The 121,896-nt window shown below is 38.0% G+C and overlaps 1 protein-coding gene across 2 annotated transcripts; it reads right to left on the bottom strand.

Moving 5' to 3' along the window:
* Positions 1-3,786: 3,786 nt before the first annotated feature.
* Positions 3,787-82,362, bottom strand: ARHGAP29 (Rho GTPase activating protein 29). Of its 2 annotated transcripts, none has more exons than XM_081225949.1 (23): positions 82,240-82,362; positions 65,005-65,241; positions 51,212-51,346; positions 41,476-41,572; positions 41,037-41,109; positions 38,619-38,667; positions 38,060-38,197; positions 37,097-37,161; positions 36,563-36,673; positions 36,374-36,454; positions 35,980-36,168; positions 35,089-35,226; positions 22,319-22,476; positions 21,636-21,775; positions 21,251-21,355; positions 18,691-18,789; positions 16,903-17,042; positions 16,425-16,613; positions 16,025-16,162; positions 11,460-11,692; positions 9,918-10,248; positions 9,676-9,784; positions 3,787-7,536 (listed from the first exon to the last, which is right to left on the bottom strand). In XM_081225949.1, the coding sequence occupies exons 2-23, from the start codon at positions 65,207-65,209 to the stop codon at positions 6,653-6,655; spliced, it is 3,807 nt and encodes a 1,268-aa protein (XP_081082075.1). In that variant the 5' UTR covers positions 65,210-65,241; positions 82,240-82,362; the 3' UTR covers positions 3,787-6,652. The 2 variants fall into 2 exon arrangements, with proteins under 2 accessions (XP_081082075.1, XP_081082074.1); XM_081225948.1 differs by lacking the exon at positions 82,240-82,362 and adding an exon at positions 70,512-70,657.
* Between the last annotated feature and the right edge of the window lie 39,534 nt (positions 82,363-121,896).

Raw genomic sequence — 121,896 nt, 5'->3', positions numbered from 1 at the left:
TGGCGTGTTAGTGTGGTCAGGACCAGTGCAGCAATGGCTGAGGCCTTATCTGACATACCTAGGGCTAGTGGGCTAATGCAGCAGCTGGTACTGTCAGGAGGTTGGAACATGAAAAGTAAGCAAATAATGTATTTAGGATTATAGGAGTCAGGTTTCTCACTATGAGAGAAAGGAGTTACATGTATAGAAAGGGAAAGACTAGATTAAACCATAAAGTATTGAATTAGAAATGAAGGTATCAATGTGAACTCAAGGGTTTCCATTTATATGATAGACAGAAATACATACAGATGAATGTGTGTGTGTATACACACATGTATTTCTTTAATCTGTCCATTAATAGTGCTTAAAACCAATGACTTGCCAGTAGCAATGAGTACTTCTCAACTCTTTGTTTCCACATACTACTATCCATTGAAAGGAACCAGGGTTCCTTGGAAATATGACTAGGGCAGGGAAAAGTACAAGATAAGCTTGGGACACCTTGATGTGCCAAAAATAAGAGCTCAAGAAGTCAAGGGCTTCCCTGGTGGTGCAGTGGTTGAGAGTCCGCCTGCCGAGGCAGGGGACACGGGTTTGTGCCCTGGTCCAGGAAGATCCCACATGCCGTGGAGCGGCTGGGCCCGTGAGCCATGGCCACTGGGCCTGCGCGTCCGGAGCCTGTGCTCCGCAACAGGAGAGGCCACAACAGTGAGAGGCCCGCGTACCACAAAAAAAAAAAAAAAAAAAAAAGTCAAAAGGACATAGCAGTGAGCTTGAGACTCCCATAGACCAAGTCTGGGAAAAGTTCAGTTATCAAAATAAATGACAGTAATATATTATAACTTACCGAATAAAGCAGGAATCCATGAGTCCATACTAACAGATGAATAAACAAATGAACAAGTGGAGAAGGGGCTGCTCTTCCTTACAGCAAGCAGAATATTAATCAAAGCATCAGAAAGGATGGACTCACCATTTGACAACCAGAATAGTAATAAGTGATTCAGGCAAGAACTGTTAGTGTACTCAAACTAATTGGTGGCAATTTGATGAGAAAAAGGACATTCATATAATCTCAAAGAATATCCTCACAAAGTGCTTTTAACTTTACAATGGAGAAACCTAGTAGATACTATCCTAACCAAGTGATCAAAGTAAATATCATCAGGAATGGGACAATTTGACATGGTGCACTTCCTGATATGATACAGTGAAAGAATACAACATCATTTTTGTAGTTGTAAAAAAATGTATATCCTGAGTCTAATCATGAGGAAACATTAGGTAAACCCAAACTGAGAGACATTCTACAAAGTACCTGGCTTATGCTCTTCAAAAGTATCAAGGTCATGAAAGAAAAGACTGAAAAACTGTTCCAGATTGAAGAAGAAAAGAGACAGGACAACGAAATGCACCAGGTGATCCTGGACTGGGATGCTGGAGCAGAGAGGAACATTATTGGGGCGATCGGCAAAACCTGAATGTGGTCTGTGGATTAGATGGCATATGTCAATGTTAATCTGATTGACGGTCAGACTATGGTTATGTAGGAGTATTCTTGTTTTAAGAAAATATCACTAAAGTAGCGTTAATGGGGCATCATATTTGAAACTTTCAAATGGTTCAAAAATTATATTGGATGGAATCACATTGAACCTATAAATAATTATAAGGTATATGAACGTATTTACAATATTGTGACTTCCAATCCATATAACACAGAGCACTCCATTTATTTAAGATCTCCTTAAATGCCTCTTGAGATAGCCTAAAATTTTTTCCATGAGGATCTTGTGTGTATATTGTTAGATTTATTCTTAGGTACTTCAAATTTTTTATGATATTGTTTAAGAGATCTTTCTAAAAACATTCATTTTCTGTTAGTTGCCGTTATACACAAATACAACTGACTTTTGCATATTGATTGTGAAGGCAGAATCTTTGCTAAACTCTAGATGTTACTGAATTGTCTACATATATAATCATATCAACACAGGAACAATTTCCTGCCTCTGGGAAAGAAAATCCCAGAGAATTATGGTGACTATAACTTGTCATAAAAATATACAATGGCTGTCACTTAAAGAGATTTTTATAGTTGTACAAATACGTTGACATAATGTTAGCTGGGAATAGTGTAGCCATGGACCATCTTTAAATTAAATCACATCAAGAGGTAAGGTATGATTCTATTTGCTTCTGAGACCTCTAGGCAACAAGTCCCTTACAAGGATCATATCTTCTTTATGTCTGTATCAAAAGAAATACATTGCCTAAGATGCACTCAAAGTAATTTTAAATACTCATAAATTCTAATTAAGTTCTCAGCATGTAAAACAAGCCTATCTAGGGAAGTTATGATCAACCCTTCACAAATGACTTCTTGGAAACCTGAACCTGAACAATATGCTTTCCACAAGGTTTCTGGTGGTCTGGCAGCTCTGAAAGGACTCCTGACTTTTGCCCTTTCCCTTGGCTCACATTCTTTCCATGTGAAATAAAACAACTTCCTAAAGAATGACTGCTACCACATTACTGGGTAGCGGGGCACAGGGCACGTGTGGGTACTCTGGAAAGAGCAACATCTCAAGAGATACTTGCTTAATGTCCCAGGAAACCAGAAAGCATCTACAGACTAACAGTTTTAGCTGGACAAGATGCCAGAGAGCCCTAAAGGCAAAAAGGAGCCAGAAGTGGAACTCTCACTTGTGAGCTTTAAAAGTGAGGGGAAGGGCTTCCTTGGTGGCGCAGCGGTTGGGAGTCCGCCTGCCGATGCAGGGGACACGGGTTCGTGCCCTGGTCCAGGAAGATCCCACATGCTGCGGAGTGGCTGGGCCCGTGAGCCATGGCCGCTGAGCCTGTGCCTCTGGAGCCTGTGCTCCGCAACGGGAGAGGCCACAACAGTGATAGGCCCGCGTACTGCAAAAAAAAAAAAAAAAAAGTGAGGGGAAACAGAGTCCACTTGATTATGATATACTCTTTGGGTTGTCTCAGTAGATTAAAAGAAAATTAAAAGAGTTTAAAAGTACATTTTCTACTGGGCAAAAAGGTCACCAGCTGGTATTCCACACCCAGGTCAGTGACCTATCTGCTCCTTACACAAGCGTGGCAGAAGGAACAGCTCCCTCACGACATTACTTCTCCAGAGTCAGTGTGTTATGTCTCTGCTTTATGCTCCTTAGAAAGAAGATGAAGGACTTGAGAGCCTTGATGTGTTTTCTTAGTAGTTGCCATTGGGATTAGGCTGAGCGAGATCCTACCTGAGGACTTTATCCCGTGGTGTGCCCTACTCTTATTTTTGCTTTGTCCACACGAGAAAAATAAAGATGATAACTTAGTGTTGAGATGTGAATTTGGGGGTTTATATGCTATGGGGAAATTTTTAAAAACTAACATAAAACTCTATGTACATTATGAGGAAATTATGGAATAAAAAGTCTAAAAATTAAAAAAATACATTTTGTAAGCTTCAGTATGAAATGATGAGAAAGTTCTGGACATGGATGGTGGTCATGGTTGCAGAACAACGTGAATGTACTTAATGCCACTGAACTGTACACTTAAAACTTAGTAAAATGGTAAATTCTATGTTACGCATATTTTACCACAATAAAAAAATTTTAAAGGTGAATTTTCTATTGTTAAACACTACCTGATATTATTGAGTTGGCCAAAAAGTTTGTTCGGTTTTTTCCGTAAGACGGCTCTAGTAGCACTTAGTTGTCTTTAACTATATGCAAAACAATTTTGTTAGATTGTATTGTGGCAGCTGTCATATCAGTGTGCATTTAAAAAAAACATCAAAATTGGTGAATTTTTGTGTACCCATTTTAATATTGAAGATGGAAGAAAAAAGCAACATTTTCAGCATATTATGCTTTATTATTTCAAGAAAGGTAAAAACGCAACTGAAACGCAAAAAAAAGATTTGTGCAGTGTATGGAAAGGTGCTGTGACTGACTGAGTGTGTCAGAAGTGGTTTGTGAAGTTTTGTGTTGGAGATTTCTCGCTGGACGATGCTCCAGGGTCGGGTAGACCAGCTGAAGTCGACAGTGATCAAATCGAGACATTGAGAACAATCGTTATACCATGTGGGAGATAGCCGACATACTCAAAATATCCTAATCAAGCGCTGAAAATCATTTGCACCAGCTTGGCTACGTTAATCGCTTTGATCTTGGGTTCCACATAAGTGAAAAAAACCTTCTTGACCATACTTCTGCATGGGATTCTCTACTGCAACATAATGAAAACATTCAATTTTTAAAACAAATTGTGACGGGTGATGAAAAGTGGATACCGTACAACCGTGTGGAACAGAAGAGATCATGGGGCAAGTGAAATGAACCACCACCAACCGCACCAAAAGCCTGTCTTCATCCAAAGAAGGTGATGTTGTGTATATGGTGGGATTGGAAGGGAGTCCTCTATTATGAGCTCCTTCTGGAAAAGCAAATGATTAATTCCAACAGGTACTGCTCCCAGTTAGACCAACTGAAAGCAGCACTTGACGAAAAGCATCTGGAATTAGGCAACAGAAAACGCGTTATCTTTCATCAGGATAACACAAGACTGCATGTTTCTTTGATGACCAGGCAAAAACTGTTATAGCTTGGCTGGGAAGTTCTGATTCATCTGCTGTATTCACCAGACATTGCACCTTCGGATTTCCATTTATTTTGGTCTTTACAAAATTCTCTTAATGGAAAACATTTCAATTCCCTGGAAGACTGTAAAAGGCACCTGGAACAGTTCTTTGCTCAAAAAGATAAAACGTTTTGGGAAGATGTAATTATGAAGTTGCCTGAAAAATGGAAGAAGGTAGTGGTACAAAACAGTGAATACGTGTTCAATAAAGTCCTTGGTGAAAATGAAAAATGTGTCTTTTATTTTTACTTAAAACCCGAAGAAACATTATGGTCAACCATCAGAATCTGGCAGCCCTGTGTTTTAGACTTGATTCCAACTGCTACACCTGTGGAACCTAGAGCACATTATTTAACTAATTGTCAGTTTCCTTATCCGTAACACAGGAATAATAAAGTACTTACCTACCCATTATAGGCTGCTGTAAACTTGAAATAATTTATGTGGAACTTAGCAGAGTTCATGGCACGCAGAAAGGGCTCAATCAATGTTGGCTCTTATTTTCTTTTTAGGTTTTCATACCAATACAATTCTTTTATATTTTTTACAATGAGGACTAAAAACAAGGCTCTAGTACAAAAAGATGGGTTATTCTTTCTTCCTAGTCCTTAATGTCATATAGAACTATAGAACAACTTCCCATAAAATGAATTTCATGTTGTAGTCAAGGGACATATGAGCCCCAAGTGCTGACCACTAAGCCAATGGTTAATAAACCTTAAAGTCTCACACCCTAAGAGGCAACAATTTCAGAGAAACCACAAGAACTTGAAATAATTTAACAGATTAATATATATATTTTTTATCAAGTATAACATGGTCATACAAAAGCATTTGTTACAAATATAATTCACACATATAAAAAGAGGCTATTTTATTTTTTTGTCCCTTTTATATCCTATTTTACACAAAATGACAAAACCAAGAAAATAACAGAACTATACTAGTTCTAAAAACTGGGAATTTTATAAATGAAATATATCCAATCATCTATACTTCCTCTCAAATTTCAAACAATGAGGCTTACTGAATTATACTTAGAATCAACTTAAATAAATCTTTGTATGATTCAGATGAAACATACATTGTCAATGGTTATAAACTCAGGTAGAAAAAGTACATAAAATTATTCATAAGTGAAAACGCTTCATACAAAAGAAAGGGTTTTTTTTAAAAGAAAATCCCAGACAATATTAAAAGGAAAGGCACTGAATTTTAAAACACTGTTTTGGACTATTATATAAAATACCAAAAGGTTCAGAACTGTTGAACAACAAAAGTTTATGCAGAACAAAGCCGAGAAGTGAAATTATTAAATGTATAATAGCTAAAACCAAATAAGACATGACTGAACTATACAATTTAGAAACATGTTTAAGTGCATTTTCTTTGTACAATTCAACTGCCTATCACGTGTAAAATCTGGCAATTAATTAAAATGCAATTAAATACAGATTTGCAAGCCTTTTGGCCATTACGCAAATATGAAAAAGTTAAGACTCGCCAATTGAAAAATAAAAGGTTACACACATACCATAAAAGCACAAATGGTCAAAGATACACTATAAAATTGTGTGAAAAAACAATCATACCAAACAAAGATCTTTCAGGCACCTGCACTCGGAAACATTCCTTTTATAAATAAGCATGTAGTTTCATTTCAAAAAAATAAAGCTGATCTCCTCAATTGCACCTATTAGTTGAGAGCTATATCATATATTAGGGATGCACTTAAATGGATCATACTATGGGGAATCAACTGAACTTTAAAAAACATGAGTCTATCTATTTATTCACAACTTCAAAAATACACATAATTCCAGTGAGGCACAGATGGGGCCCTATCAAAACATTCTGTCATTCAATATAACCAACACAGGATAACACAACACAATGACAAAAACCAAAATCCATGATTTGGCAATCCTATACAAGAGAGGCCCTGTCAAAAATTTCTTCCAGAAAACAAATACAACACCACAAAACAACAAAACAAAAAAAGAAAAACTGAATTCTGACAACCCTACACAAACTGTGGGATTTCATCTTCAAGGTCTTCAAACTGCTGCATTCGTTTTAGCCTCGGTCTCTGACATGCTGGATGTATACCAGGTAAGTCACGCTCTTCAGCCTTCTCTTTAGGCTTGCTAACCGGCTGCACAGGACCAGCTGATGCATTTTCAGAACCTGGAACTGATTTCAGCGTGTGCTCCTGGGGAGCATGAGTTGTGCAAGGGGGCACAGCTGCGGAGGATGTCACAGATTTCTCCTCATCCCCTCTCCCAATAGCAGCAGGAGCAGGTGGTTTATAAAACGTGGTCCAGTGCTGGGGCTGCAGTGTTCTGGGTGCTCTGACAGGAGCAGGAGCGCAGGAGTCAGAAGACCGTCTCTCTGACACCTGTCTGGCTGACCTGATGGATTCTGTGTATGGCTTACTGGTGGTGCTGACTGGGTGGTCCCCACCACTCCTGGTGCTCACTGACACTTCTCTTTCCTGGAATGCACTGGGCACAATCACTGCAGTCTTTGCAGTCAGGTCAATTTGTTCATACTGTTTCTCCCGAGTTTTCTGTAGAGGTTGCTGATCAAAGCCATCAAATTTGGAAGAGACAATAGTTGGGGTGTCTTTTCTATTAACTCCTTCAAAGGTAGGATTCTTGCAAAACTTGTCTGAATTTACATTCCCCATATTTCTGCCATTTCTCTCATTAGGAGAGCTTGCAAGAAGTAGTAGTCTGTCTACAGGCAAACTTACAGGTCTAATCTTGGTCCTTGGAGTATGCCTCTCGACACCATTTATTTCCCTATCAGACTTCAGAGTAGGCAGCTTGGAGGTTTTGCAAACATCTTCTATCTTTTGTGATGCTGATTCAAGCTCTTGGTCTACAAGCAAACGCACTTTGTTGTCTGAAAAAGGAAAAGATTCATTTAAAAATCAAACTTTATGGCACATAGTTAACAAGAGAGTCTAAATGAGTTATAGATGAACACCCTCTCAAAACAAGGGTCTTCATATATTTTTTCCAAGTTATTCTCTAGGCAGAGGAGTAAAATACTCATAAAATATTAAAGGTACACTTTGAATTAAAATGTTAGAATTCCATATTTATTTAAATCAATACAATAAACAGCTACAAAATTCACTGCAGGTTAGTGAAAAAAAACACACTTGCTGATGTGGCTTCTCTTATGTGCTGCGTATGAACAAGTATTTGCTGGCTGAAAGGGTTGTCACGATTTCAACAGGCAGATATTGGTGTGTTACCCTCAGAAAAGTGACACCAATTTACATGCCAACCAAATGTTAAGTATGCCCTGAATCCTAAGGCTTTTGCCAACTCAATCTGCTTTTCAGTTACATTCAACCCCCAGTGAGAGCATATCTTATTAAATGCCTTAGATGCCCTCATCTGATCAACTAATAAATGGACTATAATATTCATCCTGCCTGATTAAGGTTGAATAGTTTTAAGTAAAAAATGCCATTCTCCCTATTTGCTGTTTACTCCCAGACGTACTTTCTTCTCTTTCCTATCAAAACTGGGACCCTGAACTCCTGCAGACCCTATCCTTTTTTGTAGCATCTCCCCTAAAATATTCCCATTTCTGATACGTTCCAGCCTTCTGCTCATGCTCCTCTTTTGGGCAGCGGTCTGCAAACAGTAGCCCATCAGAGTGACTTGACAGTCCTTACCTCATCTGACCTTCCTCCTTACCTGAGACTGTGGACCTCTCTTCTCTGGGCTTCCAGGGCAGTGCTCTCTTGTTTTGATTTCCCAGGTGCTTCCCCATGTGTATAAAACACCCTAAGGGACCTGACACACTGTGGTCGGGCTGTAGGCACCAAAGTGCATTCTTAAGTTCTAAGGGAAAAAACTTGAGTGTAATGGGGAAGAGTGCAGACTCTGAACCCCACCTGCCAGGTTTAACTCAGCTCTACCACTTCTGCACTAGGCAAGGCAATCTCACTGCCCCTCCGTGTCTTCATCTGTCAAAAGGAATCATAATTTTACCTACGATTATATGTGGCCTAAAAGATCTAACCATGAAAAGTGCTTATTTATCTGGTATACAGTTAGCCCTTGAAAAATGACATTTATTTTTATTACTATTCCTAATTGGGAGCCCTAGCTCACCGAATAGTGAAAAAATCACAGACACAGGTCCAAATACTGAACAATTTATTAGGGGCATGACCTCTGACATTATTTAACCTCTCTCAGACTATCAGGCTATGGGTTGAACGGGGCTATTACTACCTATTTACAGCACAGAATTGTTCCGAAGATAAAATCAGATAAATGGAATCAAACAATAAGCACAGTGCTTAGCACAGAGTAGGCAGGAACTTAATGAATGTTACCTCCCTTACTTTTTTTTGGACCTGTCAGGCTGTGATCACTAATACTTCATTACACGCAAATTTAAAATATATGGCTGCACTTAAAAAAACTGCAAGTTAGCTCTAGTGATGTACAGAATTATAGTAACAAGTGGAAGCCTTTCCACAAATGAATAGCTTGGTAGCTATCACTGAAACTAAAATTACCAGTGAATAAAATGATTATACAGTCAAGGAAATTAAAAAGATATACACATAAGTGTGCTTAATGTGTTACAGGCAGGCAACAGGAAAAGGCATTTGAAAAAAATTTTAGAGGTTTTTTGAGTCTAAATTTTTTTAATTTTAGGAGTCCAGTTGACACCTTATGAGTAATGAGATTAATACAATGATCTATAGTAACAGAAGATGCTAATGAATCATCATACTGCTTACCAGATTTCTGCCTTGACTTTGATTAATGGCAAAAATAAAAATAAAAAAAGTTCTCAGAACACAAAACACACCTTCGAACTCCAAGATGTCTTTTTATAAGAAGGGCTATTGTAAAGAATGAAGGCAACTTTCTTAGTGGCTGGCAAAGATGTACTTACTCACGAAGCTTCTTTCTCTGACTTCTCTTCACGCCACTCACCTTGGCTTTTAATCACGGTTTATTGGGACAGTTTTAAGCCAGCAAATATGCATTTTACATGGCCACTCACCAATGAGACATGCATCACATTTTTCGAATGCATTTTGCTTCCGTTCTGATTCCTCAAATGATGCAGTGGATTCAAAACTCTTGCTTTCACTATCTGTAGTGTGGATATCCTGTCGATGGAAGAAAATTTTTAAACTTGAAGAAGCAAAACACACCTCAAAATAAACAGTTCAAAGATTCTTAACTTATTAATAACGTAAACATTACAAAGTTCCAACACAATTCCAAAAGAGCAAAACTCACTTCCTTTGAAGAGAAAAACAGTGACTTAGTAGAATGTTCTGGATCTCTTTCTTCTGGTGATAACAGAGGCTTCGGAGGATAGCCTTGGTCAACCTGAGGTGCACCACCACCTGCACTACACACAGCTATATCTTGTGGCTGTAGGGACCCATCGAAGATCTTCTGTGAGTAGGTAATGAGGAACTCCACCAACCGCGCTTGATTTGAATAGTCAGCAAGAGAGGAGATGGTGATAGGAGCAGCTGTGGGCCTTGGCCTAATGAGACTTGGTCCAAATATCACCCCCAAGTTTCTGGAGTTCATTTTGTTTTCTTCTGCATGATCTACGACTCTGTGATGCAGAACACATAAAGCTGTATTAGATTTCCTTGACAGTAGTTTACTATGGGCTGGGAAGGGTGGAGGAAAAATGGGCTGTGCAAGTCTAGGGAAAGGATATATTTATTTGCTTAAATACTGACCACACACCAAGTTGGGTTTCACAGTATTAGGATTAAATATAAGTAAGCAGAAGGAACCAGTACAGTTTTACCAGCAGAAATTAAAAAACACCCCTAAAAGCTGCTCCCACCTTAGTAAATATATATTACACACTCCCAGGTCCATATACTGGAAACTTTCTATCTCACTGCTAGTCTTTAAGCCTAGTTGAGCCTAAAGATCTCTCTGCTTTATTGCCAATCCCACTGCTCTGACCTTACTTCAAGCTCTCATCACCTTTTATTTCTCTGGCTATTCAAAGAGATCCGAACTGAAGTAAATATCTCCCCTCCAACCTATTCTCCATATTGCTACCGTAAAGATCTAATAGGCAAACCTGAGCATGTTAAATTCCTGGCTTAAAATTCTTTAGTGAGTACAGAAAGAAGACAGTCAACTCATCTGCCAGGTATGTATGACTTTACCAGGACTCCTCCAGCTCACTTTGTGCTACTGCTTGCTATATCCTGGCCTAACCAAATTACTTAAACGTCCTCAAAAGCAAAATGATCTCTTGTGTCTCTGTGTCTATTACCCTCTGCCTGGAATGCTCTTTTGTACATTCTCTGTCACCAAACCATTACTCAGTTCTTCAAGTCTGGCTCAGGGTTACCTTCTCTGATTCATGACCCCCTCTCCCCCATCTTCCACTGTATGTTGAGCAAAGTTCCGTCAGAACAAGAATGATGCTGTGCTGCACTTGTGTGCAGGTCTGCCCCTCAAGCTGACAAGCACAACGGATGACAGAAACCTTATATTTGCGTCCTAATTTCCCCAGCCTGGCATACAAGTGGCATCTGAGGGAAAGATGTTGGCTGCATGAACATATATTCAATGTCTCTCTTTCCCTAACACATATTAGAAATGAAACATTCAATGTAAAAACAATACCACAAGAGTGTGAATGTACTTAATACTACTGAACTGTACACTTAAAAATGGCTAAAATGGTAAATTTATATGTGTATTTTACCACAATTTTAAAAAAACCCATAAAAGCAAAACCAAAAAACTGATCAATTACCCACCCACTAATCATGTCTGTCTTATTCAAATTCTTACCGCTTAAGATGAACTATGAGGTAATGAAGGCTGTTAAAATTTGATGCTGGCAATTGTCTTAGAAGATCCTTGCTTTTTAGAAGAATTCGGTTTATTTCTATACACGTATTTGGACATTTTTTGTCCTCAGGATTATCCTTTTTCATCTCTTGTTCTTCATTTACATGTTGGATCTCTACTGCAAGGTCTATAAATTCCTTGTACAATCGGAATAAAATAAATGGTTCTGGTAGCTAAAGAAATAAAATTACATTAGGAATATCATTCTGCCCATTTTTTCCCTGTTAATAACCTACTGAATAGCTACTGAGTGGTTTAGCATGTTCTTTTTAGAGTAACAAGACTTAAGGTCAATCACATTTAGAAATGTACATGTCTCATCACAAGGAAAAATATTTTTCTATTTCTTTAATTTTGTATTTGTATGAGATGATGGATGTTCACTAAACTTACTGTGATAATCATTTCATGATGTATGTAAGTCAAATCGTTGTGCTGCACACCTTAAACTTATACAGTGCTGTATGTCGATTATATCTCAATACAACTAGAAGAAAAAAATTACACCCAAGAACAAGAAAAAAAAGAAATGTACATATCTTTGCTAGATGTGATCTATAAAGTGAATCCGATATCACCATACATTATATCTATATTAAAAATGACTTAACTGGTAATCAGTAAAACTCTAAACCTAAAGCCACATGATATGATTTTAAAACTCTGATAGATATGCTATACCAATTACATTCATGACTGCCCCAAAGTTAGCACGATCTTCAACTATTTTATTAAAACAAACCCAGGATAATATACAATATAAGTCAAATTAATTAGAAAAAGCTCATTTTCTGTTGGTATGGGGGAGAGAGAGAACAAAAAGCTATAGGGTGTTTGTGTTTTACTCGGGCCAGATTGAAGATTAGCAAAAGACAATATGACTTACAAGAAAGAAACTGTCAACATTTTGTTATCCAATTTTTAAATACCACTTGAATTGCCATAAGGAGGTCAAAAAAGTTCCTCTCTCAAACTGTCAATGGGCATACCACCTTGATCTGTCTACTGGCATAACTGATTTCAATGATTCCACTGCCCAGAGATGGAAAATACAGCATCTCTCTGGCTAGCTGATGTCCTACAACAACTGTGGTGAGGTAGGTACCACTTCTCCAGTTTCCCCTTCTGTTCCCAGAGACGGGAAGCCTTGAGATTAATTTCTACCTCTACCATCTTGGTCACTCTTGGAGCTTCAGATTTACCACATGGTAATGAGTAAATAAAGGCTGCTCTCTTAACACTGTAAGAATTGAGCATGGCTTCCCACACTAAAGCTTTGGTCCCATAGTATTCCTAGGATAAAATGAGACCTGATAGTATTGGACCCCACTTATTTCCTCTCCTCCACTGACTAAAAGAAATAAAGGATGATTCATTATGAGATTAAAAGTCATTCAAAGACACTGTTTCCACTTCTCAGTTGAGAATCCTATAAAATGTGATTGAAGAGATATCAATAGTTTCCTGGGCTAACGTGGCACATCCAACCTTTGTACCTAATTTCTTTCCCTCCTACAACCCCACTGAAATACAGTTAAGCTTACAGGACTGGAAGAACAGGAATGGGGACAAAAGTAACATTTCACAAGCTGAAGAGGAGATGAACAAGTGCTGACTTAGCACTCCTGAGAAAGCTGAAATTCCAAACTTGAGAACCAACATGATTTAGCGGATCCTAAGGAGACTCAGGGATTGTCAGACTAGGTCCTCTGATCTCGGGGAAGGGTGAGCTATCTGAACAGAATTAGATTTTTAGATCCTTGTCTCCACTCCATGCTCCTGAGCAACCTCAGAAGTCTGGGGATTTCTTCTCTGGGCAGTGTGAAACAGAGGGTCTCTGGACGGGCAATGCCAAGCACAAGGAACAGGTGGGCAACTATCTTAAAATAAGGATTTAATGACTGTATGCCTGCTGAATGCAGAGATCCTGGAGCTTCTGAACTAACATGGCTCCCAGAGTTCTGGAACCATACCTGTAGGCAGGGAAAGACCTTTCTCTGGGGTATCAGACCAGCCCAAGAGCAGAGAACTAGAGATACAGACCTCAAGTACTTCCCAAATAGCTCTCCTAGATAACACTACAGTAAAGCTCAAAATCTTCAAAGCCTTCATGTATTCAAGAGCTTCTGGATAGATTTCAGTTCCCAAAGCTTTAATTTTAAGGAGACAACTATGGAAGACAGAGTCAAAATAAGTAGGAAAAAAACCAACTTGAAGGTCTACAACTGTGCTGTCAATATCGTGGCCACTATCCACATACAGCTACTGAGCAGTGCCAAGGTGGCTGCTCCAAACTAACATGTGCTCTAGATGAAAAGTATATACCAGGGGCTTCCCTGGTGGCGCAGTGGTTGAGAGTCCGCCTGCCGATGCAGGAGACGCGGGTTCGTGCCCCGGTCCAGGAAGATCCCACATGCTGCGGAGCAGCTGGGCCCGTGAGCCATGGCTGCTGAGCCTGCGCATCCGGAGCCTGTGCTCCGCAACAGGAGAGGCCACAACGGTGAGAGGCCCGCGTACCACAAAAAAAAAAAAAAAAAAGTATATACCATACTTCCAAGGGTCAGGGCCAAAAAGGTAAATGTTTCACTAATAATTTAAGCATATTGATTAGATGTTCAGATAATATTTTCAATATGTTGAATAAAATATTAAAATTAACTTCACCTGTTTCTTTTTATGTGGCTACTAGATAATTTAATATTATATATAGGGCTCACATTATATTTCTATTGGATGGGGCTAGAAGCTAAGCAGAGGAAAGAATCCTCTTTAAAAAAAGCTATGAATATTTCAGGTAGAGGAGATGCTGCATTCAAGTTTAAAAAGAATACTATAAAAGGGACAGAAAACCAGAATTCTTGGAAATTAAAAGATGATCTCAGAAATAAAATAGTTTACAGTAGGAATGGAAGAAAAAGCTGAGGAAGTTTCTTAGAAGGTGTTAAATGAAAACAAAAACAAATGAAAATAGGGAAAAGGGAAGGAAACTAGAGAACCAGTGCAGTTCTTAAGTATCCAAATATAAGTTCCAGAAAGAAAATAGAGAGGAGGAAATGAGCAAGAAAATTAAAGTTCCAAGAACTAAAGGACAAGCAGAATGACAGAGCTTGTGGAGTGCCTGAAACCATGGATGAAAATACACCCAAATCAAGGCATACACTGTGAAATTTTAGGATAATGGAGAGAAAAAGAAGATTCTACAGGCTTTCAGAGAGAAAACAATAGGCCACATAAAAAGAATCAGGAATGAGAAGGATTTCAGGCTTCAAAGAGAATAAAAAAACACCTTCAAATTTCTGAAGAAAAATAATTTTCAGCCTACAATACTATAAACTTTCACAGTATTCCCATTCAAGAAAGCAGAATAAATACATTTACAGATCAAACAGTTTCAAATATTTACTCTTATTCCACCTTGCTCAAAGATGGGCATGACCAAAACAGGACAATAAATAAAAAACAGAAAGACATGACACAGAAGACAGGTGTTCCCTCACAGAAGAGGGTAGAGAAGAGAGATCCCAGGATAACAGCTCTTCACCATATTAAAAAGGACCCAGATGAAGAACAAAGCTCCTGAGATGGACACAATGAGGACCATCATCACTATGCTCTCTGTAACTGTCTCTTCACTTTCACCCAAGGACAGAGAGCTTCACCCAAGGACAGAATGCAGCTGGGCTTGTCCCAGATCTTTTGTACTTGGCTTATCATGACAATGTGCTGGTTGTTCCTGTAACCCTTCCAGGAACTGCTGCCTGAGCCACGACGGCCACTTACTTCACCCACAGAAGCATTTTCTTCAGACCTACTCCTATAACATGCAGGTGCAAGAGTGAGCAAAGAAAGAGAAAATATAGAGCAAGTCCACTCCCAACCACATTCCTGCTGAATTTCCAGCACCTAGCTTATAGGATAGCCCTGTCCCCTAACTATGGTGAACTTCATGTTCCCTGAATGCATTCACACCTTACTAACCTCCCACAATAGTTATTTTAAAATATCTATGAAAGTGAAGCCAAACTATGACCCAGACACTGTTCTACTGGCTGAATTTTTCATATAACAGTGTGAATGGTGGACTTTTCTTAAACAGCTAGATTTATGCTTTCTACTCAGTTTTCTAGGACTTAATGATATATTGTTTAGGAATACACAACAGGTATTAAAACTATTAAGAAAAGAGAGGGAGGTATTAACATGGTTAGGAAAGACCACTGGGTAGAGCTGTGGGCTACAACTGGGGAGGGGCATTCAGGAGCCTTCTATAAGGTATAGCGATATTTTATTTCCTTAAGCTAGGTGATGGAAAATGAGCTTTTACTATTATGGGTCTTTAAATTGTACATATATTTTATACACTCTTTGATCTGTACATTAATAATTGGAAAGATATTAACATGGTCTACGTCAATGAAAAAAATATGTGTGGCAAACGTTATCAGCAAACCGCAAATTATATTTTTGCTCTATTTAATGGTAAATTTCAAGGCTAAAAACTTTACCTGTCGAAGGTATAATTTCAAGACATCACAGATGTCATGTGAACTAAATTCTGAAATGTCTACCAAGTGCATTCCATTTTCCAATGCTTGACACAGTTTTTCAGTTTTTATTTTGTTTCCACATACACGATAAATTCCCTTGAGAAGAAAAAATTTTGAAAAATTCTGCTTTAGTACAAATGATTAAATGCAGACCTCTAAATATACTTAATGTCTACTTCAATTCTAAATATTATAGGAAAAAACTAGGACCAAATGAGGTAATATTTTCCAAATAAATCTGAATAAATTCAGTTATTTAGTAAAGACTGAGAGCATTGTTCTCCTTTAATGTCTCCTTATCATTAGAACAAATCACATTTACATTTGAAAATTTTTAATTTTAAAAGTTATAATATACCTGTAGACACAAGGCTCTATTTTCAATCTCTGAGGCACATATTTTGAGTACAAAAGGGATGCCATCTGGTTCCTTTTTTGCAACTTGTGTGAATTCTGCTCCAAATAAGTGTATTTTCCCCAGAAGTTTCTGATGACCACAGATGATGACTAAATTTTCCAAACACTTTCGGTGACAAACAAGGAGACACTACAAGAAAATCAAAGTCTAAAATGGTTAACTCACCTTAGAACTATTCACAACTGGATGAACTACAGGTAGAGTGGTAACAGAACAAAAATGAGTTTAAAAGGTATTACTTGTGGTGTTTGAAATACATTTACTAGCAAAATGAAATATAAAATTATAGAAAATACACCGTGGTTCAATTTATTAAAAATACATTTGCAAAAGATCCTAATTGGTAAAATTAATAACAAAAAGCATTGCTCAAAGCAAAAAGCATAAAAGGGCTAATGTAATTCCAGAAAGATCTTACCTCTTCACATTCAACACCCTGGAATACCACAATGCCTTCACAGTCCCTGCACTTCGTGGGGGATCTCAGTTTGCGAAACTTGTGAGTCAGAGCTGCCTTTGACATCAAAGTTTTCTTAAATGTTCCGAGGGAATTGGGTCCTTGTAACAGAAGTAGAATAGTATGTAAGAATTGTAAGACTACAGAAAAAGTATACCGTATGATACTACATTTTAAAAAATCTTTAAATAAGATTACAAAAAGCTCTTACTATAATAACAAAATAAGCATCCAACTTATAGATCTCTTACAAGGCACACATATATCAAACATTTAAGCTACGAGTAAAAATCACCATCAGACCAATAAGATACTTCTAAAATAGCATGGCATAATGTTTCCAGAATCAGCGAATTTACAGTTACTAACATGTCCTTTAATTACACAGGTGGCATTACATTCTTAGAAAATGACCCTTTGAAAGCTTGGAATAAAACTAGCTATATGAGGTTAGTGTGTCAGCATTATTTGCGTTAAAGCTATTCTCAATTCATTACAAAATTATAAGTAATACTAGCTAGCTATCTATCAATATCCTACCAGAGGGCTTCCCTGGTGGCGCAGTGGTTGAGAGTCCGCCTGGCAATGCAGGGGACACAGGTTCGAGCCCTGGTCCGGGAGGATCCCACATGCCGCGGAGCAGCTGAGCCCGTGAGCCACAGCTGCTGAGCCTGCGCTCTAGAGTCTGCAAGCCGCAACTACTGAAGCCCACGCGCCTAGAGCCCGTGCTCTGCAGCAAGAGAGGCCACCGCAGTGAGAAGCCTGTGCACCGCAACGAGGAGTGGACCCCGCTTGCCGCAACTAGAGAAAGCCTGCGCGCAGCAACAAAGACCCAACGCAGCCAAAAAAAAAAAAAAAAAAAAAAATCCTACCAGAGGTCAGATGTTCTTATACTGTTTAAGAAAATGATACCAGAACAGGTATCTGGAGGTCTCAAATGAAGCCATTAACGTGACTTCCCTTTTATACCCTTCAGCATCCACAACTTTCCCCGCCCTCAAGAAGTACATGTATTTACTTTTCCCGCCTAGCTTCTTACACTATTTCTTTTTTTTTTTTTTTTTTTTTTTTTTTTAATTTATTTATTTATTTATTTATTTAGGGCTGTGTTGGGTCTTCGTTTCTGTGCGAGGGCTTTCTCCAGTTGTGGCAAGCGGGGGCCACTCTTCATCACGGTGCGCGGGCCTCTCACCATCGCGGCCTCTCTTGTTGCGGAGCACAGGCTCCAGACGCGCAGGCTCAGCAGTTGTGGCTCACGGGCCTACTTGCTCCGCGGCATGTGGGATCTTCCCAGACCAGGGCTCGAACCCGTATCCCCTGAATTGGCAGGCAGATTCTCAACCACTGCGCCACCAGGGAAGCCCCACACTATTTCTTTTGAAGAGGCTTTTCTCATATAGAAATTCTCATGACTAGAATGTCTCATGTATTGCAACACTCTGAACAATTAAGTCACTATTAGATTTATGAAAGACCAAAATATCTAGCCTATTTTATCAACATGCTAATACATTTTGGCTCCAGTGGTTTTGCTGTTTATTCTTATATTTTCACTTGTAACATGTGATTAATACATTATCAACCCATACTTGTACATAATTTGTTGGGATATATTTAAGTCACCATAACGCCTTTTTTTTAAATACACAGTAAAGGAATTCTTTAAATCATACTATTTTTTCCCTAATATCATGCAATGCTACTGATTCAACTGGTTTAGTGGAAACTTGATTCAGGTGAGTGTAATACCAGCTTCTGAAGGGGAAGGTGGCTCTCTTTCATCCAGATCATCTGCAGAAGACATGGTTCCACTAGATGGAGTTCGTGGAAGTTTTCGATGGAAGTCTCCTAAAAGAAAATTCATTGTAGAATTTCAGAAATGGGTAGTGACAACATTTTTTGAATAACGCAAGTCATACTATTATATTAGCTACAATGTAAACATTTGCTTCTATTCACAGACTTTGGATGCAGGGGATTCTGATACTCTTGGGAACAAAAGAGAATTGAGCCAAATCTGACTTTTCCAAATAAATTTAAAATTGAGGATCACACATCCCAATGAACCTTACTGTCAACTTCTGATAGTAAGTGCCAGAGATTATAAACTCAAGGACAGGGAGTTTTTTCTATTCAAGTCTTATATCTAATGTCTGACAGAATAGCTGGCGCAATGGTAAAGTTGTCATTAAATGCTTGTTGAATTAAATGATAAAGAAATACTTACAATGTAACCTAAAGCTTTCTAAAATAAACAAAAATCTGCAAATATAGCAATACAACAGTACCGTCACATTTATGTTGCCAGTAAGACAGAAGACCAGGAACCAGGACCAATGATCCTGGCAGGGAGCAGAGCATGGGATACAAGCTGTCAGCCAAGGACTCTGCCATGTGTCTCAAAGCATGTGTGGAAGCAGCCTGACCAGGTAATGAGGTTTATTTGCTCCCTGCTGATATTACACACAGGGCTGTGTCTAAGTGGAAGGTTACACTTACTCAAGCCCTTAACAGTCTTAGGTTCACAGTTAGAAAGGGCTTTACAAATTATTTAAACCACATCTCTCCCAAAAGATTCCCCCTGCCTTCAAACTATGCTTAAAAGGTGGTCATCTAGTTTTTGTTTTGAATGTGTCCTCCAATGACTAAGAAATCATGAGACCACATGCTTGCTCATTTTAGAACTATTCTAACTGTAAAATGACTTCCTTGTATTGCTGAGCAGAAACCTGCCACCTATAAATCCCAGCTCTTGGTCACATGTCTCCCTAAAGGAGCAAACAAGCACTCTGACTCTCATCCCTTTACACTTCCAGTGTCTGAGAACAGCTGTCACGTCCCCAGGTTTCCTCTTTCCCAGGCTATGCATCCCTCAGTCTTCACCCATTTATCATGCGACCAGTTTCCAAATTTTTGTCTTTACCACATGAAGTCTTACAGGATTCCAAATAATTTAGAGCTGGCTCTAGACTGTCTCTTAATTTCTGGGGATAGCTAGAACCACTCTGTTTTTACAAAGCTAATTACAAATATTCAGTTAAATATTTAGGATTGCATCTCCAGAGTGTCCCTGAACAGCAATAATTTTAAAGTAGGACTCAAAGTAGTTGCTGACAATCTGCCTATAAACCCCAGTACGGCATGGAAGTCATTTCTAACTTTAAATTCAAGGGCTTTATTTACATGAATAAAATTTCTGTAATATGTAGAACACCAGAAAAAAAAACAAAGCCTTGGACTCTGAGGTAGGTTAAATCCTAACTTATCTCCTGCAGTGCCAAAATCTTAGGAGAAAGAAACTTAGCCAGGAAGAACAAGACTGGGAGAAGTCTCTGGTAGAAAAGCGGAGGAGAAAGAACATCGAAAGTAATAATCTCAAGGGTTCAAGTGACACCTTCTTCTCTTGCTAGCTGTATTATCTCTGGCAAGTTATTCTCTTTGAAGCCACTAAGGGAGGGTTCAAAACATCTATTCTGCCTCTCTAAGGAGCATGAGACTATCAAAGTACCTTAAAGCACATTTATAAAAAATGAAATTATCACAGGCACAAGAACTGTTGTTAATTGTACAGTTCATTATAGTGATTAACTACAAAACAATCCAAAAGACAGATAATCACAGTTACGTTCATAAAACGGAATACTATACAGCATACAGTATAAAGTATAAAATAAAGACAGCTTCTCATATCAATATGAATCTCAAAAAAAATGCATGAAAGAAGTCACAAAAGGATAGTATGATTTCATCTGCATACTATTCCAAAGTGGGCAAAGCTCAACTAGATATAAGTACTAAAACATTTAAAATAGCCAGGGAAAAATGAACAAAATTCAGGATGATGGCTCATCTGGGGGTGACAGAGCAAGGTTATCAAGGAGGTATACATAGGGGCCTTCTAATATACTAATCATGGTTTATTTCTTAGGCTAGGTGTTGAATATATAAGGGTTTGTTCTATTATTTTTATTTAAACTGTACACATATATGTACAAACCCCTCTCTATGAGACAGTTCATTATAAAAATAAGATAGTTATAAACAACAAGGATTTACTATATAGCACAGGGAACTATATTCAGTATCTTGTACTAAACTATAATTGAAAGGAATCAAAAAAGTATATAGATATATACATAAATATATGTATAACCTAATCACTTTGCTGTACACTTAAAACTAACATAATATTGTAAATCAACCATACGTCAATTTTAAAAAAAGTAAAAAAGGTAGTTAAAAGTATCCCCCAAAAGGAAAATTTTAATCTGTCATTGAATTTTCACTCTAGACTTAAATACTTATGTACCTGGACTTATAGATTCAGAATCCAGAGATCTAGATTCACTGCTTCCTCCAGTGCTCTCAGAATCACTAAACATTCCAAATGTCCATGACCTTATAAAAGAAGGACCTTTAAGAAAAGAACATTTAAAGTCAAACTTGGCTACAGACAAATTTCATAAGTGTTTCAAAACACTGACATTATTTAAAATGAGACAAGTCAAACTTCTTTAACAGTGTTAAGCAACTGACTGTAAGACAAGCACAGTGCTCACAACTGTGAATAAAACCTCATAAGGTTACAATTCAAGGCCTGATTTTTAAATTCCAGAGCTGCAATTCATGTAACGATCACATTTAAACAATTTGATCTTTCATAAATTAGTGCTCTCTTTAATGTGAAACACTACCTGATATGTCTGCACTGTTAGAGCATCTGTCCTCTTCAATCTTATTAGAGTTGTCAGGAAGGCGCACAACATCTTCTAAAGAGTCGGAAGGTCCATATCCAGAAGTGTGAGGGGTATTTGTTAACTGTTTATTTACATTCCTAAGAAAAACCCAAATAAAACTCATCATTCAGAAGCATGACTACTTTATTCTATTTTCAGGAAAATCTGTTAACTTAATGAACAGAGTAATTAAATTAACTAAATATTAGGAACAAACCATATTATACTGTTGAACTTCTTAAAAGAGATGTGAATAAAACTTATTAATCATTTGTATTTATTATAGCTGAAACACAGAAAAGAATAGCAAAAATACAGTCCATTATTCATATCATGGTTAAACTCTTCTGGTATAACCTGTGTGGAAAATGTAGGTTGTTAAGTTTGTGGACATTCGAAATTGATATGACCATGATTTGCCATTCTCAAAGGATTTCTAAATCTCAAAGAACTGAGCTCTGTGTTAAAATGGAAAACTTTACTCTTAAGTGAGTCATATCTTAAATAATATTTTAAAAATTCAGAAGGTTTTAAAGTCAATTCTACCAGCGTTAGAAAAAAACATCACCTGACACCAGATAGGAAACTTAGCAGTAAAGGTTTTATGCCTTGAAATAATTTCACCTAACATTAATTCTCACCCATCAACTTTTTCTTCCTCAGCTGAATTCGTGGCCCTGACAAACTCACTGTACTCCTGGCCTGGGTCATAGAGTTTGGCACCATCACAGAGAGACTGTAAATTGTTCGCGAGGGAGGCAGCCCGCAGGTGTTGCATCTGGAAGAGGTTAACTGTTACCTGTGGGAACAGATAGAAACAAAAGGCAACGTAACTCACGTTATAGAGAATGCTACATAAATACATATTTATTTCAAGTGATAGCACCAAGAAAAAGGTCACACAGTGAAGAGCTCAACAGTGAATCTCCTCGAGAGCACACTATGTTGCCTGACTCAGTACCAGGTCTAAATCAGAAAAAAAAAAAGAAAGTAGTTTTAATCCAATATCTAAGAGCAATCATTTCTGGCAAAACTGGCTTTAATCTGAAATGTTTAAAAGCACAACCTCATGTCCCTAATGGTTCACAATTTTAGGAGACAGGTATGTTTTTGAGGATCCCCAGCTCTGTACTGATGGTCTGACCACAACTGTCTAAACTGAAAAACATGGGGAAAAATATTCCAATCAGAACACTGTTATTTTGACTTTCACTTCTTCAATCCTTTACAAATAGAAATGCTTTATACTTATAATGTGTCCTACAGTGCTCAGTTTTTATAATTAGGTACTATCCTGAGTCTCTTCAAAATACATTATTCCACTGAGTTTCTACAAATGCCTAAATATACTGTCACTACTGCCACTTATAGTAACAACAACAATAGCAGCTGGAGCGTGCTTACAATATGCCAGATTCATTCTGAGAGCTGTACATGAATTAACTACTCTCATGTTCACAGAAACCCAGGTTCTGGATATACTACGGCAAATAAACAGATGAGATCCCAGCCCTCATAAGAGTCTGCATTTTCCTGAGGGTGGTGTTGGAGAGAGAGGACAAACTAAGTAAATAAGATTATTTCTGGTACTGAAAACTGCTACGAATATGATATAATATTGTCAGGTTATGGAATATGACCAGGTATATGCTTGCAAAAGGGTACTTTTTTTTTTTTTTTTTTTTTTTTTTTTGCGGTACGCGGGCCTCTCATTGCTGTGGCCTCTCCCGTTGCGGAGCACAGGCTCCAGACGCGCAGGCTCAGCGGCCATGGCTCACGGGCCCAGCCACTCCGCGGCATGCGGGATCCTCCCGAACTGGGGCACGAACCTATGTCCCCTGCATTGGCAGGCAGACTCTCAGCCATTGCGCCACCAGGGAAGCCCCAAAAGGGTACTTTTGACATGACAGTTTGGTGAAGGACTCTCTGAAGAGGTAACATCTGAACTGAGACCTGATATAAGAAAGAGCCAGTGTGAAGTTTCAGGGAGAAGACCAATCCAGATAAACGGAAGAGGTAGTGCAAAGATCCTACTGCAAAAGTGAGTAAGAAAGAACTTGTCATGCTCAAGCAACAGTTGAAAGGTCAGTGTGGCAATTCAGTTTGAGATGAAGCCAGAAGGGGAAGATGTAATCTAAACCAAGGTAAGGGGTCTGGATTTAAGTACAACTGAAGGAAGCCAGTGGAAGGTTTTAAAAGGGTGTTAAGAGCTATAACATGATCTGATTTATTTTTCTAAATGCCACTCCGGCTCCTGTGTGGGAAATGTTAATGAATGCCAAATTTCAACTGGCTTAATGTTATTTCAAAGACTGCCATGTTTCCTCTTTCATCTCTCTTGATTATACCAGATGATATGTTGAACTTCTGATTAGCCTCTAAGTCCTTTCCAAGATAGGCAGGCATTCTCCAAGGATAACTAAGAGTCAGCATAAATAGTATTTGAAAAGTGCACATAAATGAATAGCTTGTTTGTGGCCTCTTTCAAGGAACATAGGAAATTCAAACTGTGGATGGTGAAGTTTAAGTCCAGGAATTAGCTACAATCAGGGAATTCTCCAGTTAATGGTAAACTGAACTTACTCTCTTGAGTAAAGGTAACTAACTGTATGTTCATTTTTAATACTTTTTAATAAGCTCTATGAATCTAGTTAGAAACACCAATAATTTAAAAAGCCAAATGAATATACTGGCATAATTGCTCATCTGCTGAATGTTTGTCTCTGGGTACTTATTAATAATAAAGACTTAAGCAATAATATATACTGGAAGCCCAATCTTAAAATCTCTTTTCCCTAAATGATTCAGCCTTCTCCCTCACCTAACAGAAATGCTAAAGACTGAGGTCCCCATGGGGTAGATCCTACAGGACTTGCTGGGCATCTTAATTGGGGTGGCTCATGGGTACCTCAAAAACCATCATGCTTCTAAGATCTTTTTGTCCCCCAATCCCTTCCTGAGTCAGGGACTTGGTCCTTTTCTTCTAGGTCCCCAATGTGTAGCACAGTGTCCTAAGTGCTCCATAAAGGGGAAATGACCAAATGAATAGTAGTAGAATGTGTTATCAGTCAAGGTCATACTGAAATTCTGCACATTTCCTGGTACTGCTAACTCAAGCACATAGGACTTCCAACTCTATGCCCAGCTTTTGTCACCTACATCTAATTTTTAGCTATTCCATGGGCACATAGATTAGCACACATTTTTCTGACAGTTGTTGAAACAGAATATGCCATAATATCAAATCAATGGGAACAGATTCTCCCATATAGATTAGCAATAATCTAAAAATTAATTTTTGTTCAATATAATTTTCTATCCTATATTTTTAAAAAGATAAATTTTTCTTGGATACTCTTTAAAACAAAAGGAAAGGGCTTCTCTGGTGGCGCAGTGGTTGAGAGTCCGCCTGCCGATGCAGGGGACGCGGGTTCGTGCCCCGGTCCGGGAAGATCCCACATGCCGCGGAGCGGCTGGGCCCGTGAGCCGTGGCCGCTGAGCCTGCACGTCTGGAGCCTGTGCTCCACAACGGGAGAGGCCACAGCAGTGAGGCCCGTGTACCGCAAAAAAAAAAAAAAAAAAAAAAGGAAAAACTCTTGTGCTAATGTTTCCCATTCTTCAAAGCCCATTGATTTGATTAGGTCTTTAGTGACTGACTTGGTAATTTCTCCTTCCTCTCACTTAGTAATGTAATTATGATCTACATCCCATACCCTTCAATACTTCATAATTCAAGACAATTTTCAATATTCAGGAGTAATTCTTGATGTTCATGACATAACTTACAATTTTGCTGGGACATGAAACTGATTTGTGTATCTTTCTTAAGACAGTGAGTGAATATAACTGTGCCTAGCATCTTTACATCTCAAATAATTTTGTTTTCTCTGCAATGATATACACAATAACATATCCTAGAGTGAAAATAAAATTCTTTTAAAAACAATTTGAGAGATGGTGTTGCAAAATAAGTCACCAAAATCCCCTAATTCTCCTGCTTTGATGGAGAAGAAAACATAAAGAAATCTGAGAAAATTATGGCTCTTACCGGGGAAAAAACACCAATATTCAAGAACTCAATGTTGGATTTGGTATCTGCTTGGATCTTCATGTGAATAATGCCATACGGAATAAGTAAAACTGATTAAACTGGTTCAAAAGAATTCCAGCTAGTAAGAAATTCTGCTCACAAATATATAGAGAGAAATTTTCTATAAACTGTCTCTATACATTACATGTTGTAGTGATTTTCAGCAGTTTGGGGATTTGTTCAAATTTGGGGAACTTTAACCTCAAAGTCTACTTCATACACTGATATGTACTGTTCTCCAATTTTTCAGATGTATTCATTCTCTCCCCCTAAATAAATGCTGAACTCCTTGAGGGCAGGCATCTGTCTTACATTTCTTTTAAATAAAGAGTAGGCAGTAATAAATACAGATGTTATATACAAAATTAGGTAACTTCTTGTTTATATTACATCAAATTAAAAGAAAGCATAATTGTTGGATCACCAAATAACATCACTTTTTAGGAGGGAGGCAGATAAACAAGATTAAGCTTGTGAGAGAACTCAAAACCACGTCACGTGAAGAAAAGTAATCAGATTTGGGGGTGTTTAGCATGGAAAAAAACATCCAGGGAAAGAAGGTAATAACTACCTTTAAATATTTAAAATACTATCTTGTGGAAGAGGGATTATAGCAGTACAGTACACCTTGAAAGGTCCACAAGAAAACAGATCTTTTTTTAGCTCAATATAAACATCATATTAATTTTGGAGCTGTTCAAATCCAGGCTAAGTAATCATTCAGCAAGACAGCATAGTACTTAGGAGCACAGGCTCTGAAGTTATTCAACCAGAGTCTATCTTAGCTTTACAACTTACATGCTGGGTGACCTTGATATCAAGTTATTTGTAACTTCTCTAAACCTGTGTTTCCAAAAAATTTAATGTACAAATACATTTTATAGGGGATCTTGTTCAAAATGCAGATTCTGATATCAAAAGTCTAGGCTGAAACCCAAGATTCTGCATTCCTCACAGGCTCCCAAAGGAATGAGAATGTGACTGGTCCAAGGAATACATTTTGAGAAGAAAGGTTTTCTAAGCTTCAGTTTCCTCATCAGTAAAATGGAGCTTAAAACAACTGTTTTTACCTAGTAGGACTCTGTGAAAATTAAATGTGTTAATGAAAGCAAAGAGCTTAAGGCACTGGCAAGCACATAATTTTAGCTATCATTAGCTACTGTTTGAGGTGAAAAGGACTTGTTAAAGGTAAAAGATTGGCTTAAATAATTTATGTGGGAATTTTGGATCCTGGGATTTTGTAATTCTTTTAAATAATTTTACTAAAATTGATTCTGTAAATTAACCACATATTAATTAATCAGAATTTGATAAATAAATGAAATACAATTTTAAACACCCAGAAACATTTTAAGGAAGACTTCTGATTCAGATGGAATAAGCTCACTTCCCACAGTCTCTCAATGAATTTTCCTAAAAACGCTTGACAGAATGCATGGATTAGCTAGCTGAGGGCTCTGAAAAGTAAATGGTAGCAGGTAGACTGTGGAAATAAACTACAAATCAAGGTATGACCAATTAGTGGTATGCTTCTTGTTATTTTTTTTCTGCTACTGTGTTTCCCAGTTAGTACACAGCTCCTACTCAAATAAATGTGACTGAAAGGGTGGGGGAAATCCTTTGGTTTCTCTTGTATGTTTGTTTTCTCTCCTGCCCCAGCCACCATGCAAGCCCCAAGCCCTAAGATGAAGTCCTGTGGCAGTGGCAGTGATGGCAGTAGCAGCAGAACAGACATCTAAAACTCTTCTCTATAAGCAGAGGGGAATTCTCTATAAGTAGATGAACTGTGGTCTGAAGAGTGAGGGATCTGAAATTCCTGTTTTTTCTTTCTCTTTATCCTTCCCCTACTTAGCTCTTAAAGCAACAGACTAGGTTGACTACAGTTTCCCAGCTAGAAGACCTAGAAGGGAGCCCTTAGGAGTTGAAGAGTGAACCTTGCTAGATAAAATGCCTGCAAAACTTTTTAAGAATCAACATTCAATATAGGTTATAAAGAAAACCCAGAGTCATATAAGGTAATATTGCAAATGTCTAGGATATCATCCAAAACTACTTGCCACATAAAGAACCAGGAAAATTTCAGTGACTCACAAGAGAAAAGATAATAAACAGATACCAACCCTGAGATGACTCAGCTATTTGAATTATCAGATAAAGACTTTAAAGCAGATATTATAATGGTTTCAAGAAATAAGGGCCAACAATATTAAAACGTGGAAAGACTGAAGTCTCAGCAGAGAATTGGAAGATATAAAAAAGAAATGAGGAAATTTTACTACTGAAAAATATAATATCCAAAACAAAAAATTTACTGGATTGACTGTATAAAAAATGGAGATAACAAAGGAAAGAGTCAGTGAACTTGAAGCTAGATCAGTAGAACAAGAGGAAAAAAAGATTGGGGGAAAAAAAGGTCCCACATTCCTGTGGGATAATAACAAAAGGTCTGACATTTGAGTCTTTAGAGTCTTAGAGGAAGAGGGGAGCATGTTACAAAAAAATATTTGAAAAAAAAATAGCCAAAAACTTCCCAAATATTGCGAAAGTCAAACGTGCAGATTCGAGAAGTTAAAGGAATCCCAAATAGGAGAAACTCAACAAGATCCACACCCAAATACATTGTAATCAAACTGCTGAAACCCAAAGATAAAGAAAAAATTTTGCAAGCAGCCAAAAAAACCAAACCAAACCAAACCAAAAAACAAAAAACAATGCATGCCACATAGGGGAACACTGATTCAAATGACTGTAGATTTCTCATTGGAAACTATGGATGCCAGAAGGCAGTGGAATAACATTTTTAAAGTGTTGAAAGAAAATAACCAAATTCTATAACCGGTGAAAATATCCTTCTGGAATGAAGAAGAAGTAAAGACATTCTCAGATGAAAGACAACCAAGAGCATTCATCGCCAGAAGACCAACTATAAAAGAAATGGGAAAGGAAGTTCTTTAGACAAAAGAGAAATAATACCACAGAGAAGATGGAACTTTGGAGTGAAAGAATAATAACAGAAATGGTAAATATCTGGGTAAATGTAAAGACTGTTTTTCTTCTCTTCTCTAAAATATGAGACTTTTGAAAACAAAATTTATAAGATTGTCTGGTGAGGTTTTCAATGTACATAGATGTAATATACATATATCAAGCACAACCCAAAATGAGTAAAGGAACTTATATGGTGGTATAGTTTTTACATTTCACTTGAACTGGGTAAAATATTAGTTCTAAGTAGACTGAAAAGTTCATATATATCTATATATATCTAGTGCAACCATTTAAACAAAAAACACTATACAAACAGATATAATCAAAGACCCAATAGATAAATTAAAATGTATACAAGAGATAAATTAAAATTTAGATAATCCTTTTAGATAAATTAAAATATAATTCTAATATATAAATAAAACAGATTAAATCTTTAATAGATAGATGAATTAAAATGTAATTCTAAAAAATTTTCAATTTATACAAAATAAGGCAGCAAAAGGGAAATAGATGAAGGGAAACAAGGTACAAATAGAAAACAAATAAAAAATAGTAGGCCTAAATCTGAACATATATTTACATTAAATATAAATGGTCTAAACATTTCACTTAAAAGATAGAGATCATCAAAATAGATTTTTAAAAAATCAACATTGAAAAATATGCTATATAAGAACTTCATTTAAAATATAGTGATTAAAAGTAAACAAATGGAAAAGATGTACCATACTAAAAATAATAAAAAGAAAACTTAAATACTTCTATCAATATTAAATAATGTAGACTAAAAGGCAAGGAAAATTACCAGGATAAAAAGAGACATTTCATAAAGATAAAAGGATCAATTCACCAAGAATATATAACAATCATTAATATGTAAGCAACTGAGAGATTCAAAATATATAAAGCAGGGCCTCCCTGGTGGCGCAGTGGTTGAGAGTCCGCCTGCGGATGCAGGGGATACGGGTTCGTGCCCCGGTCTGGGAGGATCCCATATGCCGCGGAGCGGCTGGGCCCGTGAGCCATGGCCACTGGGCCTGTGCGTCCGGAGCCTGTGCTCCGCAACGGGAGAGGCCACGACAGTGAGAGGCCCGCATACCGCAAAAAGAAAAAAAAAAAAAAAAAAAAAAAAAAAAAAAATATATAAAGCAAAAACTGATAGAATTAAAAATGTACAGTATATTGAAAACTTCGAAACTCCTTTCTCGATAATTGACATAAATAAAAAGTAAATCATCAAGGATATAGAAGAAATAAATAATACCATAAACCAAAAGGAACTAATTGACATTTACAGAATACTCCAGCCAACAACAGTAGAACACACATTCTTTCAAGTGCACACACATAGAACAGGCACCAAGATAGACCATATCCTGGGTCATAAAGCAAACCATAACAAATTTAAGAGAATTAAAATCATAGAAATTATTTCTTTCACCATAACAGAATTAAACTAGAAATCAATATCAGGAAGATATCCAGAAAATCCTCAAATAATTAGAAATTAAATAACAAGCTTCTACAATATCCACAGGTAAAATATGAAGTTTCAAGGGAAATTAGAAAATATTTTGAACTGTATAAAAATGGAAGTACAAATTCAAACTTTGTGGGATGTAGATAAGTAGTGCTTAGAGGGAAATTTAAATCATTCAATATTTGTATTAAAAAGGCAGAGGTCTTGATGAAACCTAAGCTTCTACCTTTAAGAAACTAAAAAGAATAGCAAAATAAACACAAAGCAAGCAGAAACAATAAAAAGCAGAAATAAAAATTTAAAAAGACAACTAGAGAAAAACCAATGAAATCTTAAGCTGTTTCTCAGAAAAGATCAATGAAATTTATAAACCTGTAGCCAGACTAATCAGAGAGAGAGGAAGTGAGGGAGAAGGGACAAATTACCAAAATCAGGAATGAAAGAAAGGATATCACTACAGCCCACTGAGACACTGAAAGGATAAGAGTTATGAACAACTCTATGCACATAAATACAACAACTTAGATGAAAGGGAGGGACCTAATTCCACAAAATACCAAAATTCACCTAAAAAGAAATAACTAACTCAAATAGGCTTATATCAAAAGAAATTGAATACATAGTGAAAGATCTTCCAAAAATGAAAACTCCAAGCCGAGATGCTTTCACCAGGGAATGCCACCAAACATTTAAAGAAATAACACCAATTCTACACAATCTCTTCCAGAAAACAGAATAGGAAGGAGCATTTCCCAACTTATTTTATGAGGCCAAAATTACCGACTCCAAAACCAGACAAAGGCAGTATAAGAAAAAAACTAAACAAAACATAATACAAGTATCTTTCATTAACAGAGAAGAAAAAAAATACTCAACAAAATGTTCACAAATTGAATCCAGCAATACAGAAAAGGAACAATGCATCATAACCAAGAACAGCTTATCCCAAGAATGCAAAGCTAGATGAACACTCAAATATCAAATGTAATCCATCATATTAAGAGACTGAAGAAGAAAAATTATATTATCACATCACTCAAATGATGCAAAAAAACCCTCATTTGATAAGATCCAAGATCTTCATGATAAAATTCTCAGCAAACTAGAAAAAGGGGAAATTCTTTAACATGATAAAAGGTATCTTTAAAAAAAACTTACAGCTATCATCATGTTTAATGGTGAGAGACTGTTTTCTTCCTAAGATCAAGAATAAGGCAAAGATGTCTTTTCTCACACTCCTATTCAACAATGAACTGTAAGTCCCAGCCAGGGCAATAAGAAAAAAGAAAAAAAGGAATAGTTTGAAAGAAAGAAAGAAAATTGTCCCTCTTTGCAGACAACGTGATTTTTTATGTAGAAAACCCCAATGATTCTGCAAAAAAACGTTCCTAGAACTAATAAGTGAGTTTATAGCAAGGTTGCAAGATACAAAATCAACATACAAAAATCACTTGTATTTCTCAACACTAACAATGAATAAGTGAATTTGAAATTAAATAAGTGTGTGTATGTATGTATGCATAGATACATATACACATGTACACATAAATCATGTATTTATTTATATCAATCATATTCACAACAGACCCCCAAATAAACACTTACATACATAAGCTTAAATCTAACATAACATGGGAAAGACTTACGTGTTAAAAACTACAACATGCTGATTAAAACTATCATTTACCTAAATAAATGGAGACACAAACTGTGTTCATGGATTGGAAACTCATAGTTAAGATGCTATGTATATAGTCAATTCTCCCTAATCTGATTAAGATTTAACACAATTCCAATCAAAATGTTAGCAAGATTTTTTTGTAGATACAGACAAGCTGATTCTAACATTTTTATGAAAGTCAAAGGATCTGAAACACTCAAAACAATTCTGAAAAGAATAAAGTTGGAAGACTCACAGTACCTGATTTTAAGACTTGCTAGACAACACCAGTAATCAACCTAGTAGTGTTTTGACAAAACGATAGACACACACACACATATATATATATATCCATGGAACAAAATAGAGAAACTAGAAATTGAACTACAAAAACATGGTCAATTGATTTTTGACAAAGATGCAAAGGCAGTTCAATGGTGATGGCACAGTGTCTTCAACAAACAGTATTGGAACAAGTGGACATCTGTATTAATCATGTTTTTTTTTTAATTTTCTGTATTTTATGATTTTTTTTTTTTTTTGCGATACGCGGGCCTCTCACTGTTGTGGCCTCTCCCACTGCGGAGTACAGGCTCCGGATGCGCAGGCTCAGCGGCCATGGCTCACGGGCTCAGTCGCTCCGCGGCATGTGGGATCTTCCCGGACTGGGGCACGAACCCGTGTCCCCTGCATTGGCAGGCGGACTCTCAACCACTGCGCCACCGGGGAAGCCCTTACGATGTTTTAATATCTTAAAAAGCTTGCTGCTGGGGAGAGACTGCTCCTCCCAATGCTAGCCAATTCTTAGCTGGGGAACATGCATATCTTTCATATGCAACTCCAACCATCTCTATCTAACTCTCACACACAAGCCAATATTTCCCCTTGCCCTAAATCATCCCAGGGCCAGGTACCAAGCAATTGCAGGCCATCCCTATTCTCCAAAGCCCACTGAAATTACACAAACTAGCCAATCCTTTATTGCTTATCCTGTCCTACCTTGCCTTTCCCCAGAAACCCCAATAAAGGCTTTATACTCAACTCTCCCCTCACTCCTGCTTCTGCTTCACCAAACCTGGTACCTTTATGGCCCTGTGTGGCATAGTGTGTTCCCTTCTCTCAGGAAATCTAAGTAATTCATTTTTCAATGACATTGACCTCTCCACGTCAACATTCAGTCACCTCTATAAATTAAAGTCCCGTGGGTATAATTTTAATACAACATCCATATGCAAAAAATGAATTTCAACCTGTACTTCACACCTTATAAAAAAATTAACTTAAAATGGATCATTTCTCAATGTCAAACTATAAAAGTTTTAGTAGAAAACATAGAAGTCTTTGTGATCTTGGGTTAGATGAAGCACTCTTAGATATAATACCAAAAGCATGACCCATAAAGGAAGAAATTAAGTTAGACTTAATTTCTTAAAACTTTCTGCTCCCTGAAGGACACTGCTGAAAGAATAAAGATATGCTTCAGACTGGAAGACAATATATGCCAGGTCAACAATAAGAAAACAAACAACTCAATCCAAAAGAATAGGCAAAACACAGATGGCAAACAAGCCGCTTAAAAGATGCTCAAAAAAACAAAAAACAAAAAAAACAAAAAACAAAAAACAAAAACAAACAAACAAACAAAAAAAGATGCTCAATATCATAAGTCATTCTAAAATACACAAATTAAAATCACTACCTAAGAACAGCAATAATATAAAAACAACAACTGACAAGTGTTGTCAAGGATGCAGAACACCTGGAACTCTCATACATTGCTGGTTAGAATGAAAAATGTTATGGCTACACTGGAAAACAGTCTGGCAATTTCTTATAAAGTTAAACAGACATTTACCATACCACCCATTAATCTCACTCCTAGGTATTCACCCCAGAAATGTGAAAACTTATAGTCACACAAAAAACTGTAAATAAGTATTTATAGTAGCTCTATTCCTAATCACCCCAAACTGGAAACAATGCAATTGTCCAACAGGTGAATGGATAAACACTGTGGTACATTCATATAGTGGACTATAACTCAGCAATAAAAAGAAATCAACTATTGATACATATATAACATTGATGAATCTCAAAAGCATTATGCTGAGTAAAGAAGCCAATCTCCAAAAGATACATACTATGATTGCATTTATATGACATTGTGGAAAAGACCAAACTACAGAGATGGAGAACAGATCAATACTTGCCAGGAATTGATAAGGGATGGGTGGAGAGTTTGACTACAAAGGGTCAGCATGAGGAAATTTTCTTGGAGTGATGGAATTGTTCTGAATCCTGACTGTGACAGTAGTGGTTACACAAATTTATATACGTGTTAAAACTCGTGCAATGTACACCGAAAAAAGGTACAGTCATTCCTCAGTATCTGAGGGGAATTGTTTCCAGGACCACCCATGAATACCAAAATCCACAGATGTGCAAGTCCCTTTTATAAAATAGCATAGCATTTGCATATATATTACGCACAACCTCCTGTATACTTTAAGTCATCTCTAGGTTATTTATAATACCTAATGCAATGTAAATGCTATGTAAATAGCTGTAAATACAATGTAAATGCTATGTAAATAGTTACCAGCGCAGGACAAATTCAAGTTTTGCTGTTTGGAAGTTTCTGGAAAATTGTTCCCCCTGAACATTCTCAATCCATGGTTGGTTGAATCCACTGATGTAGAACTCGTGGATACAGCGGGCTGACTGTATTTTGCACATACATTTTAAGAATAAAAACCATGGTAAAGAGGCAAATGAAAACACTTGAGAACAGCATGCTTTGTCTTCAAATAAACCATTGGGTTCAATTTCAATATTTAGTTTACTCAAATTTTGAAGAAAGATCTCATACTGCTTATAGAAGTTCCAGGTATTAAATCCATTTTGTCAACCAAGCCAAGAAAGACAGTGACATAGAGGCAATTTCAAACTCTCAAACTTCAGTTTTAACAGAACAAATCATCAATCCCTGGAGTGGAGAACCAGATAAAAAAAAATGAAACTCAAACCACATACCAGTATTAAAAACTGAGAGTCGACTTTTAAAATCTAAACTTTCCATTAATCTCAGAAACTAAATCCCATAAGAATCATGACTCATCAAGCATTCCTCTCCCTTCTTCAGATATATAGACTATTTTTTCCTCTTTAAAATACTGAAGAAATTACTTACAGCTTTAAGGGTAAGATCACACTGGAAAACAAGTTTCCGGAGTTGTGTTAAAATTTCTCTTTTGGTATTTTCTAGATCATTTCGTCTTTCTTCAACATTTGTCACACAAACTTTGTAGAGTTCATTTGCTTCTTCTACCTTCAGGAGTATCAGAGAAAAAAGTGACACTGATTCACTGAATCTATATTTTAAAACAAATGCTTACTCTAGTAAGGCTCGATTTAAATAATTGAAAAGGCTTATGCATGAAAGTTCTGAAATATTCTATATTTTAAGTAGAATATTTCTAAAGAGAAATATTCTGTTTTGGTAAGCAATTCAAGGACATTTGTCTTTTATGAATAGTCAAGTATGATTTACAATTAGTACACTGTTTGTCTATAAAATCAACATCCACTTCTACTTAATAGCTTTTTCTATTTATATTTACCATTTTCTATATAATCTTCTTACACAATTTATCAATTATATTTCATAAATAATACAAAGCTTCGGCCTAGTCTTGGTACCAGGTATTAGAATAAGTACACATATACACACAGTTGCCTAAATGGTGAACTTTCTGAACAATCAAGTAAAAAATATTAAACTACTGCTCTAAGATATATCTTTCACAAACAAACCCCAAAATTCAAAAGATAAGCAAAAATCTCTTAGCATAGTGGTTCTCAAAGTGTGGATCCCCGGAAGCAGCAGCACATGGGCACTTAGAAATGCAGGTTGTCTGGGGCCAACCCTAGACCTGCTGAATCAGAAACTCTGGGGATGGGGCCCAGCAGTCTGTTTTAACAAGCCTTCCAGGTGGTCCTAATGCAGGTTAAAGTTTGAGAACCAAAGCCTTAGCAGATTAGTGCTACTTCAATAATAACAAATAACAAAAAAGATGATTACTTTTTGAAGAGCCTCTTCTTCCAGTCTTCGCTTTTTTTCTAGCTGCCTGTTGAGATTTTTTACTAATCCACCACTTGAGCACAGATGCTCCTCTTCTGCACGAAACATGGAAGATTTTGCTTTTTCATATTCATCTTGACGTTGCATGCACAACAATTTTGCCTTTTTAAGAGCAGTCTCTGTTTCAAGCTACACAGAAAAAAAAAAGAGTATTAAATACAGAATAAGAAAAATCCTAATGTACAAGTTTCTTTAGCATATTCAGCAAGATGGTTAAGACTGCATTTTAGATAAACTACAGAGTAAGATATGCATCTTCCCAGGGTAGATGCTTATAGACTGCAGATGATTTTTAGATGTTCACAAATAGATGAAACTCTACTATAATACTAACCATTTTATTTTGTTCCTGTTTCCAAAGTTCTTTTATTTCTTTCCTTTGTTTTTCCATTTCATTTTTCCTCCCAAGTAGAGGCTGGCAAGGGTATTTTTAAAAAAAGAAAGAGAGAAAAAAGCTGTTTTCTAAAGGTATACTGCTGTTTTTTTTTTTTTTTTTAAGTATATCGTACTTATAAATTTTTACCTGCACAAATTTGTTGGCTTGGAGAGCTGCAATTGTTTGTTGTAAAAGGTGACTGCTCTCTATATCATTAAGAAGAGCATTGGTAAATAAAGACTGCAGTGGCATAAACTCCTAGAATTTAAAATTGAAAAGTAAATTTTCCAATAGAAATGTACTAGAGTTCTAGATCCTCCCCACCCCCACTAAACTTCTTCAAAAGGAGAATTTTTAAGCTTAGATTTTTTTCAGAAAAATGACTATTCATAAATATGACCATATGAGAAAAATACTGAAGAAAATTAATGAAGTTATTCTAAACCTCGTTAGCAAAATTAGTAGCTAACAAGATAATCAACATTCATATAAAACTGTGGATTTCCTAGTTTCTTCATAATGGGTATCCTTATAAGTTTAAAAAGATTTTATTTTGTCAGTAAAAAGGTTATGTAGCACGTAAGTTCTTTCCTGTTAAGTACAAAATTTAATCTGATTTTGCAAGGCGCTCATCTGAGTAATCTCTCGGCATAGGACCCTAGTAGTTCACTGATCACTTACCTGTAGTCCAATGTTAGTTCTAGTTGCCTCTGCCAACTTGACAATATTTCTAGTGGACTCCAATTCTGAAAAGGTCAAAGAAGGCATCAGAAGGTAAATTCAACTTATTTTTCCCCCTCCATACTCTAAAATTATTTGTAATCCCCCAATTAAAAAGTGATCACAAATACTAGTCTGCATCATGATATGAAGTTATGATTCTTAATTGGTAGTACTCATCAAAATCAACTGGGAAACTTTCAAAATGCACTTGATTAGATCTCACTTCTCTGGGGGAATGGGACCTAGGCCTGTGTATTATCTGTTTCTAAGGATATTCAGGTGAATCTGATGGGCATTCCCTATTAAAAGCAAATAATGTAGTAGAAAGAGCATAGGCTTTGGGTAAATTCTATACCCTTCCAGTTACTACTATATGATCTTAGGTAAATCTGCTGACCTTAGGCAAATCCCATCTCATTTGCCTCCACTGTAAAATGGGGATAATAACCTTGTCTTGCCTACTTCTCAGGGTTTTGATAAGGATTAAATGAGATAATGGATGTTGAAAGCATTTTGTCAACTGTAAAACACTGGGAAAATATTAGCTATTAAGATTTTCCTTATATGTTTCCATTGCCTTCTGATCCGACAGCTACTGTTGTTTTTGTCTCCTTTAACCATATTATCTGATTGCATTTCTTTTCACCCACTAGAGTATGACTTCTTTAAAGACAAAGACAGTATACTATCTGTCTTGGTGCCCCCAGATCTAGTGGTTGGTCCACATCAATGTTCAATAAGTATATTTATTGTAAGAAGAGTCTTTCCTATTTTAAGAGAAAATGGGCAATGATTTAATGCACTACAATGAAAAGAGCTACTAATTTGGAATCATATTATTTATAGTCTGTAGAACATTAATCACAAACAATTCAGTTCTTACGTTCCAAAGTTAATCAGATGCCCTAAAGGGCAACTCACCCAAGCTCAGCTTCTTTTCAACCCATGAAACTATGTTCTTGGTATATTTTAACCATGTTTTAGCATATGACAAAGCCAATTCTATAGAGTTAGTGTTCTTTAACAGCATGCTGTCTAATTCTATAGGAGAAAAACTTCCTGAAAATAAAAATATCAAGGTAAGTATACATTAAATATGAGTTCATAACTCTAAACAAAGAAGCATTCATATCCTAAGATGTTCTTCAATGAAAACTGGTTTAAATATATGTGACAAATTCATAATTAAAGGTCACAGTTTAAACTGAAAATTAAATTATATTTTTTAATAAATGTGTATTTCTATTATTCATCAAGTTACGAGCCCTATATAATTCTTGATCAGTCTATCATCACATTATCTATCTACTCTAGCAGGTTTTTTTCCTTAAGTTTTATATGTAAAACTTCACACATCATTCATTTTACGTCTGAAATGGATACGTTAGGTTACTAAGCAAGGAGAGATTAAGTAATCCAAAACATTTATCAAAAGTAACTGTAAAAATTTGACTGAAGTTTTAAGTACCTCAAGCATTACCTTTTTCACTGGATGAGTCCACTGATTCCACAGAAACATTTTCAAAAGACTTAAAACATGGAAGAAAACAAATTTAAGATTAGAGCAGAAGATAACAGAACTTGGCTTCAAAATTTTTTCACTCTAATTTGTTACTCTGACATAATTCCTACTAAAGAATTTCAAGCATTTAGAACTCAAAGGGCCTGAGAAGTCTGTTTAAATGCCAGAACAATTAATAAGAATTATATAGCTTTTTACAACAGCAGTTCTCAAGGTCCAAGAATGAATAACCTCATTGTTTACTAACAGCATTAGTTAACATTAATGAATCCATTCAAAACTTTAAATTCTGCAGATCTCAAAAATATTAGTCAGCAAGTTATAGAAGCAATCTAAATAGACTGCTATTTAAATAGAAGACAAAGACCTCTCTTTTTCAGCCATCTTTTATCGTTTCATTATATGATAAGCTGTCTCTGAAGGTCCACTGGACAGCTTAGTGCAGAACTTTCTATGATGATGGAAATGTTCTACATCTGCACTGTCCAGTAAGGTAGCTAATAGCTACAGGTAGCTATATGAGCATTTGAAAAGTGGCTAATTTAAATGAGAATTAAAATTTTAATTTAATGAATTACATGTGACAAGTGGCTACCTTATTGGACAGTGCAGGAAAAGGTTATCTACCGAAATTGTGAGAGTTTATATTTAGTTGGGCAATACGGAGTATGAAGGAATTCAATGCAACAGGAATCAAGTAAAACCTGGGTTTGAAGTCAAGCTCTATCACTTAGTAGCTGTATAACACTGAGCTATGTATTTATACTCATTTAACTTTGGTTTGCCCTTCTATAAAATGAGGATAAGAACATTACTTCATAAGACTATTTTAAGGATTAAGATGATGTAGGTTTAGCACAGTGCATGGTTATCTATTAAGCACTATTAAATAAATGGCAACTATTATTTTATTTTTATTTTTTTTATTTGCAATACGTGGGCCTCTCACTGTTGTGGTCTCTCCCGTTGCGGAGCACAGGCTCCGGACGCTCAGGCTCAGCGGCCATGGCTTACGGGCCCAGCTGCTCCGCGGCATGTGGGATCTTCCCGGACCGGGGCACGAACCCGTGTCCCCTGCATCGGCAGGCGGACTCTCAACCACTGCACCACCAGGGAAGCCCGGCAACTATTATTTTAAAAGATATTTTTCAAAACTCTTCATTGAGCGAAGTAATTTTATTAGTAGTATATCATCATGGATTTTTAGATTTCAATTTCTAGGGTAAATTAAAAACTGCAAAAAGGAAAAAGTATTATCCTATTAAGAATTAGTATGCATGTGCACAACAGAAGTACACGAATAGGAGATATGATTTACACCTAAAATTTAAATTGTTTAGACCCCTTTAACACTGATATAATGTTTTATTACACTTTCTAAATTAGCAGCAAGCTTGAAAATATGAAATTGAGGAAAAATCATAAATAACAGCAAAATATTTAAAGATCTCAAAATTCTTCATCATTCTGATATGGTTTCTACACTATCCTCCTTTAGTCCTTCAGTCACCAAATGGATGACTTCAGAAGTAGTCACAATTGTTTTCTAAGTACTGTAGTACATATAACAAATGCCTTAAATAGTCATTCATATTTTGTATTATTTATGAAAGATCTGTAGTTTCTATATTATTTTGATATAATAACAGGTACTTGGCACATTTCCAAATATTTGTTGCAATCCTTTTGGATTCCAATCCTTTTTGGAAATCCTTAACAGGAAATGATCAACATATGTCCCTAATGCAGTTTGTTTAAATACCTTGCATTTGGTGAAAAAATTTTAGTCAAATGAAAATATTACTACTACAATTAGTATAAATCTATAAAGCAATATTCTACATACATTCCTAATGCTCTTTTATTTCATAGCAATTTTTCTTCCAGTTAGGAATCAGAACCCCAATTCTCTAACATACTTATAAGGATGCTCTCAGGGAGAATTCAGACCTTCAGTTCTGTTAATAAGTGTTTCCTGGTAACAAACAAACTGTAGGATGTGTGAAAAGATTAACACCCTCTTTACTTCTTGCATCATTTTTCTACCAGTCTTAAAATCTGCGACAATGTCAGGAAGGAAAAACAGCTATGAATTACTTACTAAAATTTTGGACCATAGACATATAGGTTCATTACATAAGACACTATAAAATTACCAGCTATGTTTTTTAAAAATGATGGTTCCACTTCAAAGGTACAATTAAATTTTTGGTCCAGAAACTGACCATAATTTATCATATTTAAAATGAACTGAGCTGGGTTTTTTTGCTAAACTAAACACCTATCAAAGATTAATGCTGAGATTAAGATTAGGATATTATTAAAATATTAAGTTAAAAATATTAAAATCTTTGCTTTCATACAAACTTGGCCTACCTTACTTTCCCGGGAAACAGGCAGTCGCAATAATGAATCATTGCCTACATCTCCCATGAGGAAGTTTGTTAGGCTATCCAGGGGAATTAAAAAAAAAAAAAGAAATGGAAATGAACAAGTCATGACATTGCTCTGTCACAAGCTTTACATTCAACATGTCATCTAGGTTAAATTTTTTTAAAGTAAGAACCTTAGAAATAAACTGCTAGGAATCTATCCACATAAACCACAGTCACTTGTAAATGGATGTTGCTTCTAAACAGCTATAAACACCTCCAAATACAGCAGTAAAGCAACACAGAATGTAGCTTTTCTGAAGTTGTGATAATATTTCATGCTAGTTAATACTTTACTTTGCATGTATGTACTGAATTATTGTGACATACTCTCATTGAGACATCTAGGCCCTAATTTCTTTAAATGACAGTCCTATACTTACATATTTCCAAAGGTAAAGGCCAAAGTTTCAATGGAAGAAAACACTTCTCTGAAGAGATCATTTTTGTTTTCTTCATTTACTTCTGTGAAGTTCACAGCTTTAGGGAAAAGTTGGTTACAATAAATGAGGAGAAAATACTTTAAACTAGTTTTATACAAAGTCATTTAATCCCTTAAAAATCCATCATTACTACTAGAAGCATTAGAAGATTCAGAAGCTGAAAAGCCTAATACACAAAATAAATATGATGTTCAAGTTGTTCATTAAAGAAATCATACAAAAGAATCACCTCGCATAAAAGTAGCCAGCATTCCAACCTGACTGCTCCACACATTACATAATTTGACACATCTAAAAAGTGACTCAATGTGAAATCAATTGATCTTGAGTCACACAGTCCATGTTACACCAGCCTTCTCTCATTAAGAGTGCTCTGTGTTTTTTTCTCTTGCTTATTGCTTCATGGCATTTTTTAAAAACAGCTAAATGCACTGTGGCTCACTTAAGTCAATATGAAGTACATTTTCCACTACAAATTACCAATATTTGAAGTCACATATACATTTGACATAACGTAAAACCTATATACAAAGCATACCAACTAAAAACACACAAAGCTTAAAAATTTTTTAATTCCTATTTATTTATACCGTTATTTCTTATAGGGTCTTGGGCTCTGAGGTCCATTTTAATTGATACATAGCTGTCTTTTGTTTATCACAGGGACAGTCTAACATTTTGCATTTTGTTAAAATTATGAAACATAACTGAAAAAGGTTTCTTATCATAACTTCATCTGTATGCACCTTTGTTAAAAGCCCAGATACAATCTACAGAGACAAAATCTGAGGGTTGAATAGGTAATTTTTTTAAAGTAACTCATTCTACTCAGATTGAGTTTAAGGAGCAACTGGCTCCCTGTATCCCACCCTCCCTAGGATCCTTGCCAATAACTGGAAGGAGAGAAACCAAGTGGAGAGGAAGCTATCCTTTGTTTTAAAACATAGTTGTTCTTAAGCTTGCCTGCACATCAGAATTACTTATGCAGCTTTAGAAACAAAGTCTGAGTCCCACCACCAAAGATTCAGATTTCACAGGTCTGGTGAAGCACATATATTTGTTCAAAAGCTCTCCCAGGTGATTCTAATGTGCAACTAGGGTTGAAAATGTTTCCTGGAAAGCCAGGATTCCTAAGCAGGGATCAATTAAACCTTAAGCCTGGAAGCCTCATGAAATTACAACCAAGATTTTACACGCCTTTGTAGATATAAGGGGCTAAGGTCCACACCTTTCATGAGATCCTTCTAAATATCCCTGATACAAACAAGAAGAAAAACTTAAGAACCGCCATAAATAATTTTTAAAATATTTTTTGATTTCTGCTCTGGTCAAGATGGAAAAACAGGCTTATATATCTGAAGCAACTAAAAGAAATCTGTACAAAATATACAAAACAGCAGTTTTCATGACATTAGCTATCAGGCAACACAGAACAAAAATCCTAACAGACAAGAAACAAACATGGTGAGGCTCTACAACTGCCCCAAGCTTACTGCCTAATAACACACAAAGATTTCTAAGCAAAGGAAACTACCAGAGATAAAGAAGGTCATTTTATAATGATGGATTCAATTCATCAAGAGGACATAATTTTATACATTTATGCACCTAATAAACAACTTCAAAATGCATGAAGCAAAAACTCATAGAACTGAAATGACAGATTCACAACTACAGCCAGAGATTTCAAAAACCCTCTCTCAATAATTGACAGAACATGTAGACAGAAAATCACTAAAGGATGTGAAAGCCTTCAACAATACGATCAGCCACCTTGGCGAGACCGACATTTAAAGAACACTCTACACAATGACAGCAAAATACATGTTCTTTTCAAACACACACTGAATATTTACCAAGATGGACCATATTATGAGCCATAAAACAAGTCTCAATGGGTTTAAAAGGATTCAAGTCAGGCAAAATATGTTCTGTGACTAGATGGAATTAAATTATAAAAATATCTGGAAAAATCCTCAAATATTAGGAAACTAACACACTTCTAAATAAACCATGGATCAAAGAAGAAAAAGGGAAATTAGAAAGTATTTTGAATACAATGAAAACGAAAACACAATATATAAATATTGGTGAAGGTGGTGGCAGAGAGGCACAGAAGGGAGGGATGACAAAGGGACATGCATTACCTGGATTGTGATGGTTTCACAAGGGTATGCATATCAAAATTGATCAAATTGTACCCTTAATTTAAATATGTGCAGCTTATCTGAAGTCAATTATACCTCAATAATGCTGTTTTTAAAACTGCACTTGAAAGTAGACTTTAAATGTAATTTATAATGTAATACCAGCAAAAATGTAAAGCCTACTCACTATTTCCCAACTTTAACCCGTTAGACTTTAAAGAAAAAAATACTTTATAACACTTTGCAAAATTCTATAATTATTCTTCTTTTCCTATAAATATATTTTTCAAAGCACTAAACATGACTGGGATATAACTGTAAGTAGTGAAATAATTGTAAGTAGTAAAAAGACAATTATTTGAACCATCTTCAATCGTTATCTTCATCCCTACTCAAATGAGGTTACAGCCATCTAATGAAAATTCCTATTACGGGCCTTGCCTCTACTTCAAAACAGCTCTAACAGCTCTATACTTCTAATATCCTTTCATTGTTTTTTTGCTCCTGTCCAGTGTTCCAAAGAAAAGTCTTTGGCTCCTTTCCAATAATAAATCTCCCCATTCTCTCCCACATTCTCCAAAACCCTTACCACCATTACCCCTGCCTCATAACTTCACTATCTCCTACCAACTGACATTTTTTCTTATGCTACTAACAACATACCCAAATCTTTTCTACAGGAAAAAAATTAAATTTACCATATTTCTTCTTAAAGCTACCATCCTAACTAATTCAGCATTTCTTTACTGCTAAAACTTTATAAATAGATAATGACAATTCACCAGGATTTGGCTTTTCATCCAGTTTAATGGTTAGCAGGAGTTGGAAAACTTTTTCTGTAAAGAGCTAGATAGTGACCATTTTAGACTTTTCAGGCCATACAATCTGTTGCAACTATTCAACCCTGTATAAAGTAGCCAAACATAAACAAATAAGAGTAGTTGTTTCCGATAAAACTTTATTTACAGAAACAGGAAGCAGGCCAGATTTGGCCCACTGGTAGTAGTTTGTGCACCCCTGGTTAAAAGGATGGGTTCCAAAGCCAGTCTGCCTAGGTTAAATCCTAAATCTGCCTCTTAACGAGGTTAAGTAACTTAACTGTTCTGTTCTTCAGTTTTCTCATTTATAAAATGGGGATAATAATATGTATTTTGAGAAACACTGTGAAGATTTAATGAACTTAGAACAGCGCTTGTTACACAGAAAATGCTCAATAAATGTTAGTTATTTTCACTCAATACCACTGAACAACACTGTCAACAGTAACCTCCAACTGTTTTAGTCAAACTTGGAAGTCTTTTTCCTTCTAAGTTTTCATCCTACTTCACTGTTCTGCAACTCTGAATAACTCTACCACTTCATACATATGCAACCTTGGACAAATCACTCTATGTCCCAGATTTCTTATCTGCAAAATGGGAGTTGATATAATAATAATTTGCTGTGAAGATTAATGGGTAATCCATGTAAAGAGCTTAACAGCATCTGGCATACAGTAAGTACATCCTCAATATATTATGTCAGCTATTATTAATACAAATATTAACCATTTCCTTCTATCTTGAAGCACTTTGCTTAGAAGCAATACATTATAGCAACTAGAAAATGCAAGGCTTCAGAGTTTCAAACCTGAGTTCAAATCTGACCCTTACCACTTCCTGTATCACTCTGGATACATCACCTAACTTCAATTTCCCCATATGTAAAATGGCGTGTTACTGAAAGGAACAACTGAGAAAACAAATGTAAAACACCTAGGGTACAGTGCTTGGTATTTAGTGAATATGAGCACCCCCATATTCTACATCTGATCTGTGCTTCATACAGTTGTTTCCACTCAGCCGGCAGTTCTCATCTTGGCCTTCTTCTCTATACATTACCCCCAGAGAATCTCATCCACTTTCAATACCTTTAAGGGAATGAATCCTTAAACTACCTGTCTAGTTTTACCCTCTGAGCTCCAGACCCATATTTTCGATGGTCTGTTTGATACATTCCTCCCCCTATTTCCCAATCTTTACCCACCAGCACTGCAATCTCAACATGTACTAAACTGAACTCTCATCTCTTCCTATCTACTCTGCCCCTCAAGCCTACTCTCTTCCTTCCGTACATTCCTTAGCTCATTAGTTTTGCTTCCAAAATGCCTCTAACTTTTTTTTCTTTCTTTCCATTCCTGTTGACACTGACTTAGTTCAAAGGCCATATTTTACTTCTAGTTTGGACTATTTACCAACCTGCTAAGTGGCCTCTCTGTCTCCACTCTCTCCCCTCTACTAGCTGACCTTCGAAATCAACTCAAGATTTTGCTTAAAGTTTAAATAATTGTCTCCCTTGGGTTCCCTATTAAGTCACAACAATGAGCACTAAGACACATTTAGTATCTCTTTAAGAAAACACATGAATAGCTTTCATACATATAACCTATTAGAACAGCAACTTTCAAACAGTTTTACCACAACCTTCGGTAAGAAATACATATCACATCGTGACCAAGTATACCATATCCACGTAACAGTTATCAGTTACATAACACCTACAAAGTTTCTGAAATATCCTTAAGTCTTATACAATGAGTGTTACACTCTGATTTTCTTTTCTATTCTCTTACATATTTTAAAATGCTGGTTACAATTCACTAACTCGATGTCATCAATCAAAAGCCAAAGTTTGAAAACCACCAAATTAAAAGATATAATGGAAGAAAATTTTCACCATTTGCACAGGGAAAGTTCCTTAGGGAGAAAAACAAAACAAAAGCTACAAGATTTATAAACTGAAAACTTCACACTGCTTCTGAGAAACAAAAAAAGACAACCTGAAGAACTTAAATGCAACCATATTCTCAGATAGAAATGGTAAGTATATAAATTCTCCTTAATTTTATTTATAAATTTAATTATAAATTAACTATAATTTATACATTCATAAACTTAACTATAAATTAATTTATAAATTTACATATTTAACTCAAATCACCCTCAAAATACCAATAGGTATTTTCTGGAACTAGACAAGCCAATTCAAAAATCTTGATGGAAAAATAAAATCCTGAGCAAAAAGAGTAATGGAAAGAGAAGCTACCCCAACCAGACAGTAACACATACTATAAAACCACAATGAATGGGGCCTCCCTGGTGGCGCAGTGGTTGAGAGTCCGCCTGCCGATGCAGGGGATACGGGTTCGTGCCCCGGTCTGGGAGGATCCCATATGCCGCGGAGCAGCTGGGCCCGTGAGCCATGGCCGCTAAGCCTGTGCGTCCGGAGCCTGTGCTCCGCAACGGGAGAGGCCACAACAGTGAGAGGCCCGCATACCGCAAAAAAAAAAAAAAAAAAAAAAAACCACAATGAAGACAGTATGGTACTGGCACATAACTAAACAAATCAAGGGGATAGAATAAGGTCCAGAAATAAATATATGTGACAATTTAGTGTGTTTATGATAAAGATGGCATCTCAAACCAATGTGGAAAATATGAATTATTCAATAAATTAGCTAGAAACATAGATACTCTAGAATGTATCAAAGATTTAAATTTAATAAGTAACACCATGAAAACATTAGAAGAAAAAACAGTGGAGAACGCTACTATAATCTCCAAGCAGTGAAGTCCTTCCCTAATACTCAAAAAGCATATAAAAGGCACATAAAAGATTGAGATAGAAATGCAAAATAAAACAAAATACCATAAGCAAATCAAAAGATAAAAAAACAAACTGAAGAAAATCTGCAACTTATATCAAAGATTAAGGGCTAATTTCACTTATATGAAGTTTCTATAAATCAATACTAAAAAAGGACCAACTATCAAGAAAAAAAATGAATAAACAGTCAAGTCACATAAAAGGATGTGCAAATGACTCTGCAACATATTAAAAGATACTCAACTGTACTCAAAATGAGGCAAATGCAAATCAAATCTATACTGAGATACCAGTTTTTACTATCAGATTGGGTAACAAAGTTTGGTAACCAGCTTTGTTGGCAAAGGGGTAGGAAGTCAGCTTCTTCAGCATGGCTATCAGAAGGACAGAACCTCTACAGAGGGCGTGTAGCAATATACAAAATATAAATGCACATGCGCTCTGTTCCAGTAACTACCCGCCTAGGAATACACAGGGCTACTCATTGAAGCACTGTTTGTAACCAAAAAAACTGGAAACAATCCAAACATCTATTAGTAGTGAACTGGTTAAATTAATTATAGTACATCAGTATAATGGATTATCATGCAGCTTTGAAAAAACAAAACAAATAACAACAAAAGAAGAAGACTTTTTATATACAGATAACTCAGAACAATGAGCAAGGAACAGAATGCTACCCTTTGTGTAAAGAAGAGAACATGTTGTGTTTGCTTCTATATGTGTATAATGTCTCTGGAAAGATACACAAAAAACCAGTAATAGTTGTTGCTTATCTAGGGAAAGGAATGGTGGCTAAGGTCTGAGGTAGAAAGACACTTCACTGTTTGAATACTCTTTTATACCATTTGCACTATGAATCACGTGAATGAATTGCCTATTAAAAAAACTTAAGTTTCAAAACAGAAAGAAAACATGAGGCATCTACAATTTTGGATGCATAATTAAAGCTTATTTTTCTTTTTTGTTTCCAATTTTTAAATATAGGGCAAAATACAAATCATGAAAAACCTTAAAAATGGTCCTTTTAAATTATATTACAAATAAGATTTACCAGAATACTTCTAAATGACGAAAACACAAATACTAAGTACATAATAAATTACTGAGTGCTACGATGCCTTCATCTACTTCACAAATAAGCTGTATCTCTCTTACCATGTTGCAAATATTTTGTAAGACTGAACTTCCTGCTTGGAAACAAGAGGAGACACAGGAAATACAAATCACTATTAGAATGAATGGGGAGAAGCTAAGGATTCTTCTTTTAAAGTTATTAAAGGTAAATTCTACATTTAAAATAAAAAATAAGAGATGTTAAAAGATTCCAATTTTATTCCAATGCGCTTATTCTTATTATGCATAGGAAGTGGATAGATTTCATGCATTCAAACCTGCAGCAGCACAAATAAGATTATACCTCCCTGATCTAAAGTTATTACTCTGTATATGTTATTTTTTAATGGTTTGGTATATTTGCAAAATGCATCTGACAGTTGCAAGATCTCCAAAGCAAGTCAGGTTACCACTGTTTTTTAAATGTAAGTAGGAGGTTAAGACAAAATGATCACATTCCTGACAGCTTTCTGATCATAATATACAATAGTTTTTAAGTTTTCCTCTTTAATATAGAAGTAAAAATGTACCTTTGTAAGTTTTTTGAAAACATGAAAGTAGACAGCGTATGCAAAACATTTAGATTGCCACAAGATAGACATTCAAAAATGGTTTCTACCTCCCCCTTGCCTTTCCAGGGTTTGAAAACAAAATTACCATTCAATGAAAGAATTAAATAAGCTCCAATTTGACATCAATTTTCCAGGTTACTGAATATTTTTCATTTGGGGTATCAATGATATTTTTACATGGCCTCAACAATATGGGGGGGTATTTAAAAACTTAAACTTACACCAAAGAAAACACAATTTTTAAAGTTTTCTAGCATCATGGAGTCCTACTGAAACAGAGTAAGTTCCCCAACAACAAAGTAATTTTTTAAATTTCATCCAACAAAGAAGTAAAATCGTTAACAATAATTCCAAGGGTAAAGACAGTCTTAGAGGGAAATAATACTCAAAACATTGCTTTACCTCAAAGAAAAAAAGATCTATAAGGCAGCTGAGAGGCCACTTTCTTCAAGTCTGTTTCTGGAATGTGGACATCAACAGACACACTCCTTCCCCAGGACATCCTGACTGCACACAATAGCTACTGACAACAATTGAATGAACTGTGGTCGCTATTTTCGCTATTTCCAAGCATGGAAATTTTACTATCTACAGACACAAATTTCCCTAACTTAAGTTAAACTGCACTTACAAACAATCTATTTTAAAACAAATTTGGTTACTAAGCATTTTTAAGAGTCACAACAGAAGCTATCCATTTTGAAGCCATCCACATTTTTTTCAGTGCTTGAAATACAGGAAAAAGAGAACCATGCAAACATGATTAATCTACATAAAAAGTAGGGAAGGCAGTTCTTAAGTATATAGACTGTATTTTATTGACAAGGTTTTTATTTTCTCTTCCTGCCTCATCCCCTTGACACTTGCCCTTTGCCCTCTCTACATGTGAGTATGTTCATTAATCACATCCTGGTCTTCACATCCAGAGTTCTCATACAAGCACCCTTTATCACAGTGCCAATCCCCACTCTAACCCGGTTAATGCCCACCTGACCTTTAAGACTCAGGACAGGTAATCCCTCTCCTCAAAGAAGCCTTTTGAGTTTCCTTACTCAACCCATGGTGACTCACTTTTGTTAAACATTTTAATTCATATTACCTATCAGATTGACATTTAACACTGACAATCACTTCCTAGAATATGACACTTTTAAAATTCCATAACATCTTTCTCCAGATCATCTCCCTACTTCATTAGTGTTTCTCAGGTTCCTCTATCTTCTCTCTGTCCCTAGGATCTCACACTCAGTCCTCTACTTAGTTTGCACACTCTGAGTTGGTGTCATCCTCTTCCATCACCACCCATAGACCAACAACACTCAAGTCCAGGTGCTCAACTCCAACTTCAACTTAATCCCTAACATTCAACCTGTCCTATGTTTCTTCAACAAGCCATCCCCTCTTCAGTGACAAGCACATTCCATGACTACCACACCCCAGCTTCTGCCTTAAATCAGACTATTAACCCTCATCTAACCCATTATTTCTAACAATCTCCTAACTGAACTCCCTGGTTCCAGTCACATTCTTCTCTATCTTTATATAATCTTCACCCTCAATCTTTATACAGTGCAGCCTAGGATAACAGATTCTAACAATTTTTGGTGGCAAACCATTTCATCAAGGGATAATGTCCCAATTCTTACTTCTTTTAGCACATGTAATATATATATATATATAGACACACACACACATATATATATATACACATATACATACACATATATGATAAACTTATTTTCCAATTTTAGTTTCATTTTTCCACATTTGAAAATAAGGTCCCAATTAAGTCTTCTTTTTCTCCATTTGTTTTCCTCCTTTAAGTGGAATCACTACAAATGTCCATTTTCCAGCACCAACTGTCTTCAGATAACAAAGACTTTTTGTACCCTAATAACTTACTTCAAAAGAGCATATTCTTTCAAAAAACTCAAAAATTGTAAACCTCAGTTGTTCAGTTCATTTCAGTTAGCATTTTTAGAGTGTTTCCTGCCAAATAAAGTTTTAATTTTTAAAAGAAAGAGAGGTTTAGGTGTGACTTAGTGGGGATATTTAAATACCAAAGTGTATGTAACTCTTAATGATACACATCATACAGATGCCAAGAGAGATGGTTCTATAATCATTATAAACGAAAATGTATCATCTGGATCCTTTTTGCCCATGCCAACCCACTGTTAATATTATCTTTCTTACCTTTCACTTTTGCAGTAAGCATTTCTGCAGCATTTTGAAGATCAACAGAATTGAGGTTCTGATGTTTATTCATTACAGACTTTAAAACACGAAGAAGTTCGTCCAGACGTATATGAATGACTTCTTTAAAACAGTCTTAAGAAAAAAAAAATTTTTTTTTAATTTGTTAAATCAACCATTTTGAAGCACATTTCAGGTAGAAGCAGTGGCTCCACAACTTTTGCCTACTGTATGTTCACTTTTATTTTCACTACTGCAATTATATGTAATTTATTTAGCCTTCAAAAATCCATGATCATTTTAATTCATTAAAGATTTCAAAGTCACTCACAGTCATGGTCAACTTAGCACTACCTTTTTCAGTTTTCTCAGTCTAAATGTGCTCTCCAGATTTCCCTTGAGGCAACTTTACAAGTTTTTCCTGTCTTACAGTTTTTACTATAATATACTTTTTAATATATATGGTAACAGAGTTAAAGCCCTATAGTGCCTGATATATTAACTAATATTAAATAGCACTTACATGTTAAGTTTCTACGTAAGAATTGACTCTTTGCATTAAGTTATTATCAGATATTAGAAATGAGCAACTCACAGGCATATATATAAGGACCACCACCTGACCTGCACATCTTTAAAACTGTGGTATAATTTACATACAATAAAATGCATAGATCTTTATATGGTTCAATGAAATTTTGTACTTTTTAGAAAAATTGAACTAATTGTCGATGATGAAAAATTGGGGGATCATTACAAAAGCTCCAGATTTATGCCTACCCTTGAAAAATCAAAATCTGGTTATACCAGGCCCCCATCCTCCTTGGCCACAAGCAGCTGAAACAGAGCAGTACTGCTCTCTTAGGTGTGCTTCTTTCCCAGTCCCTACCTGCCTAGCCCTAGTCTGCTCTACCCATTTTACAGCAGCCCTGGTCAGAGGGACACAGACAACGTTTTATAACCCCTGGAAATAAGGTGACCATATAATTTATCTTCCAAACCAAAATACTCTAGCAAGAGAAAAGGTGGGTACTACTCATAATCATGCCAGCAAACAGGCATATCCCTGGATCACCATTCCAGGCAAACCAGAAAGTACAGTCACCCTAACCTGTAAAACCCCTGAAGTAGGGACTTCCCCAGTGGTCCAGTGGTAAAGAATCTGCCTCCCAACGCAGGGGACGTGAGTTCAACTCCTGGTCGGGGAACTAAGATACCCACATGCCACGGAGCAACTAAGCCCACACACCACAACTACTGAGCCCGCACGCCACAACTACTGAGCCCGCTTGCCACAACTAGAGAGAAGCCAACACGCTGCAATGAAGAGCCCGCACGCCACAATGAAGAGCCCACGTGCTGCAACAAAGACCCGACGCAGCCAAAAACAAAGAAATAAATAATTTTTTAAAAAACCCTGAAGTAAACCTCAAAAGTTTGAAAAGACAACCACCTGAAATACAATACTCTGATGTAATGTTCATTTCTATAACCTTACACATAGCACTAGTGTTTAATTAACAATGGCACATTTATTAAGTGCTTCCTATGTACTAGGCACTGTTAAAAGCACTTAAAACCTATTATCGCATTGAATTTTCGCATCAATTCTATTAAGTAGATGATTTTTTAAATCTCCATCGTACAGATGAGAAAACTGAGGCAAACCTAAGTTTACCAAGTCAGAATTTGAACCCAGAGAGTATAATTCTAGAAGCTAAGCTCTTAATACTGTCTCCCTATTGAAACAGCTTAAAAAACAATCAAAAACATTTTTTAAAAGAGTGTTTTAGGGCTTCCCTGGTGGCGCAGTGGTTGAGAGTCCGCCTGCTAATGCAGGGGACGCAGGTTCGAGCCCTGGTCTGAGGGGATCCTAGATGCTGCAGAGCAACTAGGCCTGTGGGCCACAACTGAGGAGCCTGCTCGTTTGGAGCCTGTGCTCCGCAACAAGAGAGGCTGCGATAGTGAGGGGCCCGCGCACCGCGATGAAGGGCGGCCCCTGCTTGCCGCAGCTAGAGAGGGCCCTTGCGCAGAAACGAAGACCCAACACAGTAAAATAAATAAATTAATAAATTAATAAAAACTCCTACCCCCAACATCTAAAAAAAAAAAGAGTAAGATGCTGATTAAAATTTTCAAAAAAAGAGTGTTTTATAATTATGCAATTTTTTTCCAGAAATGTTAAAAGATAATCACTAGAAAGAAAAACTGTCTATAGGATAAAAAACAAAAACAAGTAATTCTACTATCATCTATCAAATATTCCATTCATTAACAGTATTATCAAGAGAGAAATAAGTAGTATAAGAGCAGCAGGCAAGGTGAGTGCAAGGTGGGGAGCTGGGTACATTAGGGCAAAGAGTATCCCAGGAAGGGGTAAAGAAAGAATAGTTCAGGTAGTGATGGAAGGAGAGAGAACAGAGTGCCTTCAGGAAAAAATCCAACTCATTCATCCAAAAATTTTAATAATAGAAAAAGAAACACAGGCGATTAGGTGCTGGCTTAAGCAGCTTTGGAAGTGATTGGAGTCTGTAAGATTATAGGCAAAGGAAATGCACATAAGCACTGTACTCTAGTTGATAAAGTGTTTTCAATGAAGATTCAGGTTAAAAATGTTGATATTGCTATACATGTATCCTGGAAGTGAACAACTAGGTAACTGGACAGTGGATGGTGGGAGCCAGGAATCTCACTGTTGGAATGGAAATTTACAAATAAGCAGGGAGAGGAGGCTATAATGATCCATGTGGTGATAGATTAGAGTTGGATACTTCCATAAGAATTCGTATTTAGCTTAATATAGATATAGGTGGCTAGAAATATTTATAGATGTGTGTATATACACAGGTTAGGACACATACATATATTTCTTTTCTTCATCAGGTGAGAGGCCCTAAAAGAAATGATGCCCCAGTAGCAACAAACATACCTAGCACCGTGATCTTGGCCTCTAATACCATTCTCCAATAAAAGGAACCAGAGCTCCTTAGAGAAATGGCTGGTTCTAGGACTGTGTCAGGAAATAACACAAGATGAGTTAGGAGCATCTTGTAATGCCAGAAAGTAAGAGCTTAAAAAAAAACAAACCCTCACATTGAAGAGGGTATGCCAAAGGTGCACAGGAACCAACTGAAAGACCTCCCAATGGCCAAAGGTGGAAAAATTTGAGCAATAAATTTTAAAAGTAGCACTGTATGATAACTCAAAGTATAAAGGAAATATCCATGAGTCCATATTGATACAAATAAATGTCTGAATAAATTAATAAATGGAAGGAAAGAGACAACTCTCTTGTATAAAAGAATTCCAAATAAATTATATAGATATTTTGTCCTCAAGGAGGCGAATCATGTGCACAGTGACTTCCTTCCAAAGAGTACAATATGGAAAGGGGGACAAAAAGATTAAACTAAACAAACTTGACAACTACTTCTTATGACAGATGATCAAGGTCACCATTAACAGTGATAAATCATGTACTCTTGATAATGACATAAGAAATATGTCCCTTTACATCTGTTAGCTTCCTCTCAGTATCCCATAACCCCAGTCTAATCATGAGAAAAACATCAGACAAATTCTAATCAAGGCGCATCCACGACTTCCCTGGTGGCGCAGTGGTTAAGAATCCACCTGCCAATGCAGGGGACATGGGTTCAAGCCCTGGTCTGGGAAGATCTCACATGCCGCGGAGCAACTAAGCCCGGGCACCACAACTACAGAGCCTGCGCTCTAGAGCCCGCAAGCCACAACTACTGAGCCCACGCTCCACAACAAGAGAAGCCACCGCACCACAACGAAGAGTAGCCCCTGCTCGCCACAACTAGAGTAAAGGCCGCGCGGAACAAGGAAAACCCAAAGCAGCCGAAAAAAAAAAAAAGGCGCATCCTACAGAATACCTGACCAGTACTCCTTAAAACTGTCAAGGTCATCAAAAGTAAGGAAAGTTTGAGAAACTGTCATAACTAAGGAGAGCTTAGGGAGACACGACAATTAAATGTAATATGATACAATTCTGGAAGAGAAAAAGGACATTAGAAACAATTTATGGAAATCTGAATAAACTATGGGCTTTAATTAATAATATATCATTATTATCAAATATCGGTTCATTAACTCTAACAGATGTACCATACTAATGTAAGATGTTAACAAATAGAGGAAACTGGGTGTAGGAGTATATGGGAACTCTCTGTACTATTTTCTCAATGTTACTGCAAATCTAAAACTGTTCTAAAAATAGTCTATTTAATAAATGAAATAGAAATGGACAAAAGATTTTAGCAATTTTATGTACTGTTGGAATTTTTCCCATAAACATATATTACTTTTATAATTTAAAAATTCATTTATAATTTTTTAATTCCTAAGGAAAATGTAAGCGTGTAATTTCAAGAATTATCTTAATTAAATGATCACTATATATTTTGTCTGTTTTATCACTGTGGATATTAGTTTGGTCGGTTTACTTAGCTGAGGCAATACAGCTTAGTGGTTGGTTAAAAGCATAGTTTCTAGAAACAGACTGCCTGAATTTGAATTCCAACTCCATGGCTGATAAACCTTGGGCAAGTTACTTAACCTCTCTGTACCTCATCTATATAAAAAAAGAAGATATTGGTAGCTACTTCATAGGGTTGTTGGACTAAATGAGTTAAAACACATAAAGCACTTGGAACAGTGGCTGGAACATAGTAAGCCCTCCATAAATGTTGGCAGCTATTTCTTTTAGTTTATACAGAAGTAGAAATAGGTTAACAACATAGGCTAGGTCTGAAATAGAATCAAGTAGCTTCGAAATGAAAGAAACTTCTGGGACAATAATATAATTTGAATACCTATAAAAAATAATATAAATGTATTTTTTCCCAGTTTTGCATTGCAAAGCCTATCCTTTGTTATATATATAGTATATATATATATATATAGTATATATATATATATATATATATATATACTATATATATATAACTAAATAAAGCTATTTTATGGTAATACTTCTGCCTACTTGTCAAAACCAAGGCTGAATCTAATGTCATAACGAGTTGTGCTATACTCTTTCTGAAGCCTAATCTATGTTTGTCTTAAAAAAGAGAAAGGTGGGAATTCTCTGGTGGTCCAGTGGTTAGGACTCTGCGCTTTCACTGCTGAGAGCCCAAGTTCAATCCCTGGTCGGGGAACTAAGGTCCCGCACAGCGTGGCCAATAGAAAAAAAAGACAGAGAGAAAGGAAAGCCAGTCATTTCTATCCCCTACTGAGGTTTCACAATAAAATCTACAGATACTAACATACTTAGGAAATACTAAGTAAAAATACTTTGTCTTATTTTGAGGTCTCAGGACAAAAGAGCTTGATTTTTGTGTGTCAACAACATCAATATTCAAAATTAGGGTTGGATATTAAGCAAGAACTACAAAATACTAATGGTTTAAATGCCTAAATAAACCAAGTTAATAAATTCTGGTCTTCTCAGAGTCAAGGAAATTAACTATGTGGAATAAACATATTTCAAAATTATTATAGTGTCTTTGTATGTTTTAAAAACATACTATTATATGTTTTTCAATGTTCCTAGTTTTAATTTCTAACACAGTAAATAGTAACAGATACAGCCCACAAAAACAAAAACTTTTCTGGATTCTCAATAATTTTTAACAGCATAACGGGTCCTGAGGATTGCTGCTATAATTTTTCTTTAAAATCACTGCAGAACATTCCAATAATTGTCAACATAAATGTTTTACCAATTTGAAATTCTTTTTTTCCTACAAGGAAGCCCTTATAAACAGATACTGAAGTTGTTTCAAAGCAAAATACTAGAAAACAATAACTGAGTTATTTAGTAAGAAATTTCAAAGTATCTCAAATTACCCTATAAATAAGTCCAATTTTCTGTGATTGAACACATCTCTGAAGGCTATAAATCAACAGAAATGAACAAGACAGCTAAATTTAACAAGCGTTAATTACAAAGATTCATAAATTCTCCTATGTATTTGAGTAGATGAGTCAACTACTAGGACATCAGTATATTCTGATAATACTTCAGCTGGGACTTTTTTATAAAACAGCAAGCCCTTAATTACGTTTTATGAGTGGTAGAACGTTCTATTTTCTTACAGTAGAATAAAGCTACCTCAAATTATTTTTATGAAGCAAAAGCCTCACGAACTTTTTTTTTCAGAAAGTTTTAAATTTAGGCAGCTCCTTCACCAACACTAAATATCCCCACATCAACAGCAGCAGCAATGAGCAAAGCAAAAGAGAGAGTAATTTTTCTTCCCTAATACAGAAGAAAGGTTAAGTAGCTGGTTGGTGTGGTAGAGAACAACAGAGTTAAAGCAAGAAACCTGAATTCCAATGTTTGATCTGCCACTTGCTTGAAATGACCATAAACAAAACTCTCAGTTTCTCTGACCTCAGATTCATCATCAGTAAAACAGTTGTTGTGAATATCAAATAAATTAACAGAAATGAAACTGCTTTATAGTCTTAATATATGTAAACTATTATTACTATTAAATCTGTAAACCATTCAAACTAAATACCTTTGAAAACAGAATTGCCTCACACAGAATTACACTCAGTAACAAATTACAGTATGGTCCCACAATATTTTGGCTAAAGAAAAAGAGACATTAAAGTTAAATTTCAATTTAATTTTATATGTAAAATCTAAATTAGTAAATTACTTAGAAATAAAATCATAATTAAGAGTATATTTTACAAAAATATTTCTATATCTATCAAGTTATAGTATTTCATTTAGTCATATAATTACCAGATAATTTTTAAGTTTTATAGTGGTCACGTTGTAAATGTAATAATTCAATTTATACTACAAAGGTATTATATATGCAAATATTATAATGTTCAACCAGTCTTAACACCAGTTATATAGAAGAGTAAAACTCCTGTATCCCAATGTTTGTGCTTGTTTATCTACCATCCCTATATGGTATTCTGAATTTTAGTTTATTGTTTCATTCATTTGTGCCATTTATTTTCTGCTTCATTCAGCTTATCAAGTGAGAACAGATTAGCCAGTTCCACTTTTTGGTTCTCATGCATTAACACAATACTGTAGTGTTTATATTGCAAACACTTCATGGAAATGCTTATGTAAATAAATGAAAAAACAGTGTTTTCCTTGATTTAAAAAAAACTGACAATAATTTTTAACATCAGTCTTGTTAATTCAGCTTAACCCCTCTGGGAAAGCAATGAAAACAAGAAGGAAGGAAAATGTTTCAGAACTTATCACTAGGAAACTCACTTTTTTTTTTTCTGTAATGACTTCTGAATTTACAGGATAAAATGAAGCCTGAAGTGCAGCTTTCGTTATCCAGCCACTTGGGGATTGTAAAAATAATAATAGCTGACATTTTAAAACACTTATTCTATGAGCTTTATATAAGTGAATTATGAACTCATTTAATTTTCACAACTCAATAATGTAGGTACTATTATCTCCTTTTAGCAGACGTGAAACTGAGGCAGAGAATATAAGTAACTGGCCCAGGGCTATATACAAATGGTGGCAGAATGAGGATTCCACCTCAGGGTTCTGGCTCTAGAACTTTAACATGGTTAAAGAAGTTACAGCTTAATGACAGGTATACTCTGCAATCTGTGATTTAACAGGCTTTAACTTCCAGTCAAATATGCCAGTTAGCTACTGTAAATGGTAACATTATGTAAGCCATTCTAGGTAAGTGCAGAAGAGGAAAGCTATCTCCTAAGAGCTGGCACATGTGTAATAAATGAGCTACCTGTATTTCATACTTCATTCCTCAAGGCTTCATTTTGTACCTTCTAGGCACTAAGCCATAAACTACTAACATTCATATTAGCTTTTCCTAAACGGTAACCATTGGAAATCACTTCTAGAGAGGTTTACTTCTAAAAAAACATAGCAGGAGGACATATCTGAGGCTAGCAACTTAATGTTTCCAATATTTCACAAAATATCTTGCACACTATAGAGGGTGAACGTTAAGTAATAGTCAACAATGGTAAAATTAATACTCACTGGAATTTGTCTAAATAAATTTACACATCCTTCTGTATATTCATTTACTCTGGAAAAAAAACTGGGGTAATCCACAAGACAGGATTTCAATTAAGACTTTGAAAATGTATACAGAACTTCCCTCTCACAACATAATATTTAATGACATTAAAATGTTTACTTAATTCCTTCTTTCAATAAAATTTGCTTTAGAAAGTTAATATACCACTTCTGACTATAGTTCTGTCAAATTTAGGACCCAGAATTCATCAAAAGCTATCACTTAAGAGATCAGTTACATTTTTACAAATTAAAAGTGATACATTCAAATTAGAAATCATTTTTAATAATGAGAGAACTTAACTAGTTTATCTAAAACTGATGATAAAGTTTAATCTTCCTTTCTAGCCTATTTAAAAAACAAAACAGAAAAACAAGCCACCACTGTCACAACAGTAAACTTTTATTAAAATCCATTTAAAAAATAGTGTTACATAATCAAAAAGCGACAAGAAGTATTAGACTAACCGCCAATTTTTCTTCAAATATGTTATAATGGCAATGGACACTGCCAAGCATTGAGTACCAGACAAATTAAGCAATTTGCACTACTCTTTCTAGCTGAATTAAAAGCCTTGCACTTTTCAAATTCCCAGATTTTGAACTTCCACGCATGGTGTTCCACCTGGGAATGGGAAGGTATGTCACAAAGAGAGAGTTTAAGATTACTGTATAAACTAGAAGAACATTTATGAATGTGTTCTTCGGAATTCAGAACACATTATTCCTCAGGGGGGCAACCATAAACCTGAACTGGTACTTAGACTGCACATACATTAATCTGCAGTGTTATATTTAAATACAAAGGACATATGCATAATTGCGTGCCTTCAGCATTTTAACATAAGATGGAAATTTTGCCCTGTAATTATTCATAATGCACCTTAATGACACTAGATGGAGATCTAAAACTTCAAATTCCGCATCTGTTACTTATATAAGACTACAGGGTAACCTCCTCCTGGAAATTAGTAGTAGACAGAGAATCAACAAACTATCACTTACCCTATCAAAGTAAGCATGTTCATAGTCCTCTGATCTCCCACATTAAGCTCTCCACTTTTTGTAAATAAAAACAGTAGAGGACTTCCTTGGTGGCACAGTGGTTAAGAATCTGCCTGCCAATGCAGGGGGCACAGGTTTGAGCCCTGGTCCGGGAAGATCCCACATGCCACGGAGCAACTAAGCTCGTGTGCCACAACTACTGAGCCTGCGCTCTAGAGCCCACGAGCCACAACTACTGAAGCCCACACACCTAGAGCCTGTGCTCCGCAACAAGAGAAGCCACTGCAGTGAGAAGCCCGCGCACTGCAATGAAGAGCAGCCCCCCACTCGCTGCAACTTAGAGAAAGCCGGTGCGCAGCAACAAAGACCCAAAGGCAGCCAAAATAATTAATTAATTATTTTTTTTAAAAAAAACAGTAGAGACAGTGCATACATATCTTAACTCTGTTGGGGGCAAAGAGGTCTCTGGCAGACACTAATTTTTTTCTAATCAGTTCATCAACACCTACTGCAATACGAGCTTCACGTTCTCACTTGGGAAAATTTCATACACCCACACTTAAGAAAGTTATCATAAAACTCACATTAAAAAATGCTACAGACTGGTGGGAGGCGAATGTCCTCTAAAATGCATTATATAGTTCGAAAACAAATACTTAGCTGTTTTCTTCAGCCCTGAATTGTCCATATTGCGAACAGTGTCGAATTTCCAACTCTAATCAATTTTTGGATCACAGAATTATAAAATCAATAGCATTTGGTGTAAGTGCCTCATTCTTAACAAATTATTAAATGACTTAAGCCACATTCCAAAACTAGTTAACAGCAGAACTAGGCCTAGAACGTAGGTTGTGTGAATCTCTTTCCTGAGCTCTTTCTGTCATTCCTTACTACCAGTCGCACCAACTTGTGTAAAATGCTTGGAAAGCGATCTGCTAGTTCAGACCGAAGGATGGCATGAAAGCTAACATTCCAAAGGCAATTTGAGGGGGACTCCAAATAGATTCCAAGAGTTCCTCTTTCTAGGTAAAATTTTCCTTAATTTGCTCCACTAGTAACTTTTTCTAGGCTTGCTTTTCATGCTATACAAATCAAAAATACTTAGAGCTCAAAAATTCATCTCAATATTCTCAAGATTGATAAAAGCCAAATGTCTGTACCATCACTGTCTGATAGAAATCTCTGTAATTATGGTAATTTTTATAACTTCACCATCCAAAATGGTAGCCACTAACCAGAGGTGGTGAATAAGCACTGGAAACGTGGTACTGCAACTGAGCTGCATTTTAAATTTTAATTAAATTTCAATAGCCATATGTCTAGAGGCTACCATATTGCATAGTGCAGGTCGAGATAAACCCCACGGAAAACAGAATTGGTTAACAAAATAATGAAAACTGAGCAGTGTTTTTATAGTACCTGCCACGTGAAGCAGCTGAGATAGCAAGAAAAGAACACACCATTCTGCGTTCATGACCTCTGGGCTCCAAATGAAACCACTATCTATCAGCAATAAGAGGTTGATGACATCACATAATCTAAATTATACATACAACTCATCTGTGAAACAGGTCTAAAAGTACCTGCCTTTGTGGGGACTGCATGATTATATACCATTTGTATGTAAAAGTACTCTGTAAAATGTGAAGCACCATATACAATTATATATCATCTCTGTAACTAGTTTAGGAAAGGGAAATGTGGCTATAAACCTATCACAAAGCTATTAACCTAAGCCTAGTCTCAATAACATGATTTAACACTTGAAGCAGTAGTCAAGTGATTTTGCACGTCATTGCCTCATACAGGTAAAGTACATAGAGAAAATGGTATTCAGATAACATCGAAAGGTGATTAGTATACCCACAGTCTATATTCTTAAAAGCTAACTTTTTAGCTTTTTAACAGCCAACTGACATGAACTGAAAAGTAACAAACAATACCAAAAATTTGGCTTCCTTCTTTTAAGGAGGCAAAAGACAAAATACTGGCAAGGCCGCTGATACAATACTGACAAGGATCCCTCAGTCCAAAATAAAAACAGTGGCCACAGTTTACAACTATGCTGGTACTAAAGAACAGCAGAAGTCCAGGGATATTTCTCAACACCCAGAGACAAAAGCATGGCCTATGTCTATGTCCAGTAACATATAGAATAACACCACCTTAAATAGTTACAGAATTTAAACTTTTTACCTGTTTTCCTGAAGATCTCATGTGACTGTTGTAATAGTTCTATTAAATAAATAGTATGATACTCTAACAAGCTGAAAATCATGAGCAAAATTAAAGAAGCATATTATTATGTAGCATTTCTTGTCATCTATAATGAGGTTAATTTATATGTTTAACATACTCCCTTAAGGAAAACAACAAACAAAAAAGGTTCTATCAATTCAAACAAACTAAAGAATATATTTCCAGATTTTGATAACAATGATGCAAAGACAGAAAGCAAATTCTTGTTAAATCCAAGATTTATTCTGAGATGGCATACATAAATCCTTTTAACTCTGACCGAAGAACCAAGCATTAAAATCAATCCAAAGATAAATTAATGAAAATACTCTGGCCACTGCCTACTAATGAGAGTTGGTTACCCAAAAGATGGTTTCCACATTTTTAAATTAATTTACCAATCATAAACGGCAAGCTTTTTTATTATTAGCAATATAATCAAGTCTTAAATTATGAAGTACTGGTTTTCTTATTAAAAGAATAACACCCTTTCAGATTTTTAATATTACATTTCTGTAAAAAATATATTTCCTTGAGTCACATTGCTGTGCAGCTGGAACTATCACAAACTTTGTTAATTGGCTATACTCCAATATAAAATAAAAGGTCTAAAAACAAATAATAAATTAAATAAATTAAATAAAACAAGGAGACAAGTACAGACACACTCCTAAAAAATATATATATATATATATATTTCCACACACACCCTTTTACCTCAAAAGGTAATCTCCTTTTGCTATCTTATTACCAATTTTCTCTTTTCTTCTCACTTAGGATCAGCTTTCAGTCCTCTTTCTTCCTAACCTATGAACTGTTTACTCACAAATTAAAACTCATATAAAAAAACTGTGGAGATAAGGAGTGGGTCCAACTTGTTTTAAATTACCATCATTTTAAATCTGTGAAACAAGGGATAAATATGCGAGATGAGGATTTCAAATGATATAAATCTCCTATGGAAAACAAATAAAAACAAACAGATATCCTAACTAAAAATCTTATTTATATTAATGAAAACCTATTTTTATTGATACATTAAATAAAATCAGATTTTACCCTAAAGTGAAGTAAATGATTTGTTAATTAATACATCATTTTAAATTTCAAATTCAAAATTAACCCAGCTACAACAAAAAGAGTACATTTTATTGTGTGTAAATTAAAAAACAAATTTAAAACAAGTAACTCAGTCAAGAACAAGTCTTTATTACAAAGGTATGGTTCCTTAAATAAATGGCAGATGTGTCATTTTAGTAATGAATCTGTTACCAGTATAATGCTTAATGTATTTAGAATATCTTTCCACATTAACCAGATAACTTTATTACCATTTAATTATCCATAATTAGACTTCAAATTCAAGCTATTAAAATGAACAGAAGTGTAAGTAAATTCTTTTCTAAAAACATACATATAGTGTCAAAAGAATGACTTATGTGATTGTCATTTTAAGGAAAATTCAAATACTAAAATTTTGAGGCTACAATTCAAGTCCAGGTATTTTGGGCATTTCAACTTGAAAATTACAATTAGGTTAGAAATAAACTCCTAAAAGCAGCGTTTAGGACAAATAGAAGACATGGTTGCAGTTTCTGTTTTTCGGAACACATGTCAGAAAATGAATATCTAATTTATAAACACAGAAAATATTTATGGAAATCTTATAAATGTCTATGAAGCCTCAGAAGGTCTCATATAAGTAACACTAGGAATCTTCATTTTTCTACATCCAGACATACCTTTATGAATATGGATTGAACTGCTACTTATTACAAAAGAACAGGAACTGTATGATTATTAATTGCCATCAAAATTAGATATAAAAGAGGCACGGAAAGTTGAAAGACTTAAGTACTAAGATCAAATCAGGGAGTACAAATACATATAGCTCTTTACTTGAGGTGAATCAAGTCTCATGCTCCATTATCCATTCCTAACTAGACAGAGAATAAATTCTGTGATTATCTCTTAATTGAAGAAGAGAATAGCAAAACAGAATTAAGTTTGATTTTTGAGGAAAAAATTCACTCAAATCGGTGATTTTAGATTATTTTAGGAACAATATAGAAAACTGAATCCAGGCAGAAGTGTCAACAATGTAAATTAAAAACATCAGTCTGCGTATTAAAGACCAATCAATGCACTGTGTTACCATTAACAAGGCGGCTAAAATTCCAATTATCTAAAAATCTCCCATGTCAAATGGGTCCAACTTCTAAGAAGCAAAGAATGAATTTTTTTTTTGTATCCTTGTTCTCTCGCTTACCAAAGTTTCTACTATGTATTACACTGTATCTGATTATAAAATACTTTACACTGTAAACATCAAACATTTGGCAAAAAAAAAAAAAAAAAGAATAACTAAAGCAGAATACCCTGTTGCTACTACTGTGTAAATACTTATCTGTAGCTAGGCTGGTATTTAAAATTTTACAAACTATTCAGTAAGAATGCTAAGAGAAAAGAGTTGACGAACCTGAAAGAATAGCTTCTTTCAAATATAGTAACACATGGGAGAACTTCCTGATATCATTCACCAACTCCTTGATGTAATCAGGATCCAAAATGGAGTTGGAATTTATGGACTTGAGCCCCATTTCAGAAGTTGTAACATCAGTAGAGAGCTGGCCTGTTGACAAGACACGTTTTTTCTTTGTCTTTTTCTGTTTGTGAGCAATCATCCTTTCATATAACAGTCAAAAAAATGGAACTCCTTAAGGGGGTGAGAAAAAGAGAGAAACACAAATACTACATTAATCAGGGGACATTATACTATTTTCACAAATAGCCCAAAGCCTGCCTCAATATTCTATTTAAAACAATAACAACAAACCCTGTATTACTGATAAAGCAACTTCCATTTATTAAGTGCCAATAATCTTGACAACTCTATGATATGCAAGCTACTATTCTCTTCATTTCACAAGTTAGGAACCTGAGGTTTGGAGGTTAAATAATCTGTTTAAGCTCTCAGCTGACAAATGAACTGGTACTTAAACCCACATCTGCCTTGTCACCAAAACCCATGCTCTTAATAAACTTCCTCTTAACTCCTAAGGTACAGAATTTTTTAAACTGTAAAAGTTATTCTGAAATGTCAATTAGTGGAAGAAAATATTCTCCCTCCATGACATCACCTTCAAAAATAAAGGTGAAATATGAGCTTTGAAAAAAGAAAGACCTGTTTTCAAAATCCCCCTCCATCACTTACTATGCATGACCTGACAAGCTGTTAATCTCCTCACTTTGGTAAACTCATTTATAAAATGGAAATAACATCCTGACAATACCTACCTCATGAGATTATTGTAAGCATTAAAAGAGACAATGGTATAGAAGTGTCCAACACATAAAAGAAATTCAAGTACAGTATGTTCTCAATAATAATGCATACTCATACACACACCCCCCCACACACACACACATATTCTGGATTATCACCTTTCATCAAGAACATTTCTCTGCTGAAAACAAGTTCTAAAGATGTCCATTAATCTGACACACCTGGATTGGTTGAACAAATAAATGTATGATTACTGGAGCCATATTTTTGGTAATTTCAGGGTGGTATAATAAAAACACAATCTTTATTATGAGAAAGATTGAGAATTGAATCATTACTGAATACTTCCTAAATGTAAGACCTGTACAATTTGCTTACAGGCTGTATGAAGACTAAAAGGGAACACAAAGTTAAAAGACTTCATATGTTAAAACACCTAAACCTGGCACATAGTTGGAACTCAAGAAAATCTTAGGTTTGTTTCTACTTCATCCTTACCTTTTACCTTTCTGGAATTAAAAGTCCTAATTTTGTTTGAAATCAAAAAGGAAATGACTGGAGGAATTAAATTAGCTCAAGCATTATCATTAAAACATTTTTCAAATGTTTGAGCTGAGATCAGAATGAGTAAACAAAGAGGAAGGAGTAGTCTAGCTGCTGTTACTAATTTCCTAATGATCTCTCCACATCCATTCTTGTCTCATTCCAAATGTAGTGAGTACATTTTCAAAACATGAATCTCATCATGTCATTTCTCTGCTCAAAACTCTTCCAAAAGACAAGTGAGAAGCTATCGTGCCCTACAAGGCTCAGCATGAGATCTGGCTCCTACCTACTTCTGCAACGTCGTCTGGAGTCACAATTCCTACTCAACACTTTCAACACACACACCTCTTTCTCATTTTTCCAACAGTATTTGTTTACCATGACCCACAGTGGAGCCAGTATACACATTAAGTATGTTATGTTTGTGTGTGGTGTGTGCGTAGGAATGCATAAACATAAAACAGATTCTGGCTAAGGAGCCAGGTGATGTACTCAGATGTTTTCTTTCCTATCCCATTTCATTTTTTAAAAAGCTGATTGCAACCCACCAAATTGGTCTCAGACTTATAATGGGTTCTGTCCCTACAACTTGAGAAACACCAACTGTTGGACTCAGGGTCCTGTCTATATGCAGTTCCATTTGCCCGGACTACTCCTTCCTCTTTGTTTACTCATTCTGATCTCAGCTCAAAGATCACTTCCTCAAAGAAAACTTCCTGGACCTTCCCTGCTCCCATAACCACCACCACCACCACCACTAAACTAGGACAGAATCTCCTGTTACATACTTTATACTATCTTATACTTTTCATCACTGCACTTATCAAAGTTCTCATAGGTGATTCGTGTCTCCCTATCCAGACTATAATCTCAAGGAAATCATGACCAATGTTTGCTAACCAAGCGTTCTCTGCTTATAGCACAGTGCTTGGCATATGAGGGATAAACAACTCAAAACTGTCCACAGAATGAGTGATGAAGTTGCAGAACTAATAATGAATAATAATAAATAAGTAGTTTATAATGAATTTATAAACTTTAAAAATTTATAAAGTTTCAATTAATTTTAACAGAAATAAAAATGTTTAACTATGGATTGTTGCAGTGTTTTGAACGGAAAATAGAATCGGTTTTTAAAAATCTGTCTCTAATATAGTATTTTACCAAAAAACCAAGCATATGAAGTTGAGTAAAGGCAAGAGTACATAAAACTGAAATCAAAGGTTGATTTCTATTATTGTTTCTCTACTTCTGATTATTAAATAAGGTGTCCTGACACTTCTTCAATGGCTTTTAAAATTCCTTTATTCAGTATTCTTATTAATCTCAAATTATTTCTGGAAATGCAATTTCTACATTTAATCTAGTTTCAAACCTTAACATTAATCCTTAAATGTGTAAATAACTTCTAAAATGAACTTAGGTATAATAATAGTGTCCCCCAAATTGTCCTAAGTCTCCCCTCCAACAAAAACAAACAAAACGCTCAAGTGCCTTGTTTGGGCAGCTCTTTTACAAATCGTTAATTGAGAGGACTATTAGCCTAATTTATTACTTTTGCAGCTTACTTAATAAAGTCACTCTGATTAATTTTGATGGCTTTTAGTTCAGTAAATTAGAAAATTGGTCACTGTCACTGGTAAAAAGATGGTTATAAATTTTAAAGCATATATCACAAGCTTCGAATAAAACAATTCACCTATCTCAGTAAAAAAAAATTATAACTGTCAAATTAGTAGCTCCAAGTTGTAAAAAGTGTTTCAGAAATGCTTGAATATATTTAGTCAAGACTAAGAATGTCTGTAAACGAACAAAAACGATGGGGAAGTAAGGAACTAAAAGGGGTTATACTCTACCTCTAGTCGGGATTACAGTGAGCAATGTACTACTTTTATTACATATACTTTACTACTTTTCATATTTCAAACTGAAAAAAGGAAACATTACAGTTGAAAAAAATATTAACATAAAGTTAATTCAAGCTTTCACAAAATTGAACTATGATAATGAGAAAGTTTGGAGGTTATACACTTTCCGAGATCATCCACATTACTTTCTCATGTCCCAAAATGAACATCCTCTGGTTGGTGGTAACATAAAATGTAGTTACTAACAGATTGCAACTGGAAATTTAATTAAATGAGATAATAATATGGAAAGCACTTAGCACTTAGCACAACGCTTGGTTCATCATGAAGACTCAATGTTAGCCATTATCACTAGCGTGCTTTACTGTGGGAGACTGTTAACATACGTAAGTAATGAACAAAATGTGACTTCACTACAATATATCTGTAAATTGGGAGCAAGAAATATAGGACGGGAAACAATTCCAGAAACTTAACTGACTTCATGGAAGCCTACTAAATGGCTTCCAAGTGAAGTTTGAACTGTGTAAACAGACTGTTGAGCAAAATATTTGTGAAACTCTCCTAATTCTCTGCATCTCTTCCAACTCCAAACCATCAACATAAAAAAAGCATTTTATCCACTTCGCAAAGAACTTTGTAGCAAAGAGAAAATCACTGTGCCAAACTACTTTCTCTATATGTTCTAAATTCTAAGTAATATGTGTATTAGAAATGTGAACACTAACTTCCGGTACCCTGGAATGTGGCTTTTCCAAGACTTCAGGAGCCTGTGTTAATCAAATGTTCTTGCCTCATGTTCCTCCTCCCCAAATGTATCCTTACAGAAGTATTTTCATTTTAGGCACCTGGCTGCCTAACTGAAGAGTAAAACAACCCCAAATATCTGTACTTAATAGTTCCCTATCTTACTATTTCTACCTCAGGAAAAACTGCCATATATTTCTGAAATCTGCTATTTCAACAAATTTCTGATTGGTAAGAATCTATTGATACCTAGAGATGTTTTTTAAAACTCAGAAAAACTCATTCTGGAGGTCTTTGATTACGTTTTTTAAATGCACTTTTCACAAAAACAGAATGGGGCATGTTAAAAAGTTTTATCAATAATATGCAAATAACTAATTTCTAAAGAAAGGCGTGCAACGCACACACACTTCATTCCTGGGCAGTTAGAATTCAGCACGTTTAAAGAAGATGAAGCTGCCCAACCTCCCACGCCTCCAGAATGTCCAGCATTCCTGACAGGCAGGGCTCTCCAAAACTACCCAATGCCAAAGACCACGTTCCCCATCCCAGAATTTAAATACAGAATGGGAACATGGAGCAACCAAAAAGGGCTGCAGGCACTGATAGCGATGGACAAGAGATACCATCTCGGAGACACCTGGAGAAAGGGGAAGGGGCGCTCAGCTCCCGCCTTTAGCAACTAACAGTCCTCCTCTCAGAAGAGGTATGAGGCCAATTCCTTATTGAGGAAGAGAGTCAAAAAAGATGAATATGGAGAAACAAGGCTCGTGAACCACTAGCGCTCCAGCTTGAAACGTCTCAGACTTGGGATCCAACGTCAAAAAGAAAAAAAAAAAAAAAAAGCCCCAAACACGTCCACAACGGAATTGGGAAAAAAACACTGAAGGCTGAAGAGGCCTCGGAACGAAACACCCCTCCCTCAGCTCAAAAGACAGGGACGAGAACAATGCACCACGGAAATCCTAAGATATCTCGGGACAGAGACCCAGATGAATTGAGGGGCTGCTGTCAGGGCGGGGGTGGGGGGGGTGGGACAGGATCCGATCAGACTCTGTAGCGGTAGGGAGCAGAGATTCTGGAGCAAAACTGTCCGACTTTAAATCACACTATGCCAATTACTAGTCTGTGTGTTCCGACAGGTTTCCCCCGTGTGAAAAATTAGTTAAATAATCGTGGAACTCCCGTGAAGTTAAAACATGTAGCGCTCTTAGAATGTGTATGCCGAACGTGGGACGTGCTATGTGTTTGCTTTTATTATCTTCATCATCTGCTCAGGGCCACAGCTCGCGCCCACCCCGCTCCTCCGCTCCTGCCGCGCCCGCCGCGTCCAAAGTCCAGTCGGACCCCTCCCGGAGGACCAGGAGTCCCGGGGACACCGGCCCGGCCCGCCGCCGCCGGCTCCCAGCGCAGCCCGCAGTCGCCTCCACTCCGGGCCGCCGCCTGGGCCGCCCGGACCCCGGACGGCAACTCGCGGGTGACCCCAGGCCCCTGCCGCCGCCGCCGCCGCCGCAGCGAGCGCCGCCACCCTCCACTCACCGCGGCGCTCCATCCCGCGTTACGGACGCGGACGCCCGCCCGACATTCACGGCCGCCGCCGCCGCCGCCGAGGGCTGGAGCTCGCCGCTCCCATCCCCCACGGCCCGCGGACGCCCGGCCAAGCCGCCGCCGCCGCCGCCCCTGCAGCTACAGCCACGACCACGCCAGCCCCGGCCGCTCCGCCCCCGTCCTCGCACCTCCCGCCCGACCGCGGCCCGCCCCCTGGGGCCCAGCCCATTGGCCCGCGCTCCCGGGGGGCGGGGACGGGCGCCAGCGGCAGGTGGGGCCGGCCACTGGCTCTCGCGCGCCCGGCGCAGGCTGTCAGCTTCGCCTCGGCCCGCAAACTGTCCCGAGCCTTGCAGGACGTGTTAGCCGCCCCGTGCGGCTTGCGGCAGGACAGGCGGAGGAACCTTAGGAACAGGTCACCTGATGACTTCATCTGGCAAATCGGAATTTTCTTGGATGAGCAATCTACATTTTTTATGAGGTACTTCTTTTGGCCACCTCGTTCCTCTCTCTCCAACTCAAGAAAACAAAAACAAGACCCCACACAGGTAAAGTGTAACACAGGCCAGGCTTCTTTCCGGAAGAATGAATAAACTTCCTCAAAACCAGCCAACTACTCTGCCCTCTGTACAGGGTCATATTTTCCACTTAGACCTATATTACTTCAACTGCACTCTCAAACTCGCTCAGAGTGAGAAAAATGTCTGAGAAAGATGGAATAATTAAAGAAAGCAGCAGGGGCTGAAAGCTTCTACATACATCATTCTACTCACGAGAACAAGCCTCGTCATTAGTTATTTCAGTTCTGGAACATTCAGAAAGAACTGATGGAGAAACAGAGGGCACATGGGCAGGGTGGCTGGCGGTAGTGGTGGAGGCAGAGAAAAATATTATCGCATGTGGGAGAAAGCAGAAAAAGACACGGGAGAGTGTGAGGAGAAGTAGGACAAAAGCGGGGCTGCAGATATAGGGAGAGAGAGGGGGCAAAACCAAGGAAGGCAGAGACAGGTGGAGGCAGAAAGAGAAAATATTGAGAAATAAAAGAGAAAAGAGAGACTACCTACTTACAGGGACAAAAAGGAAGTGAGCATGAGAGAGCCAACAAGTGAAGTAGTGAGACAGGGAGAAAACATTCATTGGCAAAGAGAAGAGGAACATCTCTCATATCTTTGAACCCTTATACTAAAAACAATGTTGGGGAAACAGAGCAAATTTGGCCCTTCAGGTGCTACTTGGAAAAGATAAATATGAAAATGCTCAGCGTCTTGGATATTTTAGCTCCACACTGGAATTGTCTGACTCAACTTACACAAATTTACCCCTTCAAACCCCAAACACAACAGTACCAAGGACATGCCACAGGCACTAAGGAAACCTCAAAACCAAACTCTCCTTCTAACCACACTTAAAAAGAACAATGCACCATGGACTCTCACCATGGAAAATGATGATGCCCTGAACTGAAACAAACTGAGAGGTCAGGGGTCCCAGGGCAAAAGAGGGCTGGAGCATCCCAACCCTTATTAAATCATAAGGAAGATTTGGGGAAGAAATATAAGGCAGTCACTCAATCTCAAACACCACTTTATATCTATTTTTAAATACCTGTATATTAATTATTTTGTACTCTTATTCCATTATCACCATTTCCTTAATAAAGAGGATTGTTTTTCTTATTAAAGTTGAACAATGTCTCGCACAAGATCCTCATGGGGAGAAAGGGTATGTGAGGTAGAAGTGGTGGTGTGACAGAGACAGAAAGGAGCACATGGGACGGAAGGAGAGGAAAAAGCCGTGAAAGAGATGTGAGAAGGTGAGAAACAATTGTGGAGAAGAGAGAAAGAAGACCAAGAAAGATGCAGAGACAAATGGAGGCAGAGAAAGAGAAAATAAGATGCAGACAGAATAAGGAAAAGAAACAGAAATGACAGAGAGAGAGAGAGAAAGAAACGGGGAAACTACCCATGGACAGAAAAAGGGGAGGCGGACACCTCTCACACCCAAACAATTCTGGACAAATAAACCCAATTAGGGCCCTAGGTTGTTCCTTGGAAAGGATAAATATGAGAACCTCAGGCTCCTTGATTACCTGGGCTCTACTATCATTTTGCAGATAGTAGAGCTATCTTAATTTCTATTTATCATAATTTCTTTTATCTTTGCTTAATTTTTAAAAACTTTAAACATAACTGTGCCAAGATCAAAAGCACTAAAAATGCTGGGGACACCGAACAACCAAATGTTCCTTCAAATCCTAATGGAGAAGAATGATGCACCATGGACACTCACCATGGACACCACTGATGACTAAACTGAAGGACACCAATGGGGGAGAGAGGAAAGGATTCTGAAGGCCATGGAAGGTAGAGGCAGGGTAACCCTGAGGGAACTCAAGGGAGGAAAGTCTGCCCCTTGGATCTGCTCTGGGTTAATCTCAAGACCCTTCCCACCAGATCTACCTCTAAACCATCTAAAAACAACCAACTATTCTGCATAGAACCAGCACAGAGTGAATCGTCAACGAATATTAGACCATTAAATTATAAGTACGGTTATCTGAAGGAAATTTTGAGAAGTCTCTCAATCCCAGTCCTCCTCTTATAGCTTTAAAAAAAATAGATTAATTTTCTGTCACCTTTTCTACTCTTTTTCCTTAGTAAGGAGGAATACAATATTTGGAAACATTAGCAAAAATGGTGGTTCACTTTTAAATTAAAAGGGTTGTTTTATTCCCCCAACTTGCATTTTGTTTAAAGAAATTTTATGTCACACAAGTAAGTTTCAAGTATGAAAAGTACACTATTGAAACGATACCTTTCTGCAACTCCAAAATTCTTGGTTTATAGTTAAATTATAAAGGGTTAAAAAAAAAAAGTAAAACCATCTGTATATCTATTGCAGAAGTCCAACATCTTAAAATTGTGTTTTTACCATTTTACGTTATTATTGTCTCTAGTATTTTTCCCTTCTAAAACAGAAATCACATCCTCTGTGATATTGCTCTTCAGTCATTCTATGAAGCCTCAACTTGCATATTGTTAAAATATTTTTCATGTGTTCTCTTCGGTGTTAACATAGGTAGTATTGCTATTTTTGCTGGGTAAGGATCTTCATATTCCTGAAGTTGATTCTGTAGTTTAGGAAGCCTACTTTTCATAACAGAATATGGTTCTAAAAACATTTTGCAATGTCTGGAGACATCTTTGATTGTCACAACTGGGAAGGAGCTGTACTGACATCTAGTGAATAGAGCCAGGGATGCTGCCAAACATCCTACCTGCACAAGAGAGCACGCCTCAGCCCTCCCACCTCTACCCCTAAGAAAGAATTACCCATACCCAAATGGCCAATAGTGTCAAGGTCGAGGAACTTTGCTCTAGACCCAATTACCACTTTATAAGCAATATTGAACACAAAGGAATATATTAAATTACATCACAGGATGCACTCAGTAAAATCTAGACTGTGGGTCATTTTATAGAGCAAACAACAGTTTCTTAAACAAATAAATTGCAAGGAAAACGATGAAAAGAAAATCTCCAGATTTAAAAAAAAAGTCTTAAAATTTTAAATACATCAAGTGCAGGAATAAATGAGATCAGACTTGCCCTTCCACTATACAGTTTTCAGACATTAGACTACAAACAGCACAGGACTGTGATCCTGGAGAGATGGGATCACAAACAAATGAGGTGATCCCTACAGTCACCCCAACTTTCTGCCGGGAGACACGCTCTAGACCATGGCATGTAAGGAGGAAGCCAGACAGAGTGTGGTACTCTTGCTAGGCTGAGGAGAAAGGGATCATAGTTCAGGGAGACTGCGACAGCTGGAATCTATAGGACAGAGTACCAGATAGGAAGAAGGTAGGCAGAAGAGCTCCAGAAATTTGCATAGGCAACTCTTTAATTTTCTTGCTGAATACAAAGCTATATATGTATAGGGTGAATCCCCACAAGGATAGACAAAGAATTTCCAGGGACCTGTAGCTGAACAATTCCCAGGGCTCTCGCAGGTCTGGGAGACCTCTGAGTGTTCATCAGCCAGAGTAGAGAGACCTGTTGAATACTCAAGGAGAGATCCCAGAAGGACATTGTTCATAGTACATCTAACCCAGCCCTACTAAAATAGTATTCTAGACTCACCCCAACAAATCTTCAAAACAAGCCTCATTTTGTAAATTTCTTTTAAAAAAACCCTGATATTTAAAACAAAAGTAATAACAATGTGTGTGGCATTTACAGCATATGCTGGATAGCAAAAAGTATCACAATAGCAAAAATTAAGGGAGGAGGGAAATCAAAGTAAGGTTCTTACATTATATGTGAAATAGCATAATATTATTTGAAGGTATATTATAATAAGTTAAAAACGTATATTAAAATCTTCAGAGGTACAGTTAATAAGCCAACAGTGGACATAAATGGAATTTTAAAAATTAATCCAAAATAAGGCAGGACAAGAAAAAAAAAGAAATGAAGAACAGATGAGAAAAATTAAAGACAAACAACAAGATTATAGGCTTAAACCCAATCATATCAATAATTATATTAGATATAAATACTCTAAACACCCCTATAAAAAGGCAGAGATTGTCAAATTGTATAAAAACTTAAGACTCAACTACGTAACTGCCTGTAAGAAACAGACTTGAAATATAAAGACACAGATAGGTTGAAAGTAAAACCACAGAAAAAGACATGCCACGCAAATACTAATCATAAGAAAGCAGAAGTAGCTCTATTATATGAGACAACCCGTTTTACTAAGGATAAAGAGTAACATTTCATAATGATAAAAGAGTCAATTCATCATAAAGACATGATCTTAAAAGTGTATGCACCTAAAAATAGGGCTTCAGAATATACAAGGAAAAACCTGACAGAAATGTGAGGAAAAACAGACAAATCTCAATGATAGTTAAGATTTCAACAATCCTCTTTCATTAACTGATAGAACATATAAGAGAACAAATAAGAGAACAAACGTATGGACACCAAGGGGGAAAGCAGGGGTGGGGGAGCTGGCGAGGGATGAATTGGGAAATTGGGATTGACATATATAACTAATATGTATAAAATAGGTAACTAATAAGAACGTGCTGTTTTAAAAATTAAATTAAATTTTTTAAAAAGTGGATCAAAGAAAAATGTGTGACAAGAAAAAAAAAGAATAAGAGAAAATTTGTAAGGATATAGAAATTTTAAATAATACTATCAACCAATTTGACCTGATATACATTTATAGAAAATTCTACCCAACAACAGAATACACAGTCTTTTCAAATACACATAAAATATTCACTAAGATAGACCATATGTAGGACCATACAATAAGTCCCAATAAGTTTAAGAGAATTGAAATCATAGTGTATGTTCTCTGACCCAAACAAAGTTAAATTTGGAATAAATAACAGTAGGATAATTGGGAAATCCCCAAATATTTGGAAATTATAAAATATATTTTTAACTCATCCATGGGTTAAGTTTTCACAAGGCAAATTTGAAAATATTTTGAACTGAATAAAAATGAAAACATGATATTTCAAAATGTGTAAGTTACACAGTAAAAGCAGTGGTTAGAGAAATATTCAGCTTTAGATGCTTTATTAAAAAGAAAGGAGGGAGACTTTCCTGGTGGCACAGTGGTTAAGACTCCACCTGCCAATGTAGGGGACACGGGTTCGAGCCCTGGTCCAGGAAGATCCCACATGCCGTGGAGCAACTAAGCCCCTGAGCCACAACTACTGAGCCTGCATGCCTAGAGCCTGTGCTCTGCAACAAGAGGAGCCACCGCAATGAGAAGTCCTCACACCGCAACAAAGAGTAGCCCCCGCTCGCTGCAACTAGAGAAAGCCCACGTGCAGAAAAAAAAAAAAAAGAAACAAAGGGGGGCCTAAAATCAATGATTTAAGCTTCCACTTTAAGAGGCTAGAAAGCAAAGAGCAAACTGAACAGGAAGTAAGTAAAAGGAAGGAAATAATGGTAAGAGTAGAAATCAATGATATAGAAGACAGAAAACAGAAAAAAATCAATTCAACTAAAAGTTGTTTTTTTAAAAATATCAATTAAATAGATAAATAGCTTGCTGAACTGACCAAAAAGTAAAGAGAGAAAACACAAGTTACTAATATCATGAATGAAATAAGGAACATCAGTACAGACCCTACAGATATTAAAAGAGAAACAAGAGAATGTTATAAACAACTTTGCCAAAAAATTCAACAACACAAATAAAATGGAAAAATGTCTCGAAAGACACAAATAACCAAATCTAACACAAGAAGTAGAAAATCTGGATACCCTTATATGTATTAAAGAAATTGGATTCATAATTTAAAATATCTCACAAAGAAAACTGCAGACCCAGATGGCCTCGCTAATGAAATCTATTGAACCACATAAAATAGTCCTATAAAAACTCTCAGAAAATAGATTAGGCAGGAAAACTTCCCAACTCATTTTATTAGGTCAACACTACTCTGATACTGAAAGCTGACAAAGATATTACAAGAAAACTACAGATCAAATTTCCTAACACAGTATTAGCAGGTCAAACCCAACAATATATAAAAAAGAATAATACATTAGAACCAAGAAAGTTTGTCCCGAGAATCAAGCTTAGTTTAATATTCAATAGAGAAAAACCACGTGATCATCTTAACAGATGCAGAAAAAGCATCTGACAAAATTCTTCAACCTTTCATGATTAAAGCAGTCACCAAAGTAGGAATAGAAAAGAATTTCTTCAACCTGATAAGAGACAGCTACAAAAATCTACAGCTAACATCATAGTCAATAATGAAAGACTATGTTTTCCCCTTAAGATCAGGATCAATATTGTTACTGAAGGTCTTAGCCAGTACAATAGAACAAGAAATAAAATACACTCAGATTGAAAAGGAGGAAGTGAAACACTTTATTACAAGTTGACATGTTTGTGCACCTCAAAAATCCTAAGGAACCTATAAATAAGGTACTACAACCAATAAATGAATACAGCAAGGCCACAGATTACAAGGTCAATATACCATAATCAATTTTACTTCTATATACTAGCAACAAACAATTGGACAGTGACATTTTAGAAACTAATAACAGTTATAATAACATCAAAAAACAAGGTATTTTTAGGAATAAATTAGTCAAAACATGTGCAAGATCCTAAATTTAAAACTATAAAACACTAGTGGCAAGAAGTTAAAGAACTGGATAAATCAATAAGTATGCCATGTTCATGGATTGGAAGACTCAATACTGTTAAGGCTTTAATTTCTCTTAAATTGACCTATAGGTTCGAGCAATCCCAAACAAAAATCCCTCCTGGCTTTTTTATAGAAACTGATAGGCTGAGTCTAAAATGTATATAAATATGTAAAAAATCTGAACAGCCAAAAAATTTTTGAAAAGAAGAACAAACCTGGAAGATTCACAATGCCTGATTTTAAGATTTACTATAGAGCTACAGTTGTCAAGACAGTGTGATATTGGTATAGAGATAGACATAGATCAACAGAATAGAATAGAGTCTAGAAACAGACCCATAAATATAATCAGTTGATTTTCAAAAGCTGCTAAAGTAATTCAATAGGGGGAAAGATGGTTTTTTCAATAAATGGTGCTGAAATAACTTGATAACCATATGAGAAAAAAAATGATCCTTGATCCTTACTTCAGAGCATACCCTAAAATTAATTCAACATGTGTCATACACCTAAACATATAACCTAAAACTATCAGTCTTTTAAATACTGGAGTTGGAGGAGGCAGCTGCTTGTTTTTATAAATAAAAGTTATGGGGGGACACAGCCACGCCCAACTGTTTATGTCCTGTCAATAACTGTTTTTGCCCTACAACAGCAGAGTTGAGTGGTTGAGGTGCTGTAGCCTGTAAGCCTAAAATATTTATGATCTGGTCCTTGAAGAATATGTTTGAGGATCCCCATTCTAAAAGAAAACTTGGGAGAAAATCCAGGGAACAATTTCTCAGACACAAAAATCAAGAACCATTAAAAAAAAAAAAAACTGGTAAACTGGACTTCATCAAAATTTAAAGCTTCTGCTTTTTGAAAGACAACTGTTAAGCCCACAAACTGGCAGAAAATATCTGACAAAGGACTTGTATTCAAATTACATCAAGAACTCCTACAACTCAATAATAGAGTGAACAACACAATAAATTAATAAGTAAAAGATCAACAGACACTTCAAAAAAGAAGACACACGAAATAGTGCTCAACATCATTAGTATCAGGGAAACACAAATTTAAGCCACAATGAGATACCACTAAATATCTACTGGAATTCTCAATTTTAGCTAGACTGAAATACCAACTTTGGTGTAGGAAGGATTTAGAGCAACTAAAACTCCCACACACTGCTGCTATACACGGTACACACCACTTTGGAAAATAGCCTGGCAGCTCCTTACACAGTTGAACATACATTTACCATACAACCCAGGAATTCTACTCTTTTATATAACCTCCCAAAATGAAAAATACATTCATCCAAAAACTTGTACACAAATGTACGTAGCATTAGAGTCAAAAACTGGAAACCCAAATGTCCATCAACAGATAAATGGTTAAACAAATTGTGATACAGCCTTACAATGAAATGCTGCTTAACAATAAATATCTATGACGTAGCAAAAACCCATGGGTGAATCTCAAAAACATTATGCCAAATGAAAGTCAGGCACAAAAGAATATATGCTGTATGATTCCTTTTACATGAAATTCTAGAAAAGATGAACTTAATCTTTAGTAACAAAAAGCACGAATGATTGCCTGATGACAGGGTTGTAGTATGGGAGGTGGGGGGAGTTCCAAATGAGCATTACTTTTTGGAGTAATGGAAATGTTCTGTATCTTGATTACGGGCATTACATGAGTGTATACAATTGTCAAAACTCACTCATAGTGTATAAAAAGCTGTTATCATTTTTTAGTGCTCAATGAATATTAGATAAGTAAATTAAAAGTAAAATTGTAGAAGGTTCTATTTGAATAATCCCTGAAATTCAACTTCCTCTCTCCCTTAATATTTTTCAAAATATTTTCCATCTTCTTCCTTAGAAAGGAAGACTATGGTATTTGAAAACTTTCTCAGTGACAAATACTGGAACATGTTTTAAGAAAAAGAAAAAAAACCTTATCCTAGGGAGGCAATATCATCAAATGGCTCTTTTGCTTATCAGAGTAATGATAAAGGCAAGGAAGAAAATACAAACCCTCCACAAAAATCCTCACCATATTGAAACGAGTTCCTAACCTTCCTTTTAAACCTCCTTGTTTCTTTACACATGAATGTGTCTTTCTGTATTGTGGCTCATCATCATACTGGAGATGAGGTGGGAAATTAAAAACCAACAAAACAGCCTTCAAAGCAGAATCATGGAAGCTGATCAGTAACATCCTTGTATGTATTAGAGATAACCAGCAATTCTGCCCCGAAGGATCCTTCTGCCTTCTGTGCTTATTAAAATCATTCTCTTAATTAACTTCAATCTCACACAAAACATCACTTCTTCCAAGAAGCCTTTCCATTCCCTCCACTGAAAATAAATCATCCCTTTAACTTTCCCAGAGGACATTCAACATACTTTTCTCGGGTAACCCAAGATACTATGCCTTGGGCCCTATTTATTTGGAATTGTCTACTTCTACCCAATAGACTGAAAGGTTCCACAGGACCTTGTCTAACACAGAGTGGGATCACACTAAATTTTCTGAGCGAATGCTGAATGTATCACCAACGGTACAGGAATGAAAATCTTTCCAGGGTACCTTCTGGGCATGAGCTTTGTTCAGTGCAGTACTAACCACTGGGACCAACAGCAGTGGTTTTAGAAGCACACATTCCTAGATCAAGGGCTTTTACAGCTGGGAAGTGAAGGTGCTGATAATTTAGGTGGATGTTCTATTTTAGGGAGGTGGGCAGAGCAGGAATGACCAGCCACCATAGATTTGCTGAACAGTACTTTCTTCATCTCAGCCGAAGTTTTATCTTCTGCCAATCTGGGGACTGAAACATTTTCAACCCAGGTCTATCTTACTTCCCTTCAAATTCACTCTAAAACTTTTCTCAGAATCAGGAGACTAAAGCTATTTGTACCATAAAGCTAATAAAGCTTAAGTGTCCGGGTCCTCACTTGCACAGTTCCTACAATCAGGAAGCATTTCTAACTATGCATTCTTGGCAACTGCCTATAGAAATCTCTGAAGAAAGGGATTTAAGTCTCCAAGACTCATAATTTGATTTGTAATTTCTTGACTCATTCTAAATATTCACTTTCATATTTAATTATGAATTCTTTTTCTTGAACAGGAAACTCCCCTCCCTCAAACCGAACAAAGGGGCGAAACTAATTGTCAAAAAAGAAGAGAAAAGGAAAAGGTAAATGTGCAACAAAAAGTTCTTTGGTTATTTTGGCTCCACCGTCGTCTTGGAACTTTCACCTCCTAACAGCTCCTAAAAGATCCACCCTTAGAGATAGATAGACGATGTTGAAGATCAAACAAAACAAAAAAACCAAAATACTACCAGTGGGGGTAGTTGGTAAACAAACCTCCCCCTCGTTTCTAAAGAGGAGTGGTGAAGAAAAAGCGAGATAGACCCTGGAAATGTCAGAGGGGCTCAAAAGACAAGGAGAGTCCCTGGCTACTTTGTTCTGGCCAAAGGAAGGCCTTCCCTCGAGTTGAGGTTTGAAGCTGAGGTTTGGAACAGGAGTCCTGGGACAGCCTGGGAAACAAACTCACAGGGATACGCTCCCCTCTCCTCTTAACAGCTGCAATCCCCCGCCTGTCAACTTCTATTTCGCAAAGCACAGGGCTTGCCCTAGGACCAGGCTGGGTTAGCGCGCGCGTGCGTGCGTGCGTGCGTGTGTGTGTGTGTGTGTGTTGTGTGTGTGTGTGTGTGTAGGACGGCTACAGGGGTGTGAGAGAGAGGGTCGGGGTGGTGGGAGAGGGAGGGAGGAGTGTGAAGACAGAGATGCACCAGAGTAGGGCACTTGGGTAGAAAGGGGAGTGTTTCTCTACTTTTCATTCCCGACCCCCCAACAAAAATAAATAAATAAATAAACAGCCGGGACTAGGTGAGACGAAGTGTGATAAAAGGTAGACAGGGAACACGAGGTGTTTGTTATTTTATCTCAGCCTTTGCATTTGTCAGACTAAAATTTCAGAAAATGGCACCAAACTTCCAAAAAGATCCCAAGTAAAGAAGACAAATGTGAAGACCCGGTTAAGGAAATCAAAAGGGGGCGGGAAGGAGTAAAGGAGCCCCCTCCTGAACTCCGCTTAAAGGTAGACGAGGGCCTGTGGTTAGAAAAGGGAGAGGGGCTACAGACGCTCAGGGGGGACTTGGAAAGGGAGTAAAGTCCGCCCCGCGAGCCTCTCCCCAGCGGCCGGGCTGGCGTCGCCTAACTGGGGACAACGGGGTCCGACGGTCCTTGCAACACCCGCTCTTGCCCTCCCCGCTCCTCCGCTCCTGTCGCGCCCGCCGCGCCCCTCGTCCGGTCGGACCCCTCCCGGAGGACCAGGAGCCCCGGGGACACCGACCCGACCCGCCGCCGCCAGCCACCAGCGCAGCCCTAAGTTGCCTCCACTCCCTGCCGCCGCCTGGGCCGCCCGGACCCTGGACGGCAACTCGTGGGTGGCCGCGCGGGTGACCCCAGCCCCCAGCCGCGGCTGCAGCGAGCGCCGCCACCCTCCACTCACCACGGCGCTCCATCCCGCGTCCCGGACGCGGACGCCCGCCCGACACTCACGGCCGCCGCCGCCGCCGCCGCCGCCGCCGCCGAGGGCTGGAGCTCGCCGCTCCCATCCCCCACGGCCCGCGGACGCCCGGCCAAGCCGCCGCCGCCGCCCCTGCAACTACAGCCACGACCACGGCAGCCCCGGCCGCCCCGCCCCCGGCCTCGCACCTCCCGCCCGGCCGCGGCCCGCCCCCTGGGGCCCAGCCCATTGGCCCGCGCGCCCGGGGGGCGGGGACGGGCGCCAGCGGCAGGTGGGGCCGGCCACTGGCTCTCGCGCGGCCAGCGCCCGCTGTCAGCTTCGCCTCGGCCCGTAAACTGTCCCGAGCCTTGCAGGACGTGTTAGCCGCCCCGTGCGGCTTGCGGCAGGACAGGCGGAGGAACCTTAGGGATAAGTCACCTTTTGCATCCTCCAGTAGGCAGCAGGTCCTTGTTGTTTAAATGGACATTTCTCAGGTGGACATTTTGAATTCCTTCCAGTCAGGAATTTGGTCCCCAACTTGTTTAGTCCTACCCCTGCCTACACCCTCCTTCTCCCTGTAGGAACAAAAATACATTTTGTGCTTAACTTTAAAACTGCCACACTCTTTTCTGTCTTTGACTGATTGTCATTTTCAGAAAACTAAATTACCCAAAACGTCAACTATTATGTACAGTACCAGGCCCGTGGGAGTTGCTCAATAAATACTAGTCGAATGCATGTCCCCCTAATCATGCTACTTGGTTCTTACCATTAATGCTCCTTTACTGATGGGACTCATCAACGCTATAGGGAAAATGAACAACAAAAATTAAAGCATTTATCTAGATTTGTATCACACATCATAATGAAAAAAGTACAGCGTTTCTATTGAATAGTTAGAATACATAGTAGTAGCACTTAACTCTACCAAGAATACCCTTCCTGTCATCTATGCTGAGACATAGCAGGCACTCTGTGAATATTAGGTGAGTAAATAAGTAAAAGTATGGGAAGGGAATTTGGAAAAGTCCCTCAATCTCTTCCTCTCCTTAAACCTTTTTCAATACATCAAACATCTGCCATATTCTCCACTCCTCTTCATTAGTTGGGAGAAATATATTAAAAAACATTCTCAGAGGAAAATGGCAACTCATTTTTGCAATAAAATAAATACAATTAACTGAGAATGAACATTAAAAACCTGTTATCTGCTGTAAATGAACTATAATTCAATAAAATTTTTTAAAAAGGAAAAAAGGTCTGTTATCTGGGACAGGTGGCTCATGTGTTTGGTAAAGAAAAGAAGAAATAAATACCTCCACCAAATCTTGTAACACTGTCGCAGCATTTACCCTTATAAGCCAACTTATGTTTTACCTATAAATGTTTCTTGATTAAAATGGCTCAGGGTCACGTCTTTGGAGGATGAGGAATCAGAGACAAAAAACAGAACTCAGAGGCATAATTGGATGCTGGATCAATAATGAAACATTCATGACAGATGGTGTAGTATGGCTATTTTATAATTATAGTATTTATTAATAACACGTAACTACTCTGCCTATTGAAATGTTCTTCATTCTTTCTGTGATAGAGAGAATACAACCTCTGCTCTGAAGCCTTCTGTTCTCACTGAAAATTAGTCATCCCATTTAATATTATATGGTACATGGAACCTTATTCTTTTTTTTTTTTTTTTTTCTTTTTTTGCAGTACGCGGGCCTCTCACCGCTGTGGCCTCCCCCGCTGCGGAGCACAGACTCCGGACGCGCAGGCCCAGAGGCCATGGCTCACGGGCCCAGCCGCTCCGCGGCATATGGGATCCTCCCAGACCGGGGCACGAACCCGTATCCCCTGCATCGGCAGGCGGACTCGCAACCACCGCGCCACCAGGGAGGCCCGGAACCTTATTCTTATGGCACTTTTGACTTTCATGCAGTCTTTTACTTTTTACTAATACCAATGTTTATTTATACTAATCATATTGTGGAGGTCTACAGTGTTATGTTACCTAAGTCTGTGTCCAGTACACAAAGGGTCCCTGCTAAGTATTTTCTAGAGGAATGTTTAGGGACTGACCAGTGTGTCCAGGAATAAAAATCCTTCTAGGATGCATTTTCTTTTTTACCGTAAGCTCTGTTCAATTTGTTGTAACTAATGAAATCAAGTGCAATGGCCACAAAAAACACATGTCTAAAGCAAAGACGGTCCCAGGTACCATGTGCCCAGAGGTGAAGGGGCTGATAATGAAGGCAGATGTTCCACGTGAGTGACGGAGGTGGGAACCCAGCCCCAAAGGAGAGTACAATGGACAGGCGCTCTTCCTGTCAGTCACGCTTCAGTGACAGCCTGTTTAGGAGAGCACAACATCATCCACCAGACAATATTTATTGAGTACCTCCATTGTGCCAGGCATTATTCTAAGCACAGGGGTTATATTAGTGACCTTTCAATCCACTTTCAGACTCTCTTCAACCATGGCTAAATGCCTGGGAGAGGAAAAGAGATAATGGAAGCAGGCATGTTCCCAGTCACTGAGACTGTCTTTGCCCCTCACTGCTGGAGCACTCAGAAAGAACCACGGAGAGCCTGATGGGCCACAGTGAGTACAAAGGCTCCAGATTCCAAAGTGGACGAAACTCACCAAGCAGGTTATTAATCTTGATTCTGTGATGGTTGTAATTGAGAAACAAGGAATCAATTCAGACCACATGCTGGAAATGAATGTGAAAGATGTTACAAACATCCAAGAATTCTGTGTTGTCTTGAGGAGTGGGAACTGAGTAAGATTAACTGAAAAAAATAAAGAAAAACTCAAGTGAGTATATGGATATGATATCATACTCGTTTTATGTCTAGATTAAGATATTAAATTTTAAGGCCCAGTTTGTTTATGTTATTTTAAGCTCTCTATAAGACATCTGATGACATAAACCTCTGTGCTTCAGTCACCACATACCATGACTCTACCTAATGTCCTAACACGTGTAAGGAAGCTCTCCAGATAATTAATGATTGGTGCCAAATTATACTATTGGCCTAAAAATTGAATTATTGATATTGTTGTGAATAAAGAGATGATGATTATGATGATAGTAATAATAAGTAGCCCTCCCTGGTTTACTCTGTGCTAGACACTGTCTTAATTATTCTTTATATTTAGTAAGTCATTTAGTCCTCACAACAACCCTATGAAATACTATCATCCCTATTTTACGAATTAAAAACTGAGGCACAGAACAAAAGTTCAGTAAAGAGTTTCTTTTGGATTTTATGAAAATCGATCTTAAAATGAACATAAGGGCTTCCCTGGTGGCGCAGTGGTTGAGAGTCCGCCTGCCGATGCAGGGGACACGGGTTCGTGCCCCGGTCGGGGAAGATCCCACATGCTGCGGAGCGGCTGGGCCCGTGAGCCACGGCCGCTGGGCCTGCGCGTCTGGAGCCTGTGCTCCGCAACGGGAGAGGCCACAACAGTGAGAGGCCCGCGTACTGCAAAAAAAAAAAAAAAAAAAAGAAGATAAATTTGACCATACTTTTCTTAGAAAAAAATAGTGGGGACTCACTCTTATTCTTCCTCTGCCTCTCTGGCCTTTTTGCTGTTCCCCTGATACCCCAAGGTCCCTCTTGCCTCTGCTGTTCCCTCTGCCTGGAAGGGGCTCCCCATATATGTGACTTGCTCTTTGCTCCCTTCCATTCTCCGCTCAAATGTTCCATGTCATTGACATGTTCCCGGACCTCTCTGTAGAAAAGAGCATTCCCCTCTTTGATACTCCCTATCTTCTTTCTGCTTTATTTTTTTTGCTACGATAGTTAATTTTATTTGTTCAAGGACTCATCTTGCAAGCATTAAAGCAAGCCTGGGCTTTGATTTTGGGAGCCCAGATTCCCATACTTAGGAAGATAACAGCAAAAACTGCTCCATGTCCATGGATGAAAACTAAAGGTTCATGGTTAATCACACGGTAGTTTTTAAGTTTCTACAGCCTAGAAGCCAGAAGTCACCGGTCCTTTAGGTCCATCTGGATGTCCCACAGGGTTTCTGCACTTTTATTGAGTTGGGCAAACTTATCACTTACCCTGCTTTAAATACCATAAAGTGCCATAACACGTATCCCTCTACTGACTTGGTATAGTTATTAATTTATTTGTGTATTTTTCATTTCCTCTCACTAGTGTGGAAATGTCAGTGCCATGATGAAAGGGACTCTGCCTGTTTTGTTCACCATTGTATCCCCAGCTCCTGAAAAAGTATTTGGAATTAATCAATAAATAAAATAGTTTGAAGAAATTAACAGTACAGCCCAAATACTAGATTTATCTTTCAAAAAGATTAGTTAAACATTTTGAAAGTTTTAATCAGATATGAGAAACATATTGCTTTGTTTGACAAAAATTTTACATTAGCTGCTTATACCTGACATACTAACACATGCCAAGTTTAATTACTTTACCTAGTCTTTATCTGAAAGAACCATAAATAACTCTAGAATCTTAAATTATTTCCTTCCTTCTCTAAAGTGAAGGGGTGAACATTTTCTGCTATTGTTTTCTTTCATCTATTCCACCAGATACTGACTAGATAAGTAAACAAATACAGCTACTCCTCACCTACATATTCTATTCAGTGGATGACGCTGTGCTTTGGAGTACATCATGTCATCTGATCCTCACAAAAACCTTTATGAGATGGGAAGATGAGATCTGTTTTCCCCAAAAGAATATTATAATTTTTAGAGTCAGAGGATGTTAGAGCTCCTCTACTACATTCTCCTTTATTTTATTAAAAAAAAAAAAAAAAGCCCAGGTCAGTTTTCCCAGAGATCACACGGTTAGTCATTGGCCTAAGTAGACTGGAACCAAGACCAGGGATCTCTCTCTACCATCTGATAAATTAAGCTTTTAAAATGTCCCTAAGTCTATGAAATTAGATCAAAGCCCCTACCTGAATCGTTCTTAATTTATGTGTAAATATTTAAGCTATACTAACATGTTTAAATGTGAATTTGTTCTGCAAATTTACTCCTATTATTTCAGAGGTCTGACTTATTAAGTTACTAAAAAATGATGACCCTTAAAAAATGGGTGGCTTAGCATGGAGCCAATGAGGAGCTTGGTTTGCTCTTGAAGTAGAAAGTTGTCCTGAGGCATTCTGGAACACACGCACAGATTACCGCCTCTCTCCTAGGGAGAAGGCTGGCTGGCTTCAGGAAGGAGTGGAGCCCAATGGAAACATTGCTAATCTCTTTCTTTATTTACACACTGAGCAAATATTGCTGAACCCTGAGAAACAATGCAACCACTAGGGACTTTAATGAGTGTTTATCTTTCTAACTGCGTATTTATATAGGGGTGGCTGCCTGTGGCACGCTTGCCAGTGGGTTGGGAAGGGACTGCTTGTAAAAGCTGAAAAATATTTAGTTATATGAACCTGTTTCAGCGACATCTCCTTTTATGTTCATTCAAGAGGACATTACATTCCATAGCAACAGAAGAACTATTATTACTCAATCATTTAGATATCTGGATTTAAATGATTTTATTTTGAAACTCAATATTATTAATTAAATTAATATTGAAATTAATTCAATAGCTGACAATGTATGACTTAAATTAGAAGAAATAAAACACAGGAAAAAAGAGTATATATGACTTAATAATCCTATAATATTGGCATCTCGAAATGTCTGTAAACTTTTGTGTCAAAGACCTTGAAAAATAGTAACTGAGAATCATTGATGGATTGACATCCTTTGCTGCTGATGGATTTGACATACTTACTGTGCTTGATGACATATTCAGTTTAGGATGTTCATCAGTGTAATTAAATTTTCCTGGGAGCTACGTGGTATTAGACTATAGGAGGTCACAAGCATAACATATATCCTACTAACCAAAAATCTCATGAAATACCTGTTATGTAATATCACTGAAACCATCAGCTTAGTATACGCAAGCTGGAGAACAGATGGACTGACAAACAAGCTATTAAGACAGTCAGTTGCCTTGCTTCGGAGTTAGCTCAAGCTGGGTTGCAAGGTGAAATGCTTTAGATCTTTCCTGTGAATAGATGAAGACAATCCTCATGGTTAGAATGAACAATATCAAGCTGACTTCTAATATCTTCCCTCTGGGTAATAACTAAGGACCAAGAGGAAAAAAAAGAGTTCCATTCTGGAAAAGTTATTGAAAGATAAAACAAGCTTACCAAGAAACCAGAATCTAAGGAAATGAATAGACCAGTAGACAAGAGGTCTTGATATAAACCTTGGAGTTACTTAGGGACTAAAAAATTAGAAGCATAAGATGTGGATCAAGGAACAGTGGATTCTAGAAGGACTCTTTAAACGTGTTTCACAGAGAACTGGTATTTAATTTACACAAGCTTTTCTTGAACACCAACAAGTCAGTGAAATGGAGCTGCCAATGCCAATGGCATTGTTGTATTTGCGAACCAATGTTTGAAGTGCAATGAAAACTGAAGGGGCTTTTTGTAGTTTTGTAGGTGGGACGTGGTTTGGTAGTGGGGATGGTGCAGGGCTATGGGGAAGAGGAAAACATAACGGAGATAGCGATTACTGGGAAAATTTCTTAAGAACAAAGTAGATCACTGATTTATCAGACAAAGTGCTGTAGGCTGAATTTTATCCCCTCAAAATTCATATGTTGGAGTCTTAACCCCTAGTACTTCAGAATGTGACTGTATTTGGAGATAGGGTCTTCAAAGAGGTATTTAAGTTAAAATGGAGCCATTAGTGTAGGCCCTAATCCTATATGACTGGTATCCTTGTAAGAAGAGAAGATTAGGACACAGACACACACAGACCACATAAAATACAGGGAGATCAGGTCTACACCATGCAAAAACACAGAGAAGACAGCCATCTACAAGCTGAGAGACACCTCAGAAGAAACCAACCATGCCAACACCTTGATTTCAGACTTTTAGCTTGCAGAATTGTGAAAAAATACATTTCTGTTAAGCCACCCAGTTTGTGGTACTTTGTTATGGCAGCCATAACAAACATATAAGACAACACCACTTAAGTTCTAGGAATCAAATAATAATACCATTAATGGGTTCTAGTTGGATCCAAGATAATTTCCTTCCCCTACCCCATAGAAATATTAAGTCCAAGTCTGGCTGAAAGTTGCCGTAATTCAACTCTTTAAGTGGACCATTTCTTCTTCATAATATTCACGAGATACAATAAGTCAATATCACTCCTACTCTGGGGTGTAGGCCAGGATGGAGCATCATATCCATTGTAATATTATCATTAAAATCAGAAGGCAGGGCTTCCCCGGTGGCGCAGTGGTTGAGAGTCCAACTGCCGATGCAGGGGACACAGGTTCGTTCCCTTGTCTGGGAAGATCCCACATGCCGCGGAGCAGCTGGGCCCATGAGCCATGGCTGTTGAGCCTGCGTATGCGGAGACTGTGCTCTACAACAGGAGAGGCCACAACAGTGAGAGGCCCACATGCTGAAAAAAAAAAAAAAAATCAGAAGGCAGGATGTTTACAAGCCTGGTGTTCTGTGAGTATTTTCAGTGGGAGGAGGCTGACTGGTTTCTACTCAGAGTGGAAGGGATGCCCTGGTCTCTTCACTTGTATACAGTAGAGGAAGATTTGAGAGTGGAAATTTTAAGGGTACAATTTTAAGCCACTGCAAGCAGTATTAGCGGCTAGTTAACACTAATAATTTCATCACAGTGCTTGGTTCATAATAAGAGCTTGATAAGTGTTAATTTACGTTTCTATTATTTTTGGTTCTATGGCATTTCACAGTGTACAAAGCTACATTATCTCAATTTATCTTCAAAATAAGTCAGTGAAATATGAGTTATTGTGATCATTCTTATTCAGATTTCTCATAAGAAAGCTGTATCTTTTTTTTTTTTTTCTTCCTTTTTGCGGTACGCGGGCCTCTCACTGTTGTGGCCTCTTCCCGTTGCGGAGCACAGGCTCCAGACGCACAGGCTCAGCAGCCATGGCTCACGGGCCCGGCCACTCCACGGCATGTGGGATCCTCCCAGACCGGGGCACAAACCCGTGTCCCCTGAATCGGCAGGCGGACTCTCAACCACTGCACCACCAGGGAAGCCCAAATTCCAAATTTTTAAAAATTTTGTTCAGGCCAAGGAGAACTCATAAGGAGCAGGATGTGGCCTGGGAGTTGCCTGTTTGCAACCTGTAGGTTAAAACCTCTGGCCGATATGACAGTGCTCTTTGGTTTGCCTTTTTGGAGAACATTTCTCTCTTGTAGCTGGTGACAAAGGGTCTTCGGGTGCCTCCTACATGGGAGGGCCTTCTTGCTCTATGAAATTCCAGTAGAAATCAGTGTGGAGTCAGGACATAGGATATGAGCAGCCTAAGCCTGTTGTTCTAGGCCTTTGTCATGATTGTAGCTAGCACTTCCGATGTACTACATGCATTGCATAGACTATCTCATTTACTCCTCACAATAGGGCTGTGAGGAAGATATTACTATCTCCATTGTTCTAATGAGGAAACTGAGACTTAAGTGACTAGTTAGTTTGAACAAAGTCACTTAGCTAGTAAGTGGTGAAACCAGGATCTGAACTCCTGACAAACTTAACTCCAAAGCCCATGCCTTTTTCCTCTGTGTCTGCTGCTTCCCAAGGTAGAGAGATCAAATTTCTCTTTCCCTTGGGACATTTTTCATTTGAGTAAATCCTTTCTGACCTCTTGCCACTATGGAAAATTATAGTCTTGACTCTGGGTCTACAAGAAGACACTCTCTTGCTTTTATTCAGGGCTTTAAGTCAGAGGTCCAGTGGTTCAGCTCACATCTCTGGGAATGGGGGACCCCAAGGGTGTTTAAAGCCAAAGTCCCACTTAGTCATAAGCATTGTTCATTTACCAGGTGTCCCCTTCTACTCAGACCCTTTGAGAATCTATAGTGATGCTAGGCAGCTGGTCATAGATTTAAGGTTTCATAACCCCAGTCATCTCTGTATCCCATATCCATTTTAGAGATACAAATAACAAATAGACCTCATCTAATGGGGACTAAGAAAAAGCATAGGATTTTCTTTCCATTATTAATTTGACCAAAGATTGGGAAATGTTTAACATGTTATACTGGGTGAATAATCCCCACCCTCTCACCCCCTGCCACCCGCCAAATTCATTTCTGCTTGGAACTTCAGAATGCGACCTTATTTGGAAATAAGTTCTTTGCAGCCAGTAATTAGTGAAGATGAGGTCATACTGGATTAGGGTGGACCATAATCCTAATCTGATGACTGGAATCCTCATAAGATGAGATAGAGACACAGAGACCTACACAGAGGGAAGGTGGCCATATAAAGATAAGTAGAAATTAGAGCAATGCAACTGTAAGCCAAGAAATACCAATGACTTCAGGCAATCATCAGATGCTGGAAGAGGTAGAGGATTATTCTCTAGAGATTTCAGAGGGAGCACGGTCCTGCCAATGCTTTGATTTGGACTCCTGGCTTCCAGAACTGTGAGACAATAAGTTTCTATTGTTCTAAACTATCTAAGTTTGTGGTAATTTGTTACAGCAGCCACAAGAAACTTGTACATGTAAAGAAAAAATAAAAAGTGAATGTTGGGCTTCCCTGGTGGCACAGTGGTTGAGAGTCCGCCTGCCGATGCAGGGGACAGGGGTTCATGCCCCGGTCTGGGAAGATCCCACATGCCGCAGAGCGGCTGGGCCCGTGAGCCATGGCCGCTGAGCCTGCGCCTCCGGAGCCTGTGCTCCGCAACGGGAGAGACCACAACAGTGAGAGGCCCGTGTACCGCAAAAAAAAAAAAAAAAAAGTGAATGCTGTAATGCCCTTTCAGGTGCAGCAGAGGAATCTGTATTGAATACTTAAATTCAGAGTTCACAAGTCAAAAGTTCAAGAAGTGTTTCATGACTCACTATTAGTTAAAGAACAAACTCTTCAGAGAGGAAAAGTTCTCTCCCTATATAATACAAAAGCATCTGTGGAATTTCTACAGAAGACAAAAGGCATCCAGTATGTTGATTCAATATGGCTCAATTCTGTGCTAATCCTGACCAAGACTGGCTGTGTTAGGGAATCCCTCTACCAATCTACCATTATTAGTCATCCTGTCCTAAGCTTGAAATCTGATAGAACTGGGGTGAGTCATAGGCACTGGAGTGTGCATTACGTGGTAGTCTTTTCCCATTCTCTGCCATATTTACCCTATTTATCTGACTGGTGTCTGACTCAGTTTCTCTCCTGAGACTATGATTCTGACAACATCACCAGCTTTTATTTCTCTAAGGGCAAATCCCTGCCTTACTCTAGCCTCTGGCTGGGGTCTGCCTCAAATTGGATGGACTCTCTGTATTGGGGGGAAATCTCTTATACTCTCAATTCCTGAAATGCCCATTGCCCTTTTTGAGGAAAGCTAGTCACAGCTTCTACATTCTGACCTCAGCTGATTCAACCAAATTTGGATGTCTTATCCAAGGCCTGCCCATCCATAGGCCTATCAGTGTTCTATGAAGCAATCTGGCAAGTGAGCTCTACCCAATGAGGGAAAAGATAAGCAACAGCACCAATAGGACCTTCTATGTTGGAGAGTTTAAATAAGAGGCCTTTGGAGAGCCCCTGCTGTTGGTAATATGGACAGAAGTTGAAAAGACACACAGAAAAAACAGACACAGGAAGCAGAAACCATGAGGTAGAAAATGCCATCAGTGAGCAGAAATCAAGAGATAAAAAGAGGAAAACAGGAAGTGGGAAGTAAGTGGCAAGAGCAGTAGAAACAAAGACCAAGAGTAGCTGCATCATTGTAAAACTTGCAGAGCATTAGAGTCAGGCTGACAGATGCCCAGGGGCGCAGAGGATAACCCAAAGTGCATTGTATTCTAAAGTGGCTTCTAGTTCTTAAATGATGGTCTGGCCTCTGAAGCACAGCTGTGCAGCTGTTAAGAGTGTTCCCTGACTTTCTTACATTCTACATCCATCCCTGCACACCATCTTCTTATCCCCGTCTCCCCCACCATTAACTGAGGTAAATGGGTCTCTATTCTTGAAACGTTAAAAACCATGCCATGAAACAACCAACTGCCACTGCTGAATTCCATTAGATTAGAATTCTTGGATACCAGCCCAGTGATCCTGAGTATCCAGTCTCCTGTTAGACATTGACTCTTGGACTGCTCATTACTCTAGCTTGGCTAGTCCTGCTTACCCCCAGCTCTGCTGCTTCTCCTTTCCCAATTCTCTTGCTGCAAAAGCTCTGACATGTCTTGTAAATCAAGGCACATGGATTATGATGACACTAATCCCATTTAATAATGAAGTAATAAACTCTTATGTTTGCTTCAACAAGGTAGGGTCTCATTTGTCTTTACAGTGTTATGCATGTGGGTCAAGTATAACTACATCTCAATAGAGTTTAAAGTTTCAGTAATTTAGGAGTAAAAGATTTGTGGTATTGTGTGTCTGGTTTATCTGCCATCAGAAATGGTAATGTCAAAAGATATTAGAGGACTTGAAGATCCTATGTACATGTGTAATTTTGAGATACAGTTATGAAGGGTCACATAGGGAGGCAGAACCCCTCAATGTAATAAATTTCACCCCATCCTCTAATTCCCCTTGGGTGTTACACAATATGTTTATGTTTTCTGCATATAATAACACAAGTTCATTTTAGAAAATTTGTGAGAATTTTTAAATAATCTATAATATCACTACCCAAGATGGTGATTATTAATGCCTTAGTATCCCTCCTTTCAGTCATTTTTTGTGTGTTGATATATTTAAATGTTTTAGCAAAATTAAAAATTTTCTATATATGTCACTTTCTACTTCTGTTTGCTTGTTTTGTTTTTGCTTATTTCCCCTAGCATTTTATAATATACGCATTTTCCCATGCCATTTAGGATTCTTCAAAAGCATGATTTAGTGTGACTACATAATAGTTCATTTTCCAAAAGTTCCTTACTTTTGCCAGGTCAGTTCTCTACCTTTTAATGTTTGTATTGCTTCCAATTTTCCTTGAGTATGAATAACACAATGGTAGGCCTCCTTGTATATAAAGCTGAGTCCACACCAATCCTTATTTCCTTATTTCCTTACTTCCTTAGATTAAATCCCTAGAAGTGGAGTTTTGGATCAAAGGGTAGGCATATTGTTATGGATCTTTCTACGTATTGTCAAATTGTCTCCAGAAAGAATATACCTCTTCATAATCTTGGCAGTAGCATATCAGAATTTCCAGCTCACCTCAGCAGCCCTTGATTTCTTTCTCCCATGTTTTAGCATTAGTCCCATTGAGACTCAGGAGTTCTTGCTGGGTCCTCTCTGAGTCTTTCTTTGTTAGGTTCTATGCTAATCCTCATCTCATCTCCACCATTTGTAATTGGTACCCAGACATCCAAAGCTACCCCCTCTATCTCAAGACTGAGAAGGCTCCATTTGGGAAGAACATTAATGGCCCTTGCTGGACTAGTCAATGGAGTTCTGGAATGGTCTTTGGCTTACTGACTGAAACATAAGACCCAGGGGCTTCAGGGTCTTTGGGCAATGATACTCCCTGAATGCCCCTGGATTCCCCTCTGTAGCTCCTTCCACTTGCTTCATTTAGGCTTTTGAGTTTACTCAGGGGAGTCCCACCCTATACCCCACCATCAAGCTGGGATCTGCTTCCCCTGCATTACCCTTCCCGCCCCATTTCCCGGGGCTGGGCCACTCACACTCTTCTCCACCGCTATTGGACAGACTTCCCTAAAAGATTTAGCTTCACATCTCACATTCCTCCTTCCCAACAATCCTCCAGACCATCTTACTCCTGGTCTCGGCCAGAGGCCGGTAAGGCAACTCCCTTAAGCTGCTCCTCTATGTTAGCTGTCCCTTTGACTTTGACATCTATGAAAAGGGGTGGTATTTTCTATACCTTCTTGGTCTCTTATTGCCATCTTCTCCTCTGGGTTGCCACCCATGTCCTACCTTTGCCCCTGACTCTGGTAAGTTCCTCTCACTTTGGCTCAGGGCTTCTTCTCTGTTTCCAGCATGCCCTGGCCCTTGCACTGCAAGTCCAGTGAGAAACTGACACTTCAAGGCCTTGCTTCAGGATATTAAGGGAGTGTACTAAATGTGCACCAAAGGGCTGTGGCAGTTTGCCAGTTTCATCTTAATAAACCCTATTTCATTCCCCAGACTTATCCCCTCCCTGCTCAACTTCCATTTGGTCCTTCCTGCCTCCCATTTGTTTAAGGTTTGTCTCTGGCATTGGCATCTTGGTTGACCTTCCCCTCTGGCCCCTGGCCCACCATATGATATTCTCATTCAATACTTGGCTCTCCCCTCCTGCCTTGGCATTACTGGCCTGGTCTGTCTTCCCTATGAGCTGTATCCATAAACTGCCCTGGCAAGGATGACCTGGCATTCTTGAGGGCCCTGCCTCCTTCCAGGCTCTGGCCCTGCTCCAGAAGCTGTGTGGATAGGATATTTTAACCCCTCCACATTCAGTTTTCTCCTGAAAAGCTAAGGCCTAATACTTGAATGTGGGCAGCTCAAACTCAGACCATCCCTTTCCAGCAAACCCTTTCCAGGGACATGCCTTGGGGAGGAATGTGGAAAATAGGGGCAGCCACTCAGATCTAAAGAAATTCTAAGAAACAAGCCATCAATCATTGCCTAGAATTCCCCGATCATGCCCCTATGGGATATTCTTACGCAAGTCCACATCATCAGTTCTGGGAGCTACAACAGTGCCTTCACCACATAACTGGGATCTCCTCTCCTTGCTATTGCTGCCTGTTCCCTAAGTTCCAGTGACTTTTTCCTTGGACCTGCTGCTGACTCTCTGAATTCCACTGCTTCAAGGGTGGGGGCGCTGGTTGCCTTAGTAAGTGCACCAGGGCCAGGGGCTATTTTACCAGAAGTAATGAGGAATACCAAAACCAAGAAGGTGAGGAGTTATCTCTTGATTTGTAAAGCCAAAGTTCAAATCCATGGGGAGAGTCTGGTCCTCTCTATCCACTCTAGCAGCTGTTACAGACTTGGCACAGAACCAGGAATGTGGATGTAGGGATACTGGGGAGAATCACTGTCCTTGTTTCTGGCCTATTTTATGAGCCAGCAGGCACGGCTCATGGTGGCATTGTTTCTGGTCAAATTGCTTTTGATGAAAAGAAACCAAAACCTATTCAGAGTTCAGGCAAATGGAATGAGAGGAGGGGCTGGCCCTTCTAAGGCAAACTAGCAGGGCAGTGGGGTTGATAGGCAAATTGACTGACATGTCCAGGGAAGCAAGTCAGCCAAGCTCAAATGCCAGGCACTAAGTGGACACTGGTCACTGTCATTCCTCCCCTTCTGCCGCATGCTTATTCCTGCGCTCCCTCCTGCCTACACAAAGACTAGGAACTCCTGAAGCCCATGCTACTCCAGAAACTGCTCTCAACTTCTGCCGCATGCTTATTCCTGCGCTCCCTCCTGCCTACACAAAGACTAGGAACTCCTGAAGCCCATGCTACTCCAGAAACTGCTCTCAACAGAGTCTATATTCTCTCCCCTCCAAACCATGTTGAGGAATTATCAGAGCTTCTAATAGGATTCTGAGTCTCTCTCCCTTCCTGAATATTGCGCTTACTGTGCCCACCTAAGAGCTAACAATATCTCCTTGCCTCTCTTCTCTTTTCCCCTCTATTCTTCTCTCCTCCCCATTTCATGGACTGGGCCCCTCAGTACTGTGGGCTTTGCTTCTTTTCATCTGCATCATAGTGGGGTTCAGGGTGTAGAACACAGAGAGAGTCTGGGAGAACCAACTCATTCCCATTAAATAACTCTTGTTCTAAAGAGGACTCTTCGGGGTCAATGGAGTACCTGTTGGCCATTTAGTTCCTAAATTCATAAAAACGTATCACTTAGTATTCATAGCCTCCCCTGCACTGGAGTGTCCCATTCTAAGCTTTTTGAATCAAACTTTGTGGTTCCAGAGACACATATACAAATAAATTATTTGTGGCAATGAATCATCAACTCTTGGAGGAAGTACACTCACTGGCATTCTTTAAGCTTTACAGCATTGGGCATCAAATGTATGAGGAAACTAAGACTTAGAGGTGATGTGACTTGTCCAAGGTCACATGAGTTAATGGTAGAGCCAGGACAAGAACTCAGATCTCCTATCTTCAGTTCAGGAATCTTTTCATTACCCTATCAGGCCTTCCTCAGAGCTTTGTTCATCTTTGGCTTATGCAACACTCTCTTGAGTTGAAATTACATCCATAGCTTAGAAATAGGCCAGTTGCCTGTTCAGAATTTTCTTTCTGGCTTTCTGCAATGGAGCCTCAGAATACTATGATCGGCTAAAGTATGGAACTGAAGTATCATGGGACTATCTTAGATTCTGAACAGGTGTGTTTATAATCCTAAATCTGGAAAGTTCTTGTTGGTGTGTTCTCACTTAAGATGTAGTTCTATAGCCTTGGTTTCCCAAGGCTGTAGTGTCACAGTGCTTGAATGTGGATTATGCTATGATGTCCTTGAGTAACGCTTTTTAAAATTCTGGAACCAGGTAAAACTACAGTATGATTATCAAATCTTATGTACATTTCTGCTCTGTTCTTGTGAAGATTTAACTCACCTATATTTTATCTCTCATCATAGACATGAATGTAATAGTAAAATGTAGTAGAAAAGTGGTCCAGCATAAAGAGTAAGATGGTGGATTCTGAAGTCAAACAAATCTGGGATCATATCCTGACCTGGCCACTTGCTAACTGTGTGACCTTGGGTAACTTACATAACATTTCCAGGATCTGATTTTCTTGTTCATAAAATGAGTATTAGTTGAAATAATTATAAAAATAATCCATGAAAAGGGATTAACCCTGGGTGTGGCCAATAGCAAATGCCCCCCAAATAATGATTTACTATTATTGCATTCCTTTGAACTACCTCAGTCTTCACTATATAATAAAAGCCTGAATACTCAAGCTACTAGATGAAATAATTGCATTTCTTTGACATACTGGCAATGCTAATATTTGTTCTGGTACCTTGTCCCTCTTTCTCTAGCTCTCTTAATTAATTTTACACTGTGTAAAAATAATTTACCTCAATTAAACATGGGCTTCTTCCAACAAACAGAAAGAATGATTAGTAAATTGCACTAATTATAGTTCTGTTTAATACTTTGATTTTTAAATTATGTCTGTCAGTTCAGATATTCATTTTGAATATGACCTTTGAAACTCTTAGTTTAATTAAAATATTTGTATTAAGGGGCAAGACCTATAGGCAACATTTGATATGTTAATTTCAAAGATATCCACTTTACTAATTCCCTCCCCTTCTTTAAGTTTTTGGTCAAATCTCACCTTATTAATGGGGCTTACTCTGATCATCCCATTGAATTCTGCAAGCTTTCACCTTCACTCACTCCTGCCAACCCCCCACCAACACAAACACTGGCACTCCTGAACAACCTTATCTTGCTCAATTTTTTTTCCATAGCACTTATCACCATCTAACATACCATGTAATTTTACTATGTTTATTGTACGTTTCCACATGGACAAGGGTTTCCCTCTTTCTCTCTCTCTTTCATTAATATATCGCAAGTGCCTAGAATAGTGCCTGAGATATAGTAGATATTCCGTAAATACAGTAAATATCAGTTGAATGTTTGCTAAATAAATATACTTGCACATTTAATTAAAGTAGGTCTACTTAAACTATCAAATGATTATCTTCTATAGTAGAAATATAGACTAATCTCTGAGCCATTAACTTTTAAAAAAAATTTTATTGAAATACAGTTGATTTACAAAGTTGTGTTAGTTTCTGGTGGACAGCAAAGTGATTCAATTGTACATATATATAAGAGTTTGCATTTGCTAATCCCAAGCTCCCAATCCATCCCTCCCCAACCTCCTCCCCCTTGGCAACCACGGGTCTGTTCTCTATGTCTGTGAGTCTGTTTCTGTTTTGTAGATAAGTTCATTTGTGTCATATTTTACATTCCACACATAAGTGATATCGTATGGTATTTGTCTTTCTCTTTCTGACTTACTTCACTTAATATGATAATCTCTAGGTCCATGCATGTTGCTACAAATGGCTTTATTTCATTCTTTTTTATGGCTGAGTAATACTCCATTGTATATATGTACCACATCTTTATCCATTTATGTGTTGATGGACAATTTAGATTACTTCCATGTCTTGTCTGAGCCATTAACTTCTATTTGTCTTTCCATATTTTCCTACTAAACCAAACTAGACTTTAGTAATGGCTATTTACATATGTATGCATGTATATACATACATGTACACACATATACATGTATCATACACATATAAGTGCACATATATCCACATATGTAAAAAGATAACTTTTGTTGCAATAACTTTTAAGTCTGTCAAAAGACTATAATTGTTTTTTTTTCTATTTTGAGGCAATGTTTATTTCTAAAACATAGATATTTCTTCACATATCCCACAGAGCAATGAATGTCCTGGGGTGAAAGTCCAGAAAAACTTCCTTTTCAAAACTCCCAGAGTTGAGTCCAGTTTTGACCAAGATACAGTTAGACAATGGAATCATTTACCATGTTGGTGCTCGAATATGGAGCATCAGTTTAGAGGGAAGCTCAGAAGGAATCTGTTTTTATCTAAAATAAATTTGTTTCTAGCTGCTTAGCCTTGGCAGACTGACTTGATTCATTTATTCATGAACATTCATTTTAATTAACTTATTCATTCCTGTTGTTTGTCAGGCATTGTGCTAAGTCCTGGTTATATATGATGTTATGCATGATGAAAGGACAAAGTTCATTCCTTTAAGGAATATAATATAGGAGAAGTAATAGACAAGTAAAAAGGCAATTATAATGCAGTATAAGTGCCTCTGTACAGCTGACAATAGAATGCTAAAGGAAAACAAGAGGCTAGGATATACTCACAATCTCTAAGTAATCCAAACCACTACCAAGTTCACCTTTAAACAATCAAATTTTTGAGATTGGATCAGCCCTTTTGTCTGCTCTGAATTGGCAATTGTTTGTGGCCGGGAATAGAGGGAGCAAACTTTATTATTATTATTATTACTACTAGTAATATTACATTTTTAATGATAATGATGATCATGAAGAAAAGGCAGTTTACAGAATGAGAACTATAATCTTACTCATAATTAAAGGAATGCAAATTAAAATAAGATTAAAGGGCTTCCCTGGTGGCGCAGTGGTTGAGAGTCCGCCTGCCGATGCAGGGGACACGGGTTCGTGCCCCGGTCCTGGGAGGATCCCACATGCCGTGGAGCGGCTGGGCCCGTGAGCCATGGCCGCTGGGCCTGTGCGTCCGGAGCCTGTGCTCCGCAAGGGGGAGAGGCCACAACAGTGAGAGGCCCGTGTAACGCAAAAAAAAAAAAAAAAAAAAAAAAAAATAAGATTAAAATAAGAATGCAATAGATTTATGCAATTATTGAGCACTTGCTTACTGTGTGTCAGGCCTGTTGTAGGTGCTGGAGATAGAGCAGAGACTAAAGCCTGAAAAGTCATGGCTTTTAAAGAGCTTATATTCTTTTTGGAATAAACAACAAGAAATACAGCAGAGACATAAAATAAACAAATGAACAAATAATATGTAGGTGCCTGTAATTAGAGTCCCAGCTGAAACCCAGTTTACAGTGGGTCCACTAGGCCCATGGATCCAAATGGGGTCATTTCTCTTGTCCTCAAGTGTAGAACTGAGATTGACAAACATGGAAGTTGGAGATAGAGAAAGTCAAGGGGATGAACAACAATGTTATAGTTTTGCTCCAGGGCTTTATTAACTACCCTGCTTGTCATAATATGATCTGAAAAAGAGAGCTGGACTTTCTCTCAGAACATAATTACCTTGATAACATCATTCTGATCAGGCAAAAAAAAAAAAAACAAGAGATAGTTAGCATGCTGGAGACCTTGTTTAGATACATGCACACCAGAGGGTGAGATATAAACCCTAGTAAGATTTAGTTTTCAGGGTCCAGTGGTCAAGAGTGTGCTGAAATATGCCTCCAAAGTAAGAGATACATTACTTCATCTTACATTCTCTACTACAAAGAAGGAAGCACTGTGCCTGATAAGCCTTTTGGGTTCCGGAAGCAACATATTCTACACCTAGGAATATTGTTCCAGGTCATATATCAGCGTCACAAAAGATTGCCAGCTGTGAGTGGAGCCCAAAGCAGAAGAGGGCTCTGCAGCAGGTCCAATGCAAGCAGCTGGGCTGCTTGGGCCATAAGCTCCAACAAACCTATACTGGTCAAGTTGTCAGTGGTGGAAAAATGGAGTTTATGGTAAGTCCCAGTGGGAGAATCACAATACAGGCCCCTGGAGTTATGTAGATGGTTGTGCCATCTGTAGCTAAACATTATGCACCTTTTGAAAAATAGTTCTTGATGTGTTACTGAGCCCTGGTAGACAGAATGCTTGACCCTGGGACACCAAGTATCCAGAACTATCTATAAGTTGGGTTATTTGGGGCCCACCAAGTCATAAAATCAGACAGATGCAGCAGTAGTCCATTAAAAGAAGGAACTGGTACATCCAGAACTGAAGTCAAGCAACACCACAGGGTACAAGTAAGCTTCCTGAGCAGATAGTCCAGAGTTCCATGTCACCCACCACAGTTATACCAGCATCTCTCCCTTAACTTGCACCTACCTATGGCTTAAGAGGGGGAGGGGGATCCCTGTATGACTAGCTTAAACAGAGTGGAAAATCTTGAGCTTGAGTTATGGATGAGTTGACTTTGTTTATAGGAGCAAGCCAAAAATGGACAGCAGCTACATTACAGCCACCCTCAGGGATGGACTTGAAAGAGAATGAAGAAAGAAAATCTCCCCAACAGGCAGAGTTGCAAGCAGCACACCTGAATATCTACTTTGTGAAGAAGGAGAAATGGCCCAAGGTAAGAATGTATATTTGTTATCTATTGCTACATTACAAATTACCTTAAAACTTAGCAGCTTAAAACAAGACACATCTCACAGTTTCTGTGGGTTAGAAATTGGGTGTGGCTTGGCTGGATCCTCTGGCTTAGGGTCTCTCACAAGGCTGCAACCAATATTTCAGCCAAGCTGGAGTCTCTCCAGGCTCGACTGAGGAAGGATCTGCAACCATGCTCACTCATGTGCTTGTTCACAGGACTCAGTTTCTCACAGGATGTTAGACAGAGGGCCTGGGGTCCTGGTTAGGGCCTGTTAGCCAAAATACTCCTTCAGTTCCTTGCCACGTGGACATCTTTATGGGATAAATCACAACACGGCAGCTGGCTTCTATAAGAATGAGCAAGTAAGAGAATAAGAGAAGGCAAGCAAGATGGAAGTCAGCATTTTTGAAACTAATCTTAGAAATGATATCCCATTACTTTTACTGTGTTCTGTTTGTTACAAGTAAGTCACTAGGTTCTGCCCACACTCAAAAGAAGGGGATTATATAAGGGCATGAATACCGTAGGTGGACACCATCAGGAGCCATCTCAGAAACTGCTTTCCACAATAGATTCCTGGGCAATGGCCAGTAGTGACTGCCCATTAGAGCATTAGAATGGCATACTGAAGGTATAGCTGAGTGCCAATTTGGTGGCAATACCCTACAGGATGGATGCAGTGCCATTCTTCGGACATAGCTTTTAGAGACCTCTTCATGAGACTGTATCCCCTCTACAAAAAATACAAAAAGTAGAAGCAGGCATAATCTCACTTACCGTTACTCCCAATGACTTATCCTGCTAATTCTGGGCTCTGCAGGGTTAAAAGTACTGGTCCTCAAAGGAAGTGCCCTCTAGCCAGGGGACAGAGCAAGGAGTCCCATTGAATTACAAAGTATAGTTCCCACCTTGACGTTCTGGAATATTTGTATCCAGAGACCAGCAGACAAAAAGTAAAATCAGGAAGAATTGACCCAGCGAGAGAAATAGGAATGCTTTTATATGATGGGGACAGGGCTGAACACATGTAGATTATCCACTTGGCCACCTCTTGGTAATCTGCTACCCAATTGTAACTATGAACAGTCACATATAGCAGCCCTGGTGCAGAAAGAATATGAATACCCTTCAAGGATGGGGGTTTGAATTCAACCACCAGGAGAGCCACCAGACCTGCCAAAGTGAAGGCTGAGGCTGAGGGAGATTTAGAATGGATAGTAGAAGTAGGAAAGGATGAGTACCGGTTTTGACTCTAAGGCTAACTGTAGAGATGGGACTATAGTTTGTCCCATTAACCTCCTCTTCTAAGTTTTTCCTGAGGAAGAGAGGACTATGGGAACCACAGAGGAGCTGCTCTTCGATCTTGTGTGGAGAAGTGGGTCTGTGAGGCACATGGGGTGACTGTGGTGACCATGGAAGTGGGTTGTCAGATCTCCCTTCAAGAGAACCAGATGCAAGGAGTGTAGTGCAGCCTCCAGCCTTTGGATGCACTCTAGTGTTCACTCTGAGGCCACAGTTCCCCAGCCAATGACTGAGATGAAGGGGTACTGGAGCTGGGCTATTTCTGCTCTCCTCTGATGAGCAATCTTAGCTCTGGAGCTCTCCACTGGCCTGGCTGCGACTTCCTCAGAGTTGTATTATAGTTAGAGGTTCCCCCTACCCAATTCTCCCTCCTCTTTTCTCCTTTCACCTATGTTAGACCTGCATCACAGTCTGAAGGCTCTTCCTGTCTATTCCTGCTTTCTTGCCCCTTGTATCCTTCATGGGCTTTGCCCCCAGTAGATCTCGGGCATGTCTAATTCCCTCTCAGTGACTGCTTCTACATCCTTACCAGGACTGACACAAAGCAGTGAGCTTATCCCTCGGAGTTCAGGGTAAAATTCCAAAATAGATTTCTTAATCTAGATAGATTTTAATCCAATGCGTGAGCATCCCAGATACAAATCCACACTGAAGTCCAACTTTCAGAGCACAGATTTGTACATTAACAAAAACTGTACAATTCCTGTTGCTATGGGCAATTAGACACAGTGCCCAAGCAGGTGACTCCTCAGATGGGTAGATGACTACTGACTGGAGTCAAGGTAGGAGTGGCCGACTGCTCTCAATTCCTGTAGGGCAGAGTCTTGGTCAATGCCAAGACTTTGGAAATCTTGAATGCTAAAGGAAAAACTGAAATTCCATTCAAGCTTCATGATCAGAAAGAGAAACTAATAAATAACATGTTAGGTGAGTCAGAGAGCTGTCTCCTTTGCGAGAGCTACAATCCACTCTGCAGGACATTTGTCTGATTAAAGGACTTAAGCAATTTATTTTAACAAGAGTGATCAGCAGGCTTTCCAGCTACGAGGGTTACAAGTTAAATAACAGATGCCTTTGGGGATTCTTGGCTTGGTCTTTTATTTATCATTCAGACATTTCTTGCTAGAAAAAGAAAAATCCTTTTATATATTTAGTGCTCCACCCCTGCCTCCACACTTTCAAGAAATTTAATAGGAGTGCTGTGGGTGTTTGGTTTTAGAGACAACGGAGTAATATGTTGGACAGATCCCAAATTAGGGGATAAACACGTGAAAAGCCAAGCCCCATTTTTGTTTGTTATGATAGAAAGGTATGTAAAACAAACCTCATATCAAATATGTTTATTAAACACCCAAAGATTTTGCCTTAGTTTTTTTTATAGAATTAATAAATTTTTTAGTCTTTGTTCTCAGGAGCTGAGCAGTTTATTACTAAAAATGTGGTTGAACCCAAAGTTCTTTCAAATGGCAATGCCTCTATTAAAGCTAGAGGATGCTCTGGCTCTATTTTTATTAAACAACTTTTTAAAGCAGGTGAGGAATAGCAGAAAAAGGACTAGAAAGAACATAGGCAAGTTTTTTTTAAGTTGTAAAAATAACAGCTAATATTTACTGAACACCTACTATATGCAGGTTTACAAGGATTAACCCATTTATTCCAAACAAGAACCCTATAAGATAGAATGTCATTATTATCCCCAGTACCCAGATGAGAAAACCAAGAGAGATTAAGCAATGTGTCCAATGTCACACAATCAGATCTATACAACTCTAGGGCAGAAGTTGGCATACCCTTCTGTGAAGGGTCAAATGGTAAATATTTTGGGCTTTATGGGCCATATAGTCTCTGTCTCTCTGTTGCAACTACTCAGCTCTGTTGTTGCATCATGAAAGCAACTATAAATGATAATGTAAATGAATGGGCATGTCTGTGTTTCAATAAGAATTTATTTACAAAAACAGGTCATCTGGATTTGACAAGTGGGTCTAATCTCTGTGAATCTTTTTCTCTGTTCTCAGGTGAAAGTGTTTTAAATTGTGAGGCATACAGGTTGTTTTTCAAAATAAATGTATTGGAGTCCTGCAGAGAAAATTCTAATCAAGTTGGAACTATCTAAAATACAAAGTCATTAATTCAGCAAATACTAGCTGAGTGCTTACTGCTGGGATGTTGGCAATACAGTGATAACAGATAACCTAGATGAAATTTACAGTGGGAAAAAAGACAAGTAAATAGACAATTATTGTTTTAATAGACTGTGACAAGGGCTGTATGATGATAGGGGCAGTGTGATTAGGGCCCCAAGGGAACATAGAGGAAGGGCAACTAACCTGGCCTGGGGAATCGGGGGTTTCTGGCAGAATGGGCCGATGATCCAATGCCAACTCTATGCTCCCACCACTCAACTCCATTCTCTAGGAGCAAAGGTTATTTGAGTAAAACAGCTGGAGCGTGGCTTTAGCTTGCTGTAGTCTCAGGCTCTTTAGAGTGTAAATGTCCCACGCACCAGGGCTTGACATTGTCACCCGAAGGTAAAAGAAATCCCCAGTTAATTTTTAAGGATCTTAGTAACATTGCCTTGAACCCCGACCCTCTCTAAGAAGCCATCGTACTCACTCTCATTTGTTGTTCACTCCCCCAAAGAAGAGCATGTAGGACAAATGAGTAACTGTGGATTGGCCTGCCAGTGGTTCTGAAACTTGACTGTCTATGAGATACTTACTTGAAATAAAGTTCTAGGGCCCTAATCCTAGAGACTGTGATTTAGAAGTTCTTGGTTTAGTGTCTGAGAATCCAGTCTTTTAACAAGCGTCACAAGTGATTCTGATGCGCATGAGCTATATTTGGAAACTGCTGGTCAGGAGGATTTCTAACGTTGCTTTTAACCTTTCCTGCCAGCTATTCTGTGTTTATTGCCATGACTACATTTACAAACATCCTACCAAGAAGGAAGGAAAAATCTAACTGGTTTTTGGGATGTTTACCACCGTTTCTACCTTCCCATCACTGCCATATAGGGACAATGATTTGTGTGATAGGCTGTGGTGGAGGAGTCAAATTTGTTGCCCTAATATGCTGAAGAACGGTCAGGAGTTCCTCCTTGGTAGGTAACAGAACAAAAATGGATGGAGCGTGCCTGTGTGCTTACTTCAGGTGTGCTTTATATAGCAAAAGAGCAGCACCTGTGTGTAAATCAAGTCTGGCAAAGCACAAGTAAGATTCTTTCTGCCCCCAGGTTCTGGACAGGCTGGGGTTTGGAGGTCTTCTTAGCACCCAAATTGGTTTAATGTCCCACAGGGTCACTGAGTGCCAGTTGGCAAAAGCTATACGCAGGGGAAGGAAAAGGGTAACGGATGAGGAACACACAAGAGAAGGAGTGTTAGAAGGCAATGAGAAAGAAAAGCAATATTAGAGTGGCAGATAGTCTCCTGTCTCCTGCTTCCTGATTCTGCTTTAAACATTCATCCAATTATTGAGTTTTGAGTTCTCTGGTACTCCAAAGACCTGGAATTTTCAGCTTCTATTTCCCCCCCCCACCCTGATACTTAATATTATTTATTTATTTATTTTAAAATCTCTATTGGAGTATAACTGCTTTACAATGGTGTGTTAGTTTCTGCTTTCTAACAACGTGAATCAGCTATACATACACATATACCCCCATATCCCCTCCCTCTTGCGTCTCCCTTCCACCCTCCCTATCCCACCCCTCTAGGTGGTGACAAAGCACCGAGCTGATCTCCCTGTGCTGTGCAGCTGCTTCCCACTAGCTATCTATTTTACATTTGGTAGTGTATATATGTCCATGCCACTCTCTCATTTCATCCCAGCTTGCCCTTCCCCTTGCCCGTGTCCTCAAGTCCATTCTCTACGTCTGCGTCTTTATTCCTGTCCTGCCCCTAGGTTCTTCAGAACATTTTTTTTTTTTTAGATTCCATGTATATGCGTTATCATACAGTATTTGTTTTTCTCTTTCTGACTTACTTCACTCTGTATGACAGAATCTAGGTCCATCCACCTCACTACAAATAACTCAGTTTCGTTTCTTTCTATGGCTGAGTAATCTTCCATTGTATATATGTGCCACATCTTCTTTATCCATTCATCTGTTGATGGATGCTTAGGTTGCTTCCATGACCTGGCTATTGTAAATAGAGCTGCAATGAACATTGTGGTACATGACTCTTTTTGAATTATGGTTTTCTCAGGGTATATGACCAGTAGTGGGATTGCTGGGTCGTATGGGAGTTCTATTTTTAGTTTTTTAAGGAACCGCCATACTGTTCTCCATAGTGGCTGTATCAATTTACATTCCCACCAACAGTGTAAGAGGGTTCCTTTTTCTCCACACCCTCTCCAGCATTTATTGTTTCTAGATTTTTTGATGATGGCCATTCTAACTGGTGTGAGGTGATACCTCATTGTAGTTTTGATTTACATTTCTCTAATGATTAGTGATGTTGAGCGGCCTTTCATGTGTTTGTTGGCAATCTGTATATCTTCTTTGGAGAAATGTCTATTTAGGTCTTCTGCCCATTTTTGGATTGGGTTGTTTGTTTTTTTGATTTGAGCTGCATGAGCTGCTTGTAAATTTTGGAGATTAATCCTTTGTCAGTTGCTTCATTTGCAAATATTTTCTCCTATTCTGAGGGTTGTCTTTTCATCTTGTTTATGTTTTCCTTGGCTGTGCAAAAGCTTTTAAGTCTCCTTAGGTCCCATTTGTTTATTTTTGTTTTTATTTCCATTTCTCTAGGAGGTGGGTCAAAAAAGGATCTTGCTGTGATTTATGTCATAGAGTGTTCTGCCTATGTTTTCCTCTGAGAGTTTTATAGTCTCTAGCCTTACATTTAGGTCTTCAATCCATTTTGAGTTTATTTTTGTGTATGATGTTAGGGAGTATTCTAATTTCATTCTTTTACATGTAGCTGTCCAGTTTTCCTAGCACCACTTATTGAAGAGGCTCTCTTTTCTCCATTGTATATTCTTGCCTCCTTTATCAAAAAATAAGGTGGGTGACCATATGTGCGTGGGTTTATCTCTGGGCTTTCTATCCTGTTCCATTGATCTATATTTCTGTTTTTGTACCAGTACCATACTGTCTTGATTACTGTAGCTTTGTAGTATAGTGTGAAGTCTGGGAGCCTGATTCCTCCAGCTCCGTTTTTCTTACTCAAGATTGCTCTGGCTATTAGGGATCTTTTGTGTCTCCATACAAAGTGTGAAATTTTTTGTTTTAGTTCTGTGAAAAATGCCAGTGGTAGTTTGATAGGGATTGCATTGAATCTGTAGATTACTTTGGGTAGTATAGTCATTTTCACAATGTTGATCCTTCCAATCCAAGAACATAGTGTATCTCTCCATCTCTTTGTATCATCTTTAATTTCTTTCATCAGTGTCTTATAGTTTTCTTCAAACAGGTCTTTTGTCTCCTTAGATAGGTTTATTCCTAGATATTTTATTCTATTTGTTGCAGTGGTAAATGGGAGTGTCTCCTTAATTTCTCTTTCAGATTTTTCATCATTATTATATAGGAATACAACAGATTGCTGTGCCTTAATTTTGTATCCTGCTACTTTACCAAATTCATTGATTAGCTCTAGTAGTTTTCTGGTAGCATCTTTAGGATCCTCTATGTATAATATCGTGTCATATGCAAACAGTGACAGCTTTACTTCTTCTTTTCTGATTTGGATTCCTCTTATTTCTTTTTCTTCTCTGATTGCTGTGGCTAAAACTTCCAAAACTATGTTGAATAATAGTGGTGAGAGTGGACAACCTTGTTTTGTTCCTGATCTTAGAGGAAATGGTTTCAGTTTTTCACCATTGAGAACGATGTTGGCTGTGGGTTTGTCATATATGGCCTTTATTATGTTGAGGTAAGTTCCCTCTATGCCTACATTCTGGATGGTTTTTATCTTAAATGGGTGTTGAATTTTGTCAAAAGCTTTCTCTGCATCTATTGAGATGATCATATGGTTTTTCTCCTTCAGTTTGTTAAGATGGTGTATCACATTGATTTACATATATTGAAGAATCCTTGCATTCCTTGGATAAACCCCACTTGATCATTGTGTATGATCCTTTTAATGTGGTGTTGGATTCTGTTTGCTAGTATTTTGTTGAGGATTTTTGCATCTATATTCATCAGTGATATTGGCCTGAAGTCTTCTTTCTTTGTGACATCTTTGTCTGGTTTTGGTATCAGGGTGATGGTGGCCTTGTAGAATGAGTTTGGGAGTGTTCCTCCCTCTGCTCTATTTTGGAAGAGTTTGTGAAGGATAAGTGTTAGCTCTTCTCTAAATGTTTGATAGAATTCACCTGTGAAGCCATCTGGTTCTGGGCTTTTGTTTGTTGGAAGATTTTAATCACAGTTTCAATTTCAGTGCTTGTGATTGGTCTGTTCATATTTTCTATTTCTTCCTGGTTCAGTCTCAGAAGGTTGTTTTTTTTCTAAGAATGTGTCCATTTCCTCCACGTTGTCCATTTTATTGGCATATAGTTGCTTGTAGTAATCTCTCATGATCCTTTGTATTTCTGCAGTGTCAGTTATTACTTCTCCTTTTTCATTTCTAATTCTGTTGATTTGAGTTTTCTCCCTTTTTTGCTTGATGAGTCTGGCTAATGGTTTATCAATTTTGTTTATCTTTTCAAAGAACCAGTTTTTAGTTTTATTGATCTTTGCTATTGTTTCCTTCATTTCTTTTTCATTTATTTCTCATCTGATCTTTATGATTTCTTTCCTTCTGGTAACTTTGGAGGTTTTTTGTTCTTCTTTCTCTAATTGCTTTAGGTATAAGGTTAGGTTGTTTATTTGAGATGTTTCTTGTTTCTTGAGGTAGGATTGTATTGCTATAGACTTCCCTCTTATAATTGCTTTTGCTGTATCCCATAGGTTTGGAGTCGTCGTGTTTTCATTGTCATTTGTTTCTAAGTATTTTTTAATTTCCTCTTTGATTTCTTCATTGATCTCATGGTTATTTAGTAGTGTATTGTTTAGCCTCCATGTGTTTGTAATTTTTACAGATTTTTTTTCTGTAATTGATATCTAGTCTCATAGTGTTGTGGTCAGAAAAGATACTTGATATGATTTCAATTTTCTTAAATTTACCAAGGCTTGATTTGTGATCCAGGGTATGATGTATCCTGCAGAATGTTCCATGAACACTTGAGAAGAAAGTATATTCTGTTGTTTTTGGATGGAATGTCCTATAAATATCAATTAAGTCCATCTTGTTTAATGTATCATTTAAAGCTTGTGTTCTCTTATTTATTTTCATTTTGGATGATCTGTCCGCTGGTGAAAGTGGGGTGTTAAAGTCCCCTACTATAATTGTGTTACTGTCAATTTCCCCTTTTTTGTCAGCTTCTATTTTATTTTATTTTTTATTTTTTATTTTTTATTTTTTATTTTGTTTTTTTGCGGTACGCGGGCCTCTCACTGCCGTGGCCTCTCCCGTCGCGGAGCACAGGCCCCGGACGCGCAGGCTCAGTGGCCACGGCTCACGGGCCCAGCCGCTCCACAGCATGTGGGATCCTCCCGGACCGGGGCACAAACCCGTGTCCCCTGCATCGGCAGGCGGACTCTCAACCACTGCGCCACCAGGGAAGCCCTGTCAGCTTCTATTTTAAATTAGAGCATTTGGGTAGAAGCAAAGCCACACACCTAGCAGGAGGATTTTCAACCTAAAAAAGTTTCTGGAAGCCATCCTGGATATTAAATGATTGCATTTGTCTCTTCAGAGGGTATAGGGAAGGGAGCATCTTGTTAGACTCTAGAAATGTAAATAAGATGATCTCATAGGGACAATCTTATAAAGGCAACAAATGATCACATTAGTCTCTAATTGTTCATGTATAGTGTTGATTTTAGAGATTTTAAAACATATAATATAGGTATTAGAAATTCATGGGTCCCAGTTCTCCACTGTCATTGCAGTTCCTATTACTGATATATTGGTGTATTGGAAAAAAATAGTCCACCTGTATGTTTTTCAATTTCTTTTTTGTAATATTTGTCACACTGCTCCTGAACACTGTAAAGGGCCAGCTAACTTTAATGAATAATTATGTCTTAAGAGTCTTAGCTATGACCCCCAAATTGTTATTGAGGTCTTTTTGAATACTAAAAATGAAAATAGACATGCTTTCAACAGGTTTTGGCACAGCAGAAACTTTCCCCAGAAGTCAACTCTTAATTTTCCATGCTTTGGAGCAGAGTGCAGTTTTTCCTCTTGCTCTGGAATGTCTTTTTATTCTAACATTTGAATAGGGATGTTTCTAGAATTCTGGGAATTCAGTGGACTTTAAATAAAATAATGTTGCCATTCTGGGAAGATCCAGCTCTGAAGAAATTGGAGAGCAAGCCAACTTGTCATTCTTAAAGATGAGTTAAATATGCAGGGGGATGGAATAATGTCACAATGAAACTGAAAGGCAGATTTGTCATGGATTTGGATAATCAACATTTGGCTGTACTGAATGAGACAATTCAGACCTTGTTTTTCCTCAGATCATGCTCTCCTAAATTACTGCTCCAAGTGAAAGAAAATGTTCATTTTGACTATGATTTTAAACAAATTTAGTTATTTTTTTAAAGGGCCAATTATTTTTATAAGTACTAGATGGATCAAATTCAGTATTTGATTCTATCCTGTTTGTGTGTGTGTGTGTGTGTGTGTTTTGTCTTAGAATGGAAGAAGAAAAAATAAGGGATTATACTCCCCAACCTGCAAAAAAGGATAATTCCATTGTAGCAGTGAAATAGTTGATATTTTAATTTTCCCCTTCCCCTTTCTCTGAAATTGTCTCCTCCTTACCCCATCAAGGTAAATATCCCACAGTATGATCTGCCTGATATGGTGATAGGCGAAAGGAAGTGAAAAGGATAGGCTGGTGATTTGCTTTTAGCCTCAGATCCCTACTGGAGGGAGGCAGGTTGGTTAGAGCTTTTCTTCTCCATCAATTGCTGATGGGTCTTCCTCCAAGAAGTAGCTCCTGGAAGGAAAGCAACTCAAGCCCTCAGGAGTGGAAGAGTTAAGTAGTTTGAGGAAAATAAATACATCTTGGCAACTCCAGATTGTCTCCAAATTTTATTTGTACATCGGCCAGTTAATAAAATCTTTCAAGGTATCCTTCTGCACACCGATAATACACCCAGTCCTAATTCTACGACTTGCACAAAGCCATCAGAATGTTTGCTATTCATTTAAGTATGCATGTGCAAACATACACACACACACACACACACACAAACACACACACACTATATATATTGTACAGTTTAGGACCCTCTGCCTCCCTAAAGGGGAAGCACTGAGAACAACCATTCAACTGTTGCCTTAATAAAAGGTAAGAATTCGAAAGGATTTTGAATACCTTGTCCAAACTTTTTTCTCTATAGATAAGGAAAAAGCAGCCCAGAGAGGTTCAGTGATTCTTCCCAAAGTTACACAGCTAGTGCCAGATACATCAAAGGCTAAAATCCATGCCTGATATATGCGCATGCATGTGTTTCTCACCACATCCAGGGAAGAAATATCCTGAGAGACATTCTGAAACTCATTAAAAAGTTAACCTAATAGAGGCTGAAATTGAGGGTGTCTTTTTTTTTCTTTTTTTTTTTTTTGCGGTACGCAGGCCTCTCACTGTTGTGGCCTCTCCCGTTGCGGAGCACAGGCTCCGGACACACAGGCTCAACGGTCATGGCTCACGGGCCTAGCCGCTCCATGGCATGTGGGATCCTCCCAGACCAGGGCATGAACCCGCGTCCCTTGAATCGGCAGGCGGACTCTCAACCACTGCGCCAAGCCCTGAGGGTGTCTTAATTAGTTATTAAATTTATTAAACCAAACCCTTTGCTGAGGACCCTCAGGGCACAGTCATATTAAAATATTTTAAGCCATATAAAAGCCTCACTTTAATTACTCGGTAGACATGCCAGCCTGGAAAGATGGGTTTTGAATCAACCTGTTAATAGACAGGAGCAAATGTTTAGCAGCTCCACAGCACGAGGGCAGCTGCCTGGGAGAGCTCCTGTGGCTGCTTCGGTTTGTCACTAGTTTCAGAGGAAGAGGAGTGATGAGGACTGTAGTCAGGCTTATTGGGTAAATGCACAGACGTGAGCATTAGGAAAAGTACTAATTTATGATGTGTAGGAGAATAAGATGGTAGTGATATTGATCAATTTATATCTGTTAAAGAGTCAAAGAAGACTAATTACAGTGTGCATTTGTAAGAAATCAAGGTGACGAGCAACTTGTAATTAATCCAGCTACATTCGTATGAGTGTCAGACAGTAGTGTCCTACCTTCTAGCTTCTTTGATTGTTTTGGCCAGGTTTGGTATTTCTCATGGTTTCCTTTTTTCCGTTAACACCGTGGCTCTCAAAGAGCAGCTGTGAGGGTCCTCCAGATGGTTAATCTCCAGCAGTCTCAGTTATTTCTTCATAGATTAGCAGGCAGCTGCTTATGGTATGAAGCAATGCTTTGCTTGCCATGCAATTTCATGCCCCTTTTTGTCTGTGCTGTACCCTCTGCCTGAAGAGCCCTGCCCCTCTTCTCTGACTCATGAGCTTCTACATTATACTTCAAAGACTAGGGTTAAATGTCACCTGTCTAGGAGGTTTGCCTGACCTCGAGGGGTGGTACAAATCTCTCCTTCCACTCTACATCATTTCTTTTAACACATAAGCTTGTTATAGCACCTTTCAGATCTTATCAAAATTGCTAATTTACCTTCCTATCTTTAAAAGTAGAATGGAGGCCTTGGAGACAGACTGTCTTGTTTAGCTCTGTGGCCACAAGGTTGGCCTGTGTGGGCCTTTAGTCCATGCTTGTCAAATGCATGCCATTGCTTCACTGTTTATGCCTCACTCAGTAGATGTGTTCATGGAATCTCTTCTCTGGTCTAAATTTCTGTCTTAATTCTTGGGCCCCACCTCCACCCTCATTCCCACCCCAGTGTCCTGAGAGCACACGCAAGGGTAGTGTTGACTTGAACTTTCACTGTACCTATTGTCTTTCCTTCAGGGTCTTTCTTTCCATTTATTCTGATGGAAATTTCGTGAGCATTGGCCAAGGTTTCCCTAATCTGATTCTAACTTTGTCTCATAGCCTCTTGATACCACCTTCCACCATACATCCTGACCACATCCAGCTATTACACACCATTCATCACAGTTCCCTTACACATTCACAGTTCTCAACCTTGGTTCAGATTTGGACCTCATTCATTTATTCATTCACATTATTCATTCACACATATTTACATTTCATTTATTCATCCAAAAAGAGCACTTACCATATGCCAAGCACTGTTGTTTACTGTATTCTACCAAGATCACCCTTCTCCTCCTTTAGGAATTCTGTTCATCCCCTGATCATCTCTACTTAGACCTAATTCTTCCTTCTCCTTCTCCCTCTTAGCACTTGTTTTCTGGAGGTCCTTTTTTGTTTGTTTGTTTTTAATTTTTGTTTGATGGTTAGTTTTTTGGTTTGGCCTTTATCTCCAGCAAATAAGGAGCTCTTGGAGGACAGGAAATGGTCTGCAAAGTTGTATTTCCCTGGCATAGTCATCATTTTTTTAATTATAAATTTATTTATTTATTTATTTATTCATTCATTTTTGGCTGTGTTGGGTCTTTGTTGCTGTGCATGGGCTTTCTCTAGTTCCGGTGAGCAGGGGCTACTCTTCGTTGTGGTGCTTGGGCTTCTCATTGGGGTGGCTTTTCTTGTTGTCGAGCATGGGCTCTAGGCGCATGGGCTTCATTAGTTGTGTCACACAGGCTCAGTAGTTGTGGCTCGTGGCCTCTAGAGTGTAGGCTCAGTAGTTGTGGTGCATGGGCTTAGTTGGGCTTAGTTGCTCCGCGGCATGAGGGATCTTCCCGGACCAGGGCTCGAACCCATGTTCCCTGCATTGGCAGGCGGATTCTTAACCACTGTGCCACCAGGGAAGTCCCCAGCCTGGCATAGTCTTCTATAGATAACCTTCTCACAGTAAAAAATCTCTTGAATTGAAAAATTAACAAACCATTAAGAAACCTGTAGAGGAAGATTGGAAGGTTGGAGGCTTCCACAGTTCTTGCATGTATACCCTTGCTAACCTCTCCCACGGGCCACATAAATTGGTCACAATGAGCACAGTTGATGCATGCATTTCACCATTAAGTACAGAAATTTAATGCCACTGAATTTGTATACTTACGAATGGTTACAATGATAAACATTATGTTATTTATATTTTATCCCAATAAAACCCAGAGATGTTTTGCCCTGGAGTTAGGGAAATAAACAATAAAAGACAACTTGGAGGGCACTAGCAGGAAGGAGAGTTGTTTTGGGAAGGAGAGAAATAAAGTCTAGAGCTTATCCCGACGCTTTTCTGTAAACTGCAATCCAGTCTCCAGCTGTTGCAACCAGGAGGATGGGATGGATTTGTCAAATTACCTAAAAGATGGAATAATGGCAGGATAAGTAGAGAAAGCTGATGTCCTCCCTTCCCTTCTCCTGTGTCACATCCTCCATCAATTCTGGGTTTCTAGGCATCACTTTCCAACTTTGAATAATGACTTCCAGTGATATAGAAACATTTCAACTCCCTTCAAGAGTTAATCATATTGCCACAGTTGACAACTGTGCCCTGTTATGATTATTAAATATAGAGATAGTTATAATATTGCTCTCTGAGAGACAAGAAACAGTAGAAAATTTGAGTCTTATAGTATATTAGTATACGCATGCACTGTATAGCACACATATACACACCCATACACACACGTGTCCAAACACATGCATTTACAAAATATTCATGTAGGTATATATGCATACACATTTAAACTTACTTTCTAAAACAAAGATTTATAATTTTCTAAAATTACTCTAAATCCTTATGTTTGCCAAATATGACAGCATGATAGGGAAGGAATTGAGGCCCCTGTGCTATCTCTTTGGGCAAGCACAAGGCAGGAGGTGCATTAGAGGCTGCTCTTTCTGGAAACAGCCCAGCACTTAAAGCTAACCCTGAGATCAACACGGTCAGTGAGACGAGTTACAGGACTTCATGGCAGAGCATCACAGAAATTCAGGAATGTATCAAAGCATTCGTCACTCTGGTGGCAGGAAATGAGCTGAAAGAATTTAGAGAATTGCAATCACACATAATAGTGTTATCACTGGGAACTGTAGAATTTGAATTATGTGCATGCAGGCTTCTCCTTTTAAATGAGTTCCTGCAGCAGGTACTGCTTACAAGTACTCAAGGAAAAGGGGGTTCTGGATAAAATCAACTAGCGACTAGCTACCTACACTTGGACAAATGCACTACAGAGCAGCTAGGGTTGGTGAAAATCAATTCTGAGCTATGTGTGCAGCGTTGGCAGCACTGCTGGGGGATTTTTTTCCCCTGGGGATGTCATGTCCTAGGACTACCATGCTGATGGACATGCAGTTACTGAGGGCTCTGCATGGAATATTCTTTGGTCCATAGGTTTACACTCCTCAGCGTTTATGAGAGCATGACATATGTGTGGGAGGGGGCAGTGCAGACAGGTGGTGAGGTGGCTTATGGAACTCACCAGGTCTCTCTAGTGACAAAATGATCCGAGCTCCAGGTACAGCTCTTTTACCAAAGACAGAGACCAAAGTAACCCATAGCCTGGCAAGCCTCTTAATACTTCCTAAAGTTGGCAGATAATCACGATCACCGTGAAACTCTTTAAAAACACAGATTCCTAGGCCCTACCACCCCAAAATTCTGATTCAGAAGATTTGTGCTGGAGCCCAGAACCCTGTCCTTTTAAAAAGTTCCATGGGTGGAACTTTTTAAATCCAATGTAACTCTAAAGCTATACATCAAAATGTAACTATAAACTTAGAAAATCAGTGGAACTTTTTGTAATCCAATAGGTTTGGGAAACATTGGTTTAAGTAATGGTCCATTTTTGCTAATTCTTGGTAAAAAATGAAAAATAAGAGGAAGAGAAAGGTGGCAGAATGGGATTTGAACACTCTTCAGGGTCTTCAGTGCTCTTCTCTGCTGTGTGAATGTCCATGGCTCTGAAGTATTTACTGGATGATGAGAGGGGAAGCCTTGCAACCTGGAGACTGATGAACTGCTTCATGCTAAAGAAAAAGAACCAGGAAGGGGCTCTGTGTAAATTGATGAAGATGATTTTCCTCTCTGTGTGGTTTGTCCCCAGGCAACAATTATGACTGAACATCTAACCAAATCTAAATTACTCAGGTCTAGTTCAAATCAGTATTCCTCCTTCTATAGGTAAGGGAGGATATATCCATTCCCCTTTTGTGGACATGGTCCTTCCCTCACTTTTCTCTCCTTTGATAGTATAGGCCTAGTATTTAAAGCTCTATAAATACCAAGTTAAAAAGTTTAGCAAAGACACAGGGATCAGCAACCTTTCTTTAAAGCTTAAGAAAAAAATGCATAAAAGCATTGTTTTAAATTCCATTGCCAACTCTATATAAAGTTCTTGTTATTACTGAGTTGACTTTAATGAGACTACAAACATGGTGGGTTCTGGTTTTGTACCAAATAGGTAGCCATTTGAATGACAACCTGTGTACCACTGCTTCTGTATTTAAAGCACTGCATGGTCATGAAGAACATTCTTCATAAGATGACATTGCTGAGGGATAGCCTGGTGCCACGCACACATGGTTCATAGGGCTGAATGGTTTAGAGAAGTCTGCAAAGGCACCACCCGTGAAACTCTGGAGCATCACTCCTGTCCCTCACTTCAAATGAGATTTCTTAAGAGGTTGATGTGGAAGATATATAATATATTTCAAAGTCTCACTTTCGAATGCCCCAATTGCACAGTTTTTCAAAAAACACATTTGATAATTCACCTGGTTACCAAATATTTAAGAGAACTAGAATCAATTACCTCATGGAAAGAATTTTCAACTCTATACATATATAGAATTTATTTTAGTCACTCTAGGAAGAGTATGAAAAAGTGGTAAATTACTATTTTACTTAGTTTTTAATGGGTATATCCGGAAGCAATCTTACCAGGATTTGTGTAACACAACCTATATGCCAAATCAGACAGCCATGCTCTTTGCTCTGACATTATTTGGTAGGAAACAGTGTATAAATTTAGCAAGTCAATAAGATGTTTTAAAAAGAATTATCGGGCTTCCCTGGTGGCGCAGTGGTTGAGAGTCCGCCTGCCAATGCAGGGGACACGGGTTCGTGCCCGGGTCCGGGAAGATCCCACATGCCGTGGAGCAGCTGGGCCCGTGAGCCATGGCCGCTGAGCCTGCGCGTCCGGAGCCTGTGCTCCACAGCGGGAGAGGCCACAACAGTGAGAGGCCCGCGTACCGCAAAAAAAAAAAAAAAAAAAGAATTATCTTCAAAATGTAACTCTAAACTTAGAAAATCAGTGGATACTGTGAAATGACAACATAAAACCCCAATTCTACTTCCAAATATCCTTATCAGCACCAAGAAATCCTCTGGGTGGGGAATTGTGTGAGTTTCTAGTGATGCAAAAAAGGTGTGAGACGTGGCCCTGTTCCAGTTGCTTACAATACTGTTTGGAAAACAGAGGTCAAACAGGAAAAAATGAAAAATAAATCATAGAAATTTTATCCAACCTAATTCTTCACAGATCATCTTGATTCTGACAAGAATGGCCTTGATGGAAAAAACATGAAGCCAGTGCTGGAAACATGGTTCAGACTGTTTCAGTGGGGTCTTCAAAGAAAAAATTAAAAGGAAGAGTTAACTAATTTACTTTATTCTGAAGTGCTTGGAGAACTTTACTTATGAATATCAGGATTTTTAAACTTGTAAACTGAAATAGTCACCATTTCCTGACAGAAGACTTCAATGTATCAAACACTTTACATACATTATTTTGCATCCTCACCTCAGTCTTCAATGCAGAGATTATTATTATTATCTTTATTATTATTATTTTACAAATGATAAAACAAGGACTTGAACAGGTTAGGACACATAGTATGTATGGTATGTGGGCACCATACATACAAATAAGGGTATGGTTCACCCTTTTATGCCCCTCTCTGTGTGAATCCACATGTGGTCACATGACTTGCTTCAGCCAATGAAGTGTGAGAAGAAATGATGTGTGTCACTTCTGGCAGAAGCTTTCGTGGTTCATCGTGCTTTCTCTCTCTGCCATGAAAACAGCAATGTTGCAGATGGAGGGAGTCTGCGTCCTGGAGTGAAGACTATGTGGAATAGAGCCACACTCAGTCCATGATAGACATGTAGCATGAATGAGAAACAAAATTGGGAAGTGGTAAGGCACTAATGTTTGGGAATTATTGGGTTCTGCAGCAAAACCTAGCCTATCTCAATGGATATACATAGCAAGTGGCAAAACTAGGATTCACACCTAAGTCTGTTTAATTTTCAAGCCCTGGGCATAGCAGAAAGGTACTTAGCACACACTCGGCACTCCATAAATATTTGTTGATGGAAGAATGTGTATTTATTGCTCAGAACTGAACACAGTGCTTCAGATGTGATCTGATCCACATAAGGATCATTAGGAATACAAATACTCTTCTGACACTGAACATCTGTTAATAAGGCTTAAAGTGCATTAGCTGTTTTGGGATCAATCATAGTTATTTTTTTAACAAAAATGTATTGTCCATCTAACATGTACAAAATGAGATGTCATGGATGATACAAAAATAAAAGGTAGAAACAATTTGCTCCTAGCTAGTCATGATTTTATGAGTGAGAGTCACACATTCGCAAGCAACTGGGTCACAAGGCAACGAGTAGAGGGCAGGAGAGAGTGTGTTGTTGAATACAGACAGAGTGTGGAACTAGGAAGCCATGAGTTTCATTCATTCATTCTGCAAGTATATGTTGAGTATCAACAATGAGTTGGGTCCTATGTTTGCCTCTGCAGATTCAAATTTAAGAAATACAGCTCCTGATCTCAAAGATCTCACAAGCTAGTGAGAGAGACGGATTTGATAATAGGGAATTACAGTAACAGCTGTGATAAAGTTAAACTCAGGAAGCTGTGGTATATAGAGAAAGAATATGAATCAGCCTGGAAGAATCAAGGAAGGTTTTCCGGAGGAAGTGATCCTTAAGTTGATTCCTAACAGATGAGTGAGTATTGCATTATGAAGAACGAAAGGGGATGTACTGGTGGAGAGAAGGAGAAATTAATTCATACCCCAGTGAACAGTGAGTGAAAAAGCCAGGCAGGTCACAAACTAAAGATAGTCTGAAAGAACATGATTTCTTCCAGGAGACAAGTAGCGCACTGTCTTAGCTCAGGCTGCCATAACAAAATAGCCTTATACAAGGTGGCTTACACAACAGTGATTTATTTTCTAACAATCTCATTGTGGGTTAGGGCTTCAACACATGAATTTTGAGAGAGCACACAAACATTCAGTCCATAACACACACATGGCTGGAAAAGTAAGGTACAATTTGAAGAATAGTGGAGAAAGAAAATTGAGAGGTAAGAAGTGCAGAGTATAGCAGACACCCATTAGATATTCTTTCAGCTCACAGTGATTCTCAGTTCTTTGTGAATGCCTTATACACAGAAGGGAGCCCCCAGTGGTCACACCTGTGCCATGTGCTCCTTCAGAGAGTATAGAGATTAACTGATTTACCCATGCTGGGCTAATCAGAATATTATTCCTGGGAATTTTGAAACTAGAAGTGAGGGACACAGAGCCTGGGAATCTTTAAGATGAGTCACATTAATGACAATTCCATAAAAAGAAGGACCACCACAAGCAGTGCACAATTATAAGTGGTAGCCCTGGTTAAGGTTTTCAAACTTCTGCTGCTGACATCCTCAGAGCAGCCCTGGTTGGGGTTCTTCCTGGCACTTGGTTGTTCAATTCCTCCAATTCCACAAGCTTCTCCAATATCATTTCAATAAACTAGCCTCTCTTTTCTTGACTTAGCCAGAAGTTTTTTAAAAAACAGTTCTTTGCAACCAAAGGAATTTGTACTATTAGAGATTATTATATCATGATAGTGTGTTTGGATTTTACCCTCAAGACAATGGAGAGTCACTGAAGGGGTCTGAGAAGGGAATTAACATAATAAGACTTTTGTTTTGGAATGACCATTCTTTTGGTGGTATGGAAGTTGAGTAGATTAGAATTACAGAGATTGGCTAGAAGGTAGTTGTAACATTCTAAGCAAGAAATAATGAGGTCAGGGGACTTCCCTGGTGGCTCAGTGGTTAAGAATCTGCCTGCCAATGCAGGGGAAACAGGTTTGAGCCCTGGCCCGGGAAGATCTCACATGCTGCAGAACAATTAAGCCCACATGCCACAACTACTGAGCCTGCGCTCTAGAGCCCATGAGCCACAACTACTGACCCCGAGTGCCACAACTATTGAAGCCCACGTGCCTAGAGCCTGTGCTCTGCAACAAGAGA

The sequence above is a fragment of the Mesoplodon bidens genome (assembly GCF_964165515.1).
Source record: "Mesoplodon bidens genome assembly, chromosome: 2".
Lineage (NCBI taxonomy): Eukaryota > Metazoa > Chordata > Mammalia > Artiodactyla > Ziphiidae > Mesoplodon > Mesoplodon bidens.
The sequence above is the reverse complement of the archived record's forward strand: the minus strand, read 5'-3'. Positions and strand labels throughout refer to the sequence as shown.

Excerpts from the sequence above, each read along its gene's own strand:
- ARHGAP29 (XM_081225949.1), bottom strand. The coding sequence starts at position 65,209 with ATGATTGCTCACAAACAGAAAAAGACAAAGAAAAAACGTGTCTTGTCA. Across the intron at positions 38,668-41,036 it reads CTGTTTCCCGGGAAAGTAAG|TCTTTTGAAAATGTTTCTGT; the intron begins GTAGGCCAAGTT and ends CCATGTTTTAAG. Across the intron at positions 36,169-36,373 it reads AACAGGAACAAAATAAAATG|CTTGAAACAGAGACTGCTCT; the intron begins GTTAGTATTATA and ends TTTTCTGTGTAG.